The sequence below is a fragment of the Gossypium hirsutum genome, chromosome D08, assembly GCF_007990345.1.
Source record: "Gossypium hirsutum isolate 1008001.06 chromosome D08, Gossypium_hirsutum_v2.1, whole genome shotgun sequence".
Lineage (NCBI taxonomy): Eukaryota > Viridiplantae > Streptophyta > Magnoliopsida > Malvales > Malvaceae > Gossypium > Gossypium hirsutum.
The window spans coordinates 23,514,414-23,639,235 of record NC_053444.1 but is presented as its reverse complement, the minus strand read 5'-3'; the positions used below and the strand labels follow the sequence as shown (position 1 = coordinate 23,639,235).

The 124,822-nt window shown below is 33.2% G+C and overlaps 5 protein-coding genes and 1 long non-coding RNA gene across 21 annotated transcripts; 3 read left to right on the top strand and 3 right to left on the bottom strand.

The window, feature by feature from the left end:
- Positions 1-34,152: 34,152 nt before the first annotated feature.
- Positions 34,153-35,220, bottom strand: LOC107912418 (uncharacterized). The gene is made up of 2 exons (XR_001688151.2): positions 34,746-35,220; positions 34,153-34,403 (listed from the first exon to the last, which is right to left on the bottom strand). It is a non-coding gene; the product is annotated as an uncharacterized lncRNA (long non-coding RNA).
- Positions 35,221-52,603: 17,383 nt separating this feature from the next.
- LOC107912413 (36.4 kDa proline-rich protein) lies at positions 52,604-53,540 on the top strand. The gene is made up of 2 exons (XM_041099255.1): positions 52,604-53,245; positions 53,331-53,540. The coding sequence occupies exon 1, from the start codon at positions 52,716-52,718 to the stop codon at positions 53,232-53,234; it is 519 nt and encodes a 172-aa protein (XP_040955189.1). The 5' UTR covers positions 52,604-52,715; the 3' UTR covers positions 53,235-53,245; positions 53,331-53,540.
- Positions 53,541-65,280: 11,740 nt separating this feature from the next.
- LOC107912378 (CCR4-NOT transcription complex subunit 10) lies at positions 65,281-76,580 on the bottom strand. 8 transcript variants are annotated; one of them, XM_016840528.2, is made up of 9 exons: positions 76,068-76,580; positions 73,483-73,569; positions 72,589-72,771; positions 72,398-72,484; positions 72,228-72,299; positions 66,667-68,524; positions 66,025-66,057; positions 65,911-65,925; positions 65,281-65,780 (listed from the first exon to the last, which is right to left on the bottom strand). In XM_016840528.2, exons 1-9 carry the CDS (start codon positions 76,254-76,256, stop codon positions 65,704-65,706), a joined length of 2,601 nt encoding a protein of 866 aa, XP_016696017.2. In that variant the 5' UTR covers positions 76,257-76,580; the 3' UTR covers positions 65,281-65,703. The 8 variants fall into 8 exon arrangements, with proteins under 8 accessions (XP_016696017.2, XP_016696025.2, XP_016696042.2 ...); XM_016840536.2 differs by having other exon boundaries at positions 72,589-72,768; XM_016840553.2 differs by lacking the exon at positions 65,281-65,780 and having other exon boundaries at positions 65,810-65,925; positions 66,025-66,067; positions 76,068-76,579.
- Positions 76,581-95,611: 19,031 nt separating this feature from the next.
- LOC107912329 (probable galactinol--sucrose galactosyltransferase 6) lies at positions 95,612-99,263 on the top strand. The gene is made up of 5 exons (XM_016840451.2): positions 95,612-96,061; positions 96,171-97,537; positions 97,643-97,852; positions 97,970-98,104; positions 98,392-99,263. Exons 1-5 carry the CDS (start codon positions 95,852-95,854, stop codon positions 99,077-99,079), a joined length of 2,610 nt encoding a protein of 869 aa, XP_016695940.2. The 5' UTR covers positions 95,612-95,851; the 3' UTR covers positions 99,080-99,263.
- An 889-nt stretch (positions 99,264-100,152) lies between these two features.
- On the bottom strand, positions 100,153-104,215 carry LOC107912346 (zinc finger BED domain-containing protein DAYSLEEPER). 7 transcript variants are annotated; one of them, XM_016840485.2, is made up of 3 exons: positions 103,756-104,215; positions 102,421-102,773; positions 100,153-102,325 (listed from the first exon to the last, which is right to left on the bottom strand). In XM_016840485.2, the coding sequence occupies exons 2-3, from the start codon at positions 102,433-102,435 to the stop codon at positions 100,298-100,300; spliced, it is 2,043 nt and encodes a 680-aa protein (XP_016695974.2). In that variant the 5' UTR covers positions 102,436-102,773; positions 103,756-104,215; the 3' UTR covers positions 100,153-100,297. The 7 variants fall into 7 exon arrangements, with proteins under 7 accessions (XP_016695974.2, XP_016695965.2, XP_016695982.2 ...); XM_016840476.2 differs by having other exon boundaries at positions 102,421-102,770; XM_016840493.2 differs by lacking the exon at positions 102,421-102,773 and having other exon boundaries at positions 100,153-102,344.
- Positions 104,216-104,910: 695 nt separating this feature from the next.
- Positions 104,911-109,061, top strand: LOC107912320 (pentatricopeptide repeat-containing protein At4g30825, chloroplastic). Of its 3 annotated transcripts, none has more exons than XM_041099252.1 (3): positions 104,911-105,039; positions 105,230-107,965; positions 108,515-109,061. In XM_041099252.1, the coding sequence occupies exon 2, from the start codon at positions 105,273-105,275 to the stop codon at positions 107,886-107,888; it is 2,616 nt and encodes an 871-aa protein (XP_040955186.1). In that variant the 5' UTR covers positions 104,911-105,039; positions 105,230-105,272; the 3' UTR covers positions 107,889-107,965; positions 108,515-109,061. The 3 variants fall into 3 exon arrangements, with proteins under 3 accessions (XP_040955186.1, XP_040955185.1, XP_040955184.1); XM_041099251.1 differs by having other exon boundaries at positions 105,008-107,949; positions 108,515-108,605; positions 108,678-109,061; XM_041099250.1 differs by having other exon boundaries at positions 105,008-107,965; positions 108,515-108,605; positions 108,678-109,061.
- The last annotated feature ends 15,761 nt before the right edge of the window (positions 109,062-124,822 follow it).

Genomic DNA, 124,822 nt, shown 5'->3' with positions numbered 1-124,822 from the left:
TTTAGGATATTTTTATTTCTCGTACAATAAAACAATAGGTGGAAATCATCAATAAAATTGAAGAATTTGCAAAATAAGAAGTGTGACAATAGATATGTACATGCCTAGGATTAGATTTACCTAAGAATAGCTTGGTATTTAAGTAATCGAACTTGACCCACCTCCTTTTCCTAGGATCCTACCTAGTGTACAGTATCTATTCACTTCTATATTTCATTCTTTCTATTACTTTTAACAATGGGGACATTGTTCACCTTAAGTAGGGGGGACTAAAAATTAAATTTGTTTTTCATTTTTTAGAATACATTTTTTATTATGGTTAAGTTATATTTTGTTAAAAAAATTTAATTTTTGTTAATTATGCTAAACTTTAGTATGAATAAAGTTTTATTATTTCAATAATTGCTATGTTAGTTGAATTATGGCATAAATGTTACACTTAATCAAGTTTGTAAATCGTACTATAAAATTGTTAAATTCCTTCGGCGAGCTAGGTATGCGGGAAAGTTTAAGTCTCTAGAATTGACTTAGTAATTTCTTGAGGCGAAATCCTAGGAAGCATGAAATTCTGAAAATGATATAGGCAAACATTTGTTTGGACCGTTTGAGCCTTTCAAGCTAACCTTATTGAATATTTATCCCTTGAAACCCAACTTTGAGACTACATGATTTGATCTAATTTGAACCTTGTAAGTCATCCCTTCTCTCATTTTTATATCTAAATTGTCCCAAATACTAGACTTAGTCTATCCAAAATATTCTCTAAAAATAAGTTTGAGGGAGTTGAGAAGAAGTATCAAGTGCTCAAAATTGTAGTACATACAATAATATGCTTGAAAGAAAAAAGAGAAAGAAAGAAAGAACAAGCATATGTACTCAAAAGAAATAGATGTATAAAGAGCCTGTGAACTCAAATGCAAAATGAGTTGGTAAATTTGAGGGTATTTATTCCAAAGGTCTGATACAAGCTGAGTCTAGGATTTTTAGCTTAAAATTATCTATCTTTTACCTGCCCCTAGCCTAGCCACGTTACAACCTATTTAAAAGACCTATTGATTCAGATTTTTGTGCTGACTACATTAGTGGAGAGAAATTGCTAAGCTCAACATATGAAGGCATAAATTAAACTTAGTGATTGGAGTCTAGCCTTAAATAAAGGAATAAAAATTAATTGGTAAGAATTTAGCATATCTTTATTGAGAAAAATTTAGTCTCTCCTTGCTATCATGATAATAATTGAGAATAATTCGAACAATGTATATGCTTGAGTTGCATAATTTCAAAATTATTGTTCTTGAGCTTACACTAAACTCATAATTGCACTCAAATTATGAACATATTAAATTTTAACTATTTTTATAATATATTTACACAAATTTGATTTATTTTCGACAAATTTGCACAAAGGGTGAAAATCGGCTTAGCAAGCACCTTGAGAAGCTTGAGCCATTGAGACAAAATTTTTCCAGCCATGGGATGGTCCAATAATAATTATTATACATATTTTATAATTAATTTTAATCCAACACAAATTGGGTTAAAATTAATTACAAGCCTGATGAAGAGAAATGGACCCATTAGTGCTGAGTGAAGAGGACTAATCCACCAAGAAAATTGGCAGCCCAAAACCATCCATATAGCTGAGCCAATTAGCTATCTTAGCTTATTTTTATCATTGCAAATCAGCCCTTGAACTTGTATTTAATTCCATTTAGACCCCTCTTTTCATGCCTTCTATTAATCTTTGTTTTAATTTTGTTTTGATCATGAAGAGAGGAACGCACTAGTCTGGCTTCGGAGAACCACCAAGATTTGTTTTTCTAGTTCCCTTCTATTAATATTTATTTTAATTTTTTTATTATGAACATGAATATTTGTGTTGTTGTTCTTAAATTAATTAAAATGACTTAAAGTCCTTTCGTGTTAGATTAATTACATTCTGTCTGCTTAAGATTATTAAAAATGTATTTATGTTGTTATTAGGTCTCAGTAAATTGTTCAATTAAATAAAACCAGGCTTATGTTATACTTGCAATTTATCTGTAAGGTAACAATTGAATTAATTATTTAAATGGATTAAAATTATAATTAATGGAAACAATATTTAATTGGTGCATGTTTAATCTTCTAAGGTAACTGAGGGTTAAATTAGCGACGGTATTAAACAATACGTTAGCCTTGCATAACTTGCAAGATTATTGTGATTAAATTTTTTCAATATAGAGATATATTTTTACCTCACTTAATCATGTACTTGCTTATTAAAATCCTATTAATCGTTTGAATCGACATAGAGATATGTCAAAAGATTATTGAGTTTTAGTAGGTAAGCATGTGCATTAGTTAGCAAGTTACTGATGTGTCGTGAAATTATTCGTAACAACATGAACATGATTTTAATAATTCTAAGTTAAAGAATACAATTAATCTAACACATTTATATCATATTGATTAAACTCATGTTTAGAAATTGTGTATTGATATTTTTACTTTTTATTTTCTTAGTTAGCACTTAGTTAATTTTTTAGTTTTTATATCACCACTTAAAATCAACATATTTTCCATCACCAAATTGTTTAAATTTGTATTTCATAAATATTCTCTTTCACAGTCCCTCAGGGTTTGATAACTTAACATCATTTGTCACTTATTACTTGTTGCAATTGTGTACACTTGCACATTTCCTTCATTCCAAAACATAAGATTTCTAAGTTTGTATCTAAATGCCTTGTGTGCCAATAGTTAAAAGTCGAGCATCAGGTTTCATCTGAGTTTTTGTAGCCTATTATGATTCCCGAGTGGAAATGTGAACATGTTACTATGGACTTTATATGAGGGTTACCATTCACGGTGAGAAAGAAAGACGCAATCTGGGTCATAGTTGATTAATTAACAAAGTCTTCACATTTTATACCAGTACGTACAAATTACTCGCTTGATAAATTGGCAGAATTGTATGTTTCAAAAATAGTTAGATTACAAGGGTTCTGTTATCAATTATTTTGGATTGTGACCCGAGATTTATCTTTAGGTTTTGGGGGAAGTTACGTGAGGCTCTAGGTACCAAGTTAAAATTCAGTAAGAGCAGGTAATTTAGGTACTCGAAGATATGTTGCGATGTTGTATTCTTGAATTTGAGGGTAGCTGGGAAATATTTATTCCATTAGTTGAATTTGATTATGACAACAGTTACCAATCGAGCATAAAAATGGCACCATATGAAGCTTTATGTGGACGGAATGTAGAACTCCGTTGTATTGGACTAAGTTAAGTAATAGAAAGATTCTTGGCATAGATTTGATCTGAAAGACCGAAGATAAAGTCGGGATTATTCGAGATTGTTTGAAAGCTATTCCAGATCGTCATTAATTGTATGTTGATTTAAAAAGAAAATATATTAAGTTTCAAGTCGATGAAAAAGTATTCCTAAAAGTGTCACCCTAAAAGAAAGTTTTTTGTTTCGATCGGAAAGGAAAACTCAGTCCTAGGTTTATTGGTTCGTACAAAGTTATTGAAAGAATAGGCCCAGTAGCATACTATTTGGCTTTACCAACAGAACTTGAAATGATTCACAATGTTTTAGTGTCGATGTTGAGACGGTACAGGTCAGATCCTTCTCATGTGATTTCCCAGTTGAAATAGAGTTACAACCTGATATGACCTACAATGAAGAACTGGTTAGGATTTTGGCTTGGGAGGTTAAAGAACTTCGAAACAAACTGATATCTTTAGTGAAAGTTCTCTAACAGCGTCATGGTGTTGAGGAAGCCACTTGGGAACCCGAGGAAACTATGAAATTAAAATATCTGAGCCTTTTCTCTTATAAGATTTTTGAGGAAAAAAATTCCTTTATTGGGGGGGAAGAGTTGTAACAACTCATTTTTAGTGGTGCAGAATAGTGGTTTTGGACCACAATTTCGATCATTTAGTTAGTATTTTATTATTTATTTAGTATTTATACAGTTATTACAATGTCGTATTAAATTTTGGTTGGAAAAATTTAGCATTTAGATAGTTAATTAAGTAACAAGGACTAAATTGTAAAAGTCACAAAAGTTAATCACTATTGAGTTAAATGTGTTAATTTGGCATGGTATCAAGATTTGAGGGATTTGGTAGGTAAATAGATCCTATATATTTTGAGTGGACGATATAGTAAGCTATATTAAGTATGTTATTTTAATTCTTAAAAGAAAAAAAAAGTTATCATCTTCTTTCTTTTCATGAAGCAAAATCGAAACTCCATGGATGTTTAAGTCAAGTATTCGGAAAATCTTAGTTCACCTTTCATGGTATGTTTTTTAAGCCTATTTTTAGTGATTTTCATGTTTTTGAAATCATTGTAACTTAATCTAGCGAACTCATGGACTAATTTGTAAAACTGTTAAATCTTTAGAATTATGCCATAGATGAATTTGTGATGTTTTCGAAGTTTTTTGTTAGATTATTAAGCTTGATAGTTAAATAGGACTATTTTGTAAAGTGATTTTGGTTAGTTTTAAGTTAAAGGACTGAATTGATAAAATATTAAATTAGGCATGAAGTTCTTGTGAAATTTTAATAAATATGGGCTGTAGTGGTATAAGGGAACATTCGACTAGTATGAAGTTGGTGTAATTGTGATAGATTTAGAAGTTTCGGGTTTAAGGATTAAATTGAATAAAAGGTAAAAGTCTAGGACACACGATCTAGCACACGACCTTGTGTCCCACACGGTTGCATGGCACAACCTTGTGGCCCTTTGATTTTTGGTGCAGGTTTGTCCAGACGGCCTCAGAGAGTTACACGACTATGTGACCCTGAGTTACATGGATACAGGTTACACGGTTTAGCCACACGGCCATGTTCTTGATCCACACGGGTTGAGCTTTGTCAGACGACCTGGCCACACGGTCGTGTGACCCGTGTTTTCACTATTTACTCTTACTTTTGTAAAAGTTTCATTTTAATCCAGAATTGTTCCCATTTTTTTTCAATGTTCCGTGAGCTAGAATTAAATCCCATTTTGATTGAATAACATGGAAAAAATGATTGCAAATGAATTATTTGGTTATATTTATTAGATTGTGAACGATGTCAAAGTTTTATAGTTGCAATACCTTATAGCTGGGGTCGGGCGACTGGACTGGGTATAGGTTTTACAATAATAATAACCAAATAAATTGAATTAACTCTAAATTTACTCCTAAGTTCATGTATCAACTTCTCCTATTCCTTATTTCAACTATTCGAATTCTTGTAGCCTAGATCCAATTATTTTATGTAATTAATTATTGATATAGGGTTCTAAATAGTTTATTACTAATACCGATCTCAACATTCTACTAACCTAATGAGTCGGTAAAAATTACTTATTTCTCGATGCCACAATTTAAATTGAGGCAGGGTAAGGTTTTCAATGATAGGAAATAATGATTTTAGGTTAATTCCCACCTATATGAATTTTTAGGGTCATCAAGCCTAGGGTTTAAGTTCTTCTTTCCATAACCACCGATCTGCTAAGTGATGCTCGGTAGGGAATACTGATTTAGGGTTCATTCCTACCTAGATGACTTTCTAGGGTCGTCAATCCTAGGGCTTAATTGCACTCAACCAGATCTAGCCAATCTAAATTGAATTGTACCTGTCAATCAATTAATTAGATTAAAATAATTGAAACATGTGAAATATGTATAAATCATATATTGAATATAATCTTTACACAAACATTCAATTAAAATGTGGAAGAAAGAAATATAAACAATAGAATAAATGAAAGAGGTGGTCATGGATTTATCAATAAAAGCGTGGCTCTGGAACAATCTCCAATCGCAAAAGTCTCACTTCGGAATAGAATATTCCGGTTACAAGAACATAACGTAAACTAAATAAAAAACTAAGAACAGAATAAAAACCTAAGAATCAAACCCTAAAATTATCTCTATAAACTGATTACAATGACCTTTATATAGGCTAAACTCGGAATGTTCAAGTGCGTAAACTATCCTTGAAGTACTTAGAGTTTCAGTAGGAGAAATACTCTTAATTCTCCTAAAAAACCAACTGTCATGTGCAGGAACTTTTGGGCCGCGTAGAAGTTGTGTTGTAACATAGGATTCGGTATCGCAACATAACAGGGATATGTCGCAACATAGCAAGAAATTTTGCTTCAGGACTTGTTTTTGGTTCTGTCTTTGAGGTTGCGACATCGGTGTCTTGGTTTCATGACATAGGCAACAGTTTTGACCAAAATATGTATATTTAAATCCTGATTTGTCCTACAAGAGCATGTAACCTTATTTAGATATCTAAGATATAATAAAAACTACTAAAAAGCATAAATTACTACTCTGCCAGCGAAGTTTGCCCACTCTGTAGACTCCCCCATTCACACCACTAATCCTCCTCTGGCTGAGGTTCCAACAATAAGTCTAGATATTTTTTAATTTAAATGATGAATTTGTAGTCTTGATTGTTGATTTAGACTAGTTGCGAAGTGATTTTGTTAGTTTTTAGTTAAAGTATTAATTTGATAAAATATTTAAATTGATATGGAAATAATGTGAATTTTGAATGAATATGGACTGTACTAGTATAGGATGAAATTCAACCAGCATGGGAAATTGTGAAATTTTGATAAATTTAAAATTTTGGGTTTAAAGACTAAATTGAATAAATAGTAAAAATTTAGGGTAAATGTATAAAATGAGGATTAAGGGTCAAATATATGAAACAGGCCAATCGAATTTAAATCGTGGAAAAGCTAAAGTATTAGACTAGTTGTCGACTTCGATTTTACAACTGTTTTGGTCGAGGTAAGTTCGTATAATGGTTAATTCATTATTTGTAGATTTGTTTAAATGTTAATGAATAATTATGTTAGTTGTATCTTAAATTATTATTATGTGTTTTATGCTTAATGAGATTAAATGGTTATGGTGATCAATTGACAAATTGTGGAAAATGTAAATTTCATGAATATGTATATGAAATGTTATATCGAAAAAGGAATCAAAGGATGTAATATGTCTCGTTTGAACCTTGTGAATACCTAGGATAAAAATGACATGTCACTAGGGGTTATACGATTTCGGGTGTTGGTCTTGGATGTCCTACCGATGGTTGAGGTCCTGCATTTGTTGCGGATTCTATATAGCTCGTGTGAGCAGCATCATGTAGCTTAACATCACGACTCACAGCTCCTGTGAGCAGGCCCACTTCACAACTGGTGTGAGCATTACCGATACGTTTACAGGTACAGATGCAGACACACTTTGTGTGAGCATGGTTCTCGTGTATTCAATGTTGTTTCATTTGGTTCAATGGGTAATAAAGGCTTAAACGAATGAACTTAATTATATAAAATGTTATGAAATTATAATAGATGGAATGGAAAGTGTTTACACAAGAGCTTTGAAGGTATGAATGTTACATATTAGAGATGTGATGAATGTTATGTTTATGAATATGTTCCTTGATATGAATGGATGTTTGATGTTTCATCATTAAACTCACTAACTTGTGAGATTGGTGTTGTGATAGGAAATGGATAATCTCTTAAGCATGTTAAAGGAATTAAGTATGAATTACATAAATTGAGTCTATTTGGTAGGTTTACGTTTAAGATTAATACGAGCTTACTAAACACTATTTGCTTACGTTAGTTTTGTTCTTTTCCTGTAGATCATAAGAAAGTTCGACCAGCTGAAACCTCGTCGGAGAACAAACACACTATCCGTCTCTCACTTTGGTAGATTTTGGTTATTATGTTTATGGTTATAGATAGCATGTAGAGTTTTTATACTATTTTGTCAATATGGTATGGTTTAAACTTATGCCTAGATTACTTGTGTATATATATGTCCTTGATTTTGGCTTGTAAATGTCTATGTAAATATATGTCTTTGGTAATTTATTCATGCCCTTTTGAAGTAAGTAACTTATGGTAGAATTGGATTGTGAATGAAATGGTCAAATAGTATGTGTTATATATGTTTAAGGTTAGTCTTTTGGCATTGAGATCGAATTGATGTGGTATATGAATTATAGTGCCTTGTGATGGCATATTGGTTAGGCATATAGGTTGATTGATTTTGACATGTTTTAGGTATGTTTGATTGTGTTTTTAATGTGTGAAAGTGTTTTGAAATGGTTTGGTTTGGTGTGCAAGATTAGGGGTTATTTAATTAGCACACGGCCTGGCACACAGGCTATCACATGGTCGTGTGCCACACACGACCAAACTAGACAACCATGTGCCATTTAAATTTTAAATGTAGGATGAACCACATGGCCTCAAAGAGTTACACGGCTTGGCGACACGACCATGTGACCAAACTTTGAATGCACACACGGTTTGGCACATAGCCTACGACACGATTGTGTGGCCCTATTTCGAATACCTACATGGCCAGACAAACAGGTTAGGACACGGTCGTGTGTCCCATACTTTGAATTGTACTCGGTTGGCCACACGACCATGTTGTTAAGCCAAATGACTTGAGCTATATCACACGACCGTGTGACCCTTATTTCCAAAATTCTTCAATTTTTCAAAAATATTCTATTTTGTTTCAAAAAGACCCTCGAATGTTCCCAAACTATTTTTAAGGCCGCATAGGCGCGGTTTATGGCCCGTAAGTATATCCTTACTTTAATTAACATGCATATTTGAATGTTATTATTAAATTTGATTAATTATATATAACTGAAGTTAATTGTTTCTAATTGTACCGTAATACTCTGTAACCATAATATGGTGATGGAGATGGGTTAGGGGTGTTACATTTTCACTCGACACCCACTCTTCTATTCAGAGCGTGGCTCTTTAGGCCACCAAACCCCATGTGGATCTGACCACTTTGCATCGTGATTTAGAAGAAAAACAAAATGTGTCTCATCATTGACATCTTTCCCATGCGTCCCATAATGATGGCATGATAGCAGGTTCTCCACATAGCACCACCAAACATGGATCCTCCTTTATATATACCCATCCACGCAATGAAGACAAGACCGACTTGTAAGCATCCTAACCATCATACTTCTAACAACCCATTTTTTAATGGTGTTGGAAACAATGATTTCAGAATCACAATTCCTACGAATGAGTCTATAAATATTATTATTTAATATTTACGAGTTAAGTTTTATGATATAGTGAATTTTTATTTGATAGTTTTATTTAACTAGATAATTACTTAAGTACTAGTGGGTTGACCCTAAAATCAAGTAGTTTTGGAAAATAGGGTATCGAGACCTCATTTTTATAAACCGAGCCTGTAAATATTTTTATTAAATATTTATGAATTTATTATATAGGTGTATTTAATTTTGGTCTAGAAATTTTAACATTTGAACAATTAATTAAGTAAAAAGAACTAAATCGTAAAAGTTGTAAAAGTCAATCATTATTAGTTCAATTGTACTAAATGGCTAAGGAATCATGATTTAATGGATTAAAATAGTAAATATACCAAATTAGTTTATAGTGGACGGTAGTGGCATTGTTTTTAATGAATTTTTAAGTAATATTAAAGGGTAAACTCGTAATTATATAATAAATTAAAATTAAAACATAAAACAAAGATGAAAAAAGTCAATTTCTTCATCTTTTTAGCTTGAAAACCGAAACACCATGGGACTTTAAACTAAGCTTTTGGCCAAGACTCATCTCACATTCATGCTATGTATTTTTCACCCATTTTTCATTAATCTTATGTTTTTTAGGTCATTTTAGTTTAATCTAGCTAACTCGGGGGTTAATTTGTAAAACTTTTAAATGTTTTAGAAGATTTCATTGATGAGTTTAGTGTGCTTTTTAAGTTTGATGGTAGAATATTAATCTTGGTTGTTTATTAAGACTATTTTGTAAAGTGATTTTAGGTAGGTTTTAGTTAAAGGACCGAATTTATAAAATATTAAATTTGACATGAAGTTATTGTGAATTTTGAATAATTATGGGCTGTACTAATATGAATGGAAATTCTGCTAGCATAAAAATTTATGAATTTGAGATAAATTTGAATGTTTTAGGTGTAGGGACTAAATTGTATAAAATATACAAGTTTGGGGAAAATGTGAAAAATTGTAAATAGGAAGTCATATGCACTAAATTGAATATTATATGAAATTGAGGCTAATATATTGAAATAATTTACTTTATAGATCAAGAACTAGTTGACAATCGAGGAAAAGGAAAGGTTGTTGATTAGTCCCTAAACTTTTGTTACCTCTACAGTTTAGCCCTGGTAAGTTCATACGGTTTAACTAGATATAATTTATAATATTATATTGAATTTTGAGTTGTGATATGTCAAAATTTTATCCTTATATATTTGAATTGTTACAAATTTATAGAAGGCAAGAAAATAAATAGAATTGGAAATGTTATACGATTACCTCTATCGAGCATGGATAAACATAGTATAAGATACAATTGGCATGCCAATAGGATATTAATGTGCACGGTATGGGTTTGACTTATGATGAGATGGTGATTATTGATTTGTTATTGTCCACTGAGTTTACTGAAGTCCAACATTTGTTGCAGACTATCGTGTTATATTTACAGTGATTCTGGTGTGTTACCGAGGGCAGATGTAAAGCCTTCAAGCTTGAAACTTGGTGCCCAGGTGTGTTCTAGAGGAATGTTAGCCTACGGGCTTGGCACTTGGTGCCTAGGTGTGTTCTCAGTGGGTTTGGCTTGTTTGAGCATTCTAGTGTGTTCTAGATGGTTAACTGCATATCTGAATCCTTTTATATGGTTCATCGGGCAGGTTTTCAATGGTTATATGATTCGTTATTTAATTTTATAAACGTTTACATGATCTTTTGAATGTATAAAATGAGAATTGGTATTGATTGATTTAGTATAATTAATCAAGTTATACAATATGTGTATAAACATAAAGACTCACCTATTGAATGGTTGTGGTTGATAGGATTATTGTTTATTAACTGTTAATGTGTGATTGATATGTTTATACGATAAGTTTTATCTTTTCAACTGCTAAAATTACAAATCTCTATTGAAGAGTACTTGTGTCATTTTTCCTATTTCTTTATAGATAACATTTTGTGGAATCGGACGATCGGATCAACCTGAAGATCACACTATCCAGATACCTATCGATAGATTTTAACATGTTTATCTTAGGGTTATATGACATGTAATAGGTGTGTTTTGTATACGTTCTGGATACATAGTACATGTGTTTCATCTTAGATTGGTTTAAAGTTGTTTGAGCTTGTTTATGTATGTGCGTTTTTGGTTATTTGATATAAACCTTATAAAAGTGTTTAAAATATGGCTTGATTGAATGTAAATGGATTGGATGAAAAGGTAAGTTTGGTATGTGTTTAATGTATGGACTTGTGAACTTTGAATGCAAACTAGTTTGGTATGAAATGTGTATTTCGTTTGATTATCGAATTGTGGTTTCAATGAGGTCACATTGGTTAGGCACTTAGGTTGAATGTTTTCATATGTTTTAAGCATGTTTCAATGTGTTTTAAAGGTATGGAAATGGTTGTTTTTTGTTTGACTTGGTACCTAAGTTTGGATGAAATTTTTCTTTGTTTTGAAAGCTATTTAAGGTGCACAAGGCCGTGTACCTCGCACAGTCTCCTCACACAATTGTGTGTCCTTTTTTATTTTAAGTGCAAGATTCTTTACACGGCATTAGGCTCTTACACAGCCTGGAGACACAGTCGTGTGACCTTATTTCAAATATTCACACAATCTAGAGCATGGCCTACGACACGGCCGTGTGACATTTAATTCAAATTGTACACGACTTGGCCACACGGAAATGTTCCTAGGCCACATGGCCTGGGATCTGCCACATGGCCCACCCTGAAGATCACACTATCCAAATACCTATCGGTAGATTTTGACATGTTTATCTTAGGGTTATATGACATGTAATAGGTGTGTTATGTATATGTTTTGAATACTTAGTACATGTGTTTTTTGTAGATAACATTTTGTGGAATCAGGTGATCGGATCAACCTGAAGATCACACTATCCATATACCTATCAATAAATTTTGACATATTTATCTTAGGGTTATAAGACATGTAATAGGTGTGTTTTGTATATGTTTTGGATACTTAGTACATGTGTTTCATCTTAGGTTGGTATAAAGTTATTTGAGTTTTTTTATGTATGTTCCTTTAACTTATGGTATGTAAATGTCCATGTAAAGTCATTTTTGGTTATTTGATATAAACCTGATAAAAGCGTTAACAATATGGCTTGATTGAATGTAAATGGATTGGATGAAAAGGTAAGTTTGGTATGTGTTTAATGTATGGACTTGTGAACTTTGAATGTAAACTAGTTTGGTATGAAATGTGTATTTGGTTTGATTATTGAACTGTGGTTTTAATGAGAGCACATTGGTTAGGCACTTAGGTTGAATGTTTTCATATGTTTTAAGCATGTTTCAATGTGTTTTAAAGGCATGGAAATGGTTATTTTTTGTTTGACTTGGTACCTAAGTTTGGATGAAATTTTGCTTTGTTTTGAAAGCTATTTAAGGTGCACAAGGCCTGGGACACGGGCAACCACACGGTCGTTTGCCTCGCACAGTCTCCTCACACAATTGTGTGTCCTTTTTTATTTTAAGTGCAAGATTCTTCACACGACATCAGGCTGTTACACGGCTTAGAGACACAGTCGTGTGACCTTATTTCGAATATTCACACAGTTTAGAGCACGACCTACGACACGGCCGTGTGACCTTTAATTCAAAATGTACACGACTTGGCCACACGGATATGTTCCTGAGCCACACGGCCTGGGCTCTGTCACACAGCCCTGTGACCCCTATTTCCAAAATTTTTTGATTTTTCTAAAATTATCTATTTTGTTTCAAATTAGTCCTGTAACACCCCCTAACCCCATACAGTCACCGAAACAGGGTTATAAAGCATTACCGAACCTATCGGATAATTTACAATTAATGTACAAATAATTATCAAACATAATATAAAATAATCTTAAAGTATCTTTTTATAACTTAACGTTTCATTTATCATTTAAACATTAGAGACCAATTCTTTACAACCAAAAATTTCAAGGCTCTTTAATAAAGTCGAAGTACATGCCACATTTACCAAAGGAAAAATACATCACCGAAGTTATGCTGAAGTCGGGATTGATCTGGACGCTGAACTGGGACCTTTGACTTCTATCATCCTGCACATGGAAACAACCGTACATTGAGTATTTCATACTCAGTGGTATTACCATAATTCAGATTATAACAATAATAAACAAGTAATGCATAAATCATACATACAAATTTAAACTCAAATATCATATTTCAATAATAAAAATTCATCAATTAATATCATATATCCACAATTTGAACTTGGACACATCATGAACCTTAAGTTCATTCTTCAATCTCATATCACATTTCAATTCACAATTCAACTTTTTCATCTCATTTCAATAGCTCGATTGATCAACTCATTCAGTTTATCATTTCATTATTTACCCCTATTAACAAAACTCAAACTTTGACAGATACACGATCCAACCAAACGCTCCAGTATGGCACCTAATGCCTCATCGGCAAAGCCGAAGAAAGTTGGTACCCAGTACCTCATCGAATCTATCCGAAGAAATATAGTGACACCCAGTGTCTCATCGACTTGAGGTCGAAGTATCCCTAAACTCTTCCAATCCTATGGCATGCCAACTATATTCGACTCAACCCGACTGGTTAATAGGGTCTCCAAATTCACATTTCAATTCAGTTCCACTTTTTCACTTTCAATCACAATTCAATTCAAAATTCACCTTTCCATTTTTTTTCAAGTCAATATTCAATTTCACATTCAAATCAATATACAATTCAATTATACATACACATTCACCATCCAATCCAATTCTCATTCAACTCAAATATTAATACTTACCTTATACTCATTTATTAAATATAAAATTTATATAAAACATTTAATAAAAAGTAATTTGAATTATAGTAATACAAACCGTAAATCTCCCATTTTAGTCCTTGATAGCTTTCTCCTTTCCTTTCGATGCCAATGTCTCGGTTTCTTTGTTAGCTACGAAAATAATAATAATTTTCACTATTAATTACAGCATTAAATTATAATAAATAATTAAATTTTATTCAATTCCTACTTATTCCCAATTTAATCCTAACTAAGTTTACTTACTTTTCTAACTTAATTCATACTTCTTTTCTACTTAATTTCTTGCCATATTTAACTCAACTATTCAATATTCATAATAAAACCCTAATTTTAAACTTCTTTCAATTTAATCCCTACTATGTAAAACTTATAACCTAGTTTAAAATTTAATCCTTTTATCAATTCCAACTAGAAATTCTATCAACCAAACCCCTAATTCAACAATTTGTTCAACATGAATCATGTTCAAAAATTTAAGTACTTTTAAATTTTTAACGTAAATTCAACAAAACTTTGTTCTAAGGCTTCAAAAACATCAAAATTAAAAGAAAAAGACTTAATTGACTTACCAAATCAAAGCTTAAAGCCTCAAACCCTAGTTTTTCCTTTTTCTTTTCTTTTTCTCCTTTCCCTATTATGTTTCAAAATGACTATTCTGTTTATTTCCTTCTATTTGTTTTCTTTTTACTCTTTTAGTTTTTTATTCTTTTATGTTTATTTACTTTATTATTTTAATGATAATTATAATAACAATAATTGTTTTTATAATAAATATCTATTTAATAACAAATATTTATATTACATTTGTACACACATATATTTTACACTTGTCTATTATCATGACCATCCATTTGTCTTTCTTTTATTTATTTATCATACAAAAATCTTATAATATAATTATTTAATTAATAAATATCTTTTACTTAAATTTTAAGTAACTTGTATCATCTTATCACCATACATTTGTCTTAATTTTAATTTATTCCATAATATAATAATATAATTAATATAAATTACAATTTGAATAAATAATAATATATTTTATAATTAATTAACATAAAAATCTAAGATTTTTATACACATTTGTCGCCTCATTTAATGGAATAGGCTTAATTGCCTATTTAGTCCCTATTATTTTCTTTTAATCTATAATTAAACTTTTCCTCTTTATTCAATTTAATCCTTTTTCCAATTACCCTTAATTAAGCTAAATTCACTTAATTAAAACCTAATTAAGCTCACTACTAGACTCATAAATATTTCTAATAATTATCTATAGGTTAAATTTTCTAAGATGGAGGCCCGATACTATACTTTTCCGATGCTAGTGAATTTTGGGTCATTACAAGTCCCTGATTGTTCCCAAACTATTTTTAAGGTCTCGTAAGCTTGATTTAGGGCCTGCAAGTGTATTTATGTTATGCTTAATACGTGGATTGAATATTGATATTTAAATTAATGTTTGAATGGTTTAATGATGTTATTTGATTTTATATGCATCATAATACTCCATAACCCTAATCCAGTGATAGAAACGAGTTAGGGTTTTTACATTACTACTATCATCCCTTGTATTTTCAGCTTCTCAGCCTCTTTTTCCACTTATCTTTTACAACTCTCTACCCTCATAGGGTGAACCAGCTCCACTACATCCTCCTCCGTGTCTCTTCCCTTGTTGATATTTAACATCAATAATTTCAATATCAAAGTAAGCTATATTACTAAGAGAGCATTTTTATCTTCTATATTTCTATATTAAATCAATAAAATCTTAGACATGGTAAATTTTGAACCTAAGACAGCAAACTATAGATATTTAACTTTATCATTTCAACCAAAACATATACAAACATTTAATAAATATATTTATATATAATTTTGGCTTGATACATAATTTGGTATTTGAAACTTTTTTTTTAATGTGGTACATGAATGAACTAAAATGATACTTGTAAACAATATTCTAGCAATGCCAGAAGTAGTGTTGAAGAACAGTGTCAACTGCTTTAGATATTAAGTATCAACAAAGCAGAAAAATAAAAGTGTTCACGCAACTTGGTTTTCCTAAGTCTGTGAAGCCTTGCCTAGAGAGAGAATCAACTATCTTAACAAGCCATACAACAAGTGAATTCTACCTCTAATACACACCAAATTAGACTTTTACCTCTAATACACACCAAATTAGCCTCCCCACTTTTGTACCTATGATCTAAACAACTCTCATCTAAGTTTTCCCCTTGAAAACTTAGGATATTAACCAAGTAACACACTTGATTTTACACACAATGCACTCACAAGAAACATTCCTCAATGAACAAGAATAATTGTTCTCAGTCCAATGCATTAGCTATACAACTCTCCTCAATTTATAATGAATTGAGACTTGCTAGCATACTACATCAATTACATTAATCTTCTCTTGAAACCAGCAAGATAATATGTCACACCCCAAGTCTGACGGATCTCAGAATAAGGCATGTAGTTGTGAAGTTATTTGTTTAGCACAGTGTAATATGCCAAGGAACAGTCTTCGTGCATGTTAGGTTTTGGTGTAATGTATTCGCTGTAGAAATGATTAAAGATTTTTTCTCGGGTTATTCTGCTATTTAAGAAAATGATATGATAAGTAAAGAGTAAGTCTGGTGAGGTTAACTGCTAAAGGTATAGTACGGCCAGTTACCTGAGAATTGTGCTGAATGGGTTCTATAAAGAGATCTGGTTCAGAGCCAACTAGATTGACTAGTCAACTATCAATTGTACAGGATTCTCATTTATTTTTCTCTCAGAATCTGTAGTTCATCAAGAATGACAAATTCTGGATACAATTTACACTTTTCAAGTTCCACTAAGGGGATTTGGGGTATATATATATGGTGTGAAGGGTTAGTCTGAAAAGAATTTTCTTCCTTCAAAAGACTATTCTCTGGTTCTACTTCTTAAACCTATATGATATCTTCTTATTAAGATGGAGTTAAGGTTTTTGTGTTAACCAGTGGGTGTTTCACCTTCTGGTAAGTCTAATAGTTTTGAATGTTAAGTTTTTTTATGGAAAAAGACTGTTAAGAAGCTTATGAACAGTAGGTTATGAATACAATGCCTTGCATGAAGGTTTTCTACAACTGATATGTTCACAATTTGTATGTAAATGGGTTTTAATGGTGACTCTATGTAACAACCCTTTTTTCAGTGGTGACGGAATAGTGGTTTTGAGACCATAAATTTTCATCATCTCAACTCGTAAATATTATTTATAGAATATTTACAAAGTCATTAGAGTCGTATTAATTTTTGGTTAAGAAGATTTAACTTTTAGATAGCTAATTAAAGAGAAAGGACTAAATTGAAAAAGGTGAAAAACTTAGTAATAATTTCATTTAGATGATTAAATAACTTAATTACTAAATGAGGAAGGACCTATGTAGTAATTAACCCTATTTAATAGTGTTGGACAAAAATTGGAATGGAAATGATAAAATAATATATGTTTAATGGAAAATTTGTAAATAAATCAAAATTAAATAAAAGAAATTGAAGGAAATAAACATTTTTTCATTTTTTTTCTTCACGTTTTGCTGAAACACCATGAAAGCATAGGTTGGAGGTTCTGTTAGTTCATTTTCCTTGCATGAGTAAGTTTTTGAGCCCCGTTTTCAATGTTTTTTTTTGTTTTTGAGATCGTTGCAACTAGGTCTAGCTAGCCTGTACCTTTGTTTTTTAATCTATTAAAAATTTTAGAAGTTGCCATTGATGAATCTTGGTTGTTTTTTTATGATAATTATGTGTTTGAAGCTTTGATTGTGATTTTTGGTTGTTTTGTAAAGTGATTTTGGTTGGTTTTTAATTGAATGATTAAATTGATAAAATGTTAAAATCACTTAGTTTATTGATGAATAAAAGGTGTTTTATGGATTTTTTTAGAGGCCTTGAACATTTTTTTGGTATCCTGAGTCTTTAGAAACGGTTAATTTGATGATTTTCGGGCTAAAGGACTAAATTGCATAAATTGTAAAAGTTTGGGGAAATTGTGTAATTTCAAAAAAAAGGGTATAAAATGTAGAATAAATTAGAATATGAAATGTAAGCTAATAACTGAGAAATTTTACATTTTAGATCAAGACCCTGTTGATTTATGTGGAAAATGAAAAATTACGAAATAATCCTTGAACTTTTGCAACTATTACATTCAGTCTAGGTAAGTTTGTACGGATTTTAATTTAATATCTATATGAATTGTATGATGACATGATATGAAATAGTGGATATAAATTATTCTATTGATGATGTAAATTATTTGGTAAAAGGTTGTTGAATATCGATACTTGGGCCGGATGAACACAAGATAGAGTACGACTGAATGATGGCGTGTTATGCGAGGTTAGAGTGGAGATTTGTAACACCCCAAACCCGGTCTACACGTTATGACCGAATCTGGCGATGTCACATTGTAACACCTCTTTCCCGTATTCAACGCCGGAATAGGGTACGAGGCATTACTAGAAGACATACATTTGCATACGTATTAAACCGAGTTACAAAATTTCATCTGAATTAAAACTTTTAAATTATTAACGTGCTTTTATAATTTTTTTACAACATATCCTCGAAATATTATATTCATAACAAATAGAGCCTACGAGACCCGATGTTTACTCATGTAATTCAAAGCTTCATTTCCATTTCATTCAATTCACAATTTCTCATGTTCACAATTCAAATCAATTTCTCAATCCAATATATACTTCAATCATCTAAGAATATAATTCAAATTACACGAACTTACCAGGGTAAATTGCAAAAATACCAAAATTCAGGGATATTTTGGTAAATTTCTATTTTCCTCAAAATTTCACCCAATCTTGATATAAATTAATATTTCATTCAATTTATTAATTTAAATAATAAAACAATTCATTTCATGCAATTTGGTCACTTTTTGACATCTTTACCAATTTACCCTTAAAATATTACTTTTATTTAATTTAGTCCTTGAACCTAAAACATGTAAATTAGCTATTTTTAAAATAAATTCATATTATCTAAATATTCGCATATATTTTTCCTCCTCCTCCACTCCATTCCTCATCCTTGATATATACATGATACCACTATTTACTTATTTACTCATAACAAGCTATTCACTTGAGTCATAGTCACTAAATTAATTATATCTTAAGCTACAGAACTCCAAATTGAGATCCAAAAATTTTATATGAAACTAGACTCATATATATTATTACCATAAAATTTTCATTATTTTTTATTTAGCCAATAAGTACCTTTAACTCTTTAAATTTATCCCTATTCTGTTATCTGACAGTTTCGACTCTTCTTCACTAAAAATTAATTATCTCCTTGTACAGAATTCAGATTATTTTTATGTTTGTTTATTATGAAAATATACTCATTAAGGATTCTAAACATATAAATTTAAGCCTATAATTATTTTTATTCAATTTTTTATTATTTTTCAAAGTCAGAACAGAGGAACCCGAATTCATTCTGACCTTGTCTCACAAAATTTATTATATCTCATGTTTTACAATTCCATTACTTACACTGTTTCTTCTATGAAAAACTATAGTTAATAAGATTTAATTCCATATTTTATTCATACTCTAATTATATTTCCAAAATTTATGGTGATTTTTCAAAGATAACCTACTGTTGCTGTTCAAAACTGTTTTAGTGCAAAATGTTGATTACTAGGTGTATAACTCCCTTATTCGCTTTCTCTATAATATTTCTCATCACTTTCACTTATTTCTCTTCACTAATATATCAAGAACTTAAGACCTTATATAAGAAAACTCTACTATAACATTATTTCCATGCTTTTTCAATAATATCAAACTTAAAAATATATTGAAATCTTGATGTTCTTACCTTGTGCTATTGATTTCAATCTTTAACTTGATTTTCTCTCTCCTCCAGCTTCTATTTCTTAAATCTAACTTGATATTCTAGCTCCTCATTGTCTCCTTATCAATTTTCTCTCTTGGTGGCTATAGAAATTTCTTTGATTTCTAAGTGAAAATGGTGAATTTTTTGTGGGAGAACCAAATTGTAAAGAAAGGAAAACTTTTTTCTTTTCCTCTCTTCTCACATTGGTTGCATGAAAAGGATGATGATTTTTTTTCATCACCTTTCCTCCCTTTTATATTAATCATTTAATAATAAAATAATACTAAAAATCTTAATAAAATATTAATTAAATAACATTTATCTATTTAATTAATTAAAAATATCACAAACATCATCATTACCTTCTAGAATTCTCTCTCTCTCTATTTGACCATTTTTCCCTTTATAATCTTTTGAAATTCCATCCTTGAGTCATCATTTAATTTGGTAAAATTGTAATTTAGTCCCTCAAAATTCTTCACCTTTTCAATTTGGTCCTAATTCATCCATTTTACTTAGCTTCTAGATTATTCCACTCTTAAAATATTTACACTATTAGTCCTTCAAATTTTTCGTATTTACACTTTAACCCCTCAAATTTTGAGTATTTACTCTTGGGCAACAAAACTTTTCTCACTTTTGCAATTTAATCCTTTCTTAAATTAATATGTCATAATATACTTCCCAATGTTGACATAACTCAATATTACCCTTTTTATCACTTTATTTGCTTATTTTACTATATCAAGGATATTATCTTACTTTCTTACTGTAGTAATTTTCGGGGTATTACAAGATTGATATGGAGTGATTGATATATTTTTCCTGAGTATATCGAGGTTCAACATTTGTTGTGAACTCTCGTGTTATACTACCCTGATTTGGCATGTTATGGGGGCAGATGTATAACCTGCGGGCTAGGCACTTAGTGATGTGGCGTGTTATTAGTTGGATTAGCTATTTGGAGCATTTGGCATGTTATCGATTGGATTAGCTCGTATGATCATTTGGCTTGTTTCAGTTGGATTACTTGTGTACTTGTATCTGTAAGTTGTTCATCAGGTCGTAAATTGTTGTCTTATAACTTGTTTAATGACTTTGAATGGCATGACATGTATTTGACATCTTGAATTGAATTATGCAATTTACCCGTTTGACGTTGTGGATGACAGGAAAACACTTGTTGTTGAATTATTTTTTATTGATTTTTTATATTTACTTCAGTAAGATTTATTATTTCGGTGCGTCAAACTTACTAAACTTCAATAAGCTTACTTGTGTTAATTTCTGTTTCTTGTAGATACTTTTGAGGGTTGGACGATCGAATCAGTACGCAAGTCACACTATCCATCCGTTTTCAGTAGTTTTTGAACATTTTTTTGGATTATATGGCATGTAATAGGCTTGTTTTGTTATTACTTTTGTTTTGGTATGTAAATATATAAAGAATGAGCCTAAGTGCAAGTAGACAACTTATTGTGATATATGTGAATGAATGAAGATGTCTTTGGTACAAATTTATAGCATATGTTTGATAAATAGGTTATCTTGAATTGTTGTGAATTGGGGCGCCTATGATAGGAATATTGGTTAGAGTTTAAGTTGTGTGAATTGGCATGTTTGGGTGATCATTTATGTTGTTTTATAGGTGTATACTTGTGGTAACATTGAGGGTACATTAGTTAGGCACTTAAGATGGTTAAATTAGCAAGATTTGAGCATGTTTAATGTTATTTTGAATAGGTTTAATGGTTGGTAAATGGATTACTTGGTGTCCAAGAAACCATGAAATGGTAAACTTGATGTTTAAGGTTTATTTAGGTGCACACGGTCTGAGACATGGTTGTGTGTAGTAAGTCAATGTGTTATACGGCCTAGCACACGACCTGCAACACGGCTGAATGACCCAACTCAGTAAGTTACACGGGCAGAAAGACGGGTTGGGACACGGCCGTGTGTCTCAACCTCGAAAGTTACATGGCCTGGGGTATTCCACAAGACCTGGCCACACAGTTGTGTGTTCCCTTTTTTTGAAATTTTTCATATTTTCTTGAATTTTTTTGATATGTTTCAAATTATTCCCTAAGGGTTTTAAAATTAATTCTTTAGTCCCTAAAGCTCAATTTAAGCCTCGTAGATGTAAGTTATTTTATTAATTCAATTACTTTATGGTATTTGAGAAATTATATTGAAATGGTTATGATTTTACTTGTTTATTCCAGCTAACTTGCTATAGCATTCCCGTAACTCTATTCCGGTGATGGATATGGGTAAGGGGTGTTACATTTTATGTTTCTTAAGAAATTATTATTGCTGGTTCGAGTTTGGAGCTTCGAGTTACACTCCATGTGAGTACTAGGTGAGTCTCTATTTTGGCTAGTTCATGTGAACTGTTCAAGTAAATGTATATATATAATGTTAAAATCTAATATAACTAGTAAGTGTGTAAAGCATAGTAAGATGCTACATGTGCGATGATGATATGTATGAAGTACTATATGAATAGGAAGTTGAGTGGTAAGTATGCAGGTAAAGTTTGAAATGAGAGAGTATGAATTTAGTCAGGTGTATAAACAAGTCTTGGTAAGTAAAATTCTAAGTAAAATGTCCATTTTTTATGCCTCTGGTAGGGCAGTTATAGTGTTAACCAGACTGGTAGATCACGATATGAAAATAAGTACAAGACTATGTGGCTAAGACCCATGGTATTGTGTGATACGAAAACACTCATGGTGATGCCTCCAGTGAGTTGAAGACTGGACTTGCAGATTACGACATAAAAATGTGTGAGTCCATGTGGTGGAGACCCATGACATAATATGATTTTGAGAATATTCATCATGATGCCTTCGGTAATATGTAAACCAGATTGGCAGATCACGACATGAAGATATGTATAAATCCATGAGGGAAAAACCCATGGCACCTTCTGTGAAAGTCTGTCAGGACAGTAAACACATAATTATGTATGTTGCCTATGTAGCGTGATTTGTTAGCCTTAGTGGCATATTCTGTGCACCTTTGTGGCAAATTTAGAAACATCTATGTGGCGTATTTTGTATGGCTCTTATGGCAAATTATGTAATATCTTATAGGCGTATTCAATGATATATGTGTGGGAGAATCTGGTATTTCATATTCGTGATAAGTTCGAGGTAAGCTCTGAGATTTCTTTGATAGATAAGTTTATGATAAGGATTTGATACGTTTGAAGTTAATTTGGTTTGATTAGTCTTGTGATGAAATCAAATGATTCTAAAGGAAAGTTCCCTGAAAGAAAGTATATATCTATAACTGTAAGAGGGAATCCGCCATCGTAATCTGTCAGTAAAGAATATGGATGTATTCATGGCTATGTAAGACATAAGTGTTTGTTGGTCTGAGTTTGTCTACATTATCTATTATTGAAATCTGAGTTATTTGGTATTCGTCATATTTGAATAGTATCATGCCTCGTAATGGGATCTTATGGAATCTGAGCTATTTCTCATCTTGGGAAATCTTGTGTTTTGTAACAAAGATGTATGGATTTCTTATGAATGATCTGGATTGGAAGGATCATTACTTTAATTGAGATAATGAAAAATCATTTCAATTTTTCAGTTAGAATTTTAGGCGGTTCTCGAAAAAAGATAGCCAAAAAAATTATCCCTAGAATAGATACTAAGAGGAATTTATAAACCAATGCTTCCATAAATTCGATCGTGGCTTACAATTATAGCTTCCGTACGTATTTATTTGGAATCATCTCCTGAATAAAATAAAGAAAGAACAAGAATCAAAGAAAAGGCATCGATTTAAATCTTCATTATTAGTATCGATTTTAATCTAGAAATTGATTTGATTGGTAGACTAACAACATCAAACTCAATATGGGAATCCGCCAAATGTGAGTTTAGATAGTAAGTATACACTAGTGAAGAGTATATCTAAAAAATCATTCTGGGAAGAATGTTAAGTGTTGGTTTGAAGAGAACATCAATAGGAAGTGGGCTCTGTAGAGATATTCCTTTGAGAAGTATCTTCATTATTCTAGGAGAAAGAAGATAATATTATGTTGTCTGGTAAGAACTGAAGTCGGCCAAGAAGTGAAATGATAGCTGGTACATTAATATGGTAATTGGTGTATAAGTGCAAGTTCGATATTATGAAAGTGCCAATACAGAGATGAAGCCCAATCTTCAAGATGAGAAATTTAACTAGAAAGACTCCAAGGTAGTCTGTATTAAATTTCACTAAGTTCTCTTGAACTTACAAGTGTTCATTCTTATTTTAGGTGTTGATGTATGAATGAGTGCGCCAAGAGGGACAAGCCAAGAATGTGACACGAAAGCGGCGAGATGGATTATTATACATACAAGGAATATCTTAGGTGCAAGGCGTAATGTACACCACGCCTTAATGAGTCTGCTTTTAACAAATCTTTGAGTTGTAATGTTTATATTATTTTTAAGAGTGTGTTGTATTCATTAAGTGTTTTCTTTATTCCTTTGTTCAGAACAACCTTTATTTAAATGAAATGATGTTAAAAAGGTAGTATACGCCAATTGTTAAAATTATGCTAAGTGTTTGTACATGGTAACATCCAATATCCAGACTCAATAATTCGGGTCGGGTTAAGGGTGTTACATAACAAGTATAAAGAATATCTTCAATGAGCTCAAATAAGTCTTGAATCTTCAGAACATATTTTCAAGTTTCACTCGATTTGATTCGATCCACCAAACTTGGGAAGTTGATTACCTTGATTCCATCCAAACCAATCTCAAATATTTGTTAGTACAAACAGTTTGGATATCAAATATGGGCTTGCAATCATCCAAAGTATCAACTAGAATCAAAGCGCAAAGATTTTTATTGACAAAATTTGCTAACTCAAACACGGCAAATTTCTATGCTAAGCACTGTTAGACATCAATGGGCACTACTCAAAAATTGCCTCAACAATACATATGTTATTTTTCCATCCAATCTAGTGCATGTATTTGACAAAAATTATATATTTTGGTATTTGAAGATAACAATGATAACTTTTTAGTGTTTAATTCGGGTTTTAAAGTTGATCTGATAAGATTTCATAATTTGTTCATAATATTAGCATTTAACTTTCATCAAATCAACCCTAAAACCTGAATCAAATTAAATCGTGTATTTGACAAATTAAACGCAAAACAAAATAAATTCACAATTAACACTAAATTTATTTTATTAACAAAATCATAAGAAATTCAAACTTAATAATATCTACAATTAACTTTCATCAAATAAACTCTAAAATCCAAATTAAACACTAAAAAGTTAATATTATTATCTTTAAATACTAAAATATATAAATTTTGTCAAATATAGAATCAAGTTAAACTAAAAAAAATAACACAAAGATGACATTTAAAATATATATTAAACTCGAATACCAAACGATATTAAATCTCAAATTTTTTATGTATATAATAAATATGGCATAAGTAAGCAATATTTAATAATTTTGGGGCTTTAATTTACTGGAAGGTGCTTCACAAGTTTAAAATTATTTTTAGAAAAAGGAATCTGACAGATCTAAGTTGAGAATTTTTGTCTCAATATATCTGTTAACCATGGTACAAAAATATGACATAAGAGTAAAGTAGTACATCAAAAATAAATTAGGTTAATGCTGATAAAGTTAAAATATTCGACAAGTAAACTTTTTTTTTTTGAAATATTCTTTTTTATCCAAAACTTAGATAAATTTTTTTAAAGCTTATTTATAATTTGAAAAGTAATATATTTTTCTCGTATTTATAATTTAATTATTTTATAAAATACAACGCAGAAAAAAACAAAAATAAAACTTGACATGTAATTTTATAAGAATATAATATTTGTGAAAATAGAAAGCTGAAATTAATCTTAATGTATATATTATAATCTTAAAAAATTGTAGTGAAAATAAAATATATTAGTTGAAAAAATAATTTACAAATTGGCTAAGAAGGGAAATGAAAAGAAATCATGACGTGATTACTCGAATCGTGACAGTCCATACCATACGGTGGGTGACAGATTTTACCGTATCCAATTGTTTCAATCTCACACTTTTTTTTTAATTTAAATTTTTATATTTATTAATAGATTGAGTTGATGTCACGAATTATTCGAATATCAATTCAGTAGTTTCATATTTAAATTACTTATTTTTTAAATTTATCATTAGTCTAAAGACCTTATTTTAATTTTATTATGCATATTTTATTACCTCCATCAAGTATATCTATATTATTATTTAAGCCTCTAATTGAGTTGGTGTCACGAGTCAACTAAACACCAACTTAATTAGGAAAATTACAAAAATATCATTTCGTATTTAAAAAAAATGCTAATTATGGGATATGAACTCACGCCAATACGTAAGGTCTTAAATTTACCACTCAACTAAAGCTTCATTTTAAAATAAATTGACACAAACTTAAGATTAAATGCAACACTTTGACATCATCATGATAAATAATTGTATTCATTTGATATTCTTAATTCAATATATTCACATGTTTAAATTCCGTTTTACTTATAATTTAATCTATTTTTATTTTAATATCGTATAATTTTATGTGCTATTATTATTAACTTATTTCAAATCATACATCTCATCATTTATTACATATTATTTTAAAACACAAATCTATATTTTAAATACGTGATTTACACCTACGATAAAAGTTCTTAATTTATATATATTTAATTAGGTTAATATACAATCAATTGTTCGCAAGGGTAGAAATGCGTTTGTTCCAATTTTTTTCAGTAAAAAACCATTTTGATTTAGAATTATTATAAAGTTAGCTGTTAATGGAAACTAAAAAAATACAATGATGATAAATTATTTATTTTTAAAATTTTAAAATATATCTTAAAATACACTTTTCATGATTTTAACGCTACTTGTAGAAATTTCAAATTTAATTTCTATTTCTTGTAAACTCTTATGAGAATTTATAATTTTTATAGGTAATTTATAAATTTTTAATGGAGTAATTTGCATTGTTATTTTCATTATCAATCATCCCATGCAACAAATAACAATTTAAAAATTATTTTATCATATTCATTATCAATTTTAAGTAGATTTTATCGTGAATAATAATATTTTATATGATTTATAAATTTATTTCAATAAATTATTAAGATATCATTTTTTTCATCTTGGATTTAATTGCTAAATAATTTTTTTAATTTTTTATTTAAAGATTATATAAAAATATGAAAATACAAAAATACAAAAATATCTTTACAACAATATTAATTACTTTTTAAAATAAGAATATTTTAGTAGATTTAGAATTAAATTGATATTGAGTTGACTTGTGACCTCAACTCAGTCAATTATTTTATATATAGTATATATAAAAGTCACAACACATATTGTAGTAAAAAAATATAACAACAATTATATTTGCTAAAATTTAATATTGTAGTACAAGTTAAATGTTTAAAATTTATTGTGCCACATATTCAAATCTTGTTATAATTGAGTTTTTATTGATTTTATATAAAATAAAAATAAAAATATACCCTCATAATAATATAACTTACTTTGTATATAGGACGTTTTAATAATTTCCTAAATGAATTGATACTCGATTGACTTGTGACACTAACTCAATCAATGGCTTAACTATAAACTAAATTTTACCTCACCCACATTGTGTGTAAAAGAAAAACAATTAATATTTAAACTATATTTATACAAGAGATAATAAAAAATCGAATATAGATAAAATGGTAAATGTTTATAAGTAAATTCTTTTTAGAATTGGGTTTAAACTATAGAGATTGAATTTTTATTTGTTTTATTTAAATATTCATATAAATATGTAAAATATGGAAATATCATTATATATAGGGTTTGTATTTGGTACACTAGCAACGTACTCTTTATTTCACAATGCCATATGTCTCTTTTTTTAAGTATTTATTATTTTTAATATTTTATTATATCTCTATAGGACACTTGTCAACCCTTTGATCCTATTTGTAGAGTCTAAAAATTCCATTGACAGTATACCAAATATTATTCATTATACTAATATTCAGCTCTTTACTTAAAAGGTCTAAATCATTTCCCTAACTAAATTGATATCGAGTTGACTTGTGACATCAATTTAGTAGGTCATATTATATAAACTAGATTTTGTCACATCGCGATGTGGGTGAAAGAAAATTTTTATGTTAAATATATTTTCTTTTAAAATTTATTCAATAACAAATATAGGTAGAATGGTAACAATATTGTATTTTAATACTATTGAACATATGTTCAATCCTTGGATTTGTAATTTGTAATTTCTTATTTAAATATGATATGAAAGTATGAAAAAAAAAAGACATCATAATAATATTAATTATAATTTAAAAGAATGAGTATTTTTGTAATTTCTTAATTGAGTTGGTGACTCGATTAAGGGTGACACTAATTCAATAAAATGTTCAAATATAAGTATTATATATAAATAATGAATATAGGTGAAGTGGTAACAAACTTATATTTTAATATTATTGAACATGTGTTAAATCTTTAGATTCATTGTTAGAGTTGTGTGACCCAAATTCTAAGAGATTGCTTGCAAGTCAAGTTGAACAAAATATATCTTCTTAGAAGATTTCGTATTTATGAGTATAATATATTTAGCATTTATTAGCATAATATATTTGACTTTGATTAGAATTAGGTTTTTTCAACCTATAAATAGATGTAGTCGAAACTCCTCTTGTAATCATTCGAATTTGACATAGTGAATTTTCTTCTCCTCTACCCGTGGTTTCTTTTCGAAAGAGTTTCCACGTAAAAATCTATGTGTTCTTTATTTTTATTTCTGTTTCCTTTGCGATATATTGTCATTACCAACGTTCTATTTTTACAAATTGGTATCACAGCTTCCGGGTTGTTTATCTTAATTACGGTAATGGCGTCTTTGAAGTATGAAATTTTGATGTTGGATCGCAATACCAGATTTGCGTTGTGGCAGATTAAGATACAAGAAGTTCTTGCACAGATGGATCTGGAGGATGCCTTGCTAGGAATAGATAAGATGCCTTCGACATTAACAGATGAAGAGAAGAAGCATAAGGATCGAAAGACATTAACACAATTACATCTACATTTGTCTAACGAAATTTTAGAGGATGTGATGAAGGAGAAGACCATCGCTGCATTACGGAAGAGGCTGGAACAAATATGTATGTCAAAAACTCTAACTAGCAAGTTGCATATGTAGCAGCGTCTTTATGCTCATCATTTGGAGGAAGGTTCGTCTATGCACGAACACTTAACAGTGTTTAAAGAAATTCTCTCAAACTTGGAGCCTTGGAGATTCAGTATGATAAGGAAGATCTAGGGTTGATTCTACTTTGTTCGTTTCCCCCGTCTTATTCAACCTTTAGAGAAACAATTTTATATAGCCGCGAGTCTCTCACAATTGATAAGGTTTATGATTCTTTGACCTCGTATGATAAGATGAAGCATCTTGTGGTTAAACTCGACTCTAGGAGAGAGAGTCTCATTGTTCGTGGGAGACAAGAACGGAATGCTGATGATGATCGTGGAAGGATTCAAGAACGGAATCCTCGCGGTAAATCTAAGGGTAGATCAAAGTTTTCAAACAGGGGTAAAACTTGTAACTTCTGCAAGAAGAAGGGGCACATTAAATCTGAGTGTTATAAGCTACAGAACAAGATCAAAAAGGAGACAGCGAATCAAAAGGGAAAACAACCAGAAAATTCTGGTGAAGCTGATGTTGTAGAAGACTACATCAGTGGTGAACTTCTAGTCGCTTCTGTCAACAACTCTAAAGTGAGTGAGGAGTGGATCCTTGATTCGAGCTGCACCTTCTACATGAGTCCCAATCGGAATTGGTTTACAACTTATGAAACAATGTCTAAAGGTGTTGTTTTGATGGGAAATAATGCTTTGCGTAAAATTGCAGGTGTTGGAACGATTAAAGTTAAGATGTTTGACAGAGTTTTCAGAACACTTAGTGACGTGTGACAGGTTCCAAAAATGAAGGGAAATTTAATTTCGTTGAGTACTCTTGATTTAAAAGGGTATAGATACACAGTTGAAAGTGGGGTTTTGAAGATTTCCAAAGGTTCCCTTGTTGTGATGAAAGGGCAGAGAAAGACTACCAAATTATATGTTTTGCAAGGTTCTACTGTTACTAGTGATGCAGCTGTCGTTTCCTCTTCCTTATCAAATGATGATATTACTAAACTTTGGCATATGCACCTAAGGCATATGAGTGAGAATGGCATGACAGAATTGAGTAAAAGAGGACTTCTTGATGGGCAAGGAATTTGCAAACTAAAGTTCTGTGAGCACTGCGTTTTTGGGAAGTAAAAGAGAGTTCAATTCACTAGAGGAATTCATAACACAAAGAGAACATTAGAGTATATTCATTCTGATCTGTGGGGGCCATCCAAAGTGCCTCCAGAGGTGAAGCTAATTATATGCTAACTTTTATTGATGATTTTTCCAAAAAAGTTTGGTCGTTATTCCTGAAACAGAAAAGCGATGTATTTTTCACATTTAAGTTTTGGAAAACTATGATTGAAAAACAGATGAGAAAACAAATAAAATACCTCCGCATAGACAATGATTTAGAGTTCTATTTTGATGAGTTTAATAAACTGTGCAAGTCAGAAGGGATCGTGAGACTCTTAACAGTTTGTGATACTCCACAGCGAAACGGCATTACAGAACGAATGAACAGAACGATCATGGAGAAGGTTCGATGTATGTTGTCGAATGCCAACTTACCAAAGTCGTTTTGGGCTGAAGCAGCCTCTACGACATGTTTTTTATCAACCGATCTCCATTCGTTGCCATTGAGAAAAAGACTCCACAAGAGGTATGGTCTGATAATCCTGCTGACTATTCTGATTTAAAGATCTTTGGGTGTCCTGCATATGCTCATTTGATAATGGAAATTTGGAACCGAGATCCATTAAATGTGTTTTTCTTGGTTATAAAGTTGGTGTAAAAGGGTATAAGTTATGGTGTCCTGAAAATAAAAAAGTTGTGATTAGCAGAGATGTTGTTTTTGATGAAACTGCTATGCTACCTAACTTATCTCTTAAAAACTCTTCCAATAAAAAAAATCAAAAGTAGGTGGAGTATTAGATTAATCCAGAATCTATAATAGAGTCGACTACTCAAACTAGTACAAAAATTCAGAATAGAGTTGCTTTTTTACCACAATACTCTATCGCTAAAAATAGAACTAAAAGAGAAATTAAACCTCCAAAGAAGTATACCGAGGCTGATCTAGTTGCTTATGCTTTAAATGTGGCTGAAGATATAGATGCAAACCAAGAGCCATATAATTATTCTGAGGCGGTTAGCTGTGAAGACTCAAAAAAGTGGATGTTTGTTATGCAAAAGGAGATGGAACCACTCCACAAAAATAGAATATGGGATCTTGTGAAACTTCTTAAAGGTAAAAATGTTGCTCGTTGTAAATGGGTGTTTAAAAAGAAAGAAGGGACTCTAGGAGTTGAAGAACCCAGATATAAAGTAAGGCTTGTTGCAAAGGGTTACAGTCAAATTCCAAGAGTGAACTTTACAGATGTGTTCTCCCCAGTTGTGAAGCATAGTTCGATTCGAGCTTTGCTTGGTATTGTGACCATGCATGATTTGAAGCTTGAGCAGTTAGATGTAAAAACTGAGAACTTGAGGAGGATATTTATATGCAACAACTAGAGGGTTTTACAGTCTCAGAAAAAGAGGATTATGTTTGCTTGCTGAAAAAGTCCCTTTACGGTTTGAAACAGTCACCAAGACAGTGGTACAAGAGGTTTGATTCCTTTATGACTTCTCATGATTTCAAAAGAAGTAGTTTTGACAGTTGTGTTTACTTTAAGAAAAACAGTGATGGTTCTTTTGTGCATCTACTCCTTTATGTTGATGACATGTTGATAGCAGTAAAAGATAAAGGAGAGATAAAAAAAGGTCAAAGCCCAACTAAGTGAAAAATTTGAGATGAAAGATTTGGGACCAACAGAGAAGATACTTGGTATAGAGATTCTCAAAAATAAAAAAAACAAGTAAATTGTACCTAAGTTAGAAGGGGTACATTGAGAAATTTATTTGTAAGTTCAATATGCAGAGTGCTAAGTCTGTTAGTACTCCTTTAGCAGCCCATTTCAGACTTTCATCGGCTTTGTCTTCACAATCAGATGATGAGATTGAGTACATGTCATATGTTCTATACTCTAGTGCAATGGGATCTCTCATATATGCTATGGTTTGTTCACATCCAGATTTATCATATGCAGTCAGTACAATTAGCAGATACATAGCGAATCCCGATAAAGAACATTTGAAAGTAGTTCAATGGATTTTAAGATACTTACGAGGTACTACTGATGTTTGCTTACAGTTTGGAAGAACTAGAGATGGAGTCATTGGATATGTTGATGTTGATTATGCTGGAGACCTTGCTAAAAGAAGATCTCTCACAGGTTATGTCTTTACAATCGAAAGTTGTGCAATCAATTGAAAAGTCACTTTGCAAACTACAGTCACTTTGGCTACCACTAAAGCTAAGTACATGGCGATTACTGAGGCTTGTAAAGAAGCTATTTGGTTGAAGGGACTCTTTAGTGAACTCAATGAAGACCTTCAAATCAGTACAGTATTTTGTGACAGTCAGAGTGTCATTTTCCTTACAAAAGATCAAATGTTTCATGAGTGAACAAAACACATTGATATTCGGTATCTTTTTGTTCGTGATATTATTGCTCGTGGTGATATTGTTGTGAGCAAAATTAGTACTCATGAAAATCATACAAATATGATGACTAAGTCACTTCCTATAACCAAGTTTGAGCATTTCTTAGACTTGGTTGGTGTTCATTGTTGAAGTTAAACCCTTAAGGGGTTTTATGGAAGAGGTGAAAAACTTATTCGTTGAGAATTCGTGTCAAGGTGGAGATTGTTAGAGTTGTGTGACCCAAATTCTAAGAGATTGTTTGCAAGTCAAGTTAAACAAAATATATCTTCTTAGAAGATTTAGTATTTATGAGTATATAATATATTTAGCATTTATTAGCATAATATATTTGACTTTGATTAGAAATATGTTTTTTCAACCTATAAATAGATGTAGTCGAAACTTCTCTTGTAATCATTCGAATTTGACATAGTGAATTTGATTCTCCTCTGCTCGTGGTTTTTTTCCCGAAAGGATTTTCACGTAAGAATCTATGTGTTCTTTATTTTTATTTCTTTTTTCTTTGCAATATATTGTTATTACCGACATTCTATTTTTACATTCATAATTTTTAATTTTTTTATTTAAATGTGATATGAAAATATGAAAAGATAAAAGTAACATCACAATAATATTAAGAGAAAATATTTGATATACTGCCAGTAGAGTTTTTAGACTCCATAAACAGGGTTAGGGGGTTGTGTCCTATGGATATAGTAAAATATTAGAAAATAACTAAATATTTTAAAAAATAGACATGTAATAATTTTTTAAGGTCAGTTGTGGAATAAATAAAAAAACACTGTCAGTCTACCAAATACCAACATTAATATTAATTATAATTGAAAAGAAAATGTATTTCTATAATTTCATAATTGAGTTGGTGAGCCAATTAAGGGTGACCCTTAAATATAAATATATTAGATATTATTTATATAGATATAGAATAAATAAATATTTATCAATATAATATTAGAAGAGAGAAAGAGAAATGACCATGTTTGAACTCATATTATCTAACTTACAAAAACTCTAATTTATGCTCCAAACAAGTGTCGGGTATCTTATCTATACTATTATTTAAGCTACTAACTGAGTTGGTGTCACGAGTCAACCAGACACCAACTTGTGACACCAACTCGACTAGAGAAATTATGAATATTTTCTTCTATAATTAAAATAAGTTAAATTATTTTAGGGTATTTTAGTCTTAATATTTTAAAATAAAAATAAAATAAAAATTTGTATGTGGTGAGATTTAAATTCATGTTTCTTGCATTAATAAAACTTTAAATTTGTCACTCAACCAAAGCTTTATTTTAAATTTTTAATACATATTTATTTAAATATGCACAATTTATTTAAATATGCACAATTTATTATCTCCATCAATTGTATATATTAATAATATTGTTAATTGAGTTGGTCAAAGACAAAGCTAGGGGACTGGAAGGAGCTTTGGCCCTCTTGAAAATGGAAAATAATTCAATCCCTCTAAAAATAATAAAATTTCGAATTAATATTGTAATACCCAAATTTTGTCCGGCCCGAGCCCAAGTATTAAAAACCAAAATATAAAAAAATAATAATAATATATAAAATAAATAAAATGTCCACTTAATGTCCATTTACATCCAAAATCCAAAAACCCCTAGCCCAACTAGCCTAAACACCCAATGGCCCAATGGCCCAGCACCTCAAGACAGTTAACAGAAAACCCTAGAGCGCTGCAACAGCAACCTCCAGCGCCGTTCTCCCACACCACGCACGCCCCCGTACAGCTGGCCTTCGTACGTGCTACGTCTCTGACCTCCGTACGACTGTACCTGCAGATGACAAACAAACAAAGAAAAAACAGAAATCGACAGCAAACATGGAATAACAAAAATAGCAAATAGAAAAAATAGGAGAAAAACAGAAGAAAATTGATGTATTTTCGGGGCTATAAAACCCCATTTTCTGTATTGTTTCGGGACCTTTTTTTTCTTTTTACACGAAGATTGAATGCAAAACACACATAGTCATTCAGAATACAAAAGAAAATTGAAAAACAAAAAGGTTTTTTGGGTTCTTTTCCATTTTGTTGGTTACCCGTTTCTTTTCTGGTTTTTTTATGTTCTTTAGTTCTTGGAAAAGAGAGAAAGAATAGAAAGAAAGAAACGAGTTACCTGGTGGCCGAACCTTTGCTCACTCCGTAGTCATCGGAGTTGCAGAGAAGTGTGGTGGATCTTGGACGACGATTCGTCGAAACGGCGCGGAGTTGAGAGGAGAAAGCTTAGTTTTTTTATGGCAGAATGGATTTAGATTAGGTTTTTTTATTTTTGTGTCTGTTATAGAAACAGCGTCGTCTAAGAAGTGGGATCCAATGATCCGACCCGATTCAGGGAAGAGGATCCGAGCCTCTTTGTTCAATGGTTCATTTTGGAAATGAGCCCCTCCGCATTTTTTTGTTGTTGTTTCAATTCAGCTTTATTTTTTTAAAAATTATTACCTCATGATTTGTTCCATTTTCATTTAGATCCAAGGATAGACGACGTCGTTCTCTCTGATGAGATTTAAATTCCTGGCTTTGCGTTAAATTGCTATACTGGTCCCTTGGATATTAATTGGTTCTCATTTTAATCATTTGCATATTTATTTCAAATCCATCATTAGAATTTTGTTAGATTTTAAAGTAGATTTGTTTTCATTAAATTAATTGGTTTATTATTATTAAATCCATTTGTTGTATCATAATTAATAGTTTATATATAAATATGCTAGTTAATTTTATTTTACTATAAACTCTTTATATATATATGATATTATTTTATGTATTTATTATTTAATTTCATAAATATTTTTTGTATACGTTTTTTATATATTGTTTCAGCGTAATTTATATTTTTTGTATGTATATATATATGCAATAAATTCCAAATTTTTATTATAACCTCTCATATTTTTATTTTTATATATGTGAATATATAATATAGTTTTCTTTAGTATATGTATACGTATATATATAATGATATTTTATTAATGATATATTTTATGCATGGAAGTCTTCATCCTTTTGAATTTGTTATTTCACTCATTTCACTCCCTTCATATTATTTATTTTAAATTAATATATGTACATTATTTTATGTATTTGATTCTCTTCTTATATGATATTTATTTTAAAATTTATTCGATACTATTATTTTATGTAGTATTTGTTTTTAACCTTATTTTTAATTTATTTCAAATTTTCATACCTACATAATTTATTTTAAATATATTTTAATATTTAATTTCCCTTTCTTTACCTTATTCCTCAAAACTTGTTGCATATTTTTATATTAATTTGCTTGGGGCTTCATTTAAGATTAGTTTAGTTCTTTAGCTTTTGAATATTAAAGTTATTATTTGAATGTGATGTGAGATAATGGCTCTTACGTGATCTGTATTGTTTGCTCGTATCTATTGCTTCTTTATCGATCATTCGTGTACATTTTAATTTACGAATCACCATTACACGTTACGCGTTATTATTTCATTGTTTTTAAGACCACGTTTATCATTATTTAAATATTAAAATCATTTTATACGAAGGTCTTTCAAAATAACGTGACACCCGGAATTTGGGATTCTCGACAAGAGTGTGTCCTAACTTACTGGATTCCAATCTTCCTCGAGATCTAAGAAACCGAGTATCCTTTTAATCAAGACATAAATAAAAAGCTCATTCTCGGGAATTCGATACGTTGTGTCCTAACGCATTGGATGTGACATGTTGTTTCCTCGAGACGAGGATTTTTCTAAAAAAAAGGCAATATTCGATATTTAAGAATTTTGTGAAATCAAACCCTAACTTACTGGGTTTTGAATTTCTCATTTGACCCAAATAATCAAATACCCTTCTCAAGATGCATAGATTTTAAAAGTCAAGCTTAATTTTGAGGATTTGGAATATTGCACTCTAACTTACTGAGTGTGACAATTTATTTCCTTGAAGTAAGGGAGCATTCATTTTATTCAAGATAAGATGATCGTATTTTGAAATCTTTTCAAAGTTCCGACACTAAGACATTAAACAATCGATTCGGTACCAATTTTGGGCGTCACGAGGGTGCTAACCCTTCCTCGTACGGAACCGACTCCCGAACCTGTTTTCTCAAAATTCGCAGACCTAAAATTATTTTCAATGTGATCCGATCACATCTCAATAAAAGATCGGTGGTGACTCCTATTTTCATTTTCAAAGTCGATCTTTTTTTTTCAAATCTAAAAATGGTTTCGACAAATATATGATAAAATTTCACTTTGACCCCCTAAATATGAAAAAAAATCTATTTAGTCCCTTAAAAATAATGGAATTGTAAATTAATACATGACAAAAATACATTTCGATCTCTTAAAAATTTTATAATTCAGTTTCGTCCCCCTAAAAAATTTCTGACTTTGTCACTAAAATTGGTGTCTCAAACTAACTAAATTTAAACTCAATATTAATAACTTAATATTTTTAATTCAATATATTTATATATTTAAATTTTATTTTACTTACAATTTAATTTAATTTTTTTTCAAAGTGAGTAAAGAAGGCCCTATATTAAAAAAAAAAAAAGACCAAACAACTCCTTATACTTTTTAAAATGGAAGCAAGTTGACACAATTTAACGTGACTTTGATGATATCTAGGATATAATAAAATAATTGTTTTTTAATATAACGAATTTGAATTTATTATAAAAACTAACATGTCATACTGTTTTTACTAAGTACTAAAATACGATTGGTTCTAATTAATAAAACTAGACGACAACAGTTGAGTACAAAGTTTATTCCATTGAAAATAAAGAAAAGCCCCGAGCATACTAATCAAATGGAATTTTAGTCGACTGTTTTTTGTTTTTTATTTTTTATTTTTTATTTTTTCACATATTTGGTTTTATTTAATTAAAATTATTTATATTATTATACTAAATTTATATATTAATTAATATTAAATCAAAATAAATATTTTTAAAGTTAAAGTCACATATCAACTTTTATACCAAATTAATATTCGTAGCATGTACAATTTTTATTATTAATTAAAATTTACATCATATTAAATGATCATTATTATTTTTATATCTTAGTCATTATTAGAGGTGATCACAGGCCGGGCCTGGCCCAAAAAAATTTTGGCCCCCGTCCTAGGCCCGGGCTTGGCCTGGCCCGAAATATGGACCTGAAATCTTGTCCAGGCTCGGCCCGGGAAAAAATTCCTTAGCCCAAGCCCGGCCCGGCCCGGCCTTTTTTTAATAAACACCAAAAATTTATTTTAAAAATAAAAAAACAAAAAAAGTATTTTAAAAATATGTTAAAATTAAAAAAATAAAAAATATATATTTACTATATATTCGGGCCGGGCAGGGCCCGAGCCAAAAAAGTTGTGTCCGAGGCAAACGGGCCTCTTTTTTTGCCCAAATCCATATTTCTGGCCTATATTTTTACTCGAACCCTCCTATATTTTGGGCGGGCAGTCGGGTCGAGTCGGGCCGCCCGACCCATGATCACCTCTAGTCATTATCATCAATGCCACATCAATATTTTGGATTTGTACTAACTCATTATCAATTTTATCAATTTTTTTCACTTTAAAAGTATAGGAATTTGATTGGTCATTTTTAGTAGAGATATTTGTTATATATTATTTTTTAATATATATTTATATTTTAAATATGTGATATTCGCATGTATATGCATATGATAGAATTTTTTATATATTATATACATAGGGATTAATTAATATATCTTTATTATATATTTTATACATTAAATCATAGTTGCATGTAGGATTACCATTAAGAATATCAAATCAGATATTGTCAGCTTTTTCATATTCAGAAGGGTTAAATATAAAATTAGTATCTCGATTTGTTCACTTCTCTCAGATTGGTACCTATGGTTTTTTTTGTCCTAAATTGATACCGGAACTTTTTTTTCGTCCACTAGTTTGGTAATTGAGCCAAACGACGTTAAGAATTCACTGACGTGGTAGCACTGGCCACTCGCATGCCACCATGTGTCGCATTCCCAAAACCCCTTTGACCCATATTTAATTTTCTTTGACCATATTTTTTAAATATATTTCCTTTAAATTTTTTTCTTCACCATCGTCTTCAACATTTTTCCTTGCTACTTTCTCTTTCGTTTTCCCTACATCGTCTTCAACATTTTTCATTCTTGTCTCTTTCTCTTTCCTTTTCTCTGCCATCTCTTTCATTTTTCCCTCTTTTGTTCATCTATTAGTTTTTTTTCCTTTCACTTCTTCGTTTTCTATCTCTTTCGTTTTCCAACTCCTTTACGTCTCCACCATGTCTTCTCCTACGAACAAAAAATCAAGTGCGTAAAGAAGTGTTTTGTACTGGCATTGCGGGTTAAGGGCTCCCGTTTGCAATGCAAATACTCCAAAGAAGAAAAAGAGAAAAATCTTTGGGTGTGCGAACTTCAAATAGGTCAATTAGGGTTTAGGGTTTTGCTCTGCCATTTTCTTACAATTTGGGTTTAAGATGCATTATTAGGTTTTTAATATTCTGATTTTTTTTGTTGAATGTGAGAAATGAAGACCCAGGGTTGTGATTTTTTTTGTGGGTTGAAGGCAACAGTGAGGGAATAGGCTCAACTGCAAAATAAGAAGGATGCACAATCGATGAAATAATGCTTCAAAATAATATGTTATTGATAGAGAATAAGAGATTAAGACTTGAGAACAATGATCTCAATATTGACGAAATGAGAAGAATGCGATTGAGGGTAACTCGTTTGGAAGAAAATATAAAATTGTATGAAGATAAAATGTCAAGGAACAACAAAGTAATAGTTGCTTATAAGTTGTTGTTAATTGTATCATGGATGATGTTTTTGGGTTATCTTTCTTGTAGATGGTGAAATGTTGTCTATGTATTTGTATTAGTTGTTAAGAATGAATGGAAAATATTTTTTTTTGTTATAAAAGTATATGTAGATACCAAAATCGACATCAACAAAATAGAACCATCCATTACAACCATCATATATAAAGGATCAACATAAACTGTACATCAAAATACAACCATCAAAATGATCCAACAAAATAAAACCATCAAATTATCTACCGTGTGTTAACAAAATAAAACCATCCATCAAAATGATCCAACAAAATCAAACAATCAAATTATCCATAGTATGTTAACAAAATCAAACCATCAAAATTTCCATCAATTAACCTCGACTATTTCCATGGCTTAAGATTTTGATTAGATAGATCTCTAGACTTAGCCTTTTTTGTGTTCCTACTTTCCTGAGTCCCACCAGCAGTTTCCTTGTTGTTGCTTCCCTTCCTTTTATTGGTACACTTGGTTGAGGCAGTCGCCATGCTTTCCCTTCTCATACCAAGCTACAATGCATAAAATACATAATTAAAAAGCATGTCACCAAAATACAATAAGCATAACAGTTCAAAAATTGGTAACTTACATTCAAAATTTGAATCCCTGTACTCTCATCAGTGTATAACTCAATCCCTTGCACAACTTGTTTTCCCCTGCTACGAAGTCTTGTAAGTATTTGCTGTGTTGAAGAGATTGGCATGGTGGGAGGAGTTGGTTGTGTTGAAGGAGTTGGTGCTTAAGATGCAACAGTTTCAGGAGTTGGTGGAGCAAGATCAGAAAGAGCTAGTGCAGCAAGAACTACTAGAGCTGGTGGAGCAGGAGCTGCTCGAACTGGTGGAGGCATACTCTGCAAATTTAACATGTTAGTAGTTCTCAAATTAGCCAACAATTGCATTAAATTTCTTAGTCATCAAAACACTTACAGTAGATGAAGTTTGACATCTTTTAGAGTTGTGTCTATCCATGGAAAACTTGTGGCACTTTATCTTTCTCCCTCTTTTAGACAGTTTACTCCCACTTCTCTCTCCCTCTTCTCTCACTATGTTCTTTTTTTGTTCCCCAGGCATTTTCCTTAGAATGGTCTTATATCAGTTTTCAACCAAAATTCCAAAATTTCTTACTTGGGATAGTAGGCAATACAAAGCCATACAATTTTTCAAACACATCTTTTTTAAACCCCTTATATACAAAATAAAAAATATCAGCTTTTTTCCACAAAATGGCTACGAAAGCATGTGGATATGGGATGCCAGTGATATCCTATCTCCTACAACTACATGACCACTAAAATAAGTTAACAACTACAACATCACCAAAGTTTGTCACTTCAAATCCTTCTGCTTTATTCCATTTAACATGACAGTATTCATTTGGATACTCTTGTGTAACATCTCACATATCTTAGGACATAATTGATCATTCCAATTTTAAAATTTGGCCATATTGTTTACAATCCTCCCCATTACATACTACCTGATTTTTTCTAACATGAAAATTATAGACATTAACCTAGCTCCTAAAATTGCTACATTAAAAAACTCAGTAAATTTGTTGTCAGTTGCATCACATATAGACCTACCAGAAAAAAAAACCTTTGACCATTGCTCAGTATTAGTCATAAGTAGACTTACCTTGGAACTATGTTTGATAAGTTAATCTTTTCAATGCGATCTTCAAAGTCAGCAGGTTAGCAGTTATGTATGATTTGCATGTTCCCCAAAATGCTTGTTGCAGGTCTACTCAAGGATTGTCTTTCCTCCAATTGCTATATAAATGCCTTGCACAGACTCTATGCTCAACCCTTGGCAACAACTCAGATATCTCCTCCATCAATCTCTAAATCCAAACAAATACAATGGTATTAAATGGTTGGTTCAACAAATTAAGCATAATATGAAAAAATTACTTAAGTAATGTCTCTAACATACCTTTTGTTTATTAGTCATAAACGTGAATCCAAAACCATCACCAATTTCTAAATCTAAAATAAGATTTTTAAGAAACCAACACCATGTTTTTTTACTTTCATTCTCCACAACTGCCCATGAAATAGGGTGGATTTGGTCATTCCCATCTCTCACCATAGCAGACAGAAGTTTCCCATTGAATCTTCCCTTCAAAAAGTATTCATCTAGACAAATAAAAGGTCTACAACACTCCAGAAACCCTTTTCTCAAAGCACTAAACCCTACATAAAATCTCCTAAACTTGGGAACCTCAGTAGGGGTTGGTCTTTCTACCATAACCTCTATATTGTCATTCAAATCTACCTTTCTAATTGCATTTGCATAGTCTCATGGTCTGCTAAAATTATAAGTTACCTTTCTATTGATCTCCTCCAGCGTCTATCTCCTAACCCTACTACATGTATCCCTACTCAAATCAACTTTCAACTCTTCCTTGGCTAGTTTCTACATCTCAGTTAACTACAGCTTTGGAATCACTCTGATTGTACTTAAGAAATGCTCTACATCAAACTTGTAAGATGCCATTCTGTTCTTAAAAATTATAGAACACTTGTGGGTTTCTATGAAGGTTTTTATCTTGTAAAACTCATCATTATTATCAATCGCAACATATATTCTAAAAAGGTACCCATCTTCCCTACACCTAGCCCTAGTCCTCCCCTTTTCATTCCTAGACAATATCAAACCTTTTTTTTTTACTATATAATTTGCTAAAATAGTTTTAAATTCCTTTGGTCCCCTAAACACCATACTAAGCTTTAAATGTGGGATTGGGTTATTAGGAACAAATCATACATGTCTGCTTCTCCTACAAACTACCTCACCATCTGAATCACTTCCATAAGACCCAAAATCTAATTAATCAACATAATCAGTTCCCCCGTTTGATGGGTTTGAACCTCACCATTTTTCTCTCCTCTTTCAATACATTCACCTACCTTTGAACCCTCACTGTTAACCCTATTTGCTCCTTCTCTCTAGTTTTTTTTGCCTTATTTTCTATACCAAGCTTTGATATTTCTCACATTTTCTTCCTCAGATTCTGCCCTTAAAGCCCTTTCATTGCCCAATGAGTTGTCTGTATCACTAGCCCCACTACTTTCAAAACTTTCCTCACTCTTAGCACATGCATCACTACTCCCACCCAAGTCTAGTCCCACATTCAATTTCCCACCTAACTCGGTAAATGTTGCCCCAACCCCACCATTAACTCTCTAATTAAAATTTGGTTCCCTAACCCCCAATATTTATATCCTTTTCCTAGTGGCAGGCAACAATATGGTATCATCAACAACATCAAGTGTGTCTACCTCGTGTTCTTGGAAACACAGAAATTTACACATTTTTACATACCCTTTTTAACTTAAAATCATACAGTTTCGATAATATTCTTGTCATTAAATAATTAATTTTTACAAAATAATTAAAGTGCACTTAAAATATGAACATGTTAAATTTTAGTTAATTTTATAATTAAATTTGATGAATTTTGGTTATTTTCGACAGATTTACACAAAGGGCAAAAAATGGCTCGACAGACACTACTAGAAGCACAAAACCGAGAAGCAATTTGAAGTATCGAAGCGAACTAAATTTTAGCCTAACACAGTCCAAAATTATATGTATTAATTCATAATATAATTAATTTTAATTTATATCCAATTTAATTTGGGTTAATAAATTATGAAAATGTGAACCAAGTGAACCGAACAGACCAAGAAATGGACAGCCCAAAAACCGTCCCAAGAGCTGACCCAAATCAACTTATTAGTTGATTATTTAAGCTTGCAAAGAGGCCCTTGAAGATTTGTTCAAGTTGCATTTAAACCCCTCCACAATTGGTGGCTTTATAGATTTGCCCCAAGCCTAAATTAGCAAAGTTGAAACTATTAACCTTGCCACATGTATGGCCGGCCAAGGGAGGGCTCTTTGGCTGATAATTTTAGCTATTTTTAGCATCCCTCCTCAGATATAAAAACCCCCTTAGGCTGGTCATTTTAAAACACACCTCAAGCATTCACATTTTTCGTCTCTTCTTTCCACTTTCTCTCTTCTTTCCATTCCAAAATTCCCTTACTCTTTTGCTGATTTCTCCTCTTGGGAAAGGGGCATTCATCAGCTATTTGGAGCAGCAATTAAGTGTTCATAGTAGCCTTGGTCGACAAGGACAACGGAGAAGGAAGAACGGAGCAACTAGTCAAGCCACGGAAAAACACCAGATTTGATTCTTGTTCCCTATCTTTTTAATTTTTGTTGTTATGCTGAACATATCTATGAATATTTATGTTGTTGGAATGGTTAATTTAATCAATTTAGCTTGAATTTAATTCATGTTAGGTTGATTGCATTTCGTTTGTTAAAATTATTTGAATTGTGTTATGTTGTTATAGGCCTCGGTAAGATGTTTGATTAAGTAAAATCGTGACTAAGTTATTCTTGCATTACAATTGTTAGGTAACTAATGAATTAATTATTTAAACGGATTGAAATTGTAATTAATGGACACTGTACTTAATTAGTGCATGTTTAATCATCTAAGGTAGCTGAGGGTTAGATTAGCAACGGTATCTGACGATACATTTGCCTTGCATAACTTGCAAGATTATTGTGATTAAACTATTTCAAGGTAAGGATACTTTGTTACCTCACATAGTATTTTATGTGCTTATTAAATTGAGTTAATTGTTTGAATTGACATAGGGATATGTACAAGAGATTATTTCGATTTAATAAGTATGTATGTACAATAACATATTTTCCTATTAAGATTTGTTTAATCGGTTGAATTGACATAAGCATATAGTCAAGAGATAAATGGATTTTGGTAGGTGAGTATGTTCATAAGTTAGCAAATTACAGAGTTGCCATGAACTTATTCGTAACAACATAAACATGAGTTTAAATAATTCTAAGTTAAGAAATGTAACTAATCTAACACAATTATGTCATCTTGATTAAAATCGTATTTTCAAATCGTGCATTTGAGATTTATTTACTTAGTTCACTTAGTCTAAAATCTTAGTTTTTAATCACCCTCTTCAAACAAAATATATTTCTTCACCAAAGTGTTTTAAATAGCATTTATAAATAATTCTTTTCATAGTCCCTGTGGGTACGATAACTCGACATTTACTTGTCACTTTATTACTTGCTGCGATTGTGTACACTTGCACATTTCTGTCTTTCCAGTTCTACATATACATGTATGGACCCTCTTTTTATAATATGGTGAATCATTGCTATGAATAATTGTAGGAAAATCGAGTTTAGAAAACGCAACGAAAAATGAATTTAGGAAAAAATCAGAGTTTAAAAAAAATTCCAAAGCAATAGCCTGGTTATGATATCTAAAGTAATAAACACATAATCAAAATTGTACCTTTTTTTTTCATCTAGGATTAACGCTTCGACCGAGTAGTCTTCTCCGCTATCCTCAATCTCACGTTTTTTGAGTGTGGGCTCACTTCGAATCAAAAAAATTTCACAAAAATTACCAGTGGGGTATTTTTGCAATTTCTCTAAACTTTTAGGTTAAGTTCTAAATAACGAAAATATCTCTAGAAATTTTCTAAAATAATTTCTTCAGAGAATTTTCTCTCTACCACTTTCTCTTGAATTCAAGTATGTGTAAATAATGTCCCAAGTCTCTTTTTATATAGGGAGAGTTTAGAGAGTTCAACTATGATTAAACTTAATCACTTTAATACTAAATTAATATAAAATTTATCAAGATAAATATTAAACTAAATTTAATATTAAATATTATTAAATTAATAGAATTTTTGTCTACAAAATAAACATTAAATTTAATTTAATATTACGATAATCACTTTAATATTAAATTAATAAAATACTATTAGGATAAGTATTAAATTTAATTTAATATTAAATTTATTAAAATAATATTATTTTTAGAATAGTTAATCTGAAATCAAATTCTCTAGCAGAGTCCCAATAGAAGTGTAATTCTTCCACTACTTAACCACCAAAGACCCACTGTCGCCTACCATTTTTAGGCTACCGGAATATCATCGTCGCAGCCGCCAGCACTCCGAGCTGGTTCGATTTCTGTCGGTTTGATCTAGGCTAGTGATGACCCAACTGGTTCGATCTAGCCACCGATTGGACCGTCGGCTTAGTTTCACATATAAAGCTTGATTCGACCATTTTTGGGTCTTGGTCTCGGTTTTAGGCTCTCAGGCCTAGTTTACGATCTCAGGTCCCATTTTCAATTTCTATTACTCATTGGACCAATTGTCTAACTTGAAAATTAATTTTCAAAAATTTCATATTAATTTTAATTAATTTGATTAATTTAATTTTACTTTATAGAAATTAATTTTCCTAAAAATCACTTAGATTTTCCAAATTAATTTTTTAAGAAAATTCTTTAATCAAATTCTCTAGTTGAACAATTCTTACGGTCTCCCAATTTAATTCAACATTGAATAAATTAACTCAATTAAATTATTTTCAAAGTCGTAGAATTTACTTCTAACTCAAATACAATCCGATCGAGCTTTTGTTGAGCTAGCGGAGGGATGATTGGACATATACAATTAGGCTCTAGTAATTGCAATCATATCCAGAAGCATCGTTCTAATATTTCACAATTACTTAATCATGGTGTCAGTGTACAAGAAGTACCATGATTGAAAACTTCTTATTGTATACTCTTTACAAAAGCAATTTATCCAACTACTTTGTCCATTGACCTCGTCATGTGTGTGTTACCCTCATGTGATATCCTTGATTCCTTTTGGTCAAATCCATTCACTCAATACAATCTTATTTTATCACATTGTCACCATTGTATCTTCTTAATGATTAACATGACCACTGTCAACAAATGACTATGATAAATTGCTCGTTCGAGAATAAGCAACTCGTGGTCACATTTCATATTTATCAATCCACACAATGTCAGTAAGAGGATATCGTTAACTCCTTAATTGAGCTATGAATTTCGTTGTTGCTAGTAAAGTCATGTCATACACAAGTCATGTACCTAACATACCGGCTATCGGCTCAATCATCTTTAGAGTATAAGCCTTCACTTATATCAAAGCACATGAGTTACATACGCATGGTCAGAGACTAACTCAAGATTTAGGTAAATTAGACCATGAATGTCACAAGTGAATTAGCTCACAAACGGATTTAGAATTAATTCATCTTGGGTCCAATCCAATGTATCATTCTGTTAATGAATGTCTCTACTCGTGCAGTCAATTGCTCCAATAGCCAAGAATAGTCTTCACCTAAATTGGAATTGTCGACGACATAATAATCCTTCTTCTTTTTGAATTAAATGCTCACTGTTATTCTTTTACAGGATTACAGACTCGTTTTGATTATCTATTGAAGCAAGTTGTCTTTCTCGCAATGTAGACGTTCTTACAGTGTCACTTATCATCAGTTTGAGCTTAAACATTCAATGAGCTAATATTCGCTTGTCATAATTTTGCTACACAAGCAAATTATGAAAGACATAAATACAAAAGATATAACAGTGGAATGTGAAATTTGTTTAATCATCTTTCAGATACATAGAAAATAATTACATGTTTACTACAATATGAGCGCATTTCCCAACAATCTCCCACTTGCCCTAGTGAAGTAAATGTGTCATGTTTCGTATTCCCATATCCTCAACGTGTTTGTTAAAACTTCTAGTTACTAGAATCATAATAAACGGATTCACAATGTTATCTTCAAAAACTACTTTCACCACATTTATAATTCTTTTGGCTACTTTCTCTCATATCAAGTGATACTTTCGATCAATTGTTTTGTCCTCTTGTGACTTCTCATTTCCTTGGTATTAGCTATTGCAACACTATTATCAGAATACAGTGTTATAGCTTTTTCCATACTGGGAATTACTTCAAGACCGGTTAAAAACTTTTGAAGCCATATTGCTTCTTTTGTTTCCTCAGAAGCAGCCACATACTTGACTTCCATAATAGCATCAGCAATGGAAGTTTGTTTTACACTTCTCCATATTATGGCTCCACGACCTAGGACAAATACATTTCCTGATGTCAATTTCCTCAAATCTTTATAAGTTTAAAAGTCTTAGTCTGTGTATCAATAGGAGTAAAGTTCTCCCTAGAATACACAAGCATATAATCCCTAGCTCTTTTAAGATACCTTAATATATGTTTTAGAACTTGTCAATGCTTGAGACCAGGATTCGTCTAATATAGACTAACCATTCCCAGTGCAAAATAGATCTTTGGACGTCTGCAAAGCATTGCATACATAAGGCTTCTAACTGCCAAAGCATATAGAACCTTACTCATCTTTCTTATGTTGTCTTAGGATAGTCATTTAAAGAAAGAAGAAAACCTGATACGGTCGACTAAGCATCTGGCTTCAAATCAGTAATTGCAAAACATTCTAATACTTTACGATGTATGAAGCTTGTGATAGAGTTATCATTTTATTCTTTCAATCCCTAAGGATTCAAATTCCGATAATATAACTAGCTTCACCCAACTCTTTCATGCTAAAAGATTGAGCTAGCCATAATTTAACAGATGACAATTCTCCTACATTGTTTCTGATAAGTAGAATATTATTGACATACAAAACGAGGAAGACTATATTTTTGTCTTTTATATTGTCTTGACCATAAACACAAGGTTTATTGTCATTTTGCTCAAACATAAAAGTCTTGATCATTTGATCAAATCTTTTTATTACATGAGCGAGATGCATGCTTAAGTCCATAAATGGATCTTAGCAGTTTGTAAACTTTCTCCTCATTTCCTTTGACAACATAGGTAGTGGGTTGAACCATATAAATTGTCTCATCAATATAGCCATTCCTAATATTTTCTTGACATTCATTTGCCAGATCTTGTAATCGAGAGCAGCAGCAATGGATAAGAGTATGCGAATAGATTTAAGCATAGCTACCGGAGAAAAGGTTTCATCGTAATCAATGTATTCTTTCTATGTGTAGCAGTTCCCTATAAGTCTAGCTCTACGTGTTTTCACTTTCCCTTCTGCATTTCACTTCTTCTTGTAGATCCACTTACATCCTATGGGTTTAATCCCAACTAGTAAGTTTACAAGTTCCCACACCATAATGGATTTCATAGAATCCATCTCAGCAGCCATGACTTGTTTCTAGAGTTTGGAATCAATGTCCTGCATAGCCTCCTCGTAAGTGAATGGATCATCATACTCATGATTGGCTTCCATATTATAAATACTACTATCATAGATGGAAAAGTTTTGTTTCTTAGAAACTCTCCTATTACAATGGATTCCCCTATGTTGTTGATCGTTTGCAGGTCTTTCTACAATTTTCTTCAGAAATGAACTTGGTGATTGTTCTATAACTCCTGAAAGTTCTTCGAGTACCACTTTACTTTGAGGCTTAAATTTATACATGTAGTCTTCCTCAAGGAAAGTAGCATGAGCAAAAACTTTGATTGTATTATATTTTGGATTGTAGAACCCACATGATAAAGTTCACTTTAGGGTGTAGTTAAGATAGGAACCATCTCGAAACTTTATCCTACTATCACTTAGGGACCATCAATTAAGGTCGTAGATCTTGCTCAAGGACCTTCTCTCACTCAATATTTTAAAATAACATGCAAGGTTTTTTATCTCATATTTCAAGAATGATCATACAATAGTCGTAGTGGCATTATTACCTAATTTATATGACATGCTTCTAATGTATGCATGGCATGCTATGGAAATCACATTCTTTTATTCACAAGAATCAATAAATCATAAAATAGACAATTTTGATTCTCCGTAGTTTTTTTCCTTAGGGAAAAACCGAAGAAGTGAATGTGAACAATGCACCAGGTAAGGTCTTAGGAAAGGGAGGTGAGTCAAATTTGATCACTTAAAAACTAAGCCTTTCCTAGCCAAAGCCAATCCTAAACATTCACTTTATCATTACCACACTTCTTATAGTAATCGAATAACCTAAAGAAGTTAATAGAACAATACAACACATTTATTTGCTCTAGTGGAGAGACCAATTAGACATAAACAATTAGGCTCTAGTAATTGCAAATATATCCAAAAGTATTTTTCTGATTATTTGCAATTACTTAATCATAGAATCAGTCTAGAAAAAGAACCATGATTGAAAAATCCTTATTGTTTACTCTTTACGAAAGCAATTCATCCAATTTCTTTTTTCCAATGACCTTGTCATGAGTGTGTCACCCTCATATGATATCCTTAATTCCTTTGAGTTGAATTCGTTCACTTGATACAATCCTATTTTATCTCATTGTCACCATTGTGTCTTCTTAATGATTAATAAGACCACTGTCAACAAATGACTGTGATAAATTACTCGTTTGACAACAAGCAACCTGTGGCCACGTTTCATATTTATCAATCCACACAATACCAATACGAGGATATCGTTAACTCTTTAATTGAGCTATGAATTCCACTATTGCTAGTAAATCTATGTCATACACAAGTCATGTACCTAACATATCGGCCATTGGCTCGATCATCTTTAAAGCATAAGCCTCCACTTATATCAAAGCACATGAGTTACATACGCATGGTCAGTGACTAACTTAGGATTAGGTAAACACACCATGAATGTCACAAGTGAATTAATTCACAAATGAATTCAGAACTAATTCATCTTAGGTCTAGTCCAATATATTATTCTGCCAATGAATACATTTATGCCTCCACCCGTAGAGTAAATTGCTCTGATAGTCAAGACTAGTCATCTTCTCAATTGGAATTGTAGACGACATAATAATCCTTCTCAATATTTAAATCAAATGCTCACTTTGATTTTTTTTACGGGATTACAGACACGTTTAGATTATCTACTGAAGTAAGTTGTCTTTCTTACAATGTAAATGTTCTTACAGTGCCACTTATCATTAGTTTAAACTTAGACAATCAATGAGCTAATATTTGTTTGTCACAATTTTGCTATGCATGCAAAATATGAAAGACAGAAATATAAAAGACATAGTAGTGAAATGTGAAATTTATTTATTCATTGTTCAAATACATAGAAAATAATTACATGTTTACTACAATATGGGCATATTTCCTAACAATGATGAATTATCATAGCAAACAGTCAATCCCTTACTAAAATCTATCCCACCCTCACAATATACAAAGTTCCTCACAGCTTTATATCTTGCTTCCACTACCATCTCACACAAAGTGTAATAACACAAGAAATCTAGGTCAAAATCCCATTGCAGCACTTCCCCTCCAATATAGGTTGCACAAAGGTTTGCAACAAAAGTTCCACCCAAATGCATCTGCACCACACATTTATCCCAAGACATTATAAAACACTGCACATACATTATATAAATTGTAATATACATACATATTTTAAACAGTAATAAACATAACATACATACATAAACAGTAATAAACATAACATACATAATATACATACATAACATACTAACAGACATACATAAATAGTAATATACATAACATACATAATATACATACATAACAATAATATACTACATAACATACATACATACATACATACATACATACATACATACATACATAAACAGTAATATTCAGAACAGACATAATAGACATACATAAATAGTAATATTCATAACAGACATAATAGACATACATAAACAATAATATACATAACATACATACATAACAGATTGACCTTTCAACCTCAATCTGTTTAACGCTCGAAAAAAATTCCCAACAGTATGGACTTCTCTGCATACACACGAATGCCAACAAAAACAAAATTTTGAAATCAATTATAATATGAATAAAATATCTAAACAAAAAAATAAAAAGTTGTCAATAAAATATCTAAATCAATTATAAAAATAAAATTTGTTAAACTTTCTTTAAACCAGAAAACCAAATATTCTCCAAAATAAATTTTCACTTACTGAGAATGAGTCAAAAATAAAAAGTTTCTATTTTAAAAAAAAACACACACACAACAAAAAAGCACATCGAATGGGGAAAAAAGTGTTGAGTATTCAATATGGGTAAAAAAAAGTTATCCAATCAATTAAAAGTTATGTTGAGTATTCGATGATGAAGAAAAAAACTAGAAAGGTTGAGTAAAATACCTATAATCGATGAAGAAAGTATGGAAATCTTTATTCGAATACAACAAATGGCTGGGTAATCAAAAGGGTTGACTAATTAATGATGAAACAAGATTCTTTCAATGAGATGGTGAAGAATTTTTTAGATGGCTAGGTAATCAAAAGGGTTCCTCAAATGGCTGAAGGATGGAATCGAAAGTCTTTCTCGCACAAACGTTGAAGAATGGAAACGGGACTGGTGAAAGAATTCAATATGAATAAAATCAAATCAAATATGGCTTTTGATCTTCAAGGATAATCCAAGAGGTTTCTTAAGCAATCGAAAAGATTTATTTTCCAATCGATTCAGTAACTGATGGAAAACATTTATTTGTTTTTTTTTATTTTTTGTTATTTTAATTAATGATGTTTTTAAATTTTTTTCCAAAGAGTCGGGTCAAAGGGGTCTTGGGAATGCGATACGTGGCGGCGTGCGAGTGGCCAGTGCTGCCAAGTCAACAAAATCTTAACGTCGTTAGGCTCAGGTACCAAACTAGTGGACGGGAAAAAAGTTCGAGTACAAATTTGAAACAAAAAGACCGTGAGTACTAATTTGATAGAAGAGAACAAAATCGAGTACTAATTTATATTAACCCTATTCAAAATATATAATTACCGTTTGCATGTCAAGATCAAGATTAACTGCCACTAAACACTTAGAACTTCGTGGCAATTAGTAGCTTACATATTATAGAATGACTTTTATAATTATAAATAATTTAGCTGGATGAAATTATGCTATTAGTTGTTTGATTATATGTGAGTTGTTTTTTAATCTAGTTTTTTTATTTAAACTGTAATTATTAAATTTTATTATTTCAAAATTAAAAACAAATATAATAATTAGAGATAATCAAATTTGACCTTTATTTTTTAATAGTTTATAGTTTATAAATTTGGAAATTTTAATACCACCTCGAAAGAAAGAAGTTGAAAGAAAATTGAGATTTAAATCAAAGTGAAGGCCAACTCAAAAAAATGAAAAATGGGTAGGGTAGCATTATGTATGAGTTGATAGATTGATGTAATAATATAGATTGGCAATGCCAACTAGCGCTGCCCATCTTCACGTGATACTGCTTCATCTAGGCCTTACTGTTTTTGTTTTCTTCCACTCTTCACTCTTGTTATATTTATGTTTCCTACTTCTCTACAAAACTTGCTACACTGAAAATATGGAGTCCACTAAAATCTCACCTCTCTTTCTCATTTGCATGCTTTTCATTTCCTCCGCCACTCCCATTCTTGGTTGTGGTTCATGTGGCACTGGCAAAGCACCACCAAAGCCCCCTAAAGGCCCCATTACAATCCCTCCCATTGTTAATCCCCCAATCAACCTCCCTCCCATTCTAAATCCCCCTGTGACAGTCCCTCCGGTGACGGTGGTTCCTCCCATAATTACTAAGCCACCAAGTGGGAAACCTTGCCCGTCGGCCACTTGCCCCATTGACACATTGAAATTGGGTGCATGTGTGGATCTGCTTGGAGGGTTGGTTCACATTGGCCTTGGTGACCCACTTGTGAATGCATGTTGTCCAGTCCTTGCAGGGCTTGTTAAGCTGGAAGCTGCTGTTTGCTTGTGCACCACTCTGAAGCTAAAGGTTCTCAACCTTAACATTTATGTGCCGCTTGCTCTTCAGCTGCTCATCACTTGTGGGAAAACACCCCCTCCTGGTTACACATGCTCTCTCTAGTTTAAATCAAAGTTAAGTTACTTATCATTTATATCTCATTTCATGCTTATATTCCATGGGAAGCCTGTTGCTCATTAGGTCTGTACGAATTTGCAGGCTGCTAGGTTCATGGATGCAATGACGAAGCCCACATGACAGGGTGTCGTCCATCTTTTTCTTTTAAATTCCCCTTTCTACCTCAATTGGATTGGATTTGGAGCTCAGCTGGCTAGCTATCAGTGTAGACCAGTTGTATTTTTCAATGATTGTCGCAAGTGTGTGTTTTTGTGTACGACCAATGAAGCAATCAACAATTATTTTCTATCACTTCATGATTTTCTAGGATTCACATTCTGCATGCAATAATGTAACTAAGTAGGGTCGTAATAATGTTTCTTATTCCTACAATTATTATTATATATAACATCAGTATAAAATGCATGTGAAAATTCTTGTTTTCTTAAATAACTTTAATATTAAATTTTAGCTAAATCTTAAGTCAAATTAAACTAAACTCTTAAAAACAACAAAACTCTTCAATATTTTATTTAAAATTTTCTTAATATTTCGTTGTAACCGCAGTTAGAACGAAAATAAGCCGCGTAAATAATAAAAGCAGGAAAGAATTGAACCACATGTGATGGCCTAATGGTCAAGGGTGTTCACCGCCCTAGGTGTAGCCTGGGATCAAGTCGCGCTAGTTGTGTTTGTTGTTCAGGCTTTACCCTGTTATTCTAATTCACCAAAAAAAAAGTTGGAAAGAATTGACACAATCGATCTTTGTTAATGCAATTTAGACACAATGGTTTTATGCAATTCAAACACAATGGTTCTATGTCTACATAGTCTTACTTAGTGAATGATTTTATTCGACAATCGTTAGGATCACCTATTGGTTTAAGCCCAATCTACCCTTACACGAAGAAATTGCAAACTCAGTATCAACCATAATTGTTACAAATCACTCACCCCAAATACCTCATAATATAATCAATAAACTCTCCAAAGGATACTCAGAAAATAATCACACAACAAAGCTGTCGACAAAGGCACTTCCAAAACGGCTCTTGATGTGCAGCACAAAACACAACCTATTTATAGGTCTCTTCGAGTGGTTAATCAACAATAATGTTAAACTAAGCCTTATTTGATGATATATTTTTATACGACAAATTAAAGTGTTTTTGAATAAAAGTTAAGAACAAATTTTTAAAATCAAGTTGAAATGGTTTCAATTAAATCAAACATTTTCAATCATGTTAAAACTGTTTTTAATCAAGCTTGCTCCAACTTTTTGGCCAAGTATCAATAGTTTTGAAGATATCAATACCCATTCTAAAATTGATACCAATTTGACATTCTGTTTTCATGATTTTTCAAACAATGACAAAAAGTATCGATATCTTTTCAAAAAGTATCGATACTTTTTATCAGGTATCAATATATTTGCTCTAATGGTCACTGAAATATGCATTAATTACAAAAAAATATCGATACCCTTTTAGTAGGTATTGATACTCGATGTTGCAGGTGAATTAAATAAGCTGGTATTTCCATCCCAACGCCTATATTCAATTCCTCAACAACCACAACGGTTGGAAATTAATTAGAGGATATAAATATCATCTTCCAAAGGTCCTACAACAACATGAGATATGTGCAAAGCTTAAAGATCAATCAAAACAACCTAAGAGCTTAATTCTTTCATACATTTTTTTGTAAACACTTGTGAGCTTTCATTGTAATCATTTAGCTCAAGTGTTCTTCTTTGTATTAGTGCTTAATTGGAAAACATTTTGATCTTGTAAGGATTACTTCTTAGTTTGCTTATTTATTTCTTTGAGGAAGGGTTAATTCTTAAGGTTTGGGTAGAAACCTTAAGGGAGTGCAATCTTAAGATTTTGAGGCATAAATCTTAAGGGAGTTGCAAGGTTAAACTTTATCCTCAAAGGTTACCAAATTAGTGAATTTGGGGAAATCCTTAGTTGTGGTAAGCTAAGGTAGTGGAGTAGACAGTTAGGGTCGAATCACTATAAATCCTTGTGTTCTTTGTTGCACAATTATTATTGCTTCCACCATAACTTCTCAAAGGCCAATTCAACTTCCCTATTGGCGATCTTGAGTTGATCCTTTCGAGCTAACAAATATTTTGATTGGCTTTAAATTACTATTTAAAATCTAAAATTATCCTACTAATTTAATAACACCTCGATTCTGGCGGGTGCAAGGTTTGATGTATAGCCCTAAAGCAGTATGATTGGCAAAGTAGTATTCACCTAAGTACATCTTTTGGCGTATTGAGTGGGCATAAACAGTTATGTGTTTAAGTTAATAAAAGTTTTATGTCAGATTTCTCTGTTAGTTGGAATAAGATATAGCCAAGTAAAACAGTATGGATGGAATGAGTTCACGTCAAAAGTATAGTGCGCCCTTTTACTGTAATATTGTACAAGTTAAGTTGCAAGGTAAGCTGGTCAGAAACCAAGTGAATATGAACCAAGATAATTAAAAGATAAGGGGATACTCAATTAGGTTTCTCAGAAGTTGTAGACCTTTAGGTAAGACAATTCAGTAAGGATGTGACATTTGTTAAGTCCCAACAAAGACTTAAGTTACATTAATGGATAATCAAGTTAAAGAAAGAGTGAGTTTTCTTCTTTCTTCTTTCTTCTTTCTTTTTCAAGAAGCACTATTATCCAAATCTTAAGAAAAACCTAAAGTATTACCTTCTCTTCTCTCTTAGTTGGAGTTGCAAATTAGAATCTTTGTTAATGACTACTCCATGTCAAGTGGTTATTGTAGTTCCTTGTTAGATCTAGAGTTCAAGCTGCTATCGATGATTGTCAGGTGAGTCTCCATACTGACTCTTGCATGTATACTATTCATACGAGATATTTCCATGGTACTTGACTGGATTATGAAACAAAAACCAGAAAAAAAAAGTATAGTTAGATGTTTGTTGGGGGTTTGCATGTATAGTTTGTATGAATCTAACAAGTAAAAGTATGCTATATATGTGACTATATAAGAGATTATTTAAGGATATCTATGGTTGTATGTTTGTTTGCTAAGGATGATAGATTCATTTGGTATAGATCTAATGAGTTTAAGTAATGTGATGGGAAGTATGACCATGCATGTGTGTGTCAGATGTATGCTATATAGTATGTTTTGTTAAGAATCTATACTTGTATTTGTGGTATTGTCCAAAGGGGTCCGTCGGGACTTTAAATACAAAATCTGAAAGGGAAAGTCCATGGCCATGGCACTTTCCAAAAGGAGCTTATGGGGTTCTCTACGTGTCCCGGGGCAATGATAGGCAAACCTCACATAACGTGAGTTTATCGTAAACACGTTAGAAAATGAAAGCCTTTGTGGTGAATCATGAAAGAAAAGCCTTTGTGGTAAAACATGAAAGAAAAGCATGTGTGGCGAATTATAAATGGATAGTGTAGTGATTTATTGTGCTATTAAATTACGATTGAGGGATATTCTGGCTAGGAAAGACCTGGTACTTAAGCGATCCTTGCGATCCACCTCTCTTTCCTGGGAATTGAACTTAGTGTGATTTTTTAGTACAATAATTTTACTCTTTTACACGCTTCCGCACAACAATTGGTATCAGAGCTAGATTCGTACTTGGGGAATACGATCGTTCAGGATATTCTGGCTAGGAAAGACCTGGTACTTAAGCGATCCTTGCGATCCACCTCTCTTTCCTGGGAATTGAACTTAGTGTGATTTTTTAGTACAATAATTTTACTCTTTTACACGCTTCCGCACAACAATTGGTATCAGAGCTAGATTCGTACTTGGGAAATACGATCGTTCACGGCACTGTTCACGTACTGTAGTTGGGATTGAGGAGAAAAAAATGGAAAAGTCATCGTCAAAGACTACTGTGACCAATGCGAAATTTGAAGTAGAGAAATTTGATGGTACCAATAATTTTGGTATGTGGCAATGTGAGATCCTGGATGTCTTATGTCAGCAAGAGCTGGATATAGCCCTTGAAGAAAAACCTGACAAGATGGATGACAAAGAGTGGGCCAAGATCAATAGACAGGCATGTGGAACAATTCGCCTATGTTTGGCCAAAGAGCAGAAGTACTCTGTCATGAGGGAGACATTAGCGAAGAAGTTGTGGGATACACTAGAAGAAAAGTTTCTAACAAAAAGTCTTAAAAATAGGCTTTATATGAAAAAGAAACTTTATCGATTCACGTATGCACCCGGTATGTCGATGAATGACCATGTGAACTCATTCAATAAAATTTTAGCAGACTTGCTAAATTTGGATGAGAAATTTGAAGATGAAGACAAGGCATTACTGTTGTTGAATTCTCTTCCTGATGAATATGATCATCTTACCACCACATTGCTTCATGGGAAGGATACAATCACATTTGATGCAGTCTGTAGTGCGTTGTATAGATCTGAAACTCGAAAGAAAGATAAAAAAAGATCATAGAGATACAACTACAGAAGTCTTAACAGTAAGAAGTCGTTCGCGCAGCAACAAATCTGGTAGAAGGAGTAAGTCCAAAGGGAGACCTGCCAAAGATGAATGTGCTTTTTGTCGTGAGAAAGGGCATTGGAAAAAGAATTGTCCTAAGTTACAAAAGGGTAAAGCTATTTTTGATGCATGTGTAGCGGAGCATGATGAGAAGTCAGACTTTAGCTTGGTTGGCATGGCAATGGCATGTCATACAGATGAGTGGATTTTGGATTCGGGATGTACTTACCATATGTGTCCTAATAAGGACTGGTTTTCTAGTCTTAAAGAACTAGAAGGTGGAGTTGTTTTTATGGGCAATGATAGCGCTTGTAAGACAATGAGAGTAGGTACAATCCAATTGAAGAATCACGACGGCTCAATTCAAGTCTTGACAGATGTTCGCTACATACCTGGCTTGAAGAAAAATATTATCTCATTAGGGGTCCTAGAATCTAAAGGGCTCACAATCACTTTGAGAGATGGATTACTAAAGGTAGTAGCTGGGGTATTGACGGTGATAAAAGGCACAAGAAGGAATAATCTGTACTATTTAAATGGAAGTACAGTTATTGGATCAACATCAACAGCTTTTACGAAAGATGCAGATTCAGAGGCTACCAGGTTATGGCATATGCGATTGGGACATGCTAGTGAAAAAGCTTTGCAGAGTTTGGCGAAGCAAGGCTTGTTGAAAGGTGCAAATTCTTGCAAATTGGAATTCTGTGAACATTGTGTTCTGGGCAAGCAGACGAGGATAAAATTTGGTTCAGCAATTCACAATACAAAAGAAATTCTGGACTACGTTCACAGTGATGTGTGGGGACCTACCAAAGTAGCTTCTTTGGGAGGTATGCACTATTTTGTTACTTTTGTTGATGATTATTCAAGAAAAGTATGGGTGTATCTAATGAAAAGAAAAAGTGAAGTTTTGGATGCATTTCTGAAATGGAAGAAGATGGTGGAGACTCAGACTGGTCGAAAGGTCAAACGACTTCGATCAGATAATGGTACTGAGTACAAAAATGATCCATTTCTACAAGTATGTCAAGATGAGGGCATTGTGCGACACTTCACTGTTCGGGATACACCACAGCAAAATAGGGTGGCAGAACGAATGAATCGAACTATACTGGAGAAAGTTCGATGTATGTTGTCCAATGTTGGATTGGGCAAAGAATTTTGGGCTGAGGCAGTTACATATGCGTGCCATCTAATTAACCGTTTGCCATCAGCTGCAATAAATGGAAAAACTCCTATGGAGATGTGGACTGGTAAATCTGCTACTGATTATGATTCTTTGCATGTATTTGGTTCCACTGCATATTATCATGTAAAAGAATCTAAGTTAGACCCAAGAGCAAAGAAAGCATTATTCTTGGGTATAACTGATGGAGTAAAAGGATATCGTCTCTGGTGTCCTGATACAAGGAAGATTGTTTTCAGTAGAGATGTGACTTTTGATGAATCAACCATGTTGAAGTACAAGGATTCACAAAAGGATGACAAAACCAGTAGTACTTTGCAGCAGGTGGAGCTTGAAAAGGTTAACGATGATCCAGCTAATATTGAAGGGACAAATGATGAAGAGGTTCCTACCCAAGAATCTCTACAGCAACAAGATTCAATTGCATATAGAAGGCCAAGAAGAGAGATTCGTAAGCCTGCTCGCTTTGATGATATAGTGGCCTATGCACTTCCAATTACAGATGATGATGTTCCTTCTACTTACACAGAAGTAATAAGTAACCCTGATGGTGTAAAGTGGAAGCAAGCAATGAATGAAGAAATGCAGTCTCTTCATAAAAATAAGACCTGGGAGTTGGTGACACTACCCAAGGGAAAGAAGGCAATTGGATGCAAATGGGAATATGCAAAGAAGGAAGGATTTCCTGATAAAAATGAAATTCGATACAAGGCTAGATTAGTAGCAAAGGGTTACGCTCAGAAAGAAGGAATAGACTACAATGAAGTGTTTCTCCAGTTGTGAAGCATTCGTCTATTCGGATTTTGCTAGCCTTGGTTGCGCAATATGATCTTGAACTAGTTCAGCTTGATGTGAAGACCGCGTTTTTACACGGTGATTTGGAAGAGGAAATCTATATGACTCAGCCAGATGGATTCAAGGTTGCTAGAAAAGAAAATTGGGTTTGCAAACTGACAAAGTCGCTTTATGGATTGAAGCAATCTCCGAGGCAGTGGTACAAGCGATTTGATCAGTTCATGAAAGGGCAAAGGTACACAAGAAGTAAATTTGATCATTGCGTGTATTTTCAGAAGCTACAAGAAGGAACTTTCATATACTTGCTCTTATATGTTGATGATATGCTAATAGCATCTAAGAGCAAAGTTGAGATTGAAAGATTGAAGACTCAACTCAATCTCGAGTTTGAGATGAAAGATCTAGGAGAAGCTAAAAAGATTCTCGGCATGGAAATATGGAGAGATAGAGCTCATGATAGAGTTAGCTTGTCTCAGAAGCAGTATTTGAAAAAGGTACTACAGCAGTTTGGCATGAACGAGCAGACAAAACCTGTAAGTACCCCGTTGGCTTCTCATTTCAAGCTTTCTGCACAACTATCTCCTTTGACGAATACGGAACGAGAATACATGTTGCAAGTTCCGTATTCTAATGCAGTAGGTAGGTTGATGTATGCAATGGTATGTACAAGACCCGACATTTCACAGGCAGTTAGTATAGTGAGCAGGTATATGCATAATCCTGGAAAAGGACATTGGCAAGCTGTGAAATGGATTCTACGGTATATTCATAAGACCATGGATATTGGATTACTGTTCAAGCAGGATACTACACTTGGTAAAGGTGTTGTTGGGTACGTTGATTCTGATTATGCCGGTGATTTAGACAAACGAAGATCAACCACTGGTTATGTGTTTACTCTTGCTGGAGGACCAATAAGTTGGAAGTCTACACTGCAGTCTACAGTTGCGTTGTCAACCACAGAAGCTGAATACATGGCTGTAACAGAGGCTGTAAAGGAAGCTATTTGGTTACAAGGTATGGTTAAAACCTTGGGATTGGTCCAGGAGCATATTAATGTGTATTGTGATAGTCAAAGTGCTATTCATTTAGCAAAGAATCAAGTCTATCATGCACGTACAAAGCATATCGATGTACGTTTCCACTTTGTGCGGGAAATTATTGATGAGGGGAAAATTCACCTTCAGAAGATTAAGACTGCAGATAATCCCGCAGATATGATGACCAAGGTGGTAACAACAATCAAGTTCGAACATTGTTTGAACTTGATCAATATTCTGCATGTTTAACAGTTGAAGAAGGCACTATCAAGTGTTGTTGACAAAGGCAGAGAGAATTGTGTGAAGATAAGATTACTCGAATCAAATCTTCAAGGTGGAGATTATTGGGAATTATCCATATTTATGGAAAATCAAAGATATGGGTATCAAATAATGGAAAGTCAAAGATATGGGTATCAAATATTGGAAAGTCAAAGATATGAGTATCAAATATTGGAAAGTCAAAGATATGGGTATCGAGATATTGGCATAATAAAATCTGAGATATTTGTAATATATGGTCCCTAAATTGTAAAGTGACTTTGCAAGTTGATCCCTGAACCTCAACTATAAATAGGCATAACCATCTCTCATTCTGTATCTCAAACTTGCCATTCTCTACTTAAGGCATTGTTTTCTCTCTCTCTCTTTGTAAATTCTCACTTGTATTTTGGAGTGAAATATATTTGGTAGTGCCCGAGGACGTAGGCAAAATTTGCTGAACCTCGTTAAATTCTTGTGTTCTTTATTGTATTATTCTGCATGAATTGTGTGTGTGGTTGTAGTGATTTATTGTGCTATTAAATTACGATTGAGGGATATTCTGGCTAGGAAAGACCTGGTACTTAAGCGATCCTTGCGATCCACCTCTCTTTCCTGGGAATTGAACTTAGTGTGATTTTTTAGTACAATAATTACTACAATTACACACACAATTCATGCAGAATAATACAATAAAGAACACAAGAATTTAACGAGGTTCAGCAAATTTTGCCTACGTCCTCGGGCACTACCAAATATATTTCACTCCAAAATACAAGTGAGAATTTACAAAGAGAGAGAGAGAAAACAATGCCTTAAGTAGAGAATGGCAAGTTTGAGATACAGAATGAGAGATGGTTATGCCTATTTATAGTTGAGGTTCAGGGATCAACTTGCAAAGTCACTTTACAATTTAGGGACCATATATTGCAAATATCTCAGATTTTATTATGCCAATATCTCGATACCCATATCTTTGACTTTCCAATATTTGATACCCATATCTTTGACTTTCCAATATTTGATACCCATATCTTTGACTTTCCATTATTTGATACCCATATCTTTGATTTTCCATAAATATGGATAATTCCCAATAGATAGCTTGTGTGGCGAACCCTGCAATGATAGCCTTTGTGGAAATAATTTGAGAAAAAAGCCCTTGTGGCTCACTCTGAAGGAACGACATACATGGTGAATTTTGAAAACAGTTCCCTTGTGGCGTATCATAGTAAGGCTCTCACTGGCGTACCCTAAAGGAATGATTCTTGTGGCAGATTTTGTATTAAATTTATTTGAAGCGTTCAGTATGGTTCACAAGAGTGACCAGAAAGATCAATAAGGCACAGTGTCTCTATGGGTTAAGGTAAAGTAATATATAAGACCATGATTCAATTGTGAATAATGAATTGAAGAGATATAGAGAGGTGACGAGTTAACATAAGAAAAGTGTTTTCTAAGTAAGGATTCCAAATTTGATATTTGGAGGGTTATATGCTATCTGTGTACGTGGCCATTCACAAATTGTGATAAAACGATGGCTTAGAGTTATGTATGCAAGAGTAACAGTATTTCAGTTGTATGGACCTCTGGAAAAGAAATGGATAATGATTTATGAAAGATCAGATTGAATAATGTAAGTGATGCATCGAAGATGTTGATGGGTAAGTAATGAAAGACAAAATTTGAGAAAAGCATTCGCCAAAGACAAGTTGAAGGACAAGAACAATAAGATTGTCATAACGATTCATCAATAACAATGAGAAAATATTGCGCGGGTAAATGATGTTTCTCTCACTAAGTTCTTATGAGCTTACACCAGTTTATACTTTTTTTTCAGGTTGAATGTGAGTATACATCAGGAGGAACGATGCTAAGACTACGCCAAAGGAAAGGGTGTATGAGTTATTATGCATACAAAGCAAGCTTGGCGACGCATTCAAAGTATGGATTTTCACTGAGAATTTCATACTTGGGGTGTTTGTAATAGATTAGAATTTCAAATCAAATATCATTGTATTTTCACGTGTTGTAGTTGTATTTACTTCTTGTACATGCTTATGTATTCAAGATAGAAATTTTGTAATTAAGTAAGCCATAATTGATTGTAATTCGTATAAGTAGACTAAGTTTGTCTTTGTATCCATTGTAATTCCCAAGATCCGGATCTGGCAAATCGGATCGGGTTGAGGGTGTTACAAATTTTCTCAGTATTTATCATATAAAAGTCTTTATAAACTAGTCTTCCAACTGCTCCAAAATTCTCTTGAATAAATTTGATATTTATCTCTAAAAAGTAGCATTTTAATAATAAAACTTTCATGTTTATCTAATCTCCTCAAACAATTCATCTAATCACCTCAAACAATTCAGTTGGGGTTCTTAGCACCCCAGTTGACCCATGCTTCTAGTTTTGTCAAATATGCCACATTCAAATGATCTGAACTTAGCACAAATAAAACATATTCAAGGCCCAAGTCGATGACCCAAATAAAAAAATAGTTTCGTTATAACATAACATGGAACGAGCAAAAATAACTTTCCCAACAAAAATTATCAAACTTTTATATGAAATTAAGTCAAGTCGAATTAAACTTTAAAAAGAGGAGAAAAGAAGCTATTTAAATCTTTGTTTAAAATTAGTACTCAGACTTAAAATTTAAAACTTCAAAAAAAACCTTAAGTTTAATGATCCCCTAAACGCTCTAGCCACATATATGATCATAAATTAGGACACGGTTTAAGGACATGCCTATGGCAATCAATAATGTTTTTGGGATCGGATTGGTGGTTAAATCAGTGCGATCATTGGTTTTTTATTTGATTGGTTCGTTCATTTTAAATCAAATAAATTATTAAAAATCATAAAAAAATAAATATATATATTTAAAAAAACATTAGAAAATTATAAACTGTCAGTCAATCATTTTTTTTACCTCTTTTGAATTGATTCTATATTTAACCAATCTAACTAACCATTCCAATTCAATTCTAAAAACACTATAAATCTTACGTTATAATCTAAATATTGAATATCATATGACCTAGAGAGAGAGATTTTTGAGGGTTTTTTTTTCACTTTTTGTGTTCCAACTTCCAATGGGCTCTGAGAACTAATTCCACCTTCGCAAGTTAGGGGTATAATCTAATTGAATTGAACTCCCAAGTTATAAAAAGTTTGCATTTTCTTTCATTAAAAAATAACCATAAGTTCAATGTAGTTTTATTTTAAAGGTTTTACGAGGAAAAAAAATCATCCAATTATTAGTATGTTTTTGTTTTTGTCATTTAAATTCAAAAAACTCCATTTTAATTATTAATGTTATCAAAATTCTTGTATGGGTGTTTCGCAATCTATTTTTTAGAATTTTTTTATTTTTTATTTATTTAAAATCATAATTAAATTAATAGAATATGTAAAGTTAAAGGGTTAAATTTATTGTTTTTTTTAATTATGATCAACTTGACAAAACCTATAAATATTGAAGTTCTAAACTTATTTTAATGCCAATAAAAAATGACTACGTCGGTATTTTATTAATAATTAATATAACGCAAGAGAAACCTAAATTTTAAATTTTGATAAGATTAGTAACTAAAATATAAAAAAATAAGAAAAGTTTGAATCCGGTAACCAAAATGGAAATAAACTAATAACTGAGGTTAATTAGTCGGTAAAAGATAAAGTTTAATTTTAGTGTTTGATTGCTATTGAGTTTGAATTGAAAATTTTCAGTTGGATTAAGTTGGTGAACTACTCGCATCATTATTAGGTTACTCAAGTTCAATTTATTTGATTGGAAAAAAAATCAAATTTCTTTTTTTCAGTTAAACACAAATACTTTATTTAAACCTAATCATTTGAGTGGCAGTTTTCATAATTTTGGTACTGTGAATGGTACAATGTTGCTTTCAGAAAACTATGGGCGGAGAGTGAAAATCCCTATTAGAATAAAACGACAGATAGACCCCGACATGAATATAAGATTTTCTTTTAACTCCATGGCCATGTCTGCATCATGCATGCAGCGTGGGTAAAAGTATGATGTACTTTTAAAGATTGAAGTGATATTATTTTAAAATATGATTGACATGGCATATTCATTTGAACTGTTGTAGCTTTGAAAACTTTAACAATTGCATTTAATCAAACTTTATCCCCTACCTTATCCACTTATTGAATGCAACAATTTAAAGTTTTTTCTTTCAAAAAAATTACAAAAATAAACCATTTCTTTCTTGTGTTTCTCTCTTTCTCAAAACCCATTCTTAAATTTAGATATTATCTGTTGATTATATTTCATCTAATTAAATTTAGATATTACAAAGTAGTCATTTATGGCAAGTTGGATAGTGAAGAACTCAAATAGTAAGCTGAAAGATGAATGGCTTGAGAAAAGTATTGCGGACCCCCATAGTCGTAGGCATAAACTACTGTTTTGGCTTTAATTCGTTGGCATTATTCAAATGTAGCAATCAGGGCGTGACTGGACAATCTTCACCAATACATACATTTGGATGAAAATTTAGGTGAACCACGATGGATGGGTCCATCTAGCATATGTCGGTCTTTTATTTTCAACCAAGTAATTCAGGTTCAGAAATGACAGTCTAGAAATTGTAGGTGTTTTACTTTATGTTATAGGAAGATATCACGAGTTGAATAACAGAGTTTCAAACGCAGCCTGCAGACTAATACTGGAGCTGGGAAGAAGGGACCAAATTTGAAGCCTGTGGCACCTCATGAACGCTTTCTCTATCTTTTACCTCTACGTGATAACATTAACATATGGTGTGTGTTAAGGGTTTCTCCGTTAGACTTGGTTACGGCAAGTGGTTTCATGAAGGGGGCCTCTTTAATAATTAAAAATCAATCAATAAAATTACTTAGTTTCCTACCCATTTGCCAAAGTCCTGCAACACACCATATATTTCAAATTCAAATAATTGATATCCAAACACTTCAAAACTGTTGCAAATAATAATCTGTAAAAAAAAAATTCAAATCCATACCAGTCCTTGGTTCCAAAAGCTTAAAGGTCCAGACTGTCGTAGCCTCCAATCATCCAAATGAACCTCAGTCAGCCAATAAGCATTTCTTCAATGATTTAGATAATAAAGATATAGATAAACATGCATACATGCTAAGGTCATTTAGAATGTGTGCTAATTCCAAGAGATTATAAGTAGATTGAAAGGCAAGGAATGGAATGAATGACTTTGGAATTTAAATCCAAAATGAATAAAAGCACATTCTCTCTCTATTCTTCGATACCAGAGGGATTGGCCACTAAAACACAATGACCCTGATTTTAGAAAACTACATCTCAAATTCTCACAGGTGGGGCATCAGCTCTTTACCAAAACAATCAGCCACACCACTGAAAAATGAACCCTAGGTATGGGAAAATGAAAGGGGGTAAAAATTAAAGAAAACTTGATTATCTGAATTGAACTATATTTATATGATACAAATCCTTTAAAAGGATTGCTGATCTACCTGCTAACTACCAACTCAATTGTGTGGGCCACACAGGATTGAATTAGAAACCCCCCACACAATCTGTTAGGAGGATTTGTTGAATTATTGATTGCTGGGTAGGAACCTGACATGACTACAATGTTTTAACTTGGACACAGCTTCTTGTGACTTACCAAGTATGAGATCGACATATATTGCGGTCATAGTGGCTTCGCTACTGTTGGGTACCAGGGACAATGCTTGCGTCACGAAATGGTGAGCTCGCTCAAGGTCGCCTTGTATTGCAGACACTGCAGCAAGGTTTGCGTAAAGTGTTCCACGTGCCTCTTCAGGCTTGAGAAACATAAAATCCTCTAAGCCCTCGGGGGAAGAATTCTTGGCAGCTGCTGCTCCAACATTTGCTTCTTCACAATCAATATGCTTTTTCACTCGCCACTGCTCACAGTCCTCTAGACCAAACGGTAATTTGATATTACTTTCCCCAGATAAATAAATGGACAAGTGCTCTGCAGCTTCCTTAGGTTTGTTCAGCAAACATAAAGCCTCCGCCACATAGACATGGCCTAGAAAGACGTAAATTCTTGAACAATCTGGCAGTTCTAAGAGAGCTTGTGCTGCAGAGAGCGCCTTCAAAGGATTTTCCAGTTCTAACTCTACATATGCCAGGTTAGCAAGAAGAGCTTGCTTAATCATCTGATTTTCTCTTCTGCAAATATCTTCATAATAGGAGATGGAGTTCTGAATACCCTCCTGATTAGTTCCCCCCTTTGGTTCTTTCAAATCCCCATTTAAGTTAATTAGAGCAGCCGGCATAGTTGAAGCCTTGGAATCATTGCAGGGTAAGTTCTTATAGTTTGAGTTCTTGGAAGATGCTCCATCACTCGATTCATTCTCCTCCAAGGATGAATCTGAGTGTACAATAGACTTCGAATTACACAACTCAGAACAGTTCAACAAGTGCAGTGCATTGTAGAGACACTGCCTAGCAAGAGGTAATGAAAGCTTAGGTTGCCCATCACCACCTAAAGCCCAGACATCCCTTTCAACAGAATCTATATGTCTGTTTCTTGAAATTCCATTTTCAATTAGAAGGCTTCTCCATCTACCCTTCCCTATAACGCTGACTCTAACTTCTGATCTGTCTGATGGAGCCCAACTTCCTTTTACAATCCCTTTCTCTACCGCCATTAGACAACATTCAGCAAGCCGAAGCCACATTAGGGGTCTTCTGTAGAAAACTAAACTCGCTTTCTGGAAACAATGAGCTGCAAGTAGTGGTTTTCCACAGGCCAAGTACTGTAACCCACAGTTATATGTTATGAGGAGAGATTTATCCTGTGAGAATGTTAATAGCTTTAGAGGCTTCTCTTTCTGAAGAGATGAACAATTACTCAGTGCCTTGGAAAAGAACACTGCAGATGTATGATACTTCCCAAGTAGATAGTAAATGCAGCCTAGATTATTGTTAAACATGCTTGACATTGCTGCATCCGTCCGATTACTTGATGCCATTAACAACTTGATAGCTTTCCGATGGTTGCCACGAGCATACTCAAGCTGGGCCTTCAAGAAGAGAGCCATAGATGAATCTCTCCCTCGAGCAATATTCATTGCATGCTTGACTTCACGCTTTGCTAGCTTTACATTTCTAGTGAGAAGCAATAGTCGAACCTTGTAAAGTTGCAACTTGAGCTTCAGATCAACACCAGAGATAGATCTATCAACTGTGATCCTGGGTAGATCATTTGCAGATGTAAGACCAGTGTGCCTAGCTAAGTTCTGTCCTCCAATATCTAGTGTTGAAAACATTTCATCCAGTGGATCCTCTGATAAAGTTCTAGATAGAGGACTCTCAGAGGCATTGACACTAGCAGCTAAGTCTGAACAAGAAACATCTGAGATCAATGAGCTGTTTGGATCTGAGGATGATTTTCCAACTACATTCCAGGATTGTTGCGGAGCTGTGTTACCATTTTCCCCTTGGCTCACATTGCCAACACCAAATGCTTTTTCTAGATAATTCAATACATCCTGAACATGATTAAAGCAGTTTAGTACCAAAGTTATAATATACAAACACTAAACCAGCCATTCATAAACATCAACACCCACAATGAATGTCATACATGATAATGCCAAAAATTCAGAATAGATGCTAGGGATTAGCTTCCTATATGCACAAACCTAGTATGGCTCATAAATGTTAGACCATTCTCACCATTAATTCATTACAAAGTCCTACAAACAATAAAAGATATAGTGCGCTAAAAGTTAAAACAGAATAGGAGTTTGTTAGAAAGTAAAAACTGGGTTTATAATTGTCTGAACTTTAACAGAGTGATAACTGTTCATCTGAGGCGTGAAACTAAACCAGAATCGAACACAGGCTTAAACTGCCTGTGTCTCCAATCCAGGTTTAACTTTTTAAAATAATCTTCTTGCCAACCACGCTTATAAGTACAAAATAAAGTCACCGACTCTCATCTATATATCTCTCTATATAAAATCCCTAATTAAGTTGGAATCACAAGTCAACTGACACTTAATGAATTTACAAAAGAAAATTGGAAGTTATTCTAATAAATTTAAGTTCAAACATTAGTCTTTTAACTAAAAAACAAGAAAGTAACTAACCACTTCGGAAAACTACCCTTCTTTATTCACCTATTATTTTTCTGAACACATATTTTACACCCACAAATTGAGTTTGCAAATTCTAAGACCAAACTGAAAAGCCTTAATTCCAATATGTTTGAATCTGCAATATGAACCAAGACAATATATATATCATTTGGTAGGCAAATCATTCACCTAATCCCTCCAATTATTTCTATCTACCACCATCCTTCTTTCAACTTCTAAATCTAGTTGTTTCATATCATTAAGTATAAACTTCCAGCCATGTCTCTTTTGGCCTCCCCTTCAACCTTTTGTCCTTTTTTTATCAACTTCAACCTTTTGCCTTGTGCAATGTCAATTTGCTCTTTCTATCAGGTGCATTCCCCAATCCATGTCTTATATGACCAAACAATTGTAAACAGTTTTCTTCATCCTTATAATCCATAGGAGCTATCCCAACTTTGAGACAGATATCCAAAATTATAACTCTATCCTTCCTAATCCCACCAAACAATCATATCAACATTCACATCTCAACTACACCTACCTTTTGAATAAGTTGCTTCTTGTTAGCCAACATTCTCTTACCATATAGCAAATCAAGCCAGATAGTCATCCTACGGAACTTCATTTTCCACTTAGGTATATTGCAATCACACAAGACTCCTAACACACTTTTCCACTTAAGCCATCCAGCCTTGACCTAATGGTTAACATTGGGAACTTCTACTATGAGCTTCCCTAGAAAAATGCTTTGGAAAAGCTTTTACCAATATATCTAACGATTTACCAATATTGGCGAAGTGCTAGAAATATTGGTAAATCATTACATATTTTGGTAAAAGCTTTTCCTAAAGCTTTTTTAGTGAAGCTCATAGTAGAATTTGCCGATTAACATTCTCTTACCATATAGCAAATCACGCCAGATAGTCATCCTACGGAACTTCATTTTCCACTTAGGTATATTGCAATCAAACAAGACTCCTAACACACTTTTCCACTTATGCCATCCAGCCTTGACCTAATGCTTAACATTGAGAACTTCTACTATGAGCTTCCCTAGAAAAAAGCTTAGGAAAAGCTTTTACCAAAATATCTAATGATTTACCAATATTTCCTAAGCTGTTTTTTTAGTGAAGCTCATGGTAGAATTTGCCGATTAACATTACATCAATCTCAACCCCCCCCCCCCAGAGGGTACTTAGAAGCATTCTTCTACTCATAGCACTTGACCGCCAAATGTGATCATGTTCGATTGTTATTCCTTTTACTGAACATTCACTTCATACACTCAGTTTCCGGTTTACTCAAACAAACCCCAAACTCTAGTGTTTGTCTTCACAACTCTAATTTGGTATGAACTCCTTTAGTCCACTACAATATTATCTACAAATAGCATACAGCCATACACCAAGGTATTTTATCTAGAATGGCTTTCATTATTTCATCTGTTACTACTGCAAAATGAAAATGAGTCAATGCCAATCCTTGGGGCACCCCTAATCCACCACAAGTTCTTATGTTCATGACAACTCCCTCGTACATATCCCATATTATACTAACAAAAAATTAGTAAAGCAAAGAGGTCAAATTGGTAATGCTAGAGATCGGGATAGCAAGCAGAACCAGAAATAAGGAATAGATTAGTTTGGTTTCAATTTGAAAATCTTAGAACAATTATCTAAAAATTAAAACCTAATGTGAGAAATATAAAAACCAATATCATAAATATAAGGATTAATGTAATTTTTGGCCCTTGAACTTGGCAACTAGATCCAATTTGGTACTTGATCTTGGCAGATTCTTCCATTTTGATTCTCAAACTTGGAGTCCGTAAAAGTGTAATGATATGACACTTTGAGACTGCGCCACGTCATCATTTGAAACTTTAAATATATATATAAATTTTTAAAATTTTATTTTATATAATTTTTAGGTGATGATATGGCACAATTTCGAAGTGCCACATCATCACACTTTTACAAAATCCAAGTTCAAATACCAAAATGGGAAAAGGTGCGAAGTTCAAGTACCAAAGACCTGGTTATCAAGTTCGGGAACCAAAAATTACATTAACCCTAAATATAACTAATTATATTATTTAATATCAGCTAATAGTAAAATCAAAAGTACATAAACTAAGAGCATACGTCATATCAGTTACTACATGCTAATACAAGCATTAACACATATTCCAAAAAAATATGTATATACACATACACAGACATATAGGTTGTCAGCTGATTTTGGTTTCAAGTGAATTGCGACATGTTTTTTGAGTAATTTGAATCTGAATTGCAGCATAATGAAAATAGATCTTTACTAACACTTACAGTAGTAAAGGGGCATAATTTGCAAATAATAAAATCTTTCCTAAAATGTAAAACAGACATGGTCCATTCTTCTTCGGTGGCTGGAAATACCAAAAAATAAGAATACAGTCCTATTCCAATATAAAGGTATTGGCGCCTCGAGTGCACCCAGTGCCCTTAACAACACTGGTAGCAACAAATAATTTCATAGAGCTTAAATAAATTAGTAAGACGCTTCATATATGAGGGCTCTAAGTGGAAAAATCAGTTTGGACATAGCAGATAGATGGAGATACCAAAAACCTAGGGAAAATCGTTGTCTACAGTTTTGCAAGAATATCTTGCATGTTTTTAATGTTTTCCTTTTGATTGGAGACAGGAGTATTCACCATCCAGTGCCTTTAAGAGTTTGGCACTACATAAAATTCATTCTAAAGAAACCATTAGGAAGTATGTATTTGAATGGCTTGTCAAATTAAAACATTTCAAAACGGGAACCCTTTGATGGATGTGCCATTCCCGAAACCAAAGGGAGGAAAAAAAAACTTTAAGCAAATTAGTTCGTTTATTTAAATGTTATTAATGGGCTAGCATTTTGATCTCCTCTAGCAACATGCTAATCAGAGTAGGACGAGCTCAAGTTAGCTTTCTATCTTTCCCTGTCCCCAAGTACAAGGCTAACAGTTAGTCCTGCTCATATCCATCTTACAGTGGTCTCTGAAGTGACTGCAACCGAAATTAGCAAGGAAAATTTTTACCTAGAATGAATTCCAAGCATCACACTACAAAAATTTAGTTCTTACCGCAGATTTTGACACATCACGGCAAGCTAGCAGAACATCCAGCAACAAGAGGCAGATATGAAGAGCTGTTGTCTACAATGCATATATAAATAAAAAGGGAAGCAATTAAAACAAACCAACAGATGTTAAAAAATAAAAATGTATACATAAACAATATAAAGCTAAAATACCTCATCTATAGGTTCAATGTTTTGATAAACATGTTCAAGAACTGATAAGGCCTTCGAGTATTCATGAAGGTGGAACCAAATGACTGCCTATATTAGATCAAATCAGAACAAACATGTTAAATGTTACTCCAAGCTATAGCTGAAAAGATTATTGCTCCTGAAATTCTTGAATGTATAGACAGAAGGCCTACTATGTTTAGAGAAGCCACAGAGGTATCAAATTCATCTGTGTAAATAATACTGGCACAATTTGAAGCAGGAAGACTTGTAGTTGTACCACATCCTTTTGAACCTGAAGTAATGTTATTTCCAATATTGCTACCAGACTCCACCTGTTCCCCAGATGCACGAAGCGCAAGCTCCTCACTTCTCTTCTAAACCAACACACACAAAAAGCCATAAATGCCAGTGTAAGTCAAAATAAGTACTGGACATAGCAAATTATTTCAAAAAAAATAGTTCTAGACATTGCAAAGCAACAAAAGCTTCTCTCCAGACAGCAATTAACCTCCTACATAAAATTATGTTTTACTAGTTTGAACTGGGAGAAAGTAATGAATCTATCACTTCTATTACAGCAAAATAAAAAAATCACACAAACTCAGGCTCAAAAAGTTTCAGGTCCTTTAAATGGGGCCAGATGCATAAAATATTTCCACCAAAAGGCAATTTCTACACTAAATACTAATTCGTAGTTGTTTCATACTAAAGCTAATCATAGTTCAAATTGCTAAAAGCCTAACACATTGACATCAGTAGATAGAAATTAAAAACAACAGACAAATAACTTCATTTTGAGCTAAGAAAGTTGCTACACCCAAAAGATTTCATTTGAGTATTAGAAGATAAATTTTTTGTTTTTCCTTATTTGTTTAAAACCTTGCAGCATCTGCAGCACAGTTCACCACTAGACCCACAATCCATTATCAAATGAAGCAAATAAGACCTCAAAGTTATGAAATTGATGAACAGGACAGGACTATCATTCTTTCAGATGGAGCAGGACTAGATTAAAATTAGAAATTTGGAGGGAGCACACAGTCATTCAGCCATGTAACCAGAGGGAGGTAGAATAAAGGTAGTACCTTGACATTGTTAAGGACTTCAAGCAACTTCTTTGGGTCTGAGCAACCATCCCGAAAGAACTCCGCAATTGCAATATTATGAAGAACCTGTTCAATATCATTTGGTTCAAAAACTTAGGACAGTCACAACAGAGAGGGAAAAAAGTATAAAAGATGTCAAAAGCATTTAAGGGAAGTTATTGATGGTTAGTGCAATTTAAATGTGAGGGCAACAATTTTATTCTAGAAATGGAATGCAACACCAGCAAACAGGATTATAAGAAGATCAACTAAGTATTCAAAATTTCAAATTTCAGAACATAACAAAAGCTATTTTTGAACAGCATTTAATTGAGATATCACCAACACCATCACCATCAGTCTCACATGATTAAAATCTATTTGAATTTCTACAAAGAGTAATTTACGACACAGCTACCTTAATGTGGTTTTAAGGTTCTAAATTTTCTTCCAAATTACCTTTTCTTTTTCCATATAAAAGAGAAAAAGGAAGTATGGTGGTGTTAGTCGATGGTTTCAGGCTTCAAGCTAAAAATTCCTATAGCACCATAATTTCCAAGCTGAACATATTTGACATTGTCTGGGAAGTGCAAAGGATAAAGTTTGTAAGGTGTATGATCATCATTTTTACCCTTACAGTCATCACATGTTAGTTAATAACAAGTTAACAACCACTTGTACATGAGTATGATATCTGTTCATTTTAGTCAGTTTAATTTTTAAACTATTTTCTGGGTTGGAGAATTAGATGTATCTTTGAAACAGACTGAAATGAAAAAAATGCTTTCATGATAATTCTAAAAATAAAAACCATTCCATTTTGCAAATAATGTGTTTAAAAGCCAAAAACAGTATAGAATTTTAATTAATATCCCTAGGCAATGTAGCCTAAAATTTTTTTCAAACATCTTTATTTTATATAATCAACATACAATAAATTTAGTTCGTAGTTAACATTTTCAACACTTCTTTCACTTCAAATTTTATATAACCCCAATACGAGCAATGAAACATGGACATTTATCATTTTCATCAATTTACAAGGTCATTAAACAGTATTGTACCCCCAACAAGATAAAAGCATAAAGAAATGCAACTTCTCTGTACCTTATATTTAGTATTGACAAGTGTGCAAGACGCACTCTAGGTGTTGAAACCCTAATATTGCCTAAGGCACAAGGCATAAGAAAGCACTCACCCAAGTGAAGCAAGGTGCAATATGCATGTGCGTCTGAATGTATATGTATATATGTGCACACAGTAAGTCCCAAAAATACAATTCCAATAATGAACTGTAAAAATTTGTTTAATATATCTAGAAAGCATGAAATAAAATTCTTTCATTGGACAAAATGCATTATTTTATTTATGTCTTATGCATTTTGTTGAATACTCACGAATTGAGAAGTACAGAATTTGATTTTGTCCAGCCCTTTTTAACCATTAAAGCTAAAATAAATAAAAGAATTAAAAAGGTATGAAATTAAAGAGAATCTCAATCAGACATTTATTACACCTACTGCCTTACAAAAGTATGCACTTAAACACACCAGACATACGCCTCCTTCGAAAGGGTCCAATGCACTTGCCTGGCCTTGGGGCACAACCCCTAAGCGCACGCCTTAAGAACATTGCTAAACATTGGTCTTTATCATGCATTTGAACAAACATTTATATATCATTCTAGAATTATCTAAAACACTCAGAAGTTTGCTTGAAAATAATATTTTAACCATTTTTCTGAAAGAGAACCACTATCTGCATATCATTGCAAATAAAAACATAAATGTACTCCGTAAATTTCTCCACCCTACCTTAGTAGGAACAAGAAAACCATGAAAGCAATTTCAAGCAAATATAAATTCTATGTGAAAGGAGTATTTTCTAGTCCAACTCATCAGATATCAATCAACTTTTATTTCATAAGCACAGTAGATAAACAGAATTTGTACTGTCATAAAAATAAACCCATGATTCATCCGCCCAACATTCTTTAGCCAGAGCTTAAAAGAGCGTTGCAACGGAAGAGAGTTGTTGGCAGTACAGTAACATAAAGAATCTATCATCACCAAGAAAAGGACTATTACATGATACACCACCGGTGAAGCAAAAATCTCTGCAAGCAATTATATACATTTGACATGTGCTGATCATGTATAAGATTATTATCCTATATACGCCGATAGAGGAGTTCAGCAACACCACAAACGGTTTTATTAATTAACCCTTGCACGTCTAAATATAAATAGAGAAATCAACAATTAGAATTATTAAGTTTACATATACAGTGAAATCGCCATATGAAAATAATTAAACCTGGTTATGGGGTTTCAAGCACCATGAATGTACAGAATGATAAGGAAACAATATTGGATTAAATTAATTGTTTTATGAAATCAGCTGATAATCAAGTATTAGTGAGCCGGAAAATTACACAACAAAAAAGGTGGAAAACAATGTTCAAATTCCCACTTTAAAAATAAATAAATAAATAAAGCAAAAAAGATCCGAGAAATGAATCGATTCAATCGCATTCATTAAAGGAACCAATGCATGCGTATGTGTAAAAAGTTGAAATAATTTACCTTGGGATCGTTTTCTTTCTTCGAGTTGAGCTGATTCAAGACACCGACGCACTCGGCGAACTTCCTAGACTGAAAGTAAAGAGCGGCGTCTTTAGCGAGGGCGGAAGTGACGGAGAGGACGCCGTCGTCGTCGCCAGCGTTACCATCCCGATTCGGAGTCGACGACGGTGATGAATCTCGCAAATCCATGACCAGATCAGACCAATCGAACGAGAAAAGAAAAATGAAATTTAAAAATTAAAGGGAAAAAAAGGGGGAAGATCTCAGGCGTAGAGGATGGTTGAAGAAACCCCTTAGCTTCTTTAAACTAGAAAATGCATAGTTTTTAATAAAATCGCAATCGAGGGATAATTTTCTTTTCTTTTCTGTTCTTTTTCGTCCAAAATGAGTTAAAACTGCGGAGTGAGCAGTGATATTGTGGATTGATGCAACATCAAAGATGATGATGTTGTGGGATTTGATTTGATCCGAGTTTTTGGTTTTTACATTTTTGGGCTAAATTTTGGTTTGGGTTTTAGACTTCCTTTGGAAAAGTAATGGTTTAGACTTCAAATCAGAACAGTTTCTTATAGAATGGGCGGTGGCGAATATGGGCCCGGACAGATAATTACTGTGTATAGAAGTGTTTATGGGCTAGGTCGAGTTTGGGCCTAACCAAAATTTTAGGTCCGTTTACTTAGCCAGATTAACGGGTCTAAAATTTTTTTCAAACCCAACTTAGATTATTTATGCTAAAATCGGGCCCGACCCTTTTTTTAAAAAACATTTTATTACATAAAATAAATTTAAAAAATATAGTATATATCAAATACATTAAAAATATTAAACCAAATATTTCCAAAAAATTATCAAATTTCATTAACAAATATTAAAAATTAGATGAAAACTTATTAGCATTTGATGGATGTAGACCTCGTTAATGTTTATAATAATTAATCATTACTCCTTTCAAAAAAAATTAAGCATTGTTAATGTAATGAGTATCTTTTTAAGGGAATAATAAATTCTGCACGGTAGTGTATATAATATGATTTGGGTAAAGGTAGCAAAAAATGAAAAACCACTTGAAGTAAAGGATGACATAAGGTTGTTTCACTAAAGTACATTAAAGTTGAATAATAAAGTACAAGAAATTTGATAATTAGTGAAACAATTTGGTAACTAAAACCAACCACAACAAGGTCTCATCCTCACGCAATTGATGTTGGAAACCTAATAAAATTAAAAGTTCTACAATATCCAAACAAAAGTTCTACAATATCTATATATATCAAGCAAAATAGTACCAAAAATAGCATTAAAGATTAGCACCCAACAGCAGCAGAACATTAAAAACAACAGCAGAATAACAGTGAAAAAACACTCAAAATAGCACCAAAAACAACCTACAAAATGTAATCAACCATTCAAAATATCTTTATATCAAGCAATCAACATATATTATCTTATAACAAGCTATAAATTCTAAGCTAAATTATATACCTAGAAACGAATCGAAGAATCATCATCATTATCATTCTCATCATTCTTGTAATCAATTTCTAATATAAAATAAGAATAAATAGTTATATAATCAAATTGATAAAATGTTATAAAATTATAACAATAAAACGAAAATAATAATTACCCGTTGAAAACCTCTTAGCTCACATCCAATTATCAAAGCAAACAACGACTTGAACCGTTTTTGGCTTAAGGGAACTCCTCAAAAATGTGATAACTTTCTTCCTCATGCTAAAAGCCAACTCAGAAGCTACAGTCGATATTGGAATTGCCAAAAGATCACGAGCCAAAAATGAAAGCTCACAATATCGAATTGAACTTTTGCTCCAATAATTCAATACATCTATTTGGCTATTCAACTCAAGATCTGATTCTTCCAAATAAATGTCCAATCGAGACTTTTCACTCTTAGTACTGGATGCACTTAAGTATCATTTATAATCATCACTCTCATCATAATCTCCTCCCAAATTAGCCCTATTAACATTGAGTTGATGCAAACTAGAATCAATAGAATCAAAAGCGATTCTAGACAAACTAGAGGACATGTTCGGAGGCCAAGCTGTATTAGCTCAACAATCAGCTATAACTAGTTTGATGAATACCCAACAAAAACCCGGGACTCCAGTCAAAGACCATATGATAAATTTTATGCGATACTTTACCAAGGTTGAGGAAAATAAGGCCAATCTGAACCAAAACACACAAATAGATATGGTGTTCAAAAGCTTGTCCAAAGATTTTGCAAGCTTTAAAGTTGCATATAACTTTAGGAACAAGAATCTGATGCTTACATAACTCATGAAGGAATTACAATCATATGAGTTTTTGTTAAATGGCGGTCAACTAGTCTGAAAAGTAAAAGCAAACTTAGTTGTTGCTTCTTTCTTTAAAAGGAAGGGAAAACACGCTAAAAGAAACAAGGCTAAGCACTCTAGGCCACCTCAAGTGGAAAGGAAGATAACTAAGAAGCCTAAAGACTAAAGACTTATCCAAGTCCAAATATTTCCTTTGCGACAAGAAAGGACACTTGTAAATTGCAAAGAGTGGAAGGATTACCTACCCACTAAGTGAAAAGGTATGAAAGTCTTTATGGTAGAAGCTTTCTTAGTGGAAGATTTAATAGACCATTGGGTTATTAATTCTGAAACCACTAATCATGTATGTATTTCTCTACAAGAGTTCAAGGAAACGAAAAATCTTAGAAATACTAGTTTATCACTGCAGATTAGAAAATGGGACAAGTGTGGCAGCTGAAGCAGTGGGAGATGTATATCCTTATTTTGATAATTTTATAAAAATTGTTTTAAAAGAAGTTTTCTATGTACCAAGTTTCAAAAGAAACTTAATTTTTGTTGCATGTTTATTTAAAGACGGTTTGACCGTGACTTTTAATAATAATATTGCAATATTTAGAAATCGTAAACTTATCTATATTGGATAGATGTTAATAATCTCTATTTTATCAAAACAAATATGTACACACTGTTTGAAACTAAAATTTTGAATAAACGACTTAAAACTTCTCACTCTAATGAGTCGTACATTTGGCGTTTGAGACTTGGTCATATTAACCAAGAAAGAATCACTAGACTTATGAAAGAAGGTACTTTGAGTTTGCTTAAATAAGTTGATCATTCACAATGTGAATATTGCTTGGTAAGAGATCTTTTAATGCAAAATGAATGAGGATCATGAAACCTTTAGACCTTGTGCACACTAACGTATGTGGCTCCATGAACATCAGTGCAAGAGGTGGTTACGAGTATTATGTAACATTTATTGATGATTATTCCATATATAGGTATGTGTAGCTAATACACCGCAAAAGTGAAATCTCTGATAAATTTAGAAAGTTCCATACAAAGTCGAGAAACAACTAGGTTTACCCATAAAGTGATTTCGATCTGATTAAGGTGAATAATATTTATCAGATGAGTTCTTAGGATATCTCATAGAGAATAAGATTCTATCCCAATTAATCATGTCAGACACTCCATAAAAGAATGACATGGTAGAGAAAAGAAATTAAACTTTTCTAGACATGGTTCATTTGATGTTAAATTATTCAAAGCTGTCAATCTCTTTTCAGGGATATGCATTACAAATGACTTGTTTATTCTGAAAGATGTACCAACTAAAACGGCATCTAAAACTCTATATGAATTATGGTACGACAGGAAGACAAATGTAAAACATTTAAGGATTCGCGGATGCCGAACCCATGTATTGGATAAAGATGTGAAGAAGTTGGATTCACGAATAACATTGTGCATGTTTGTGGATATCTAAAAGTAACAAATGGCGGTTTGTTTTATAACCCGAAAAAGCAAACAGTGATAGTGTCAACTCATGCTTCATTCCTTGAGGAAAGTTACATGAATGACTTCAAAACTAGAAGTAAAAAAGCACTCAAAGAAATTTCGAGAAATACACAAAGCCTTACAGAAATGGTTCCAAACGAACTCCTAATAGTAGACCTGCAAACGATCAGCAGCATAGGGTGCTTCATCACAGTAGGAGGGTCTCTCACAAGCCTGGGTTCTTCCAATCTGGCATAAGTGTTTTAAATATTGAGTCTTCCGAAGAGGAAGATAGTGACCCACTCTCATATGATGAAGCAATGTAGAGTGTTGATTCCAAACTTTAGGAAATAGTTATGAAAGATGAGATAGATTCTTTAAATTCCAACTTAGTGTAGGAACTTGTAGACTTATTGGAAGGAACAAAACCCATAGGGTGTAAGTGGCTTTACAAGAATAAAAATATATGGATGGAAAAGTGGAAACTTATAAGACCAGACTTGTAGCAAAAGGTTATACTAAAAAAGAATATATCGATTATGAAGAAACCTTCTCTATAGTTGTTATGCTCAAGTCAATTCGCATCTTGTTATCCATTGTGGTAGCTCTAGATTATGAGATCTGGCAAATGGATGTCAAGATAGCATTCTTGAACAACTATCTTCAAGAGAGTATCTATACAATGCAACCCACCTGATATATAGTTAAAGGAAATAAGCATAAAGCTTGCAAACTACTTAGATCCATATATGGACTTAAGCAATCATCCTACTCTTCGAATCAAAGGTTTGATTAAGTGATCAAAACCTTTAGATTTGAGAAAAATATAGATGAACCTTGTGTTTATAAATGTATTGGGGATAGAAATGTGGTCTTTCTTGTTCTATTTTTCAATAAAATTCTACTCATTGGAAATAAATAATAAATATTAAATAAATAAGACACTTTAACGACCTCGTGAATATTAAATAAATAATATTTACGGACTCATACGTCGAAATTGAAGTTTTGAAACTACTGTTTTCGACACCATTGAAAACGGGCTATTACATGAAATGTGAAATATAATCGGCTCTAATATGAATGCCCAAGTAGACGAGATAACAACAAGTGGGATATGATGGCATGCCATTAAATAATTTCATTGGACTCTCTGTTTACACACTTTGGTGTTGTACTGAGTGCATGGTGAGTTTTCAAGCCCCGTTTTTAATGATTTTTATGTTTTTGAGTTCGTTATAGCTTAATCTAGCTAGCTCGGGGGTCAATTTGTAAAATTGATAAAGGTTGAGGATTATTCCATGAATGTTATTGAATGGTGTTTATGTTAAATGGTAGGTTATGAATCTTTGTTGAAAAGCAAACAAGTTTTGTTAAGTGATTTTTGTTAAATTTTGGAATTCGGGACTAATTTGTTAAAGGTATAAATTCTAGGGTTTTATTGTGAAATGATGGTAAATATGAGTTGCTTCAAGGTCCATTGTATGTTATATCAATATGGATTTAGATTAAAATGGTTAGATTTTAAGTTATAAGCTTGATGACTAAATTGTGAAAAAGTTAAAATGTTAAGGGCAAATTGGTAATTTTACATAAATATGAATTATAGGTTGAATTGAATGTTTGAGGTTAATTGAATATAATTATTTATTTATATCAAGATAAACCTCAATCAGACTTAAATCGAGGAAAAACGAAAGCTTCGGGTTAGTTTGATCTAACTACTACGCTCCTAGTTGTCGAGGTAAGTTCATATGAACATTTATCGTGTTTATGTTATTTAAATTGAATGTTATTATGTTATTTATAATATAAATGGATCGATATATAAACATATCAATGCTATGATGAATTGAAAAATATCGAGTCCCGGTTGAACTTTAGGAATTCTTAGGATACAAATGACATGTTATTAGGGATTCCATGTTTTCGAGTGCTGGTCTTGAATTTCCTACCGATGGCTAAGGTCCCGTATTTGTTGTGAATTCTTCATAGCTCGTGTGAGCAGTATTATGTAGCTTACATTCTGACCTACAGCTCGTGTGAGCAAGCCCATTTCACAGCCCGTGTAAGCAATGATGTAAAGGAAATGTTACGGTTATATGTACAAGTACACTTTGTGTGAGCTTTCCTGTGTTTTCGAGGTAATTCTAGACGGTTCAGCGGGAAATTGAATCATGACTTTATGAATGGAAATATGAACTACATGATGTTGTACATATGGTTGATTTCATATTATCATAGAAAGCTTACTAACTTGTGAGTTGATGATGTTGGATAGGCATTTCTAAGCTTATGGCATTGGTGTTGAATTGTATTTTTTACTATGTTATGTATTATGGTAATGGTAAGTTGTGTTTTAGTTTATACGAACTTACTAAGCATTGTTGCTATCACGTTATCCAAAAGTCTTTTCGGTAGTTTTTGATCATTTTGGCCAAGGTTATAATAGCATGTATAGGATGGTTTGTAATGGTATTTTGATGAGTGTTTTGTTGGTGTTTTGGCATGTATAAGTTTTGAAAGTTAACTTAGTTTGGTACCACTTGATTCCTTGTCAAATTGTGTCATTTTGGTTACCTTACTATGCATGTTTATATGGCTCTTTATGGTATGTTTGAAATGGTATGATACTGGTCAAGTTTGTGGCATGTTTTGGTAAGTTTTGAACTAGGATGTGATGTTTGAAATGTGGTAGCATTGACATGTTTAGGTAGGTGTTGTTTGTATGCTTTTGAGGTGCCTTTGAATGGCATTCTGGTTTGTTGAATTAGGGTTTTGGGAATGGCTTATATATGTGTATTTAGGTAGGGTTTTGGTGCTTTGAAAGTGTGCATTATTGGTCTAATTGTTTATGCATGACATAGTTTTGAAATGGCTTGATTTTAGGTAAATTTGGGTCCACACAGCTTGAAACACGGGCGTATGACTCAGCCATATGAGGCACACGACCTGGCGACACAGCCATGTATCATCTGATGATTTCCTTAGGGTGCAAGTCAATGAGTTACATGGGTGTGTGACACGACCGTGTAACCCTACGTAGACAGTTACACGGGTGAGGACACGGGCTGAGACACGGCCGTATGTCCCTAGTTCGAAGGTTACATGGCCTGAGACACGAACGTGTGTCTAAGCTGTGTGAGGCACACGGCCGTGTGACCCCTATTTTGTAAATTTTGCATCTTTTTCTTAAACTTTTCAAATTATTTCCAATTGGTCCTGATTTGCTTCTAAGATATTTTTAGGGCCTCGAAGGCTCGATTTAAGGACAATATGCATGTATACGAATGGTTTATGATATGATTAAATTATTGAATAGTATTAAGTTGAAATGTTTCTGATTGTACAGTAATGCTCTTTAACCCTAATTCGGCTTCGGACAGGTTAGGAGTGTAATTAAATAGACCAAATTGTGATTTGATAAATAATAAGCAATAGAATAAAAGATGTAATAATTGAATGGTAAGTTAAAGATATTAATGTGTTTATGTTTTGAATTAAAATTATGGAAAGATAATATATATACATAAATCTAGATTCTATAGTAGTTAAAATGTTAGTTGAACTTTATTTGTGCTTACTAAGCTAGCAATAGCTTAACGAGTGTTTTATACGCGTAGATAACGATTAGAAGAAGAAGGTTATTGAAAGCTCAATGGCAACGCATCTCATCACATCAACGAATCTGAGGAATGAGTAAAGTTTCTTCTCTGTTTTATTTTAGTAAATGGCATGTACCTAGGTATGTTTAAAGGTTGAAAATTTTGAGGGACTTAAGTGTAAAACTTATACTTGTTTAAATGTATGGTATGGTTTACAAGTTTATGAGTAACATGTTAGATTATGAGTATTTGGGATTGAGATGTATAATTGATATGTGAATTGGTTTGGTTTAATTTGACAACTGAACAGGTACTAAAATAGGTAAAATATGATGGACCAATCTGGTAAATAATCTTTGGTTTTAAATGGAACATCGACCCTCATTTTGGTATCGATAGTAAGGGAAAAGTATCAATACTTAAGAGGAGGTATCGATACCTTGAAATATGTATCGATACTTAAAGTATTTTTTTGAATTTTTCAAACATCAATACTCAAAACAGTATTGATAATCGATACCCAAGTCAAGGTATCAATACCATTGACAGAGGTACCGATACCTCTCCTCTGAAATAGTCTTATAATATAAAATTAATTCAGATTTATTTAGTACAATTGTATTATGTGCTGACAATGCCAAAATGCTCTCTGTAAAAAGCTCAGTTTAATAGTACATGACCAAGGTTGTTCTAGCATCAAATATAACATTTCTATACCTTGACTTGATGATTAAATCAGGTATAGGGGTGTTACAAAAAGGCAAAGGAAAACAAAGAAAAAAAAAGAATAGGGTTTTAGAAGAGAGGATATTTGGGGCTTCAAAGCCTCCCTACTATCTTATTCATGCATGCAAGATTGAATACGAAAAGGGAACCTTTAGTGGTCAATGAAGGGAGTATCTGCTTTCTTTCTCTCATTTTTAGGGGTTTTTTTACTGCCATTGACTTTTATTTTAACTTTCTGCAGGAGTATGGTTTTTATTAATCTTATTAACTATTAATCTCATTTTGGTTAATTTGAACTTTTCTATTATCTTGTTGATTGATCTATTTTTGGTTTAAAGGTTACTCCAAATATATTTTTCATTCTTTTAATTTCTTGTATTGCACTTATATTGCTTATTATACTTTTTTTTGTTTGGCTGAAGGGAATGACCCCCTTTCCTTCATGTTCAGACATATGATGTTGACCAAACTAGGGTTTGCATCCTTAGCTACTATCTGAAAATGATATGGGCTTGGCTTAATTGGTGGGCCTGAGCATGTTTAATTTAATTGGGCTAGGTTAGGCCTAGATCCAAAATTAAAAGGAAAGGAAAAAAATTGGGCCGAGAACAGATGGTTGGATGTAAACCTTAGATTAAGACTGCTTCCCATTCTTCATTTGTTTATGCAAATCTCATCCTACGTGGCATTGATTTTGGGTAAGTCTAGTTGAAATGCTGGTGAAGTTGAAATTTGACCTACTCTTAAATCAATAATTGATCAAGCATCCGTGTTGTCCTTGATTAAGACTCTATTTGAAAACTACTTTTATGGTAAACCCTATCTTAGGGATGCACAGTGAAACACAAAGACAATGCTTACTCATGGGTTACATAGACAAAATTAATTTTTAAAAGTTTACTTGGAAGATGGGATTATAATTGTTTATCATGGTGTTGTTACGTTAATTTAAATATACAATTGATAGAAATAATAAAATGTACATAATAAAAATTGAATGATAAATTATAGGTTTTACTAAGTTAATTAATATCCCACCATATTTTTATTTTTATTAACTTTTTTAAAATTTAAGATTTTATCAATTTAATTGGTACAAATTTAAATCGAATATTTTTATTGATTTTTTTGTTAAAATTTAAAAAAAAAATCTATTGTTAAAATATTTGGTAAGTTCCCCAGAAAAGTAGATCCATAAGTTTTGAGCAATTGACCTCGTGCAATGGAAAATGGGAAAAAAGTAATATAAATTTTAATAAAAAGTGTGAGGTGGAATGAAAGTTGAGGTTTTTCTTTTATCCTCAGATCAGTAGGCACAGAATAGATTATCGATAAGAGATGAATGATTTGAGTGCAATAATTGATTGGATTTTGTTTTCCTATATAAAACCAAACATACATGTTGAAGGATAAGCTTGTTTTTTCAGTGGGGCGGCCCACTTGCCCTATTTGCTGGCTCTTTTCCCACCCAAGTCCCTATACAAGAGAAAATCCATTTTTATTTTTTCAAAAACATGGGTCCATCCAATGAACTTTTGACCTGGATTCATCATACTCTTTGTTTTTTAATTCCATATACTAAAATTTAGGAAAGTAGAATTATAATTTTTTTATCAATTTAACCATTATTTTTAAGTTAAATTTGATCTTTAACTTCTCTCTTTTAAGAATTATTATTTTTTAATAAAAATAATAACTAAAATATTAATTTTTAATATTATTGGCGTGATAACTCGCATGGCGATCATTTACACATCATGCTAACATAGCATTATTTATTTTATATGTCGCGTTAATAAACAATTCAAAAATTATAAAAATTAAAAATTAAAAAAACCAAAATTAAAATTTAAAAATATAAAAAATCATAAAAATTCTAATAAAATTACTATAAAGTACACATAGATTATCATACAAGATCCCGTATTTAAAATTTTAACATTTTAAGTAGTATTTTCATTAATAAAAACATCATTTTAACTTTTTTTTAAAAGGTTAATGCTCAAATTTAATTAAAAAACTCGTCAAATTAAGAAAAAATATAAACATTAAGAGATAAATTTGACATTATATCTCCTTATGATTTAATGCCACCAAACTTAATAATGCTAATGATTTCTAATTTCAAAAATTAATTAATAAATTATTATGAAATTTATTATATGTAAAAGTTAAATTTTACTTTATTAGTTTTGAAAAGGTGAATCGAAAGCTAATCGAAGATAAAGAAGATTGAAGAAAAAAAAATCAATATTGGGAATATTTAAATATTTTTAATATTATTAGTATTTATATGCTTTACTCAAAAATCCGATTGAAAAGTAGGATGATTCGAGTAAATATATAGGTCTAAAAAAATGGATTTGGACAAAAAAAAGGTCCGTTTTGTCTCGGGTAAAGTTCTTTGGGCCCAGGCTCAGCCCAACTTTGCAAAAAAAGGGTTGTTTTCACTATTTTACTACTATTTTCCCATTGTTTTGCTGTCATTTCATTATTATATTGCTACTATTTTATTGTTATTATTTGGATATTGTATAACTCTTATTTTATTGTTAATTTTGCTACTATATAAAGATTTTTTTTAAATTTATTTTTGTTATAAAATAAAGAAAGATGGAGAGAATAAAGAACAAAGAAAATATGAAAGCAATAGAGAATGTACTTTATTAATCAAAGGGATGATTACAATGCTTCATTAAAATCTTTATTTATAGGCATAAGGAGTATAAAAGAAGTAGATATCTAATTCTAATAACTATTAGAATTTAAAGTATATCAATCAAAACTTTATCTTGATCATGATGGACATTCACTTAATAAGATTTTCATAACACTCCCCTTTGGATGTCCATTAGTAGATAATGTGCCTCATTAAAATCTTATTAGGAAAAGCCCTGTGGGATAAAAAACCTAATGAAGGAAAAAGAGTACACAATCTTCTATTACAAGCTGCCTTATTAAAAACCATTACCAGGAAAACCCAATGGGACAAAACCTTGATTAAAGGAAAAGAGTACAACTTATTTTTAGACTCTCCCTGAGGGCAACATTACATTACATCTTTGAGTCGACGCATTCCAATCTTGTGTAGTAGTCTTTCAAATGTTGAAATTAGCAATGCCTTAGTAAAAAGATCTGCTAAATTCTCACCAGAACGAATTTGTTGAACATTTATATCACTTCTTTTCTCAAGATCATAGGTGAAGAATAATTTTGGTGAAATATGTTTCGTTCTATCACCTTTGATATAGCCACCCCTCAATTGAGCTATACATGCTGCATTATCTTCATATAAGATAGTTGGCATCTTTTCCTATAAAGGCAAATTACATACCTTCTGGATATGTTGGGTCAATAACCTTAGCCACACACACTCCCGACTTGCCTCATGCATTGTAATTATTTCTGCATGATTTGAAGAAGTAGCAGCTAATGTTTGCTTTGTTGAACGCCATGATATGGTAGTATCCCCACATGTAAATAAATATCCTGTTTGAGATCGACCTTTATATAGATCTGATAAGTATCCAGCATCAACATAGCCGACTAATAGGGATTTTGAATCATTTGAATAAAATAACCCCATATCAATAGTCCCTCTGAGATATCTAAATACATGTTTAATTCTATTCCAATGTCTACGTGTTGGGGAATAAACTGAATCTTGCTAACAAGTTTATAGCGAAAGCTATATCAGGTCTCGTGTTGTTTGCAAGATACATCAATGCCCCTATGGCACTTAAACATGGTACTTCAGGACCAAGAAACTCTTCACCATCCTCGCAAGAACGAAATTAATCTTTATTCACATCTAACGATCATACAATCATCAGAGTACTTAATGGGTGTGCTTTATCCATGTAAAATTTCTTTAATATCTTTTCCGTATAAGTTGATTGATGAACATGAATTCCATCTTTTAAATGTTTGATTTGTAAGCCAAGACAAAACTTTATTTTTCCAAGATCTTTCATATCAAATTATTTCTTTAAACAATTTACTGTATTTTGGAGCTCTTCAAGAGTTCCAATAATATTTAGATCATCAACATAAACAACAATTATCACAAAATTTGATCCAAACCTGTTTATAAAGACACATGGAGAAATTGGATCGTTTTTGTAACTTTCTTGTAATAAGTATTCACTAAGACGATTGTACCACATACGTCCAGATTGTTTTAATTCATATAAACTTTTCTTTAATCTGATCGAACAATTATCCCAAGAAACTCTATATCCTTCAGGGATTTTAAATCCTTCAGGGATTTTCATATAAATTTCACTATCAAGTGTGCCATACAAATAGGCTGTAACAATATCCATTAGATGTATGTCAAGTTTTTCACGTACTACCAGACTAATAAGATATCTAAACGTAATTGCATCCACCACAAGAGAATATGTCTCTTCATAATCAATGTCAGGCTTTTGCGAAAATCCTTGTGCTACAAGTTGTGCTTTATATCTTACGACTTCATTTTTTCTCATTTCATTTTTGCACACCCATTTATATCCTACGGACTTTACACCTTTAGGTGTTTGGACTACAGGTCCAAAAACCTCACATTTAGAAAGTTAATTCAATTCTGCTTGAATTTCATCTTTCCATTTTGGTCAATCTTTTCTATTTCTACATTCATCAATAGATCTAGGCTCAGGATCATCATTTTCTTTTTCTATTTCAATAGCAACATTATATGCAAAATTATTGTCGACAACTATATTTTTTTTGTTTCATCTTTTCCCTGAAGTAACATAACTAATCGAGATCTCTTCATTATCATCATTTTCAGGTACCTGAATCCCTTCTGGGGTTTTATGATTATAATTAGTTATATCTTTGGCCTCTTCTTGGGAACTTGTCTCCATAATATAATGACCTTGAGTATTTGCTCATTTCCTTTTACGAGGATTTTTATCTTTGGAACCAACCGGTCTTCCACGCTTCAGGTATGGATTACTTTCTTTTGCACTAACTATTTTCCCTATTGGGATATCAATTCGTATTGGAGCATTTTCAGCTGGTATGTGAGATTTTGTAATTCTCTTTAGGCCAGTAAATGAATCTAGCAGTTGATTGGCGATGTTTTACAAATGTATGATCCTTTGAACTTCTTGTTCACATTGACTTGTACGGGGATCTAATTGAGATAATGATGATCCATTCCATGTAATTTCTTTTATCAGTTGTATTTTCTCTCCCCCTAATGTTGGGAATATTGTTTAATTAAAGTGACAATCAATAAATCGTGCAGTAAATAAATCTCCAGTTAATGGTTCAATATACTCAATTATAAAAGGAGATTCATAACCAACATATATTCCCAACCTCCTCTAAGGACTTATTTTTGTTCGTTGTGGTGGAGCAATTGGAACATATACTGCACATCCAAAAATTCTAAGATGGGAAATATTTGGCTCTTGACCAAAAGCCAATTGTAATAGAGAGTATTTATTATAACTTGTTGGCATGATGAGCATAACTGCTGCTGCATGCAAAATAGCATATCCCCAAGCTGCAATAGGGAGCTTTGTTCTCATAAGTAATGACCTAGCTATTAGTTAGAGGCGTTTGATAAACAATTCAGCTAAATCGTTTTATGTGTGAACATGAGCTACAGGATGTTCAACTTTTATCCCAATTGACATGCAATAATCATTAAAAGCTTGAGATGTAAACTCACCAGCATTGTCAAGATGAATAGTTTTTATTGCATAATCTGGAAATTGTGCTCTTAATCGAATTATTTGAGCAAAGAGCCTCGCAAATGCCAGATTACGAGTCGATACTAAACATACATATGACCATCTACTAGATGCATCTATCAATACCATAAAATATCTAAATGGTCCACATGGTGGATAAATAGGCCCACATATATCGCATTGAATACATTCCAAAAATACAGGAGATTCAATCCCAACTTTAGCTAGTGACGGTCTAATAATTAGTTTACCTTGAAAACAAGCATCACAAGAGAAATCTTTGAATTCAAGAATCTTTTGGTTCTTTAATGGGTGGTCAATTGAATTCTCAATTATTTTTCGCATCATAATAGATCCGGGATAGCCTAACCAGTCATGCCAAATAGTAAAAGTATGTGGTTCTACAATTTTCTGGTTTGTAGTAATGTGTGCCTCAGTTGCACTAATATGTGTATAATATAAACCTGATGAAAAAGTAGGTAGTCTTTCCAAAACACATTTCTTTCCACATTCAACATTTGTAATATAGAGATATTCAATATTTTTCTCATTCATAGTATCAATATGATATCCATTAATACGAATATATTTAAAAATCAATAAATTTATTTGAGACTTAGTGGAAAATAAAGCATCATCAATGACAAATTTTGTACCTTTAGGTAATAATAAAATTGCTCTTCCGGAGTTTTCAATAAGTTTTGAACTACCCGAGATTGTATTAATATGAGCATCACTTATTGTTAAATGAGAAAATTATTTTCTCTTTGAGTATCGTATGTGTTGTAGCACTATCAGCAAGACATATGTCTCCATTGATTTTGGATCCAACAAAATTGTGTTGATCATTCATATTCTTCAAAAAAAATATAACATTAGAAGCGTTGCAAATATTTATTGAATATGTATAACTTGCAAAATAAGTAAATAAATAAAATTTTTTTAATCAATAAAATGAACATATTTAAAATAACATAATAACACCAACTTATTCCTTATGCAAGAAAACGAAACATACTTAAAAATAATATAAAATGCTAAAATAACACCAACTCTTCTAATGATTCTCAAAGAAACCTGTCACATCAATGTGAGTTATATCATTAAGGCCATGAATTACATCGCCCTCCTTTTTTGCCTCTATTTCATCATTTTTGAATATAAAATTTGTCTCAATATTATTTTTCTTCCCTTTAATAAATGCTTGATAAAGTTTCACTAAATGTTCAGGCGTACGACAAGTACGTGCCCAATGCCCCCTCATACCACATCAGTCATAAATTTTCAATAACCTTTGAAGGATTATTTTGACCACCTCTTTCTTGTCCTTCATTGATATTCTTTTTCTGGTGGTTAGAAATACCATTATTATGAACGCCATGATAGCGGTTACTAGTACGTCCTCGATCACGACCATGACCACGATCGCGACCTTTATATTTTTTATTTCCATATTTATTGTGTACTACAACATTCATTTCAGGGCGACCTTTAGATCTCTACTTCTTTTATACTTCATGTTGAGAACTAATTTTGAAAAGTTCTGAATTGTATTCACCTATAGTCTTAAAATCTTGCAACTGTAAGTGCATCCAATTATAATGAGCTTTAAGAAGGATCACTATTTTCTGATGGTCAAATCTTTCTTTCAAAATTTTCCATAACTCAAGAGGGTCTTTCACAGTGAGATATTCCACTTTTAATCCTTCATGTAGATGATGACAGATGAAAATCATTGCTTTTGCCTTGTCTTGGTTAGATGCTTCTTTATTTTCTACTATAGTATTCCCTAGACCTTTATCATCTAGGTGAATATCAGCATCTAACACCCATGACAAATAATTTTTGTTTGAGATGTCTAGGGCGGTAAATTCAAGTTTGGCAAGATTTGACATTATAATCACTAAAAAAACTAAAAAAAATATTAGGAAAATAATAGTAATCATATTATTTGTCAAATGTAATTATAATAAAGTATTTAAGAAAAAAAAAGAAAATAACATAAAATAATTTGTGATATAAAATTTAGGATTACCTTAAGTCGATAGAGAAATTAAATTCGATTCTTCCCGAGAACTTTAAGCAAATCGCTGCACAAGTTTGAACCCCTCTTTTTTCGTCAAGTTTTGGGTAGCCAAGCAACCAATTTGAATGCTAGGTTAGAAAAATAATGAAAGTAATTCAACGGGGGATTAGAAAAGGATAGAAAGCAATTGATGTATGGGTTTCAAAAAAAAATTGGATTATCAAATGAAAAATAAGAACGAGGTGGGTTTAGAAAAAAAATTGAGAATCGTGCTGATAACGTGTTATAAAATAAAGAGAGATGGAGAGAATAAAGAACAAAGAAAATGTGAAAGCAATAGAGAATGTACTTTATTAATCAAAGGGATGATTATAATGCTTCATTAAAATCTATATTTATAGGGATAAGAAGTATAAAAGAAGTAGAGATCTAATTCTAATAACTATTAGAATTTAAAGTACATCAAAACTTTATCTTGATCATGATGGACATCCACGTAATAAGATATTCAAAACAATTTTTAATTTGTTGGAAAACATTTATTTTAATATTTTTAGTGTTTTTGTTGTATTATATTGTTTATATAAAAAATAAAATAAATAAAATAAAATATTTTAATATGATTGAATTGGACTGAAATTTTAACATTTTTATCCGAACTAGTCTACATCATTATTAAATGTAGACAAATATCAATTGTGATCAATGTCATTCATGGAACCTAAACAACATCCAACATAAGTTCAATCGTCACCAACTAGCAATTGTCAATCGGAAATGTCGAGATCCATTGTAGTGGCACAAAATGTCGTCGAACAAAGTAGTTGGTACGAATTGAAAATCCCAGGAACAATTTCTTCGGGCTAATTGTTCCCGAATCAAAATATGTGGTACTAATCGCTCTCGTCATATGCCACTCAGCAATCTGAATTTAATTATGGCATGTCGAGATTTGAGATGATAGAGTCGTTCTTCAAACCTAGCGCCAATAATGGGACGAGCAGCATGCCCTAGACGGCTAACTTCGAAGTTTTAGCATCATTTGTTCGAGTGCATAGTTATAATGACATGAAAATCTTTATGGTGCCTTTCTCAATAATGATAATTATGTAACACCATTGAGTACAACAACACAAGGGGATGAGATCAACACATTTCGCTTAATTGATGTACACAGTTTAGCCGTTGATGAAGACCGTCCTAACTGTTCATACCCTGTATGACTCCTTCGAATCTCATCTTTTGATTGTTGTAGATGGTTTAGTGATGTTAAATTTTATATTTTTGTAATATTTTTAGTGATGTAAATTAATTAATTTTCAATTTACTATCTCTAAAGTAGTATTAATTAACATATTGAAATAATTATTTTATCTCAATTAAGAGATCACATTATTGGATCTAACGCCTTGAGTGTAGTATATTCGTTTTGTATATTTGTATTTTTCGAATAAATTGGTTTAATAAAATATTCATTGTTTACATTAATATTTTTTGTATATTGTCCTCAAAGATTTTTGCACACAAAATAACATGGAAGCAAATATTGGCTTACTGGTTATTAGTATTTAACTAATACTAAGTAGTATTACTTGGTCGAATCATAATACAGAAAGGTAACTTGCATTAGTATATAATCTAAATGTATTTTTAGTCTAATCGAAAATGAACAAATAGATTGAAAAACTAATATGTCGTATATCAAGTCCAAATGGGGAAATATTTTGTTTTGAGCATCGAAGTGACTGGTTTCTAAAATATAGAGATATAAATGTAACTGACTGGACTGACAGTTAAAATTGTTATACTACTATGTAAAGTTCTTTGTAGTCTCTCTACTAAAAATTTCTCCAAATTAGTTCTTATACATTAAAAGTTTATTCAAATCATGACATCGCTAAAATTTGTTGTTAAGTTGCTAATACTTAGAACAAAATATATTATACTCAATTAATTTACCCATGACCTTACCTAACCCATAAAAGCTCAACCATACCCAAAAAAGAAATCCATGAATCTTTAAACTATCGTGGGGCTAAAAAAATTAAACAACCCCAACTATCGTGACTCTCCCATGCCAATCCCATGAACAACACCTACGAAAAGTTCATCAATTTCCTACTTGTCATTGTCCCACGAAAGAAGTGTCTACAATCTCAGCTCAAACCATGCACTCTACCTTGATTACTGCAATCTAAGTATATCACATTTTGTCATACTCTTCTCAACTTAATGTTTTTTCAACCACATGATAGTTTAAAGATACATGGATTGAGTTTTTTATGCGTTGAATCATGAGTAAATCAATTGGGTATGATATATTTAGTCCAAATTATTAGCATCTTAACAACATATTTAACAATGTTATGATTTGAATATATATTTTATGTAAAATGACTAATTTGGACAAATTTTTAGTAGAGTGACTAAAATGAACTTTATACAGTAGTATAAATACCTTTAATTTAGTCCTCTACTTTACCATTTTAGCTAAAGTTATACTTTGTTTTTATATTAATTTTTTATAAATTGGTTCATAAACATTTTTACCTAAATCATGATGTGACAAAATCCAATATAATTTAATTAATGGGCTTAAAATAGTAAGTTAGAAAGCTTAAAAATTTTCTTTTTTTTTTCTACCAGTTAATTTTTTTCTCCTTTGTTTTGCTCGCCCGTCTTTTTCTTCATCCTACCAACCCTCTTTTTCTTTTTTCTCATCAGTCATCCCATGTGTGATCTCTCTGTTCAATTTATAGATCTATCATATAGGTATTTTTATTGTCTTCACTGGTTGTAATGAATAGATGATAATGCCTGTCGTTGTTGAACTCCACCAGCCACCAGCAGTTTCTCTTAAAAAGTGGGTGACCCTTCATCAGCTTCTTAATTTGTTTCTGTTTTGAGAGTATTTTAAAATAATAAATGATTTTATGAGTAAGTTTGGACCCATGTTTTCTTAAGTTTTGCATTTTTTTTGTTTGCTTTCCATTATTTAATAGGTATTCACTTTAGAAGTTTTTGTTTGCCTTTGTAGCATGTTTTTCAGTCTTACTTTTGCAAATGATTTTAGGAATGCTTTTGTTATTGTCCTATTCAGTTTGGTGAATGCTCGATTTTTTTACCAATTTTTCCACCACTTAGGACTATCCAGGTCTAATTTTCTTATCGTGATAGTTGCTTACAATCATTCTAGATATGTAGTATTTGAGTTGTGAAAAAGTTAGTTGTCAAAGTGCCGTAATGTTCTATTTGATGTTGAGGTTGGAACTTTTGTTATGTTGATGGAGCTTGCCCTTCATTGCCGATGATTGTTTATTTTTTATTTTTATTTTAAAGTGAATTATATATTTTAAAATATAAATGAATGATTAAGAGATATTTTACTGGACGCCAAAGCAAAGATATTTTATTTTGGGGTGAAATTTTAGTCAAAGGACAAATATTAAAAAATTGTCCCTTGCTTGTAAAAATTTATAAAGAAAGAAATTTCTAAAAGAGGACAGCCGTTGATGAGGTTGACACGTGACAATTTGAAAACGAGAAGCTACGCGTTTGGTTTACATTTGAGGCGCGTGAGAAACATGAAATAGTGCGTACGTGGACACTAATAATCCCGCATTAAAAAAATATATTTATCCTAAACAAGACGAAAAGTCAAAAAAAGTATCTTGAAGTTGAAGGTGAGGGTTTAAATAAACAGAGAATTCGGGTCGATACCACGAAGATCTAACGTGGCAATCTAATCAACCCTACTTTTAACGGCTTAACTGGAGAAAAGGAATTTCTCGCCGTTTGATTGGTTTTGCGAAAGGAACATTATTAAGCCAAACAAGAAACTGGGGACTAATAGAATCGAAGAAGAAACTTTTTATGTATATAAAAAAGGGCACTGATTGAGAAGGGAAACAAAATGGTGTCAAATACTTGTTACTGTTCCCGATTCTTAGCTATAAATAGGAGTCTTCCTTCCATTTATCTTCATTCAAAATCTAATCAACGTCGAATTTCACTCTTCTTTAGAAGCAAGCAAAATTTTCAGAAACGTGTAAGTTCTGGTATTTCAGGCGTTGGGGTTTCCGGAGTTTCTATCAATCCAGCGCTATCGGTATTATCTTTTAAGGTAATTTTATGAGCTTGCATTTCTGAATTTTTCTTCCCTTTGTAAGTGTTTGATGTTTTGATTTTACAGTTTCTGAAAATGGCTCTTTTGTTGTTGTTGGAGTTCTCAGAGAGGTGATTTAAAGCCACCTTTGAAGAAAGAAGGAGTAGAAGGAATGACGATTAAACCGGCGGTTAGGATCTCCGAGAGGAAATTAGTGGTAAAGGAGCGGACAATCCTGACCGGAGTTCCCGAAAATGTGATCGCAACTTCCGGTACGGCAGCCGGTTCGGTGGAGGGGGTTTTCCTTGGTGCGGTTTTTGATGAAGAGAACAGCAGGCATGTGGTGCCCATCGGGACTTTACGCGATGTCCGGTTCATGTCCTGCTTTAGGTTCAAGTTATGGTGGATGGCCCAGAAAATGGGAGATCAAGGCAAAGACGTTCCTCTCGAGACTCAATTCCTTTTGGTGGAAACCAAAGATGGGTCCCACCTGGACTCAACCGAAGAAAATCAGATTGTTTATACCGTATTCCTCCCTTTGATTGAAGGCCCCTTTCGAGCCGTCCTACAAGGCAACCAAAACGACCAGCTCGAGCTGTGTTTAGAGAGCGGCGACGCCGACACCAAAGCGTCGTCGTTTACGCATTCCGTTTATATCCACGCAGGCACAGACCCTTTCACTACAATCACCGAAGCAATCAGGGCCGTCAAATTACATCTCAAAACGTTCCGGCAACGTCACGAGAAAAAATTACCTGGGATTGTTGACTATTTCGGGTGGTGCACCTGGGACGCTTTTTACCAGGACGTTACTCAAGAAGGGGTCGAAGCTGGGATCGAGTCTTTAGCTGCCGGCGGGACCCCACCGAAGTTCGTGATCATCGACGACGGATGGCAATCTGTCGGCGGCGACGCCCGCGAAGAAGACAAAGCGTCCTCATCGGCCGATCAGGCTGAAACGAAACAACAGCCATTGCTTCGCTTGACGGGGATAAAAGAAAACGAGAAATTCCAGAAGAAGGATGATCCAACTGTGGGGATAAAAAACATCGTCAACATTGCGAAAGAAAAACACGGGTTAAAGTATGTGTACGTTTGGCATGCAATTACGGGGTACTGGGGTGGAGTCCGCCCTGGAGTTGAGGAAATGGAAGGATACGGGTCGAGAATCCGGTACCCAATGGTTTCTAAGGGAGTGGTGGATAATGAACCGGGTTGGAAAACCGATGCGATAGCTGTTCAAGGGTTGGGTTTAGTGAACCCGAAAAATGTGTACAAATTTTACAACGAATTGCACAGTTATCTGGCGGATGCGGGCATAGATGGAGTTAAGGTGGACGTGCAGTGCATTTTAGAAACTCTTGGAGCTGAACTCGGTGGCAGGGTGGAGTTGACGAGGCAATATCATCAGGCCCTTGACGCATCGGTGGGGAGGAATTTTCCAGACAATGGGATCATCGCTTGCATGAGCCATAACACTGATGCACTCTACTGGTAATTACCCCGCCCTTTGGTTCAGTCATTTCATTTGATTTTAATAGAATCTTGCATTTTCTTTTTTGGGGGTTTTATAGTGATGTTAGAATTTTGTTGAAACAGTTCGAAACAGACGGCGGTGGTGAGAGCATCAGATGATTTCTACCCGCGCGACCCGGTCTCGCACACCATCCATATTGCAGCGGTGGCCTACAATAGTGTTTTCCTTGGGGAATTTATGCAACCCGATTGGGATATGTTCCACTCACTTCATCCGGCTGCTGAGTACCACGCCTCAGCCCGAGCTATTAGCGGTGGCCCCGTCTATGTCAGGTAAGGACTAAGGAGGGCTCGCCTAGCTGGCCCCTTTTTTTTGCTTTATTTCTTTTCAGGAGTAAAAATTTATTTGGTTTTTCAGTGGCTAAATATTTGAGCTTTTGTTTGTAACAGTGATGCGCCTGGGAGACACAACTTTGAGCTTCTGAAGAAACTGGTGTTGCCTGATGGGTCCATTCTTCGTGCTCGTTTGCCTGGACGCCCCACACGCGACTGCTTGTTTACAGATCCAGCTCGTGATGGCGTTAGGTAAGATCAGCTCTTTTAATCTCTGTTCAGTTGGAATGGAATTTGATAGAGATACAAGTCTTTGAAAATTAACCATCTAAATGTAACATAAGCTGCCGTCTGCTTGTTTATTAGAACAATTTGTATTTAAGAACTTTGATGTTGGTTTCTATTGATATGAAACATCTACTAGCTTTGGCAGTTAAAATGGTCTAAGGCTGCAAATTAAAGGATCTGATTCTGAAGGTTGGTTGGGCTGTTGATTGAATTGTTGGCCTTTCCTTATTTCTCTTTTTATTTGATTGCAGCTTGTTGAAGATATGGAACATGAATAAGTACACCGGAGTTCTAGTTGTTTACAACTGCCAAGGTGCAGCATGGAACAGCGCGGCAAGGAAGAATACTTTCCACCAAACCAAGACAGACTCCTTATCAGGCCACGTAAAAGGTCATGATGTCCATCTCATTTCAGAGGCCTCATTGGACCCTGAATGGGCCGGTGACTCTGCAGTTTACTGTCACCAGACTGGTGAACTTATCACCCTTCCATACAATGCTGCCATGCCAGTGTCCCTCAAGGTCCTTGAGCATGAAATCTTCACAATAACACCTATCAAGCATTTGGCTCCTGGATTCAGTTTTGCACCCTTGGGACTCATCAACATGTACAACTCTGGTGGTGCCATTGTGGATTTAAAGTATGAAGTTAAAGATGGTGCCAAACTATCTGAGCTTGATATTGAATATGGAGGTGAAGGCAGTGGTCTTCGTGTGAGGGCGGAGAATTCTAGCAATGAACTGGTGGGAAAAGTTTGCATGGAAATAAAAGGTTGTGGCAACTTTGGTGCTTATTCATCAGCCAAGCCAAGACAGTGCAGCGTTGGGTCCAGTGAAGTTCAGTTCGACTATGATTCGTTGTCGGGATTGGTAAAGATCAGCTTGGAAAAATTGCCCGAGGAAGGGACGAAAGTCCATGTTGTTGAAGTTGAATTATGAGTTAGCTGCAGCAAAGTAGTGTATCAGATTTTTACCATGACGGGATCATGTCGGAGAGTAGATTTTGCTCTGGTTGGGGATTTTCTCAATAAAGTCCCTCCTATTTTTTACCCATTCATTAGCTTTATGTATTGATTTATGTATTAAGATGAAGAATTGGAATAATAGTTTCTACTTGCTATTAGAGCTGATATCTTAAGTTACTTTATCCAATGAATCTCGATACATTCATTATCCGCTATCCTGAGATAATTCAAGCCTAAAATAATCTGAATCTGAAGACAGCCTGATCTAAACCTGTCGTTAGGAAACAGGCGGCTTGCTTTGCTTGCCAGCCTAAGTGCCCATTAGACCGGATAACACTTATAACTCCGGCAAGCAAAGTGGATTAGCCCATTACAACTGGACGAGACATTGCTTTCACCTTGCCGTAGCCTAACTGATGGAGAACCGAAAAATAGTACATTTTCATATTCCCATTTCTCCGTATCCAGATGCTTGTTTCAACTTTCAATACTCGTAGAGTGGTTTTCAAGTTTCCATGCACTTAGCATGATTACAAAAATGATACCATAATAGAAAAGAAAATAACGACATTCATCCTCAGAGTAGTTGAAAGAATCCTTCAGCAACAGTTTTCCTGCTCATTTTCCTACAGTTGTAATCTCCGCACTTGTTCCTCTAAAGAGGCTGCTGGTCTAATCTTTGATGAAACACTCATCCTTGGTCTCTTCTATCTTCACTGTTTCACTACGAATTTCCTTTGCCTATGTGCTTTAATTCTCTGGACACCCACCACCTCACTGGCCACTTCAGTGAAATAAAAGAATCAACGACAGATTAAACCAGGCAAACAGGAAAACTAGAGACACAACACAAGCCAACAATGTAAACCGGTTTCGGAGAAATTAAGAAAGTAGGGAGCGAGATGATTTGCTTGGCATGAATCGGTGGCAATAAAGCATTTCTTCTTTTCAGTTTCATACATATGAATGAGAAAAGTGAATCAGGTGAGGCAAGTCAGAGGCAACTGAATCAGGAGAAACAAGTGTAAAACCTTAAAACAAGGCATGTAATAGGAACAACTACTCTAGCAATTAAAGGTTTTCATGTCCATGCATCCATACAAATACAATTGTTTTTTAATTGTACAAATTAAATCCCTAATAGTCAAATAACGTCCAATACAGCATCCTACCATAAGTAAAACAGCTACATCTAAAATTCCATTTTAACAAGTGCATTGGATTCTTCAGATCCATAATGAAGCCAGTCCTTGGCACAGATTAGGGCTTCCACGGTCTCCGGTCGTAAGGAGCTTCGGTACTCATCCAGTTGCTTTATTATGATGTCAAAGACCGAGTCCGGAGCAGCAGCTGATACTGGAATTGACAAAATGTCACGAGCCATCTTCGAAAGAGTTGGATACTTCATCTTATTGAGCTTCCACCAGCCTAATACATCAAACTCTTGGACTCGAGGCAACAAGGACTCTTCTAAGTATTGATCCAGCTCAGATTTCATTTGCTGGCTGCTAGTCTCCATAATGTACACATCGAAATCTGTAAGTCCCTGGTCTGAAAGAAGATTTCCTTGTTGGGATTCATCGGTCTTTCCATTGTTTCCCGCATTGCCTTCTTCTGTGTAAGTTGGTGTCAAAGGCAGTGGAAGTGCTACATACTCCAGAAAGAGCTCATGAATTCCATCATCAACAATTTTGATATATGTGGGAGCGTCTTCACCAAATATTTTTGTGAAACTGAACTCAACAAGCTTCATTTTGAAGCGAGGATCCATGACTACAGCAATTGCCAAAATCAAGCTACAATCCTTCCAGTACTTGTCAATTTTTTCTAGCATTGACTTAGCAATATTGCTGATGAAGGGATCCTCATTAGTGATCGAACGACCCAAATCTGCATGTATTTTCCATGCTTCATGAAAGAATGTAATTGCAGTAGGGTTAGTTGTAGTCGTAAGGATGCTGGCCGCATCAAAGAGAGGTTTCAAGAAAGTGCATAAAGTCTCGGCCACCTTCCAGTCTTCTATTGATGGAGCTAGCTTATAATCTGGATCAGAAGTATCCAAACAATTAAAAACTTCCTTGAGTTCAGAACCAGCTGCAAGCATTTGGTATGTCGTGTTCCATTGAGTTTGATTATCAAGAATCAGGCTCTTTTCACTTGGCACTTGAAGCTGGTTTTTAACTTGAACAAACTTTTCATCATGGGATTCTGAAGTCTTCACATACTTTACACTATCACGGATTTTCTTGACAACCTCATGCCCTGCACCAAGCACATCCTTTGCCATGCTGCTCAGGGTACGAGCTATGCAATTTCCAAGTAACAACTGACCGTTAAGAATAAGGGGATTCTTAGTACAGAGTAGAGGTCTAAGATTTTCCAGCCCAGCTTCACTTGTTGGATGATTGAAGGTGAGGGAAAATAACTTGCCTTCCAAACTCCAGTCTGACAGGCAGGCAGCAACAGCATGACTTAGAGCAGAATCGGAATCGGGATATGGTTCCATTATGACATTGAGAACCCGACTTTGCAACTTCCATTCAAAATCAATGAAGTGTCCAGTTATAAACACATAACCGAGTGTTTGATTTGAAGTCCACATGTCTAGTGTAAGACAAACTCGCCCCGGAATACCCTCAATAAGCTTCATGAGGCTTTGCTTTTCCCTCAGGTAAGTTGCAACGCAATCCCCTTGAACAGTGTTGAAACTGACTTTGTCGAACCGAGGCTGAAGATTCTGAACAAAAGCTATGAATCCAGGATGCTCAACCATGTGAAGAGGATACTCATGCATTATGATCATTCTTGCAATTTCATGGCGGCAACGGTCCTGATCGAATGGTATGAAAGGTGAACTGGGAGATCTGTAGCGCCGCTTTCGTGGTTCACTTCCTCCGGTCTTCGGGTTATATGGGGTCAATTGATTGTTATATTGGTCATGTAGGAGTGCCGGACAGGTACCCTTAGCAATGTGACGTTTGAGGTGGCTGGTCCCTGCTACCTTGGAACCAGTACTATAAGCGAAACTTTGTTTGCAACGGTTACAGCATGCTCTTCTACATCCAGCACTCACAGTTTCAATGGTGAAGTACTCCCAGACCATGGACTTCTTTTTCCTTCGCTTAGGCTGTGTTTCAGGAGTGATGAGAGCCAGCTCATTGTTATTCTCCACCGGGGTTGTTTCCATATTTGTAGCTTCCGTAATTTCTGCCATTCCTGTCTATACATAAAACCCGCAGCTGAGAGCAAAACAAAATTTTAAAAAGGACTTCAAACTATGCACGTATAAAAAAACAAAAGAGTAGTCCCAATTACCATTAAGGTTAACATAACTCGGAAGGTAAGAATAAAGGAAACAATGAGGTTCAGTCAAAGCAATCAACGGTTTCACACATCATAAAGTTTATTAAAACAGAATCTTCTCAGCTTTGAGACGCATGGTTACATAGTGGCCTAAGACTTAATGCATTACAACATTAAGCTGCAAAAACAGTCCGGATTTGTGTCAAGGGTGACGGATGTGTCCTCTTTGTCCAAAGGAAAGTAAGTTGAACTGCGTACTGTATGGTATAGTTGATGAAAAAACAGTACACACATTGGACTATAAAGTTTTCACCACTAAATGAAACACCCAGGAGCTGGCAATCCAGGATCATAATTAAGAGCTGCTTTGATTGGAAAGAAAAAGAATGAAAGAATCCAACAATGAGTTTACATCAGCAACATTAATTTTAACAAATGTGTCTTCAAAAATAAGAACTTTAAAAATTGAATATGGGTATATCCAACGTATACAAGTATAGCCCAAATATAAGAGAAACATTAGGCTAATGGGTCAAGGAATAATTGAAACTGTGCCACGTGTTGAAGTGGTCCACAATAAGACCAAGTCGTAGTATAACAATTTAACAATACAGGACAAAGGACTTGGATAAGATCCATGTTAAATGGGCCCACTTTACGCACCAGGGCTAAAATAGACATTTACATTTAAATGGGCTGAAAAGGTTTACATTTTACAATGCACCCACCCCCCCCCCCAAAAAAAAAAACGTAGATCTAGGGTTTGAAAATAATAAAAAGAACAACAAAAAAAGCATAAACAAAGAAGGGAAAGCCCAGATCAGTCGAACTGAAACCCAATTCCATTTCAAAGATCAAACTCAGCTTCAAAGGCATCTATTAATATGCCCAGATTAAGAGCAAAAGAGAAAAACACGAAAAGAGAAGGAAAAATAAAACGTCAAAAGAACAAAAACCCATGTCTGCAGTCTGCCCAGATCAACAACAACCAAAGAAGAAAGACCCATTAACTGTACAGATGAAAACCAGGAAATGAAGAATAAACAAAACCCCATATCAATGCATGAAACGAGAATAGCCATATTTAAATAACATAAGCAAAAAGGAAAGGGAATCTATGGTTTCAATTCAAAACAAAAAGTCCAACGACTTCCGTAACTTTTAACAAGGACAATAAGCCAGCAATCATCGTAATTCTCTCACAAAATTGAAACACGAAGCGTTTAAAATCAAAATCCTCAACTCAAAACAACGAATCAAGCATTAAAGAAAGAAAAATCAAAGAGAAAAAGGAACAGCCAAAATTTCAGTAAACGGAGAAATTAGGTAAGGTGATGAGATTTTTACCAGTCAGCCCAAACGAGAAGCGATCTGGGAGCGAGAAGAAGGCCGGAAAACGACGTTGAAGGGGTGAAAGATCTAGGGTTTTGCAGGAGAGGAGAAAGACGGAGAGAGAGTCGGGGGGGGGGACGGAGATTTGGGCTCAGAACAACAGACCCCAAAAGAAGGCTAATTGGACCTGAAAGGTGGAGAGTAGTTGTTGGGATGGGTGGGGATAAGGTGAAAATTGTGGGGTTTAATAAATTAAAATTTTCGAAAAAAAGAAACTACGTAAGATATCCCACTTTATTTAATTTTGGACTTTTGGGTAGGGGGAACCAATTGACTTTGATCTCATCTACCCAAGGCAGAGACAGCCCAATGGCTTGCCATCTCTCAATTTGTTCAATTCAATGCCCTTTCTTTAACCACCTTCACTCTTTTTCTAGCTGACTTGGGTTCTTGGGTGGCTTCTCATGCGAACAACATTTCAACCCAGTTGCTGCATAGCCAGGCCACTGTCGTTTATCCTACTAAAATATTAGAGATTTGCCAACTTCATCCATCATATGAATGGTCTTGCTTCGTTTACTTAGACTGTAACCATTTCTGTTACCAAAATCAAAATACAAAATTATCCCACCTTTTTTTTTATTTGAAAAATTAGTATATGCTTGGTAATACAAGGTAAAGTGACATAAACTCCAATATAAACATAAATTTAGTGGGTTACTTGATTGTAGGAATGTTGATAAATGACGAAGATGTTAGACTTTAAATAAGTAAAACTATGTTGGTTGTTATTATTTTTATTTATTCACTTTTTGAGGCTAAATTAATAAAAGGGATTTAGTTTCCGGTTTACAAATAGTTTATAATTAAAATTACCTCGGAGCTGTATTTATTTATGGGCTAAATTTTACTATTGTAGATTTAGTTTTTATACTTTAATCTGATTACTTTTAATCCTTAAATTTTAAGAATTTTAAATTACCAACTAAATAATAACTAATAAATTTATTATTTTTGCTACAAATACATTATTATATATATAATGCAATGCTATCTTACTATTTTCACATATTATTTAAAAAAATTAAAAATTTATTGCTTAGTAAAAATTAAACCATTTAAAAAGTAAATTAACTTTTATTTATTTATTCTGTTTGTTACTGTTGCAATGTAAACCGATTTGTTTCTCATGGCTGTAAAGTAGAAAAGGAAATTAAAAAAAAAAGAGAAAAAAAGCAAGAAAATCCAGAAACGGTTATTTTGCTCCACTGCTTCAACCTCCTTTATCCCATCATCAAGGTACTCTACTGCTTTCTTCTTTAATTCCATTCATCCACAAAAGTGATGCATAATTTTTTCTTCAAAATCCTATAACAGTAATTATAACAACTATGGCTTCTTTGAAATTGTCCCTTTCTTGGGACTCTGTCGATTCAAAGAAACTCAGCTTCTACGTTAACCCATCTCATTTACCTGATCAATGTTCCAGTTTTTCATTCACCAGTTGTTTTCATGTCGCAAGAGCTGCTTCCATGCTCACTTCTTTGACTAGGCTCAAACATATTAGAGTCGAACCCGCCAACGTTCCTGACCCTAACCCAGTCGATAGAGATACCCCTTTTTCTTCCAAAAATGAATTAGTGAATGAAAACCCAAAACTTGTTGAGGGCCGAAAAGGTCAAAACCGCAAGAAAGGGATAACAAGAAATGTGGATTTCAGGTTTGGTTCCAGAAGGAGTGGTAACGAAGTAGAAAAAGGAGATCTTTTTGTGTGTAGAAATAGCGGGTTGGATGTTGATTATACTGCTATAAAGCCTGACTTGAATTTGGAGCATTGTAATTCTATATTGAAAAGACTTGAGAAGTCTAATGATGGTAATGCTTTGAGATTTTTTGAGTGGATGAGGAGCAATGGGAAATTAGATGGAAATGTGACGGCTTATAGATTGGTTCTTCGAGTTTTGGGCAGGAGACAAGATTGGGACGCTGCTGAAATATTGGTTAGGCAAGCAAAATGCGATTCCGGCTGTGAGCTTGATTTTCAGGTTTTCAATACAATCATATACGCCTGTTCTAAAAGGGGGATTGTTGAAATGGGTGCTAAGTGGTTTAGAATGATGCTGGAACATGGGGTTCAGCCTAATGTTGCCACTTATGGGATGCTTATGGGACTTTACCAGAAGGGTTGGAATGTTAGGGACGCAGAGTTTGCACTTTCACAAATGAGGAGTTCTGGCATTGTATGTCAGTCTGCATACTCTGCAATGATCACAATTTATACACGGTTGAGTTTGTATGACAAAGCGGAAGAGGTTATCAGCTTTATGAGAGAAGATAAAGTCGCATTGAATCTTGAGAATTGGTTGGTGATGCTTAATGCTTATAGTCAAAGTGGGAAGTTAGAGGAGGCTGAGCAGGTATTGGTTTCAATGCAAGAAGCAGGCTTTTCTCCAAATATTGTTGCATACAATACACTGATCACAGGGTATGGAAGAGCATCAAATATGGATGCAGCTCAACTAGTATTCCTGAGCATCCGGCAAGTTGGATTAGAACCTGATGGTACAACTTACCGTTCCATGATTGAGGGCTGGGGGCGAACTGGCAATTATAAAGAGGCAGGATGGTATTACAGGGCTATGAAACAGCTCGGATTCAAGCCTAACTCATCTAACTTGTACACGCTTCTAACTTTGCAGGCAAAGCATGGGGATGAAGAGGGTGCCATTAGAACACTTGATGATATGCTCAAGATGAGGTGCCAACATTCTTCAATCCTAGGTACTGTTTTGCAAGCATATGAGAAGACTGGGAGGATCTATAAAGTTCCTCTTGTTATAACTGGGTCTTTCTATCAACATGTTTTAGAAGACCCAACTTCTTGTTCCATTCTAGTCATGGCTTATGTGAAAAGTGGATTAGTGAATGATGCAATTAAAGTGTTGGGGAGCAAAAGGTGGAAGGATCCAGTTTTTGAAGATAACCTGTATCATTTATTAATTTGCTCTTGCAAGGAGTTGGATGATCTTGATAACGCGGTTAAGATATTTTCTCAAATACCTAACTCTGAAAATAAGCCAAATTTGCATATAATGTGTACAATGATTGACATTTACAGTGTCATGGGTCACTTCAATGAAGCAGAAAAACTCTATTTGAAGTTAAAATCTTCAGGGGTTGCCTTGGACATGATTGGCTTTAGCATTGTTGTAAGAATGTATGTTAAAGCTGGATCTTTAAAAGATGCCTGCAGCGTTCTACAAATGATGGAGAAGCAGAAAGACATTGTCCCAGACATTTATCTGTTTCGTGACATGCTTCGGATATATCAAAAGTGCAACATGCAGGAAAAATTAACGAATCTTTACTATAGAATTTTGAAGAGCGGTATTACCTGGGATCAGGAAATGTATAACTGTGTCATTAACTGTTGTGCACGTGCTTTGCCAGTCGATGAGCTTTCCAAGATTTTTAATCGAATGCTTCACCATGGTTTTGCTCCTAATACTATAACCTTCAATGTCATGCTTGATGTTTATGGTAAAGCCAAACTTTTCAGGAAGGTCAAGAAACTATTCTGGATGGCAAAAACTGGAGGTTTGGTAGATGTAATCTCTTACAATACTATTATATCTGCTTATGGTCAAAATAAGGACTTCAAGAATATGTCATCAACCATTCGAGAAATGCAATTCAATGGTTTTTCAGTTTCCCTTGAAGCCTATAATTGCATGTTGGATGCATATGGGAAAGAAGGCGAAATGGAGAAATTTCGAAGTGTATTGCAGAGGATGAAGGAATCAAATTGTGCTTCCGACCACTATACTTACAACATTATGATCAATATTTATGGGGAACGAAGATGGATTGATGAAGTTGCTGCTGTGCTGACAGAACTGAAAGAATGTGGACTAGGACCTGATTTGTGCAGTTATAACACATTGATTAAGGCGTATGGAATCGCTGGAATGGTCGAGGATGCTGTAGGTTTGATCAAGGAAATGCGAGGAAATGGGATAGAGCCTGATAGGATAACTTACAGCAATCTGATCACTGCATTAAGAAAGAATGATAAGTTCTTAGAGGCTGTTAAGTGGTCATTGTGGATGAAGCAGATGGAAATGGAAAATGCAAGTGGTCCTACATAATCTGTTTTCCACATCATTTCGCATTAAAGCTCCTACAACATTCTACCTAAACATTTCACAGGTGATTGCTTCTTAAGGTAATCTATTTTGTATCCTGCATCAAATTCCCCTGCTTATGCATAAGATTCTGTTGACTATTTTCATCTATGGACTTCTGAAGGTATTTCATAGCTTTTAATATTAGAAATCGACTTTGTCTTCGCTGCTTAAGAAACTTCTTTGAGTTTTTTAAATGTAAATGCTTATGACAGAAACTCAAGAAGGGGCAGATTCTCGTTTTCTTTTTGAACAGTTGCTGCTTTATTCTCTACTACTTTATCATTTGTTTTATTTTCTAAAAAATTTAACTGCTTTAAATCGTTGAACGTGAAAAGCCTCTACAGCCATAAACTTTCTTTTAGATCTTCTTTACCTATTGGTTTCTTCTTCAGTCTTCAACACATCCCCGTCATTCAAAGAGTTATATTTGTGCCTCATTTGAGCATTCCTGTTAAACACTTACAGTCAATGGAGTTTTTATTGGTCAAAATGCAAGCTGAAATCTGATGTTGTTTATCCTTCTATCTCTGCCTGTTTTCTGCATTCACCATTTGCTCAGCTGACACACTTTTTTGGTCTTCTTTCAGATCTAAGGACGAGCCAAGCAGATTGTATTTGGGAAACTGATAAGTAGATGCTACTGGAAGCATGGAGGATCCTTGCAATGCCACTACCCTGGTAAAAATATATATATATGTAAAAATTTCTGTGATGCTAATTTATGGAAGTGAAAGTACTAAATTTACTCAGATGAAGGAGCAATGTCAAACTGAAGCGCATTGAACGTGAGGTTTTCTTCCTCGGTTATACTTGGCTTGGGGCACAATAGTTTGTCTTCATTGACAAGGCATGCTACTGTACTCCATGAATGAAACAAACTGAGATATCATCATCAAGGGTGGATTTGTTCTCTCCAAAATAATGATTTCTCCATTATTTTGTGCAGCCTAGTATCTGGTGTATGAAATAATATTACTGCTATTAGAAACAGGAAAGCATACCGTATTCATTCTTATCTCTCTTTTTTGCATGTAATATATATATATTTCCTATAAGCTGGACATTATGTATGATATATCTTACATTTCTCTGGTGTGTTTATTATTATTATTATTATTATTATTATTATTCTCATTTTCATTGGTTTTGCATATTTACTTTCATGTAAGCAGGAATGTCATAATAGTTTTAAAAATTCTCCCTTATGTATAGTGTATAAAGTTTGTTTTTTCATAAGTTACCCAGATAAGTAACGAAGGCTTGGCTTTGAGCACATTAAAGGACTCTACTAAAGAGCAAATCAGTTATGGTCGTACAAGACTACTTTCTTACCCATGCATCTCACGGTTATTTGTGTACAATCCTTTTATATGTATTAAATTAATGTTTAATGTGTTAGTGAATCTTATGAATTTTTATTATTTTGATTTGAAATGGTGATATTAATTTTGGTATAAATGTTCTGTGATCATCATGTACAATAATAAATCACTATAAGCAGATGCGGTATGCGTTAATTAATTTATTTTATCAATTTTTGCTTTTTAAAATCAATATTTGGAGAGAATTATTTTTCTTAAAACTTATGCAATCTCTACTAGATTTAGATTATAAAATTACATGGGGCTGTGCATTTCACGATTTGATGTTTTATCTAATAGATTAAGATATAGTATTTCACCTTTGGGTATAATATTATTAAAGGAATATGCTTTTTGACATTATAGTTTTATTTTATCATATGTTTTTGAGATATTACCAACAATGGGGCGTTGTTTTTATAACGGTGATCATTATAATGTTAGTATGCTAATTTTTCAGATTTCTACCATCTATATTTACGAATTGGTTGCTATAATTTATTATTATTGTTATTCATTACTAAACTTTAATTCTATAATTTGATTTTGATATTTGTATGTAATTTTATAGTCATATCCTCTAGAATGGTATATATTTGTTTAGGACAACTTTTTTTTTTTTTGGAATTGCATACTTTTATTAATTGTGACACTAATCACTTGATTGTTGAATATTTACTAGTAATAATTACATTAGTGAAGATTTATAAGTTAAATTCAATATTGCAGTTTAGATTAATAGTTACACCCTATGTTTTGGCTTCTAATCGTACATTTATGGTATGCTTATATCATTTACTTAATTTTGTACATATATCTATGTAAAAAAAAAAAATTGTTTGTGTGCATTTTGTCAATTGATAAATTTTATTTGCAAGAAATTTATGTGTTTTTTTTTTTACTTTGATTTTATTGTAGGGAGGCTAATATTCTATATTTGGTTGCTTCAAGATGGCATTCAAGAGTTTTTCTGATCAACATTTATAATTACATTCGAATTTATTATTTTGGTGTTTTCTTTGATATAATGATACGAGTCGCAAGGCCCAAAATCAGGCTCATGAACGTGATGGGCTCAAATTTCCTCAAGGCCAATAACGAGGTCGAAAACTAAGCAAATCCAAGCAAGATTGAACATGACCATCCAAGACTTCGTTACCAAGGCTCTAGCTGCGCACGGGACCAAAAAGAAAATCATGATCACTTTCTTGTTTTCAAGAAAATCAAGAAACCGAATCTTGGTCCAATTTTGTTGTTTCAGACAATTTCAAGAATCAAGAAAATCAAGATTTCAAATCTTGGAAATCTTGGTTCAAGAAACCGAACCTTGCAGCCAAGGCACATTGGATTTCATGTACAAGCTTGAACGAGCTAATTTCGAGAGCAAACATATCGCAATACCAAGTTCTTGAAAAAATGGCCCATTAAGCCCATCCTGAACTTTGAAAAGTAATTTAATTGAATATCAGGCCAAATTATCAAAGTGGCCCAAATTGTAAAATATTTAAACTATAGGTCCAATTTTATTTTAATAAGTGGACCATCATGTAAGAATTCAACCCAAAGAGCCCATTCAATTCCTTTGGCTGAATTCCCATTAAAAGTCCACACTTAAAAATTATTATTATTTATTTGATGAGTTGCCATGTTAGTTATTCCATTAGGGTTAGGAAAATTTATTTTAGGGGCCTATAAGTAGCAGGAACATTCACCCTTATACATATACAATTAATTTATGTTTTTCTGAGTTAATAATAATTCTTTTTGAGTTTTTCTTTAAGAATTGCTCTTGAGTTTCTTTTAAAAGCTATTTTAACAATATTTCAGGTTGTGGGAATCATCTTCAAGCTTTTTCTTGTCAAGATATTTTTCTTGGAGGGGGAATTAGAGTCATTGAAAAGAGTTGTGGATTCTTAATATTTCTAGGGCTTCTTAGGACGTCATTTTCTCTGTTCTATCATTAATTTATCGTTTCTTGCTTATTTAAGTTAGTTCTTGCTGTTTTAGCTTGCTGATTTTATTGATTTTCGTTCTAGGTTAAAGTTGCTTCAAGAAAGACATTCTCCCATCTTGTTCCATCAAGAAACACATCAAAAATCTAGTTAGGGCATTTTCTTGAGGTCTAAGAACAATTTCTTTCCATCCAAGAAACCCTAATTCGTTTTCTTTTGGACTCTTTACCAACAGGTTCATCTTTCTTTTGTTTTATTTTCGTTTGACTCTCCTTTGTGACAGCTAATCTATTTTTGTTGTTTCTCGTTTCAATTTACATTCGTCTAGAGATCTAGGATACATCTGCAACTTGAACAAACTTTACGATTCGCTTCTACATTCATCTGTATCATCCTTTATCATATAATGTTAGTATATTTGTTTGCATTGTACTATTTTTTTGTTACATTTTATTTAGAGCTATCTATTTGTTATGGAGTACATAAGTTATGCTATCGAAACTGATCTTAATTTAGAAGTTTTAATCTCATGAAGATTTAGTTGTGAAAAAGTTTCAAACCACCCTTTCCTAAAGCATGGAACCAAGATTTGAGTCTAAAAAAAATGAGAAGATTATTTTCTATTTGTTACATCTATTATATGAGTGGATTTTCTTTTGAAAAATTACCTACTTTTCTCTAGTTTATACTCTCTGTAGTAGTATAATTAAATCACATGTACAAGTAAGCTAGAAGTTTACTAATCCAAAAATATTAATTACTTGGCATGATTAGTTAGACCGTATCGATCAATAATGATATAAAAATGAGCATTTACATGGATATTTATTAAAGAACATAAAGATTCTTCATTCTAAAAAAATTCTAATCTGCTGCTTGTTCTGAAAAGAGAATTATTTATTTGGAATCTTACTAACAAAAGTTGAGATTGAATCTATTGGATTTTTTAAATGAATATTGACTCGTTTATCTAACAAGTGGATGTTTTGATATAATTTGGTAGATGCATCTACAAGATAATCACATGTGAGTTACCAACTCGTAACTTGTAGTTTGCGAGATTATTTTTTAAATGATTAACTTAAGAGCAAAACTTTCAGATTATGCAGTTGAGACAATTCATGCTATGTTGGTTAGATTATATCTCAAACATTTAATGCTTATTACATGTCCATTCGAATAATTATCGCAAAGTCTGTTGTTTATATGTATAAAATGGCTTTAGTATAAATAAATTACTAAATGCCTCTAGTTAACAACTAAACCATTACTTTTAAGAACAAAATTTATTTTGTATACGTATAAAGATATGATATTTTACATGCATCAACACTTGTATACATAATGCCAATAAGTTATGATAAATACTCCTATTACAATTGCTTTTGATCAAAGTCAAATATTTCTAATTTTAAAATTTTTGAATGTGTAGTATATGTTCAAGTTGTTTCACCATATTGCAAAAAAATGGGTATTCAAAGGAAGTTGGGAGTATATATTGGTTATATAAGTATTCTTTTTTTTTTGAGTAAAAACCACTGATGCCATAAATACTTGGAGAATAAAACAGTTACAATCAGCCACGCGTGTAACCCAACCATTGGATCCCTAAACAACGTCTGAGGGGTTTCAAAACAATTAGACCACACTAACCGACACCAGAAACAAGACAAGTAAAAAACAAAACATTAAACACAAAAGGAAGCCAACACAAACCATTAGAAAAACATGAAAAACAACAAAAACAAAAACAAATAAAACCTCTCAGATCTAAGACATCCTCTCTAGAACCTTCACCCAACCCTTCTTAGGACCAGTAGATCGTCAAGATAATCTAGAGAAAAATAGCATATTCTGATACCAACAAACTAGAAAACCCTTCAACTAGCTTTGAGTTCATCGAACACCCTTCACCTTCAAATTTGGACTTAGCCTTCAAAAATGGTCTCTTCCTCCAATCCCCCTCTTCCTTGTAGAATCGATCCTTTCCACATCCCTCGGGACCTCCTCAATCCAATAGATAGGACGATTGTGTTTCCGGCCCTCCATCGCCATTGCATGAGCCGCCGCGCTTGGTTCTTAAGGTACGAACCTAAAATAGAGAACCCTGAACTTAGTGCTTTTCCCTTTCATTTCTGAAATAAGGTTACTGATGCTAGATCTGTCCTCTTCACTAGATTTCAATTTTTGGATGATGGTCAGAGCATCCCCCTTGACACACATATCCCAAAACCCCAACTCTTCCGCAAAGGAGACTACATTCAAGCTTGCTCTCGCCTCTGCCGTTTTCGGATCCATAGTGTTCTCCCATGGGTAAGTACACAATGCCATAACCAGTGTAACACCTTATGCCTGGCCTGGTTGCCAAGCCCGAATATCAGGATGACACATCACCATCTCATGTCATACTCACAGTAAATTGTTACATTATTAAGAAATCATCCACTTTATTAGTGATCTTATAATTTTTTATTCAGACATATATCAACCATCATTAAAACATGCCAAACATACTTTAAATAAAATTGTGTTAATAATTAAACATGTAGTAAACCACTTAGCAAAATTTCCAAGACAATTCACGTAGGTATTGATAATTCTCTCAAGTGGTATCGATATCACTTAGAAAATCGGTACCAAAACTGCTTACTATTTTTCACTTAAAAATCCAAACCTTGAAAATTATCAATACCTCTGCCAAAGTATTGATATTTCTACCCCGAGTATCGATACTCGTGATAGGGTATTGATACGAAAATATGATTCTGACTTCTTGCACATTTCAAATCAAAGATGTATCATTTTTGTAACACGAATATCGATACCTCTACTTCAGACCAAAAAAATACAACATACATAAGCATATAAGTCATTCCAACATGTACCAAATCGTCATGCTATCATATCATAATCAAATAAGCGTCAAAATGGCCGTAGTAATAGTTTCAAACATCGAAAGTAAGTCCAAGCAATAACCAACGTAATACGAAATGAATCTCATAAACTTAGGAACAAATAATCTATGGAAGCATTTAAAACATCATGGTAAATACCAATAAAAGTTTACCACATTTCTTTATTTCCAAAACATAAACAAATAACAATAACACCTACAAAATCACAGAAATTGACTTGCTTGGATCACCCCTCGGAACCACACCACTCACACCGACACTCAAAAACTCTACAAGGGTTTTAAGAAAGGAGTGGGCGAGCTTAACAAGCTCAGTGAATGTCTAGAACAACTACTATACAAACAATTCATCAAGCATTAATGATACAACCATATTACACAACCTCAGCAGTTCCAACTCTAGTGTCATAGTATACTTACTTGTGCATTATTACTTGTTCATTTACATGGTAATCATATTCACTTTTCAGCATATCTCACATTGCATATATTATCACATAACATTTAAGCATGTATCATAGTATTCATACAATCACATAACATTCAAGCATATATCACAATACTTAAAAAAATATGTTTATAAATAATTTGCATAATGGTTACATATCATATACACACATATCACAATACACACATATTCATAATTTGAGATAATTTGACACTTGAGCTATGAAACATAAAAGTGAGCCCTATCATCACTCATTGGATGCACGGATCTCCAACACACCACATAGACTCATAGAGTCGAACATGTCCCAAAAGTGAAACATAAAGCTAACACTCTCCTTATTTCCCCTCACATGTCCCGTTGAATGAAGCTTAGCTCACATTCCCTTATCCCTTTAACATGTCCCAAGGCCTCAACGCCCAAAATCACTGTACATATAGGTGAGTACTCATAATCCTATGGCATGCCAACTATATCCAACAGTTTCAAAATCACAAGGCCAAAATATCTAAAATCAAACACATATCACTTACCGATTATCTGTGCACTATCACTGCATATTTGCATCTTTAGCACAACACTGTTACTAACATTTAACATATACATAACATGTAAACATTTGCACTTTCACAATGGTTATCATAACCACATATCACATGTTATAGCATCTCATCTAAATTCACATATTCACAAACACACAAGCACATTGTTCACAAGATAGCATATGTATAAGAAAACTTACACTCAAAATTTAGAGTAATGGTTTAGGCTACTACTAAATTCCTAAATAACGCATTGAATCATGTCTACAAGCAATTATTCTAAACACTCACCAATTACGTTTTCGTCAAAAAGCCAAAAGCTCCAACTAGCTTTTTCCTTGGCTTTATCTTTACTCGTAGAAGGTCCTATCGAATCCGAAACTTCAACACAACAATGCATTCAGTAATCAACTAAGAACTCACCACAAGCAATCAAAAACATAAGCTTAAATAAGCTCTCATGTAACCAAAATCTTTAATATAGCCAACTTAAAACTCAAATATCTTTGTCTATACTAAATATTTTTGCCTAAAACCAATTCAGTTCATCTTATAATCAGTTCATCTTATAATTTACATATGACTAATTTCCAACCTTTAAATTACAATAAAATACTTAATTCACAGTATCGACTTTTTCGACATGTTTTACGACTATTTTCCAAAAATTTATTGAAACTCAAGAAATCTTTAACGAAACTTCAAAGTAAGTTTGGAAACCTCTTAATTATAAAAAAATAATTGAAAAACACTTTGAAACCATATTTTTACCCGAAATCTCAAAGTCCACCACTAACGAGCCAATTTTCAGCTTTTATTCAAAACATGCGTTTTAATTATAACATCCTTAACCCGAATCCGTCGCTAGAACAGTGTTACGAAGTATTACCGAAGTTTACAATTTAAACGGACAGAAAATTCAAACATTTCATAACATATAGCATTCATGTCAGAAACTAATCATAAGCATGCATATTGTTCCTAATGCGAGCCCTCGAGGCGCAAAATACACCTTAGAAACAAATTGGGACTAAACCGTAAATTTAGAGAATTATTCAGAAACTTATAAAATTTTCAAAACTGCAGGGGTTACACGGTTGTGTGGCCAGGCTGTGCGACTCACATGGCCAAGAGGCAAACCCGTATCTTAGACCGTGTAGGCATTCGAAATAGAGACACATGGCCGTGTCCTAGCCCGTGTCCGTGCTTGTGTAACTCACTGACTTGGGTTACACGGACAATCCACACGCCTACGTGCTAGGTCGTGTGAGCATACTGACTTGCATTCTTTAAAAGATACAGGGGACACACAGCCGTGTGTCAGACACATGCCCATGTCTCTGCTCGTGTTGATGAAAATAGGCTATTTTCCAAGCCACATTTTCACCCAAAAATGACATCATCCTACTCCAAAAAATGCACATATATGCTAGCTATAATCAAGCATCCAAAACAAGCAAAAACAAGCTTTAAACATGTACTAAAATCACATACAACCAATATGCCTTTAGGCACATCAAATGACAACTTAAAAACATGTCAACTATGTATCCAAACTTACCTAAATGACCAAATACATATATGCATAATTGTACCCAAAACCTATCATGTAGGTCACTTATCAAGCTCAACTATTTGGTACCTAAAATACCAATTCACAAGGTAAATCATTTTGCATCATTTCATGTCACTTAACTTACTTACCAAAACATATCAATATTTCTAAATGGTACCAAATATACCATTCTAACTAACATCACTATACCTATAAATTTTCCATAACAAAGCACTAAATCACACCAAGGTATATAACATATCTTATATGCATATTCAAACCACATTTTACTTTCCATCACTCTACCATATCAAACACACATAAAATTTGATACCACATATATATATACATCAAAATGTACCAAACACAAGGCAAATAATTGACCAATCTCAACAAAACACTTATATGCAATCATTGGCCAAATTAACCTATACATGCCATTATAACTGAAATTAAACAATCGAATGTACCAAAAGAGCCGATGAATAGTATGCCGGCAAGCTTCCAAACCGAACGAGCTTCTAAATCACTATAAAACACGGAAAATAATACAGAGTAAGCATTTAAGCTTAGTAAGTTTATATAATAGAGAATTTAACTTACCATTTTAATCACATTTAAGGTAAGTAAACCAAAGCATATCTCAACTCAATTTTGCCAAAAGCCTGGCACATATTCATCAACCATGTTAGCCATGTAATTCATATAATGACCGAGAATCTTGTATGAGTTCAACAACTATTCAAATTCCATATACATGTATCATCTATACCATGTATCCATATATCATATACAAATCATTTCCATGTAATTCATGTAAATACCTGTACTAGTTCGTATCGAACTCATATAAACTCATAACAGAACTTTGCCCGTTGAACCATTTAGAATATCGTTGGATATGCGGGTAGTACACACGAGGTGTACTAAACTGTAGTCCATCAATTCATGCACATGTATGCTCATACGAGCTGTAAATGGTGAGCTCCTCCAAGCTGAATAATGGTAAGCTCATAAGAGCTGAGTATTGGTAAGCTCATAAGAGCTGAAATCGTTAACCCTAATGGCATGTCATTTGTATCATACAAATTCCTAAGGTTCAAACGGGGCTCAGTAATCATCGTACGTCATCAGATATGCGATCGATAATCATATATGATGATAATGCAAATAACATACATCTAATTCAAATAAAACATATAATTATACAATTTAATTACACGAACTTACCTAGACGAGTGTACGTAGATACGAAGGCAACTAATTCAATATTTTTCCTTTGCCCCGATCTAACTCCGTACGAGGTTTAACCGGATCTATACGAATGAATTTAACACAATTCAATATAATTCATATTCAATTTAGTCCGACACACATTTTTGACAAAATTACCATTTTCCCATATATTTTTAATTATTTATAATTTAGTCCCTAGGCTCGAAAAATGAAATTAATTCAATTTTATCCTTACCCAAGCCTAGCCGAATTATAAACATATTTATAGCAACCCATATATTTCAAAAATTCATAATTTTACCGCACAATTTATCATATTTTTCAATTTAATCCCTAATTGATAATTTCATCAAAAATTCCTTTACAGAAGTTGCTAATCTAACAACAACCATTCATTTTCTACCATTAAACTTCAAAACCCTAACATGTTCATCAATGGAAAAACTCAAATACTTTAACAGTTTCACAAATTAGTCCCCAGGCTAGTTAGATTAAGCTACAACGATCCCGAAAACATATAAATTATAAAAAACAAGACAAAACACATACCTAATTGATGGAAACAAGCTTGCCAAACCCTAAAGAGCAAAAATAGCTTCTTTTTCTTGGCTATTCGGTTAAAGAAAGATAACAATGGAAGATGATATTATTTTGTTTTATTTGTTTTATCATTTATTACTTATTTACAAAATTAACCTTAATTAACTTTAAAAATTACACTAATGCCAAGCCATGTACATCCACTATCACATTTAATGGTCTAATTACCATATAAGGACCTCCACTTTAAAGTTCTATAGCTATTAGACACCTTTAGCTATTAGAACACAACTTTTGCACTTTACGCAATTTAGTCTTTTTCTGAAATTGAGCATGTAAATGGTAAAATTTCTTAACGAAATTTTATACGATAATACTATCATGCTGTAGACCATAAAATAATAATAAAATAAATTTTTTAAGTTCAGATTTGTGGTCCTAAAACCACTGTTCCGATTTCACTGAAAACAAGTTGTTACATTAATGGCTAAAAACTTAGTTTTAAAGACTAAATAACATTTAAAACTATTTAGGAGTTGAATCATTACCTTAGATGACGAAAAATCAAGCGTTTGATTGAAAACCCGAAAAACTTACAAGCTTGACAATGGAGATGATTTTGGGTGTTTTTCTTAACTTCTATGGAGATTTATAACTTAAAAGATGACAGAAATAAAAAAGGAACTGGGATTTGGAATTCAAAATCGATTGGGAGAGTTAAGGGAACTATGGACGGTGCAAGTATGAGAGGAGAGTGAGACTAACGTGAAAACAAAACTATAAATGGGGGTTTTTAGGTTGAATTTTAAAACCTGGTAAAACTGCAACATAAATGCTCACAATTTTGACTTTATTTCAAATCAGTTTTTTTTTTCTAAAATTAAAGGTTTCCAAAACACTTTTACAAAAATTGATTTGATTTTTTTAAAAACCATAATCGAAAACATTATCGACAAACCATGTCGTAAAAATTTCGAACACTCTAAGGCTAAAATTTCTAAAATACCCTTAAAACTTCTGGGCCTTATTTTGGGATGTTACAGTAAGACCCTCCCTATTTCGTACTACTGTACCCGAATGTGATGACCGTGACTACTGGTTAAAAGAAGCATCAAAGTTGAACTTAATAATGTCCCCTTCTGGTGGCTCCCAAATAATATGCTTTGGTATATGCCCAGATTTAGATAACCCACTTAATTGCTCAATTTCAAGCATGTAAGCATTTATAAATCCTATTACCTCATGAACCTACTCCCTAATCTCCTCATGATATATTTTGTTACGATTATACCATAGAGCCCAATAAGAAATAGCGAGTAATCTAAAACCTGTTATGCTATTATTCAATACCTTTTCTACTAACCGTTGCTTCCAATTTTGATCTATGTTGCTTGTTGAGGACACCACCCCTATTCCCTCTAGCACTTGCTTCAAAAAGTCACAATCACGGAACAAGTGAGCCACTGACTCCTTCTCTACTTGACAAACTGGACAAAGTGTATTGACAACAAGCTTTTGTGATTTCAGCACCCACCATTGGCATAGACTCATTGATTATTTTCCAGATGTGTATACGTATTTTATTAGGAATATTTAGGCCTCACAACCGTGTGTAAGTATTAGATAGCTCCTGTGGTTGTTCTGTATTATTTCCCTCTGTATATTCCTTCCCTCTGTACAAAGCCATTTGTAACCACTGGGCGCAAAATATACCCTTGTACTATCCCCTTTCATATTACTCCATCCCTTCTCCACTATTTACTAGAGGGATCAATTGAATTTTCTGCACCTGGTCATCTCTAAATAAATCCCTAATCACATCCTGCTTTCAGGTAAATGGGTCCTTTTGAATTAACTATGAAATAGTAGTATGCCTAATGTCAATACTTTAGAACTAAACTCTACCATTTCCATGACTTGGCATCCACACGTCATTCCAGAGGTTCACATCCTATCAATTCCCGATCCGCCATCCTAATCCTTCCGCGAGCAGCCCATGGGCTCCCAACATACTCCCCCAGGTATACAAAGGGAAAGCTCCCAAACGCGCACTCATAAAATCCCTTCGGGGGAAATACTTAGCTTTCATAACACGCGTAAACAAACTATTAGGCTGCGTTATTAATTTCCACCCTTGCTTCGCAAGGACAGCCAAATTAAATTTAACAAGATCTCTAAAACCTAGCCCTCCCTGTGCCTTTGGAGCACATAAAACACTCAATCTACACCAATGTATACCCTTACCAGATTTTGAATTTCGCCACCAAAACTTACACATCATATTCTCTAGCTCGCGACACGAAGAAATAGGAAACAAAAAACATTGCAATGCATAAATAGGGATGGTTTGCAAAATGGACTTAATAAAAACTTCTTTTCTCCTCATTAATAACCATCACACACTCCAACTCTTCATTTTCCTAATAAATTTCTTTTTTAAATCCACACAAGCATGCTTCTTTCTTCTTCCCACCACCGTCGGCAAACCGAGGTACCTCTCTGGATTATTTTACATTCTCACCCCCAAAATTCTTCCTACATGCTCTTTCACACCATCACTCATATTACCACTAAAGTATACAAGAGATTTATCAAAATTGGCTTATTGACATGAAATCTCTTCATATTAAAAAATTATCGACTTCATAGTGTGTGGTCCTTCTACCGCGGCCTCCCCGAACAATATACTATCATCAAGAAAGAAAAGGTGACTAACTTCTAGCCTACCTCGACCTATCCTTGCCCTATTATGTATTCCTTCCTCTTTAGCTATATGTAGTAACATCGAGAAACTTTCAGCATCAATTAAAAATAGATAAGGGTTAAGGGGGTTCCCTTGTCTCAAGCCCATAGATGTTCGAAATTGCTCCTCTTTCTCCCTATTTAAATTTATAGAATACGACACACTAGAGACGCATCGTATGACGAGCGAAATCCATGCTTCACAGAAACCTAGAGATCCCATCACTCTTTCCAAAAAACCCTAATCCGCCCTGCCATAAGCTTTGCTTAAATCAAGTTTCAAAGTGAAAGATCCAACTGACCTCTTTTATTTTTGTTCAAGGAATGTAGAATCATATGCTACAAACATGTTGTCCGCAATTTTTCGTCAAGACACAAAAGATCCTTTAGATTCATCAATACAATTATCTGCAAAATCTCTTAACAATCACCTTCGAAATTACCTTATAAATGACATTACAAAGGATGATGGGTCTGAAATGGTTCATATTCTTCGGTGAACCCACTTTTGGAATAAGCATAATGTTCGTGCAATTGATCTCTTCAAAATCTCGTATCCCGTTAAGCATCTCCAAACAAAACTTCTCTACCTTTCTTCCAACCACATACTAGTACATCTGAAAGAAAAGTGCTGGGAAACCATCACTACCAGATGCTTTTAAAGGGGCCATAGCCTTAATTGCCTCTAGCACCTACTCCCTTTTAAATTCAACCATCAACTCCTCATTTTGATTCTCTTTAATGCACACTGGAATTCCCAGAAGCAGCTGATCACAGTTTCTTACTGGCTTTGAGGAAAAAATCTTTAAATAATTCGTTGCCACTTGTATCATCCCATTTTGTTCGCTTATCCAACCATTATTTCCATCTTCTAACCCTTTAACAATGTTTATTCTCTTTCTAACAAGAGCAAAAATATGGAAAAATGATGTATTACGATCGCCCAGACGTAACCAATTAGCCCTAGCCAATTGCTCCCAAAATAATTCCTCCATATCGGCTTCCAAATTTAGGGCTAACTTAACATCAATGATTTCTACCAAGACCTCATCGCTAAGATATTTATCAATTAGCTCATTTAGTCTAGCAGTTAGACCCCCTCTCCTACAATTTTGATGTAGTCGAACCTTTTTAGCCTAACTACTTAGCTCCACCCCTAAATCCCCAAGCTTCACTGGAATCTCTTTATGGTTCATTGCCCACCAACTCTTCAGATGATCCTCGAACCTATCCTTCAGAATCCAATTGGCGTCAAAATGAAAGTAATGTCCATTTAGCATTGGTCGGGCCCTCCTATCATTTCCCGTATCAACAAGCATCGGGCAATGATCTGAAAAACTATGCTGTAAATGGTTCATTGAATATTCTGAAAAAACATCCGACCATCTTGGGTTAGCTACTTCTATTTAATCATTCCTTTATCTTATTTTTTGGCAACCAACCTCTTTCCTACATGAACCATTGGCCAACAAGGCCTAAATCGCCCAAATCACAATTATCCAACACTTCCCTAAAAGCATTCACTTGCCGTTCCTCCTTTAGACGCCCTCCCCTTTTTTTCAAAAGAATAATAAATCTCATTGAAATCATCCAGAACTAACCATGGCATATTACTTTCCCGGTTCAATTGCCTCAATAAATTTCGCGAATCCTTCCTAGCTTGCTCCACTAGGGAACCATTGAAACCTATGAAACGCGAAACCATCCTCCCGTCATCCTCCTCCACTTCTACGCTAATATGAGACCTCGAGAAACTTCTTAAAGATACTGCTAACCCCTTCCTCCATCCTAACAATAGCCCCCTTACAAACCAATAGCATCCACAACGATACCATGCATGAACCCATATTTCCTTCATATACGCTCCATACTCTTAGCACTAAATTTTTTTTCAATCAGAAACAAAATTTAGGGCTAAATTCACCTCAACTTATTCTTGAGACGTCTAATAATTTGCAGCTATCCCAAGCCACAAACATTCGAACTTAAAAGTTTATTATGCCCGATCGACTTGCCTCCTAGCAGCCACTGATAAAAAATGGGTTTTCCCCATCAGTCTTTCCTCCCTTAGCACTAATGAGTTCTCTTTTCCAGTCGAATTGCAATCCTTGATCTCCTTATGATGTCTTTTCTTACCCTATCCATTTTCAATAGGCATTTCCTCCCCATCATGTTCCATCATAAATTTCTCATAAGAATGCTCCTCTCACCCGCTAACCCCTAAGCTATTACTGCCACCTCCTTCCAAGTTGACACCCAGTATAAGATCCATCTTATCACTAACCCCATTCGATCATCGACTCCAAAACCAACCCCTAGATCTCGTTGCCTACTCATACTACCAAAATCCCTTTCGTCACTATTCTCCACTAGCCAAACACTACTCATTGTAGTTGCCCTTCTAGACTAAGCTGTAAGAGACAAGTCCCAACCCAATTCAACAGCCTCCTTTTTTCTCGACATCCTCTTTTGATAGAAAGAATCGCTATGTCCCAATCGTCCACAATATAAGTAGAACAGTGTTAGCTTCTCGTATTTAAAACTGACATAAGTACTATTCCTAGATACAAACACATTCTTTTTTTTCCTTTTATAGGTTTTTTCACATCCAACAAAACCCTGATCCTAAGGAAAGCCTGTACCCCCTTACTCAAACTCTTCAAATCGTAATCTATAAACTTCCCTATAAAATCCCTTAACTGTCATGCAAACGGTTTCGAGAATAGACTCATAGGTAACTCATGAACCTAGACCTAGAAAGTAACGAACTTTAACGAAACCTTCATTGGATCTTCCCCTTTCTCCAACCAATGAAACACGAAAAAGTGATTATTAAAAGTCCAAGCTGTTCTACTTATAACCCTCTCCAGAACCATCTTATGGAAAGTTCAAATAAGAATCTTTTTTCCCGATAATTGAGATCTAAACTCCTCTAACTGGGTACCAAACAATTACCATGGTGCTCTTAATTATCGAAAAGTGCACTATACTCACCGTTAAAAAATACCTCACTAAACTGAAATCAATCACCCTTGGTGGCGCCCCTCCAAGGACAGATTTGCCTTATCATTCTCCATATTCAACTCCTACCCCAAGTCTACTCGATCTATAAGTGTGAAGAATCCCAACCGCTGTTGCAAAAACCACGTTAAAACTTAAAAGAAAAAGTAAAAGCCCTAAGTGTGCTAGAGAAGCAAAAAGAGTTGTGCTAGTAAAGAAGATAAAATTGATTTATATATAAGTATTCTTTTATTATTAGATAGTTTTAACAATTTGGAGATTCAATTATGACATGATTTGGTGATTACAATTTTGATTTGATAGCTTTCTCAACATTAGAAGAAAAAATAACAACTGAATTAGTAATCTACTTGGAATAAATTATCATCCTCATAAAAAAGTAATTTAAACCAGAAATTGAAAATATAATTCACTTTATGGCAAGTTAACTACAAGAAGCATTTTTGGATCTAATGAGAAAAACCAAGTGTCATATACCAACTGATGTTTTGAAATCCCAATAGGGTAACATGTTAGAATAAATGAAATTAATGTATGCCTGAAGTACGGTAGATCGATCGATTCCAAAGATAAAAATTCGCATA

Excerpts from the sequence above, each read along its gene's own strand:
- LOC107912413 (XM_041099255.1), top strand. The coding sequence starts at position 52,716 with ATGGAGTCCACTAAAATCTCACCTCTCTTTCTCATTTGCATGCTTTTC.
- LOC107912329 (XM_016840451.2), top strand. The coding sequence starts at position 95,852 with ATGGTGTCAAATACTTGTTACTGTTCCCGATTCTTAGCTATAAATAGG. Across the intron at positions 97,538-97,642 it reads AACACTGATGCACTCTACTG|TTCGAAACAGACGGCGGTGG; the intron begins GTAATTACCCCG and ends TTGTTGAAACAG. Across the intron at positions 98,105-98,391 it reads CCAGCTCGTGATGGCGTTAG|CTTGTTGAAGATATGGAACA; the intron begins GTAAGATCAGCT and ends ATTTGATTGCAG.
- LOC107912320 (XM_041099251.1), top strand. The coding sequence starts at position 105,132 with ATGGCTTCTTTGAAATTGTCCCTTTCTTGGGACTCTGTCGATTCAAAG.
- LOC107912378 (XM_016840528.2), bottom strand. The coding sequence starts at position 76,256 with ATGGATTTGCGAGATTCATCACCGTCGTCGACTCCGAATCGGGATGGT. Across the intron at positions 73,570-76,067 it reads AGAAAGAAAACGATCCCAAG|GTTCTTCATAATATTGCAAT; the intron begins GTAAATTATTTC and ends GATATTGAACAG. Across the intron at positions 68,525-72,227 it reads GTGATGTGTCAAAATCTGCG|GATGTATTGAATTATCTAGA; the intron begins GTAAGAACTAAA and ends AATCATGTTCAG.